Source organism: Lissotriton helveticus, chromosome 7, assembly GCF_964261635.1.
Source record: "Lissotriton helveticus chromosome 7, aLisHel1.1, whole genome shotgun sequence".
Taxonomy (NCBI): Eukaryota; Metazoa; Chordata; class Amphibia; order Caudata; family Salamandridae; genus Lissotriton; species Lissotriton helveticus.
In genome coordinates, this window is record NC_136068.1 from 1,462,300,294 (window position 1) to 1,462,444,472 (window position 144,179).

General features: G+C 43.7%; 1 long non-coding RNA gene across 2 annotated transcripts; it reads right to left on the reverse strand.

Annotated features, from left to right (window-relative positions):
- Positions 1 to 36,091: 36,091 nt before the first annotated feature.
- LOC144767473 (uncharacterized) lies at positions 36,092 to 80,901 on the reverse strand. Of its 2 annotated transcripts, none has more exons than XR_013598221.1 (3): positions 80,820 to 80,901; positions 36,752 to 36,854; positions 36,092 to 36,243 (listed from the first exon to the last, which is right to left on the reverse strand). It is a non-coding gene; the product is annotated as an uncharacterized LOC144767473 (long non-coding RNA). The 2 variants fall into 2 exon arrangements; XR_013598222.1 differs by lacking the exon at positions 80,820 to 80,901 and adding an exon at positions 48,955 to 49,043.
- Positions 80,902 to 144,179: the final 63,278 nt, after the last annotated feature.

Here is a 144,179-nt window from a genome sequence, read left to right on the forward strand (position 1 = left end):
AAATCAAGACAAGGATGAGATTCGAGTACCAGTTATGAAGGTGTTCCTAACAGAGTAACAGTAGAGAGAGCTGAAACTGATGAAGACAAAGATATTGTGAAAATCATAATCAATGATACAGTGGAAGACACTGAAAGTGAAACTGATGACAGTGCAGATGAAACTCCATTAAGGAAAAGCACAAGAAAAAGAGCTTGGAGAGTGGAGCATAACACTGTAGAGCCGAAGACTAAGAAAGTCTGCAAAGGAGACAATTGGTCTAAAGGAGCAGGAGGATTAAAATTCAAAATAGTGAACAAAACAAAAGAGCAAGAAGAACAAGTGAATGAGATCTCTAGTAAGAAAGTTACATTGGTAAAGAAAATAGAGACTATTCAAAGGCCTAAAAGAGTAAGACGTCCAAATCAGAGTTATAAATCACCTGAGTGGACATATATTGTCCTGCCACCCATTATTGAAGTTAATAGTAGTCAAGAAAATGTGTATGACCCAAAGCCGATTGGGAAAAGTGAGTAAAAGAAGTAAATTAAGGAATGGAAAGTTAGGTGCTCAAAGTATATGATATTAAAGTAAAAAGTCTGAAGTCCTGTGAGACGGTTTTGTACATATAGAAGAGGTCGGAGTTGACACAAGGTCGAAGAAAACTTGTTAGAAAATCTAATTATAGCATTATTTAGAATAGAAATTGACATAAGGTCGAAGAAAACTTGTTAGAGTGCTAAGTGGTGTGAAATCTATAGGTGACACAAGGTCGAAGAAACTGTGTTAGAGAATAATGGCAATGAACAATCACAGAACGAAATGTTCTATTTTTAGAAAATGGTGCAGGTGTTTTTCCATATGTATGGGATTGATGACTATATTATGGATAATTTTAGCTATTGTGATTCCTTTCCAAACTAATTTAACGAAATTGAAACACAAGCCAATTGAGAAAGAAAAAGTGCATGAGAGTTATGTATACAAGCCAGAGTTGCATCAAGATAGGTCTATTAGTGATTACACTAAAAATACCTTTCCAAAGTTATTGTTGGAGTACATTAAAACAATGAATGTTGATGACTGTTATGTTTGTGTAAAGTTGCCAGCATCAGTGTCAGAAGTAGTTGTAGTGTAATTGCAAGTTTGTTTTATAGGACTGGGAAATTGGAGTATCATTATTCCAATGTAGATGAGATATTTGCGAAATTAAAGATTGATAATACACTAAATAGAAGAAAACATACGGAAGTGATGGGAGAATATTTCTTAGAAGTAGATGAGTTAACACATGAGTATGCATTTAATAATAATTTGACATGTAAAATGAGAATTAAAGAGAAAGCTTTCCTAAACATTGTTGAAGAAAGGAGAATTGCTTACAAACGAAAAGAGAAAATGAAGCATGCAAAGTCGAAATATTACACATTTGATGATGAGAACATTGAGGATAAAAATGTGAATGTAGCAATCAATATAGCACCAATGCTGGGAAAATTTTGTATCAGGAGAGATAATTCAATGTATGACAATTATTTTGCGGGTGCAAGTCAATGTGAAGATACCTATAGAATTATAGGAGGTTGGGGATTTAAAGGAGGAAATGATACTGTTTTTCCTGGAATTCATTTTATATGTGGAAATAAAGCTTATTATAGACTGCCTGACCACTGGTATGGGACATGTTATGTGGGTTTGGTCTTTCATAAAATTTTTCATGTAGATAGGGGTACTAATGGAAAGCATGAGATAGGTAAAGTTTTAAGTAGAAAAAGAAGAGAGAGCGCCTTAGAAATAATAGGATATGTATTTGGAGCACTGATACCAGCAGTGGGAATTTCGTTTAATGCAAATAGAATCAAAAAATTGTCCACAATAATTGATAAATTGTCAACAGATACAGCAGGAGGATTCCTGATGGTAGATACCAAAATGGTTGCTATGAGAGCTATGGTTATGCAAAACAGACTTGCCCTTGATATAATTTTAGCAAAAGAGGGAGGAGTCTGCGGAATTTTGAAAGTTCAACACTGTTGCACTTATATTCCAGATAAAAGTCAGAATATTGAAAATCATATTATAAATATTACAGATTTGCATAAAGAAATTGAACGACTGGAGGTTGAAGGTGTCCTTGATAAATTGGGTAAAAAAAAATTCAGCAATTAAGCACTGGTTTCAAGAAATAGGTAGTTCAATTATAGGTAAAATACTAATACTGATAACAATCTTAGTGGTAGTAATTCTTATGATAAGGTTATGCTGTATATATAAAGGTAGAAGAGATTTCAGAAATTTGATAAAGAAAAGGAATGAAGAACGATTAGCAAGGATGAGAGAAAAGAACGAGATAGAAATGGAGGAAGTAAAAGAAAAGGTTTTCAAAAATTCTAAAGAAAATGAGACAAAATTATAGATGACATTAACAAAAAAGAAGTTGAAACATGTTCTGTTAAATTTTCCAAAATGTTGAGGGTTATTTGGTGATAAAATCACCAGATGAGGGAATTGATGGAGCGAGGTGGCAAACACAACATTTTGTGTACCCCTCGTAAAGTTAATGTCCCTTAACATTAACGTTTATTAATTGCATGTTTTGCGAAATTAACCAACTATAGAATAAAGTGCACACATTATGTTTTATTACACATGGGGAGAACTAAATTTGCTTGCATGTCGCAAATAAAACTGAGCTAATATGTATTGTTGAGGTGTTGTGAATTAATGCATAGCTTGGAAAATAATCAAACCGCATTTTAAATGTGCTTATTGAATTCATTTATGTGGTGGAGAGGTCGAAATGTAAGTATAAAATGCATTTATGTGGCTTATTTGCTAGGTAACAACTAACTGGGAAACATTAGTTAGGTGGGAGGTAAACAGAATGGGTTTAACATTCAATAACTAATGTAAATCTGTGTTTGTTTTCATGATAGTTCCAAAAGTGGCCTCTGAGGCCTAGTGAGAAAATGGACGGTCGGGTAAACTGTGAGCAAGAGCTGAACTGCGCAGGCGCCCCAAAACCTGCAAGTCAGAGTGAACTGCCTGTGCTCGAGGAGGTTCAAGGCTGAGGTGGCCTGGAACCTAGGATGTGTGCCAAGCATGGATGATGTTGTGCTCTGAGCCTGGGAGAATTTATGGATGTTGCCACTCAATTAGGTGCCTAGGCGAAAGACTGTCCCAAAAAAAAAGCCCTTTTCTTTTTTCGCTGCCACGTTGTGAAATTAATGCTGTAATGGTGAGATGATGCTCACCCACCCCGAAATTGTCCAATGAAATTTGGAATAAGAGATGTTAGATACTTTTAGATAGATTACGTTAGGGAATTTAGGGTATAAAAAACCCTGTTTTTTTCTAGTTGGGGTAGCTTTTTCAATTTCCATCGGAGATGCTGCCCGATGCTGACCGATTCCTGGATGTAAGATTTCTAATTGTTTTTCTTCCTTGTTTCCTTTGCAGGATAGAAGGACAAGATGAGGGTATTAGTTAGGGATGTTAGGAGAGAATGACTTTGGAACTATCTGTTCTTTGCTAATCTTTAACTGTTTTCTAAAATAAAGCGATTCTTTTTCTGAGCTATTCTGAGATCTAAATAAAATGATCATTTTGAAATAAAGTTTAAGATTTTACTGAATAAAGATTTACTAATGCATAAATGTCAGACATGATAAAGTTTTGCTTTGAATAAAAATTAGATAAATGAAGAAGTAAGAGCTGGTCTTTGAATTCTTCCTACGCCTAATTTATTTTCATTCTAGCAGATCCATTGCCATTATGGTGGTGTGTCTGAATAATTTAAGTCTGAATAAAAGCATGGTAAATGTTTAAATCTGCAGATGTACATAATAGTTAAATAGGTTTAGACGCTCCACCTAAATGTTTCAGCTTTTCTCTGTTGCGATTCACCAGAGCCTTGAAGCCGAGTGTAAGTGAACAGGGTAAATGTGCAGTGCTATGGGCCCCACAGATGCATGATTTGTGTGGTTTAAGGTTTCAGGGTAATGGTGAGTGTTAATTAGAAATGATGTCTAGTTGGGGTCGCTTTTTCAATTTCCATCGGAGATGCTGCCCCATTGCTGACCGATTCCTGGATGTAAGATTTCTAATTGTTTTTCTTCCTTGTTTGCTTTGCAGGATAGAAGGATAAGATGAGGGTGTTAGTTAGGAATGTTAGGAGAGAATGACTTTGGAACTATCTGTTCTATGCTAATCTTTAACTGTTTTCTAAAATACAGTGATTCTTTTTCTGAGCTCTAAATAAAATGATCATTTTGAAATAAAGTTTAAGATTTTACTGAATAAAGATTTACTAATGCATAAATGTCAGACATGATAAAGTTTTGCTTTGAATAAAAATTAGATACATGATAAAGTAAGAGCTGGTCTTTGAATTCTTCCTACACCTAATTTTCATTCTAGCACATCTATTGCCATTATGGTGGTGTGTCTGAATGATTTAAGTCTGAATAAAAGCATGGTAAATGTTTAAATCTGCAGATGTAAATAAGAGTTAAATAGCTTTAGACGCTCCACCTAAATGTTACAGCGTTTCTCTGTTGCCATTCACCAGAAGGTGAGTGTAAGTGAACAGGGTAAATGCGCAGTGCTATGGGCCCCACTGATGGATGATTTGTGTGGTTTAAGGTTTCAGGGTAATGGTGAGTGTTAATTAGAAATGATTTCGGGAGCCGTTCTGTAGCAGGGGTTCAAGAGCTCATTTACCTTACCACTTTGGATCGCCCATTCCCCGCCCACTCTTCATCCCTGTAGGTAGATCTAGTCACATAAAAATGTAAGTGTGAGTAAATCAAGGAGCGTAAAACCAACATCACTGAATTGGCAGAGTGATTTGCACTTGAAAAGCAAAATTTTACATTTGTAAGTTTGAGCTCAATGCGAAAATTTGAGAATTGGGCCACCGTCTTATGAGCTTCATCACGTAAATGATCTGAAGCAAGTAACTGGTCCATTTGAGACATGGGATCTACTGAGCAGACTGCACTCGGTTAGTTAAGCTCTCACGATCAGCTGGAATACATGGTTTAGAAAACATTCACATCCCTAGGACTGACTCCGAACTTCGTGAAAGCTGTCAGTTCTCCTGGCCGCTCTGTCAGACCACAACGGAGACATTTTCACAACAGTTCCTATTTCACTTCGTTGTGGTCATGAAGCAAGAACATCACAACAAGTGGGTGAATGGAAAACAGAGGATACCCCCTTTTGTTGTACTTCGATTCTGAGTGCTTCTCGAGGGATGCTTCTAAGTCTGTACAAAAATGTGAGCCATATCCTTGTAACTCGTGGGATAGTTCTGCTGTCAGAAGTATAAACTATAAGATCAGACTAACCCGAATGAAGGATGTGCCAGTAGAGTAACACAAATTGACGGGACCCTCTTTCTGTAGGTGGCGAGGGGCCCCTGAGACACTTATATCTTACGTAGGTTTCTAGGCCTCTGAATGAATAGGAGCCCCCTGAAGGGGTGCAGCCGCGAGGGGCTAGCATTTTACCCCTGGGCTGTGTTGCCAATGGTGGGAACTCGTGTGGTTTTTCCAACATCCGCTCTGCTTTCAAAGGCAAACAACTGCAGGACCAGAGCAACATGAAAGATGTCTGGGGTGCATACCTTGTGGAATGTGTGGTCTTTCTTGCCAGAGTGATAGATCTCCTTTCAGAGATATAAGACAGTGAGAGCACCTTGTAGAGCGGATCTTCGGACAAGGCTGACATGATCTCTGAAATACTAGCCCAATGGCCTCTGCAATAAACGCTGTCGAGATGAATTAACATTATATTTGATGTGTGAGACTTATGAGCATAATTTAAATGGTAGAGTAGGGGTTATGCCATCCTTTGGTAAGAAAAAATTCAATTTCGCAGAGGTCTGTTCTGTTTGTGAAAAATGCACAATGTTCAGCAGTTTCTAGCTTACCTCAAAACTTATTTGCCCTTTTTTATACAGAAATATTAATGAAATAATCACATTTCACAAAAAAAACTCAAAGCTTTATAAAGGCAGTCTGAGGTCCAGCATCCCTTAAGCAGTCATGGGTAACCTCTGATGAGAAAACCCTCCCTGAGCTCCGCGGCCCCTATTATGGATAGGCTGATCATAGGGACCCACTTCCATGTTAAAATATTGGAGACAGTGCCGCTGCAAACGCTTACGTGTCACCCCAAGTCCCATTGACTTCTTGGCAATCTTCAGTGGAGTTAAGGCTTCGCCACAACATGGAGGCTGCCATGTTGGATGGTAGGAAGAGACAGATGAGGGGAGGGATGAGAGTTCTGCAGCACCGGTATTGCTGTCCACGTTTTGACTGCCTTTGAGGCTATATAGTACATGTGGTACTCCAGAATGCTTTCATCAGAGAGCAGGGGCATCATCACCTCTATTAAATGACCTGAGGCATTTTCGCTGTGCTGGAACTCTCAAGTTGGGAGCACCAACCACAGGCCTAGAATGTAAGCAATGCATATGCGAAGTGACAGCCAAAGTCAAAGATTCTCGCCAAGAGTAACTGGGCCACCATGGCTTGTGGAATAGCTGGCCCCACATTTCACTTAATGATTAATAACATCCATCAGGCAAGCTTGAGTCACTTCAAATATAGTCCTTATTCCTGTGGCGTTCATTTATCACAACATACCTGATTGCGCATGTATGAGTACATCCCATGAGCTGAGGAATTACGAGAATCATATTCCTATCTTTTCTAGGTGTGGCCTATATATAACTTCAGTTGAATCACAAGTTTCACTTTTTTAAACGAACACACAATGCTAACATAAACATTTAGAGACTTTCGGTAATATCTCTTCATCCATTGGTCCGTCCAATTGTCATTCCGGTTTAAATTCCACCCACTACAGCATGCGGCAATGGGTCATGCCACTTGAGCCTGTGGCTCATTTATATGTGGCTACTAGCATTTTGATTGTGTACATGTGCACATCTGACTAAAAGTAGTCCACTTTAATGCCAGGGTTGCAGGGCCAATCTCTGCTTTTTTTTTATTATTATTTTAAAAAAATGCATATTCTGGGCCTTTTTTTACTTTCTTTTGGAAACATGTGCTTTTAAGGCCTATTGCATATGTTTTCAAAACAAAACAATAAAACATTGTCAACCTATCAATGCCAGGCCTTCTGTTGAACTCTTTCTGCGCTGCACATGCTTGCTTCAGGAAAACCTCAGGGTTTATGGCATTCAATACATTATTTGACCTGACTTGAAAGCTATCATATCTCAACTTTCCTGCACAGCATTGCTCCACAGTCATCATCAGCGGAGCCTCTATTCACTACTGCTTCATTGTGGAACATAGCTCTGCTTTCAGAAATGACAGTTTGAAAATGATCAGTCAGCATTTTCATTTTTTGTATTAGTAATGGGCAGCATAAGAAACACAGCTGTCATTGGCATAGGTATGTCTTTATGAATAAAAGTAAGTACAGGAGAACAGGACAATAAAAGTGTGGGGGAAAGAAAAAGGGGGTGTGAAAGAAGAAAGTCAGCATGAAAAGAAGGTTAGTTTATCAGAAAGGAAACAAAGATTTGCGATGCAATAGGTCTCGCCTTTGCAAGATTTTGAGCTATTGGCATTGTGTAAATGGCAATGTCTTTTACCTATGTATTTGTGTTTGGACCGTTGTGGATGTATGTGGTGTAGTATAAAGTGGAGTGGAATTATGTGGGCTGGATTGAAATTCTTAGTTGTGGATAAGTGTGTGGTTGTATTGTGTGGTGTATAGTGTATTTGTGTGGTAAGAATTTGGGGAATTTGTGGCATAGTGAAAAGATAGGGTTGAGAGAAAAGATAGAAAAGGAGATAGAGATGGATATGTAGTTTGTGTATGAAGTGGTAAATAAACTCCAGACAGAGGTGCAGAAAAAGTGTGTGGGAAAGACAGAAACAAGTGGACAGAAGTCGATAGGGGCATAAAGAGGGAGCATCTGTGTACACAGAAGACATTTGAAGGAGAAGAGGAGTGCGTGGGTTTGAGGGACTGAAACCTTGACAAGGCTTGGCAAAGAGATTGTGCTCAAAGACCTAAAGCCATGAGAGAGGCGGGAAGAGTGCGTGATAGAGCAAGAGAGAGGGGTGAGAGATGGTACGAGAGAGAGGGACAAGTGGGAGGGGCAGCCGGGAGGAGGAAAGATGTGGATTAGTGAACAGCACAATGAGGTACCGGAAGGCAGCATGTGTGAGCAGGTATTACAGACAAGAGACAGGGAGTGTGAGGGAGGAATGAGAGGGGTAGTGGGATTGCAAGAATAGAAAGGGGTAGTGGGAGTGTGAGGGAGAGATGAGAGGGGTAGTGGGTGTGTTGTGGAGAGATGACAGGGTTGGTGGGAGTGCGACAGAGAGATGGGTTGTTCTGGAATAGTTTTTTGTGGAAATGTGTGGCGTGGAATTGTGTGTTGTGGGATTGTATAGTGGGAATATGCGTGATGGTGTGCTGTAGAAATATGTGGAAAGTAATTTAATTATATTAAGTGTAACAGAATTTTGTAGTGCAGTGGTGCTAAGGTGGTACTGAGTGATACTGAGGTGATGGTGTGCATGTGCGGATGTGGTACTGAGTGATTGTAAGGTGGTGATGAGTGATGCTTTGGTGGTGCTCAGATGGTGCTGTGCCCGTGCTCAGGTGGTGTTGAGTGAGGCTGAGTTGGTGCTGAGCTGGCGCTGAGGTGATTCTGAAATGGTGCTGAGGTGGCGTTGTGCTAATGCTAAAGTGGTGCTGTATTGGTGCTGAGTTGCTGCTGAGGTGATGCTGCGCTTGTACTGAGGTGGGGCTGTGCTGATGCTGTGGTGGGGCTGCGTTGGTGCTGAGTTAGTGGTGTCCTGATACAAGGTGGTGCTGTGCTGAGATTGTTCTGTGCTGATGCTGACATGGTGCTTTGGTAGTGTTGCATGATGCTCAGGAGATGCTGTGCTGGCGCTGAGGTGTTCCTGAGTGATGCTGTGTTGACTCTGAGTGATTCTGTGCTGGTGCGCTGATGCTGAGGTGGTGCTGCACTGATTGTAAGGTGGTGCTGTGCTGGTGCTGAAGTAGTTCTTGAGGTGGTGGTGCTCTCTTGCCGAGGTGGTGCTGCTTTGGGGCTGAGTGACGCAGAGGTGGTTACTGTGCTGGTTCTGAGGTGGTGCTGTGGTGGTATTGTGATGTTGCTTAGGTGCTGCTGAGTAATGCTTAGGTGGTACTGCTGAAGTGGTGTTGATTGATGCTGTCTGGTGCTGAAGTGGTGCTCTGCTGATGATGAGGTGGTGCTGCAGTGGTGCTGAGTTGGGACTGAGGAGGTGTTGAACTGATGCACTGGTGCTGAGATGGTGCTGTGGTGGTGCTGAGGTGCTGCTGAGTGATGCTCAGGTGGGGCGGCAGTGGTGCTGAAGTAGTACTGAGTGACGCTGAAGAGGTGCTGAGCAGATGGTGACGTGGTGCTGTGGTGAGTGCTACGGTGGTGCTAAAGTGGTGCTGAGGTGGTGGTCTGGGGTAGCTGCACTGGTGCTGAGTGATACTGAGGTGGGGCTCATAAAGTACTAGCTTAATATTCTACTATATGAGTGATCATTTGACATCCACTGCGCATGTCCACAAAAAGTGGTCTTGAAAGTCACAATTATTACATCACAGGGACTTGGTAAGAATGGACATGTGCAGAGTTATAATCAGACACACTCAAACAGTAGAAGCCCCTTGAATAACTTCTCTCAGTGCACGTAAAAACTGAAAACATCTTTCACCCTGTCATCACCAGATTACCACTCAAAGACAAACGGGGCCTTTCATGCCCACATTTAAGTGATGAAAAGTGGCATAAACTATTTTACGATCCAAAAATCATCATACTGACACATATATATCACTTCAAGCTCATGTTTACAAGTACTGTGTGTTCAACATGCATTTATATACAATAAATGTAAATGAAAATCATTTACATAGTGGTTGTTCAGAAATTCTGTGGTGAATCCAGTCCTTTAGGACCCTTGTTGGACACCCATCATCCATATAGTGTAACATAATGAGAAAATTTGAAAACAGCTACAAATAAAAAGTACAATATTACACCAGTGGAACATAGACTTCAACATGTTTTGTAGACTGTGTTCAAAAGAAACATTTAGGCAGGATATTTGGAAGTCCCATATGGTTGAGCACTTTATGTAATACCAAAAAAAGTTCTAAAAAATTGAACAGCAGTTATGTAATTGCAAAACATGTAGGGTGCGAGGTCCCCAAGCCAAAATAGCTGAGTCGATCCCATAGAGGTAACAATAATCAAATTTGGCTCTGTCCATTGGAACCTTCAAACAGACTCTGAAGACGACAGTAATCACTTAATCCAGAGATGCACCCATGAAATCCGTCAAGACAAAGCAACTCTGCTCATGAATAGCAATAAATTACAAGGAAAACAGCATGGCAAAGTTACCCCAATCTTGCACTTTCAAAGTACCCTAAAATGCTGTTTTTAAAACTACGGGGCATATTATCAAGACAGGCGATAAAATTATTGCCGTTGTAGCGGCAGAAAACTGCAGCTAAAACGGCGATATTGGGCTTGATAATATGCTCTATGGAATTCCAATTGAAGCCCATGTTAGATGTCCATCACATTTAACATGGGCTTCAATTGGAATTCCGTAGAGCATATTATCAAGCCCATTATTGCCATTTTAGCGGCAGTTTTCTGCCGCTAAAACAGCGATAATTTTATCACCTGTCTTGATAATATGCCCCCATGTTTTGAACGTTTTGATGCTAGAGAGGGAACATTGAAATGTAGGAGGGTAAAAACAGTCCGTCAATTTGGTTCCTAGCACAGAAAGGCATTTTATACTTTGCGTTTGCCCAGCGTTTATAACTAAAAGAAAACTTTGTTTGGACAGAAGAGAAAAAAACAAGCATTGGCATCAATCAATCAATGAAACAATTTCTATAGCGCGCTACTCACCCGGTGGGGTCTCAAGGCACTGGGGGGGGGGGGGGGTCCGCTACTGCTCGAACAGCCAGGTCTTGAGTTGCTTCCTGAAGGAGAGATGGTCCTGGGTCAGCCGTAGGTGGATGGGGAGGGAGTTCAATGTCTTGGCCGCTAGGAAGGAGAAGGATCTTCCTCCGGCGGCGGTTCTGTGAATGCGTGGTACAGTGGTGAGGGCGAGGCTGGTCGATCGTAGCTGGCGGGTGGGCGTGTAGAAGGTGAGATGGTTGTTGAGGTACTTGGGGCCTAGGTCGTGGAGAGCCTTGTGTGCGTGGGTGAGGAGTCTGAACGTGATCCTTTTGCTGATGGGGAGCCAGTGCAGGTCTCTCAGGTGGGCGGAGATGTGGTTGTGGCGGGGGATGTTCAGGACGAGTCGTGCGGAGGCGTTCTGTATGCGCGGGAGTCTTTTCTGTAGTTTGGCAGTGGTTCCCGCGTAGAGGGTGTTCCCGTAGTCCAATTGGCTGGTGACGAGTGCCTGGGTGACCGTCTTCCTGGTTTCGGTGGTGATCCATCGGAAGATTTTTCGGAGCATGTGCAGGGTGTTGAAACAGGATGATGAGACGGCATTGACTTGTCTGGCCATCGAGAGGGAGGAGTCCAGGATTAAGCCCAGGTTTCGTGCGTGGTCCATTGGTTTGGGGGTGGTGCCCAATGCAGGGTGCCACCAGGAGTCATCCCAGGTGGAGGGAGATGATCCCAGGATGAGGACTTCCATCTTATCTGAGTTCAGCTTCAGGCGGCTGTTCTTCATCCATTCAGTGACGTCCCTCATTCCCCCGTGTAGGCTGGGTCTGGCAGTGGCAGGGTCATTGGTGAGGGAGAGGATCAGCTGGGTGTCGTCGGCGTAGGAGATGATGTCAAGGTTGTGTTGGCGTGCGATGGCTGCGAGGGGGCTCATGTAGACGTTGAAGAGGGTGGGGCTGAGCGATGATCCTTGTGGTACGCCGCAGATGACTTCGGTGGCCGCGGATCTGAACGGGGGGAGGCGGACTCTCTGGGTTCTTCCGGCGAGGAACGAGATGATCCATTCCAGTGCCTTCTCTTGGATTCCGATGCTGCTGAGGCGCTGTATTAGGGTGCGGTGGCAGACTGTGTTAAACGCTGCCGAGAGGTCCAGGAGGATGAGGGCAGCTGTTTCCCTGTTGTCAAGCAGGGATCTGATGTCGTTGGTGGCTGCGAAGAGGGCGGTCTCTGTGCTGTGGTTGGCTCGGACACCGGACTGTGAGGGGTCGAGGGATCCGTTCGTCTCGAGGAATGCGGCGAGCTGTTTGTTGACGGTCTTCTCGATGACTTTGTCAGGAAAAGGGAGGAGCGAGATGGGGCGGAAGTTCTTGAGGTTGGTGGGTTACGCTGTCGGTTTCTTCAGGAGGGCGCTGAGCTCGGCATCCTTCCAACTCTCCGGGAAGGTGGCGGTGTTGAAGGAGATGTTGATGATGTCACGGAGTTGGGGTGCGATGATGGAGTCGGCCTTGTTGAAGATGTGGTGGGGGCAGGGGCCGGTTGGGGATCCGGAGTGGATGGTGTTTATCGTGCGGGTGGTGTCTTCAGTGCTGACCGGGGTCCAGTTGCGTAGGGTGGTGGTGGGGGGCGTTGGTTCGGTGGTTGGGTGCGTGGTCGGTGCGCCGAAGCTGTTGTGCATGTCAGCGATCTTGCGGTAGAAGAAGGAGGCGAGTGAGTCGCAGAGGTCTTGCAAGGGTGTGATGTTGTTATTTCCGGCGCTGGGGTTGGAGAGGTCTTTGACGATGCTGAAGAGTTCCTTGCTGTTGTGGTTGTTGTTGTCCAGTCATTCTTTGAATGTTGTCCTTTTGGTGGTGCTGATCAGCTGGTGGTGTGTGCGGGTGGCGTTCTTGAGGGCAGTCATGTTTTCTGTAGTCTGGTTGTGTCGCCAGGCTTTTTCGAGGGTGCGGCAGTGTTTCTTGGATGTTTTGAGTTTGTTGATGAACTACATGGCTTTCTTGCTGTAGGGTCTGGTGGGACGGTTCTTCAGTGGTACGAGGTCGTTGGCGCAGTTGGTGAGCCACTGTGTGAGGTTGTGGGCAGCTTCGTTGGGGTCTGTTGCGCTGGCCGTGGGGCATAGCCAATAGGTCTCGCCTTTGGGACCTTATAAGTATTTAGTTACCAATCACTACGCTGCATTAGAGTGTTGTGGCTGGTCAGGGGATCCTGGGTGCTTCCTGGTTCCTGAGTCGTGATGGAGGAGAGACACAACAGTGACAATGACAAGGTACGTTTTTTTTCCTTTTATTTTTTTTGTACTCCACACCACTCCCGATCCATGCCGGCCGCCACTGAACTGGCAACGATGTAATGATTTGCGATGCAAAAAAGTTAGTCAATGTGGCTGCAACAAGAACAGAATCTACAGGGACAGGGTTTTTCCTCCATAACCAATACAGAGTTCTTGAGTCCATCAAAGTAGTCTTTCACTCCCCATTTCTTTTGCCCTCAAATACCTTACTGTTATTCAAACTCGCTAGGCAGGGATTTAAGTGGGCCGGGTCTCACCAGGTCTGAGCACCGGCAGTTTTTTAAAGGGGACCTTGAAACGGGTCTCTATCGGGCTCTGTTTTGTGCCCTGGCACAGACCATCGATTTTTTCCCGGACTGCAGTGACAGCATGCACATCGAGGTTTGCGTGCTCACACTGCTCACTTCTCACTAGTAGAGAAGTTACAGCATGACGTCATGCCAGGTGAGTGTTGTAGAGGGAAGGTAAATCCTTTAAAGATAGTCATGTTCTCTCTGGATTTCGCTTCTCTTTTTAATATTCAGGAGCAGCAACACTGTTGAGGTGTCATCAGGGCTTTAAGTGGAAGCTTTTTCAATATTATATAAAAGCCATAGTTGCTGCTTATTTACCTTATGCAACTAACAACCATTGGCAAAGCCAATAGTCCTGAGGTATGATGTTATTTGTTGTATCATATATCTGGATGCAATGACAGAAACAGCAAAATACAAGTCAGGTGGCACACTATGCTAAGCACAGATTTTTAGCTTACGTGTTTTAAGCCAAGCCCTTAATTACTCTGGACATGCCCCTTTGAGAGTTCCCCCAGTTTTTTCATCCCACTTAAAGCCCTGTTGCTAGCCCATTTGCACCTGCAATGCAAGCCAAGGGTCAAACTGGAGGGACGCAGACAGGGCATTCATTAACTCAAATCATGCGCCTGCGCTCCTCAACACTTGCATTTTTCTTCAAGTAAGGAGGTGGGTGGCACCACTAAGTGGAAATAAGGAACACAAGGGACAATGGTTACCCCAAGAAACACACGCACAGACCTATAAAAAAAACACAGCTAAAGGTCATCACGTACACACATAAATTACATATACGAATAAAAAATGACTTAGTTTTCAAAAAACGATTGTTCGGTTTCACTCCCTCCTCTTAAGTACTGTTCATCCTGTGGCGTTTACATATAAAGAAGGTTCTGGAAGCATTTCTGTGTGCAGCTAATACTCTACCCATGCTCAGGTGCATGCGTGCCGCATAGAAAGCAATGGTCGCGCTCCTGTGCACATGCCTATGTTTCAGGTGTGTTTAATTGAGAAATAAAGCATTATAGTAACTCTGGATGATATGCAGATATGTTTCGCATCAGATGTGCACTAATTGACACACAGTGCATGGAAACGAGTAATTTACCTGTATGCAGTTCCATCTTATTTGCAGCACCCCAAGCAACCAAATAAAACCTGGTTTTACTTCAAACGTCTAATGATAATTTGGTCTTTTTTTAAACAGAATTAAATGTGGTCTTCCGACAGCAATTCTCAAATGATCCCTACTGACCCGCTGGTCTCACGGGCATCTAAGGCCTCAACGCCCAGCCCTTAGCGAAGGGAGGGTCATGTATCATGGGAAGGCGTTGAGGGGGTGGGGGGGCACAGGGCAGGGGGGCAGTGAGTCTGGAGATACTGGCTGTATGACACGTCCACCTGGCACCGTCGCTAGGCATCTGGCTGTGCTTTTGTGATGGAAAGGTTGCCTCTGCCCTGCCTCTCACACCTCACTTGTGCTCCTGCAGAGGTTGTCAATCACAGCATCTCACGCCACAGGGACTCCAGCATCTTCACCTCTCCATGAATCCGCCCTCACAAGAGCTCAGCCACTTATCAGTGTGGGCTCGTCACTGGGCAGCACAGTGAGCTGATAGGAAGGAGGGGCTGGGGAGGTCACAAGGTCACATGGTGAGTGTGGAGGGTAAGCGCCAGAATCATGTAAGAGGCATGTGACATTTGCTTCTTGCACCAGAAAACAAACCAGAGCTGCAAGATGTTAAAATGAGGAGAAGCTGCCACGTGAGCATTGTGTGAAGGACCTTTGGCCATGAAATAATGAAGAAATCCACGTAAGTGGAGCTGAACACAACCATACAACAATAACCAATGTATATCGAAGTCTGAAAGAAAATACATTTCTGTAAGTGTGAAGCCCTAATAACAAGAAAACATGCAGATGTGACAACACAAAACACTGTATCCCTGGTGCTTACTTGAAGAAAAAAAAGCACTCGCGCGGCAGCAGGGGGGGGAGGGATTCACTCGCAGGAGCGATAATTGCAACCAGATGGGCCTCGCGCTCCCGTGTGTGGATCTCCTGACGTGCACGCGTTGCCATTGAAGGCAATGGCAACGTGTGTGTGTGTGCTTGGCTGAAAAGCCATGGCGCTCGGAAAAGGTTGGTTTACTTTGCAGCGCATGCGCTGCGAAGGCTCGACCTAAAAAGGCTTCATGCTGATTTGCAAGGGTGCTCTAAACAGGTAATCCCAACATTGTTGAAGGCAAGCAGAGACTGCACTTCCAAGGTCTGCTCCGCATTCAAGCATTCCTATGTGATCAGGGAAGAGAGGGGTTTAGAAAGCAAGGATGATGAGATGAAATATGAGATCGCATATTGACGAGGCGGGGGATGCAGATGGGGAAAGGGATTTGGAGGAGGAGATGGCTGGTACAGAATGGAGAGAAGGCAAAAGGACAAATTGAGAGATGCTAACATGTACGCAAACCTAGAACACTAGAACACTAGACACTGTGTAGCACACACCAGCGAGCACAGGATCTCAATAAAAGGTCTTCCAATGAGAAGCAAATGAGTTACATTTTAAAACACATCTTCAATCTTTATACAGAATTTTTAATGCATCATGCAAATTCATTGGGCTAGTGACCGTTGAAACCCGAGCATGTTAAATATAGAACGCAACGTGCAAGTAAATATATCTTGACTCTAGAATGAGCAGCTGTTTTCTGAACTATTCTTACTCCACCCAGGAGATATCATGCAATTAAAGATCCCAGTGTTACTCACTGCATTGTGTATTGTCATTGTCCTACTGGATGTACACTTTACTTTGACCTCTTGTTAACCTCCTTTAGGAAGCTAGCAGCATGCAGATCCTAGAAAGGCATGCAAAAACCGAGCCCTCTCTCTGGCGCGCAACACATGAGAAACGGTGCTCTGGGTCACATTAAACCAGTTCACCCGCACCCCGCAGGAGGAACACCAAAGCACAGAAGGAAGTTACAATAAGTTTAAGCTTCTGAAGAAGGGCGTGCAACACTGTGGGCCTCATTTATGAGAAATGACGCATCGCTGCGTGAAAGCAGCGATGCGTCACCTCTCAGTGCGCACTCCTTGAGACATACCTGATGCGTCATACTTAATGTACGACGCATCATGTCGCAAGGAGTTACAGATACGTCAGTATTTCTTACGTATCTGTAAGTGCAAAATTGACGCATTGCTGGAGTGTGTCACAAAAGTGACGCAACTCCAGCAATGCTTCCTTTCACATGGGGCAAGCACCATGTGAAAGGGCTTGCGTCAGTCTTACGCATGCTGTGAGGCAGGCTCAAGATTTTGACGCAACGGAGTCCTAGAAGTGACGCAGTGAAATCTCATAGATTTCACTGCGTCACTTCTACGACCCTTTCTTGCGTCAATACGCCCCCTTTGCATACATTATACTTGGCGCAGGTATAATGTGGCGCAGGGGTTTACAAAGTGACGCATCTACCTAGATGCGTCACTTTGTAAATATGGCGCAACAAGGCGCATTGTTTACGCCACTGGTGCGTCACAAAAAGTGACGCACCAGCTGCGTAAAAGTGACGCAAGGGCTCATAAATGAGGCCCTGTGTGTCTTTTTCCTAGAAGAGCAGAACCAAATATGCATGCAGAAAGCAGAACTGCCTCTGTAAGCTGCACAAGACAAAAATAAAAGTGCTCCCACATGAAAAAGCATTGCTGAGCATCCACAAGAGAAAATTAACTGCCCCATTAACTCCACAGTTTACCAGCAAACTGTAAATGAGCCAGCCTCGGAGCTGTCTTCGGACAGAAAACAAAAGAATGTCAGCCACATGGCAGGAAGTGGGAGGGATGAATGCTGCAATACAATGTAAGCAGCTACTGGTCTGAGCAGCCACAGTGTAACACGAGGTTGAAAACATAATAAAATAGTCCCTCCCATGAGCATATCAATGGAGCAAAGGGTAATAATATTGTAATAAGTCTCTGCTCCTTGGAGGAAAAAGGAGGGACAAAGAGGCCGGGCTGGCCACTAGAAAGCAAGGACTTTTAAAGGACATTGAAACCAACAAACGAGAAACCTGGGAATGGCGTTTCGCCCACAGAGATGTGTACTAAAGTATACAAGAGGGCGTATGCTTACGCTCGACCTAAAAAGTGTTTGAGGGCAGGGTGTAAGAAGAGAAATTGAAAGGGGCAAAAGATGTGAGAAAGACAAGGATTTGTGGTGGGAAGAGTGAGTGAGTGAAGAAAGAGTGAGAAAATATGCACATGAAAGAAAAATACTTAGTTGGTGGGAGGGTGTGTGAGAGAGAGGAGAATATTAAGGACAGAAGGGTTTGAGAAGGTGAGGCAATATGTGTGAAAAGAAGTTTAAGAGATGAGATATGATTGAGGATGTTAAAACAAGCAGTAGAGTGCTTGAGATGGGAACTGCAGGAAAGTGAGATAAAAGGGAAAGTGAGAGTCCCAGGTGTCAGATGATAGCAAGAGGTGGGGAGTATAATGGAAGTACAAGTGAAATAGTAGCATGAGAGAAGTGTATGTGAGATATTAGGGATAAAGTACCCCCTGCTGTACATTAATAGGATAAGTCATCAAGGAATTTCATAAGCATAAAAAGTAATGAAGCCAAAGGCCTCATTCACAGAAAAATTAACTTCATTGTCCCTCAAAACCAGGCATTATCAAAGCACCAAGACCAACATTGTTCGCATCTACAAGGAAGGTCTGGATCATACGGTTTAAGAATTCTTGACCCCACCTATTGCGATTTGATCCATTCAAGGACACATTGACAGGATTTATCCCAAGCTAAGACAAAAAATGTTCTACAACAACATCGTCAAAGGTTTAATATGTGTTACATACTCAGTAATAAACCTTGAATAGAATTCACAAAGACAAATAAATAACTTGAGACCTTGTTTGTCAACAGGTGGTGAAGCATCCAAAATGGCATCAACAATTCTCAGACACAAGATGTACCAGATATTCAACATTTTCCCTCAAAATTGACACTTCTCTGCTTTTTAGACTATGCCTTATTCTTGAATAATCCCCAAAACTCTATTGATAATGGAATAAAGCTGTTCTCTAGAGGTTGCATAGATAAAAAACATCATCTTGAAAAACTACAGCGGTCCCTTAAGAGGCATTATGATGCGACTGCCAACACTGCGGTCACAACGCCTATACTTTGCATTGTGGCGGGTGCTGCTGGCTGCAGCAGCCACTGCAATGCAAAATAGGGACACCTGACATATCCGTGCACTAGGTAGCAGGCACCATGCAGTGCCTGCCACAAGGTACAGGGATATGTAGGTGGGCACCAAAGGTGACCCCTGTGCCAATATCAGAGGGCCAGAGGGGAAGGGGGCCTGCAATGGGCCCCCAAAGTCTCTTACCACCTGCCTTTTCATGGCGGTTAACCGCCATGAAAAGGCAGGCAGAAAGGGACATCATAGCTTCTTTGTCAGTGCCTGGTAGACACAGCCAACGTTGTAGGGATATGATTCCCCTCCAACGCACCAGCGGGCTCAAGGAGCCCTTCGGATGCTTGGCAGTCTTCCTGACCATCAACTATCCTTCCGCCATCCTAATGTGTGGGCGGAAAACATTGTTACGATGGTGGTGAGACCTCCACTGACAGGCTGTTGGTGGCGGTCTCACAGTCATCGTAGTCAGTCCCATAATTCTTTGGAAGATTGCAGCTGCCAATGCCAACCCAAAAGGCATTCTGCAGTATTAAAATGTATCAATGGGAGACAGAAATGCTATAGATATCTGGATGAAGGTTCAAGTACAACTTGATGATATGCAGCTGCTAAATCCAACTTAGGAAACTACTTTGTAGCTACCATGGTAAACAGTTCGGTAATCTTGGCAAGGTGATGAAAATCAATCCATATTCTCTTTTTAAGATGATGAAGATCCACACAGATTCTTAGCTCAACATTTCTTTTGTGTGCTATTACCAAGAGAGATAACCACAATGAAGACTCTAGGAATTCAATGGTAATTTTTTCACACAAACCCATAAGCTCTTTATTTAAATCCTTACGGATGCTGAAAGGTGCACTCTGTAACTTATGCTTAACCTATATGGCACCTTCCTTCACCATAATCTCATGGTTAAATCCTTTGATGGTGCCCAGATCCTTAGAAAACACACCAGGGTACAGTTTGATCAAATCTTCAGTAACCGTATTGAAGGAAACTACTGAAATTTGGTCCCTAGTACCAGGTCTCAAAACCATTTAGAATAATCCTTGATGAAACCACCCCAGAATGCATAGGCCTTAATAGCAATATGCATATTACCAGAGATCTTCTTTCCCTTTAATTTCAAAATGTCCTCAAAATAACAAGTAAGCTCAATCGTACGTCCTTCATATGAAACACGGGATCTATCTGGTGGCTCCAACTGCCTGTCCTTTTATGGTTCCAAAAACAGCTCTACAGTGATGATCATTGTAATCCTGGCTCCTAAATCTCCCAGTAACCTCCAAGACCTACATCAATGCCACAATCCACATATTCAGCTGGACCACCACTCACAATTCCAATCTCTGACACAACCATTACCATATTTTGGTGATCACCACAAACCCTGTCTACTTTATTTTCAGTACGCTCATATTCACAAACATTAAGTTTGCGCTTGTCACTCTAGCACATTTTGGCAAAATGGTTTATCTGTTTGCACATTCTACATGTAACATTCTTAGCTGGGTAATTTTTGTGACCCTTAAAATATGAGTTACTACCACATCTGAAACACAAAGTAGACCATTTATAAAAATGTATTAGTCTCATTCCATGTGTTTCTTAAAACTAATGACATTTAGACTTCACCACACTAACACATTCTGAATGCTTATCTTCCATTTCCCTTACTCATACCTTAGATGAGTCAATATTATTTGCAGTTCTGATGGTTTTTACAAGAGAAGGATTGCCGATAGACAGTAAGTTTTGTTGAATCATCTTGTCTGTACATTTGATAAAAAATGTATCTCTTACCAACTGGTCAGTAAATGTCTCAAATTGACCATCAGAAACAAATCTCCTGAGGAATGAGATGTATGTGTCAAAGTTTTCACAACTATCACCACGAAACTTGGTAGGACATCGAACCTGAGCAAGTTTTTACATAGCCTCTGAAAACTCACCCACTTCCTCTTGATAATTAACAACATAGGGCGTCATATGCTTAATTATAGCCCTCCCCTAAAATCCTAAAGAATGAAGAAGAATTATTTTCTTCTTTCAAGGCTAGAACGGGAAGCACTGATTGCCCCTAAGTACATTGCAAAAGCATCAAACCCGTTTATCCATTGAATAGATGGCTTTCCTGATATTTATAAAAATAGTGGAGGTGGATTGACAAACTTCTGAACTACTACAAACTTTGCTACTAAATGTAAAAGAAGAATGATTACAGAAAATATAAATCAATTACACACTCCAAAGAAAACACTCATAAAGGTGTGCAACCTAAATACATGTATGTATTTCACCTGATATGCGCTTCACAAAATACTAGGTGTGCACATTACCATGACTGAATTTGGATTAATACTCCAAGTAGTACCTGCTGAAAATTGCACTTCCTTAGTGTTCTCTAAGATCCCAGTCCCATTAACATAAATAGACTCTAAATATGGAGGTACCACTGATTTAAGTGGATGAAATATATGTATTTCATCTGATGTACACTTCACAAAATAATAGGTGTGGGCATCACTGTGACTGAATTGACAGCCGAGAAAACAGTACCTTCCATAGACACATTTTCTTTTCAGATCCTCCCCAAACATGGTAGCACACATACATGTATAAGCATGGTTGAACATTCATGTTGTGTCCTAGTTGTGAGGCAGAACCAGAGTATAAATGCTCGTGTCGCATTCTCGTTCACAAGCCCAGGCTGATAACCAGCCCACAATGAGGTCATCAGATGCCTCCAGTAGGACCAACCTCCGGTTTTTACTTCGGCAGAATGACAAGAAATGAAACATCCCAGCAGCAAATTCAGGCCCAAATTCATCACCAATGCGTTGCAAAAAGTACAAGGATCTTGAGCAGGTCTTTTCTTTTTCAGCAAATCAGTGGCCAAAAGCCGTGGATTCATAAAGGAGCAGCCTCTGTTACTCATCACTCGTCGCGAGGTCAATTGTAGTTAGTACGTCAAATCTTTATCTTTAATTTAACATAAGTTTAAAGTCTGCTAGTGCAGTCTTCTACCATGAAAACTCCCAACTGCTCTATATCTTTCACTTGAAGCTTGGCTTTTTAACGAGGTTCTTGCTTATATGCCCCAATGTCACTTAATTGCAAAAATAACAGTTGATGGACAGAATGCAGAACAATGTCATACATTCACCCCAGTACAGAGATCTGGGCCTAAATCCAATAGGACCGGTTTCTGGCTACTGTTGTTTTGCATTTGTCACCCCGAGTGGGATGGGTATACTCAGACGTGAGTCCCATGCTCTCCACACCACTGGAGTCAAGCTATCCTGGCTGAAGACGGCTGATTGCCAGAAACCGGTCCTAGGATGCTTGATTCTGGTCCAGGAAAGACATGGCTTGGCAGTTCAGGCTGGACTGTTCCCATGAGGCACAGGCTCAAGGCTGATTTGCATATGACCATGTCTGAACTGGGGCGTTGTGGAGTGCAAAAAAACGATGGATTTAGGCCCAGATCTCTGTACTGGTGTGAATTTATGACATTGTTCTGCATTCTGTCCATCAACTGTCGTTTTGCATTTGTCACCCCGAGTGGGATGGGTATGCTCAGACGTGAGCCCCATGCTCTCCACACCACTGGAGTCAAGCTATCCTGGAGGAAGACGGCTGATAGCCAGAAACCGGTCCTAGGATGCTTGATTCTGCTCCAGGAAAGACATGGCTTGGAAGTTCGGGCTGGACTGTTCCCATGAGGCAAAGGGTCAAGGCTGATTTGCATATGGCCATGTCTGAACTGGGGTGGTATGGAGTGCAAACAAACAATGGGTTTAGGCCCAGATCTCTGTACTGGGGTGAATGTATGACATTGTTCTGCATCCTGTCCATCAACTGTTGTTTTGCATTTGTCACCCCGAGTGGGATGGGTATGCTCAGACGTGAGTCCCATGCTCTCCACACCACTGGAGTCAAGCTATGCTGGCTGAAGACGGCTGATAGCCAGAAACCGGTCCTAGGATGCTTGATTCCGGTCCAGGAAAGACATGGCTTGGCAGTTCGGACTGGACTGTTCCCATGAGGCACAGGGTTAAGGCTGATTTGCATATGGCCATGTCTGAACTGGGGTGGTGTGGAGTGCAAAAAAATTATGGATTTAGGCTCAGATCTCTGTACTTGGGTGGATGTATGACATTGTTCTGCATTCTGTCCATCAACTGTTGTTTTGCATTTGTCACCCCGAGTGGGAATGGTATGCTCAGACGTGAGTCCCATGCTCTCCACACCACTGGAGTCAAGCTATCCTGGCTGAAGGCGGCTGGAATGCCAGAAACCGGTCCTCGGAAGCTTGTTTCCGGTCCAGGAAAGGCATGGCTTGGCAGTTTGGGCTGGACTGTTCCCATGAGGCACAGGGTCAGACTGATTTGCATATAGCCATGTCTGAACTGGGGTGGCAGAGTGGGCTAAAGAACGGTGATGGATTAAATCCAGATCTTTTGACTGGGTGTGAGTGTTTGATTGGTTCAGATGCTCCGTCCATTACCACCCCCTTTTGTACCGCTTTTGGCCAACATAAGTGTGGCAGGGTATGCTCAGACGTGAGTCCCTTGCTCACTTTGCCACTGGATTCAAGCAAGCTGGGCTGAAGACGGCTGCAATGCCAGAAACCGGTCCTCGGAAGCTTGTTTCCGGTCAAGGGAAGGCATGGCTTGGCAGTTCGGGCTGGACTGTTCCCATGAGGCACAGGGTCAGACTGATTTGCATATAGCCATGTCTGAACTGGGGTGGCAGAGTGGGCTAAAGAACGGTGATGGATCAAACCCAGATCTTTTGACTGGGTGTGAGTGTTTGATTGGTTCAGATGCTCCGTCCATCACCACCCCCCTATTGTACCGCTTTGGCCGCCATAAGTGTGGCAGGGTATGCTCAGACGTAAGTCCCTTGCTCACTTTGCCACTGGATTCAAGCAAGCCGGGCTGAAGACGGCTGTAATGCCAGAAACCGGTCCTCGGAAGCTTGTTTCCGGTCCAGGGAAGGCATGGCTTGGCAGTTCCAGCTGGACTGTTCCCATGAGGCACAGGGTCAGACTGATTTGCATATAGCCATGTCTGAACTGGGGTGGCAGAGTGGGCTAAAGAATGGTGATGGATCAAACCCAGATCTTTTGACTAGGTGTGAGTGTTTGATTGATTCAGATGCTCCGTCCATCACCACCCCCTTTTGTACCGCTTTTGGCCGCCATAAGTGTGGCAGGGTATGCTCAGACGTGAGTCCCTTGCTCACTTTGCCACTGGATTCAAGCAAGCCGGGCTGAAGACGGCTGTAATGCCAGAAACCGGTCCTCAGAAGCTTGTTTCCTGTCCAGGGAAGGCATGGCTTGGCAGTTCGGGCTGGACTGTTCCCATGATTCACAGGGTCAGACTGATTTGCATACAGCCATGTCTGAACTGGGGTGGCAGAGTGAGCTAAAGAACGGTGATGGATCAAACCAAGATCTTTTGACTGGGTGTGAGTGTTTGATTGGTTCAGATGCTCCGTCCATCACCACCCCCTTTTGTACCGCTTTTGGCCGCCATAAGTGTGTCAGGGTATGCTCAGACGTGAGTCCCTTGCTCACTTTGCCACTGGATTCAAGCAAGCCGGACTGAAGACGGCTGATAGCCAGAAACCGGTCCTTGGATGCTTGATTCCGGTCCAGGAAAGACATGGCTTGGCAGTTCGGGCTGGACTGTTCCCATGAGGCACAGGGTCAAGGCTGATTTGCATATGGCCATGTCTGACCTGGGGTGGTGTGGAGTGCAAAGAAAAGAAGGATTTAGGCCCAGATCTCTGTACTGGGGTGAGTGTATGACATTGTTCTGCATTCTGTCCATCAATTGTTGTTTTTGCATTTGTCACCCCGAGTGGGATGGGTTTGCTCAGACGTGAGTCCCATGCTCTCCACACCACTGGAGTCAAGCTATCCAGGCTGATGACGGCTGATAGCCAGAAACCGGTCCTTGGATGCTTGATTCCGGCCCAGGAAAGACATGGCTAGGCAGTTCGGGCTGGACTGTTCCCATGAGGCACAGGGTCAAGGCTGATTTGCATATGGCCATGTCTGACCTGGGGTGGTGTGGAGTGCAAAAAAACAATGGATTTAGGCCCAGATCTCTGTACTGGGGTGAGTGTATGACATTGTTCTGCATTCTGTCCATCAATTGTTGTTTTTGCTAGAATTGTTGATGCCATGTCATGAGAGTACCCAATGCCTAATAGTTCAGTCGTCATGTTGTGAGTAGTGTTGATTCCCAAGAGAACTAGTGAGGTGCATGTATGAATGAAGTTTGTGGTGTATTTTATAAAGCTCATGGAGTATTTTTACATGAAAGGGTATGTGTTCCAGGGACTTAAACTTGGAAATTTTCCATTTACTTACAGCTGTCCACTGGACAGTCTATATTATACTAGGCTAAGGTAGAAGAGCCCTTTACCTAAGTCGTAAGGGTAGAGAGGTATTCCCGAATGAGGATACGTCCTCCCGAATCCAATACTAATCACCAAAGGTATCCCAACCAGTGTAATGAAAGCTCAGCACTAAACTCTTGTGGCATCAACAACTCAAGCTCGGGGAAGGAAGCAATTCCTTTTTGTTAAATACCCCTTACACACTCTATTAGTGTCATGCTTCATCATCAGGTTCACCCTGACTCCTAAAGGTCAGGGTGGGCTCGACCATATTTCAGGGAGTACTTAAGAGAAATAGGCCAAGGGTCTAAAGATGAAAAGTCCTCCTCCATCTCCAGGTATCCCTTTAATAATGGAGTTGCAGGGGATAATAAAAATAAGTAAGAAGGGGGTCATCAGGAGGTAACAGTACTATGACCCTAATGCCATGCCAACATGTTTCAGCTCTAATTGGTGGCCCAAATATGTTCTGGGATTTCTTCAGGGCGAAATGAGGTTCTCTCCCCGGGTCTTCAGTGAGGGTGTTTTCCTATTTTATTCTCAATAGAAGTCGCAGAAATCTGCACTCTCGTGAAAAGGTGGAAGGTATACTTATCTCCCATCCATTTCTGTAGTGTTTTTTGTCTGCCTGTAAGAGAGGAATATAGTGAGAATAATCATATTTGTACTTTCTGCCCTGCACACAATTCACTCATGTAGTTCCAGCATACTGGGTGCTGCAATGTGCTCTCATTCCATTAACTTGTTGTTATCTCTTATCAAACGAGCTTTCCTGGGATCATGTTGCCCTGCGTCTCCCAGCATTTGCCGTTCCATCTGCCGGGGACATGGCTTATAAAACAATCTCATCCGTACATCTACTCGCTGTCCTGGATTCGGGCCCGACCCCGACAGGTCTGAATGACATCATTTCCGTGTGTTCCAGTTGGGACTACAGAAATTAGGTTGTCTCATGGGGGATAAAGTTACTAACACTGGGTAACCATGGTTATTGGCATACACCTGAATTTTTAATTCATATAGACAACTGTATTGGTTTGTAATTACATTTTCATCGATCGTGTTTAGGTTCCGGATATGAAAACCCCATACTTGGCCAGATACTGTGTGATGTGACACCTGTAGTTTGTGTAAAATGCTGGTGCGAGCCAAGAACACGTAAACAAGTTACAAGTTCAAGTTCAAGTTTTTATTATTATGTTTTGGCTCTCACTGAGGGCCACATAAGGAAATTAAACATACAAAAGTACTGTAATAACAGATTAAAAAAGAAAAGCAAAATATATAAGGGTACATAGTTGACAATACATAAACAAAATACTACAGTTATCAACTTTAAAGTGAGTCATGGCGACATTTCAATAATCTCAATAAATATTTAAGAATCCCTTAAAAAACTTAAAAATTCTGCAACAAAACAATTCATTGGGAGGGCAGTAAAGTGCATGAATAAACAATTTAGCATTTAGGATTCCCAATTGGAGACAAATAGGTTTAATCCATTTAACTCGTAAAGAACGTAAAGCAGGGCAAGTAAACAAGACGTGGTTACGATCTTGAACAGCGACATCACAGAGGTTACATATCGAGGGACTCCCGTGCCATTTTGCTAAAAGAAGATTAAGAGGGAGTAGATCATGACGTAGGAGATACCATAACCTACGTACTCCATGAGGAATATTCCAGCTCAAATATTGCTGGGGCGACTTGGGGGTATATGTCTCTAGGAGAGGTTTCCTGGCACATAATCTGGGTTGGGCAAGAGTATCCAGCTTAACAGATAACTCCCACGAAGCTCTTTTTAATAAATTTTTAAGTTCAGAAGAATTAATCAAGAATAGGGTACTCTCATCCAACTCTAACAGGGCCACAGCTTTCCTAAAATTTTTCAATAAAGAGGAAAAATCATTAAGATTACCCAGTAACTCCTTTTTTACAAGTTCTCTTAGAGTACCAGGTTTTCCTCTAGCCAAGCATGCTACCCATCTTACCAGGGCCACCAATCCCTGTGTCCAACAGCTTCGGAGCCCAAATTCTAGTCTGCATGACGAGGTAGAACATGCATTACTAAGTGATGTAATTTTTCGAAGGACCCGTCCTTCCATTTTTTGAAGGAATCCCCACTGGTTCAGCCCTACTAGTTCTATTCCATATAGGAGTGTAGCTGGCACTTTAGCTTTAAAAACTTCCAAAAAAAGAGAGAAGTGTCTCTTCCCAGTAGCTTTGTATAGCGAGCATAGCCCCATTCCATGGGACAAAGCTTTACGGGAATTATGTTCAATATGGGGAGTCTCACTAAGATTCGCTGATATTATTTTGCCTAAAAAAGGGTAAGTTTTAACAACGTCAAGTCTTTGCCCCCCAATTACCCACTTATAATTGCTCGATCTGCATTTTCTCTTACCAAAAATACACATAATTTTACTTTTTGATGTGTTAATTTTCATATGGTGTGCTACGGCAAATTCATTCAATGCGGACAGGCGATTAGATAAACCCTTCGGGGTCAAATCCAAAACAAGAATATCGTCTGCATACATTAAAATAGTTATAGCAGCTCCTCCAATTTTCGGTGCCACTCCTTCACATGATGAAATAAAAATTGGAAGATCAGCCATATATAAGGAAAATAATATAGGTGCCAATATGCACCCTTGTTTTAGGCCATTTTGGGAGGGAATTAATGAAGTAAGACCCTCTTCACCACCTTGTAGCACTTTACACCATGTATTTGTATGTAGAGAACGAACCAATGCAAGTAAGTATCCTGGCATACCCAATGCTGCCAATTTTCTCCACAGCGATTGACGATCCACTTTGTCAAACGCCGTGGAGAAATCAATAAATGCAGCATATATGCCACCATCACGGATATGTACATACTTGTCACATATCACCTGCAACATTGTCAGATTATCGAGCGTTCCGTGTTCTTCGCGGAAACCAGTTTGTTCCATTGGTAAAATCCTATTAGTTTCTGCCCATTCCATGATAAGCATTAAAATACATTTCGCGAAGATTTTCCCTATGGCATCTAATAAAGCTATTAGGCGATAATTAGATGGCAACTCCCGATCCCCCTTTTTAAATATGGGGATTAATATACTACCCCTCCAGGATTCGGGAACAGTTCTTGTCCTAAAGCAGGCCTGAAATATAGGGAGAAGAATCCTACTCCAAGTCGCGATATCCTGTTTAATAATTGTCATTGGAAGTTCATCTGGACCCATGGCTCCAGTAGATCGCATACTCTTTATTACCGTAACTATTGTTTTTTCTGTAGGGAGATTACTAGTTTGAAAATCATTTATCTCCACCAAACCTATGTCCTCCATTACCTCAGTTGGAGCATATAGCGCAGTTAGAAATAGTGTCCAAACTTTTTCATTAATGGCAATAGGACGGGGTGCTACTACAGTACCACAACCTTTTCTTATTATAGACCAGAATTCTTTGGATCGATTAGAGGTTATTGCCTCCCTCAAATTGATCCACAATATATCTTCCTTTTCTCTTTTCAATTTAAGTCTCAATCTAGCTCTTCTGCGCTTTAATAATGCTAGTAGAGACTTATTTTCCTCAGTTCTATTAAGATATTGTTTCCTGATTAATGCATTTATCTCCCTATTCAGGAAAAATAGAGGACTAGGTGAGAAATGTGGCCTAATGGCAATTCGCTTTTTCTTTGCGAATCCAATAACTTTTTTAATAAGGTTTTCAAGTTGTAGGAATTCTATACCCTCCCACTGTTCAAGTTCAAGTAGAGTATGGGCCAAGAGGCTTTGTATATCCTTCATGGTAGTAGGTCCCCAAAAGCATCTACCCGACCTACGGTCAATAGAAAGGTCTTTATGCTTTAAGGACCAAGAATTATTTTCAATAGGGGTTAACGAAAGAGCCAATTTAATTAATTTGTGATCACTCAGAATAGAGTGAGTGATCACCATATCCCTAATCAAATGAAATGACTCGAAATCCGTAATGGCATAGTCCAAAATAGACTCACCCCTGTAAGAACCATGTGTATACTGGGCAGGACTATCCGAGGGCATTCTACCATTAATAATAAGCCCTTCTAGGAGGCTTAATTCCTCCAAGAGAATCTTACCTCTTTTATTAGATTTTATTTTAGGAGGCCAAGCCGTTTGAGGTATATTATATATTTCTTCCTTAGACTTATTTCTAAATTTAGCTAAAGTAGAATTAGATAGTTTACTATTTAGATCTCCAACCATTAGTATATAAGGGGGATGTTCAGCATCCAATAGGTTTGCTACATAGGTAAACATTCGCTTCATTATTACATTAAAACATTCCTCAGGGGGAATGTATGCGTTTAAAATAACAAACGAAGACCGCGTTCCAACCGTGCCCAGATTAGTAATAGTTATAGATTGGAAAAGATTGCTAGTATCAAAATAATGTGTATATTGCCATTGAAGAGAGGTGGATAGCAAACAGGCAATTCCACCTTTCGCATGGCCTTTTTTAGAAGGTTTTGCAGGCGCCTCTAAAACAAAAAACTCTTTCCCCACATAGGGGAGATTTTTACACCACGTTTCCTGCAGGCATATTACATCAGCATTAAGAGTATGTAGAAAGTCAAACTTCTCAGGAGAATTGAACATACCAGCAGCATTCCAGGAGACAATTTTTAGATTCTTGTTAAAGATGTTGGAAAAGTCGTGGGGTATTCGCGGCATTACTAGATAAGGCCCCCGGTAACCAATTCCACATCTGATTGTCTTCTATTAGAGGAACGTCTGTATTTTCAGGCAATGGTAAGGCCTGCGATACCATTCTTTTGCCCTTAGATACCCAGATTTTTAGATCTTTATTACCAAGGTAATGATCGTCCTGTGTAGGTACTGGATTGATTATACTATCTCTATTGGCAATAGATAATGCCCTGTTGTAGTAGGGCAGTACATCAATTCCTCTACATTGGAAGAATTCTGCCTGTTGTAGAACAAGATTAGTAATTATTTTTGAGTAAAAAATTACTCTTGTTCGTTGTCCAATACTAGATTTTATTGGAAAGACCAGGTCAATATCATTTGACAGAATCAATTTTAAAGTATTAGTCTCTTTGAAGCAATTAAGGAGCCAAGACCTATTCATTTTTACGTCTTGATCAAATAACGGAAGAAAATCCAATATTAGTGTATCCGCACAATACACTATGCCCTTTACTGGTTGAATATCTAGGCTACTAGCACTGATTGGTTGAGGCCGGAAAGTGGGTGCAGTTGGATTTAATACTTTTACCACTTGCGGCGGAATCCCCATACCATCAGCCGGCATAAGTGAGGATTCTGGCGCTTGTAGCACATGAGGTGGAATCACCATCTTTATACCATTCCTATCCATATTATCTTTCAATGAGACATTAATTGCATCATTCATCACCTTAGTATTAGAGGTATTCGACAATGGATTTTCCCCATTACCTGACTCATCACATGCTTCAAGACTTATGTTTTGAAAAATAATTTGCCTTGGCCTTTTTTTCTTATATTTACGTAGTAACTTCCTATTTTTTCCTTTTGTTTTTTCTTTTCTAGTTTTAATCTGAGCCGGCAATCCATCCCTGCCCTTTTTCTCATGCGTAAAGATAGGAAAAAGGTCATGATCGATCGTTTGCACCGCCTCTACCAAGCTATCATCTTTGACAGTAAGGTTTGACAATTTACTCTGTCCAGAGACAGATAAGGCAGGAGTCTTAAGGGGTATGTGAACGTCTGCCTTAACATTTAACTTCATAGGGATATTGCCCTGCGCAGAATTAATACCGTTAGATGGAATCCGAACTGCAGGTTTAGTAGCTGGTAATATAATATTTTCAACTACAATTTCAGAGGGGTGTAATGAAACATTAGCAGCCTTTTTTGTTAGTATTTCCTTCAATATCTCAGACACAGATGATAAAATACAATCTGAACTCACAGCAAATTTACCAAGGAGCAACAATATAGAAGACAATATTTGTTCAAGCGCTATTAAAGATTCAGAGATAGGTTTCTCATTTTTTGGATAGCTGTATTGAGCAAAAGAACAAATCCCAGATAGGTTTAATTGGGGAGATTTCAGTTCACTATGCGTTAAGAAATCCTCTTGAGATTTGTTTGATGGAGTGCTACTATATAGAAGCATTCCGGATGGAGTTGCTCTAATTGGAGTTTTGCCGTCCATCACCTGGGGAGGGGGTTTCTTATCCAAGTACCGACCACAAAGTTCAAGATCGATACTAGTGGAAATAGATGTAGCAACCAAGTCTTCACCTTCCTTTTCTCTTTCAATAAAGGTATTATGTTCATGAGCCAAGGAGTTGCTTTCCATCATTTGAGGAATAGAAGATTGATTTAGTTCAGTCGACCCGACAGTGTTTAAATCCATTACTCGCTTAGTTTGTGGTAGTGAATGAGGCGATAGACCAGAGTTCACAATTATTGGGTCTCTTACGAGTTTATTTCCAGATTTCTCCCAGATGTGTTCCAACTGCATCTGGCCCTTCACTAACACACTACTTTCAGATTTTTTTCTCAAGCGTGCAGAATCGGATATGACATCTACTTTATCTCTTAGCACTTTCCCGGATCGTAATTTCTTAGTAGACATAATACTTCTTTAGGGGATAGACCTTATGCTTAATACGCAGTCACAAATTTCAAATGACACGATTTTAAAATAAAAGTACAAGAATAATGAAAGAAGCCAATCAATTCACCAAAGGAGATATCAGAGTTCGTTGTCAACAAAGCATCCGTATACTTATAATAAGGTGTTTGCTGAAATTCGAAGCAGCAGAGAAGCGCAAAAAATAGAAAACTAAAATAACAGGGCCCAGCCCGGCCTACCTCGGCCACTGAGGACCACAGAGGGCCCGCCCTTTGCCCGGGCTTCGCTCCGGGCGTCCCGCTCGCGTCCCGCGAGACGGGGGTGTCGCCGTATTTCTGCGCCTCCTGGCGCGAAAGTGACGCGGCAAATGCTGCTAGGGCCGCTGGGATTTGAAGTTCTTTGCCCCTGCTCCGCTCTCAGCACTCCGCTCGGTCTTACACGCAGGACAGGTCAGGAGAGCAGGAGGCGGGCGGGCGGGCAGGCAAATGCGCTGTTTCTATATCCCCTGCAGCAGCGTTCTGGAGCAAAGGCGACTCTGCAAGTATTTTCCACAAGTGGCACCCCCTCGACCGGGGTGTCGCCGTATTTCTGCGCCTCCTGGCGCGAAAGTGACGCGGCAAATGCTGCTAGGGCCGCTGGGATTTGAAGTTCTTTGCCCCTGCTCCGCTCTCAGCACTCCGCTCGGTCTTACACGCAGGACAGGTCAGGAGAGCAGGAGGCGGGCGGGCGGGCAGGCAAATGCGCTGTTTCTATATCCCCTGCAGCAGCGTTCTGGAGCAAAGGCGACTCTGCAAGTATTTTCCACAAGTGGCACCCCCTCGACCGGGGTGTCGCCGTATTTCTGCGCCTCCTGGCGCGAAAGTGACGCGGCAAATGCTGCTAGGGCCGCTGGGATTTGAAGTTCTTTGCCCCTGCTCCGCTCTCAGCACTCCGCTCGGTCTTACACGCAGGACAGGTCAGGAGAGCAGGAGGCGGGCGGGCGGGCAGGCAAATGCGCTGTTTCTATATCCCCTGCAGCAGCGTTCTGGAGCAAAGGCGACTCTGCAAGTATTTTCCACAAGTGGCACCCCCTCGACCGGGGTGTCGCCGTATTTCTGCGCCTCCTGGCGCGAAAGTGACGCGGCAAATGCTGCTAGGGCCGCTGGGATTTGAAGTTCTTTGCCCCTGCTCCGCTCTCAGCACTCCGCTCGGTCTTACACGCAGGACAGGTCAGGAGAGCAGGAGGCGGGCGGGCGGGCAGGCAAATGCGCTGTTTCTATATCCCCTGCAGCAGCGTTCTGGAGCAAAGGCGACTCTGCAAGTATTTTCCACAAGTGGCACCCCCTCGACCGGGGTGTCGCCGTATTTCTGCGCCTCCTGGCGCGAAAGTGACGCGGCAAATGCTGCTAGGGCCGCTGGGATTTGAAGTTCTTTGCCCCTGCTCCGCTCTCAGCACTCCGCTCGGTCTTACACGCAGGACAGGTCAGGAGAGCAGGAGGCGGGCGGGCGGGCAGGCAAATGCGCTGTTTCTATATCCCCTGCAGCAGCGTTCTGGAGCAAAGGCGACTCTGCAAGTATTTTCCACAAGTGGCACAAGTTACAAGTTACATTGGAGGAAGGGCACACATAAATCATTATTATTGTGCTTGTTCCAGCCAACTCACCTTAAAACATCAGAAGAACGTTACCTCATTACTTCAGAGAGGGAGTCTATTTTTACACTTGGAATGTGATATGCTACATTTGGTCAACCATACGGTATATTGTGTATCTCTGTCTCGTAGACCCCTACTGTTTCAAAGCATGAATGGGGTATGGTTATCATGATCCCTTGGGTACCAACTAGGCCTGAGCAGTGAACTTTGCTTCGTTTGTGGAGTTTGCAGAGCTTTCTGCACTCCACGGAGCCTGCGGAGGGCAGAAAACTCCGCTTCGCGACGTGCAGTGTCGTTTTTTCCCTGCTCGCGATCAGGAATGGTAAGTTCACAAACTGTAATTTCGTGAGCGGAAGCTGGCGCTCAGGTAGAATTTCTACCTGAGTAGAAGGAATACCAGCACAAACTGCAGTTTGCACCACACTCCGCAACTCATGGTAATTCGCCGAGATTTTTGTAACTTCGAGGAGTTCCCCTCACCTGATGGTAAAGACCGAAGCACCCCGTCTCTGCCCCAAGGAAGACACCCTGCGTGAGATGTCAGACTGCTGCGTGTTGAAGATTCAGTATACAGGACCCCATGTCAGCTTGGAAGAAATTCTACTCCGATTTTTAGGGTGAAAATGGGTCTTGTATACTCGAGTGGTCACTCCAGGGTTTCTTCTAGGATCAAAGTGTTTTATAAATCATTTTGAATGTTGTTTAAAACAAGTGCGATCATGTACAGCGGGCCAGTTGTCCAGAATGATGAAAAAGTGGTGACCCTTGTACTGAATACATATGCAGTGCCTTAGGGCTTGTTTGTATACGTCGGGTACAGTTATTATAATAATACTAAGAAGCAATATGTAAAATAGAAGAGCCTGGTCTCAAAGAGACGGGACTAAACTACTGGGTAAAAGGTCACTAGTCAGAACCGTTATTGTCGTGTGGATAGGACAATGTATGTAAAAGAGGGCATACATGGCAGGACTAGCCAAGAGAACATGACAACCCCCCAGCCCTCTACCTCAGCGTAGAGCATGGAAGTCCATATTGATAATAATCTTTCAATGAAGCCTCAAGTAAGATCTGTAGTTTTTTTCTACTTCTTCCTCCTTCGGCAGATTAGAAAAATTGGAAGATACCTTACCTTTGAAGCTCTTCTTCAGGTTGTTCTCTCACTAGTCATTTCTCATATCGACCATGCGAACTCCCTTTATTTCAGTCTTCCAGAATACCTAATAAAGAGACTACAGCTGGTACAAAACCAGGCAGCCAGACTGATCTACCAACAGCCAAAAAGATGCCACATCACTCCCCTGATAAGGAAACGCCACTGGTTAAAAGTGAAACAGCGCACTGCATCTAAGGTTGGGTGTATTATCTTCAAACGTTTTGCAGCACCTGGCCTGAATTTTGATTCTTAACTCATCCACAGGTATACCCCCGCTCAAAACCTGGGGTCCTCACACCTCGACATCTTGGTCATTTCCTCCTTTAAAAAGAAGAAGCTAGGCGGAGCCAGATTTTCTGTTCTGGCCCCTCGTTTCTGGAACTCAATGCCACTTAACATCAGATCATCATTGTGCTATCTTAGATTTAGCCTACTCTTAAAACACGGCTGTTGTCTCAGGCACATGAATGAAATGATGAGTTGCAAGCCCTTTCCTGTATCCAGTGCCATGAAACAGCCTGGTGTATGTGCTCTCTATAAATAATGTTAGCATAACCTACTATAACTTGACATTGAGCAGAGAAATAAATCATTGTCTGTGATTCTATGACCATATTGCACCCATATCAGAGGACTCATAGTTGCATAGTACTAACGAATTCTGCATGGTGGCATCCCAGGCTATCTCGACATAGGTCTCCCAACCTACTGCTCACCTGCAAGAGGGACACCCTCATTTATGTGACGCCAAGACACTACCAATGATAGCCCGGTTAAAATTCTATTGACCTCTGACTCCTGTTGAGCACTGCAGATCATTTTATAGTGTACCACAGAGTACCAGACGCATGGTAGTGACTTGTGGATATATTTCACCATCTGATTAGCTGTCATCATTTAAAAGGCATGTAGGGGTAAAGTTACAAACAATGCATCTGTAAGAACAGCAGTTATCGGACAACAAACGTTTGGACAAAATAAAGAACAGGTGGCCACCCTAGCAATGAAATGCAATTCAAATGCAGTAATTCTACTATGGACCGCAGCAACAAGCTGCTTTATTATTGCAGGCGTATTGGAGTCGAAGTGCCCACACATTAAGTAGTACAAGAAACTGAAAAGAGATGCTTGCCACCAGCCCGGAACTGAGTGCACTATTGAAAATGAGGACTTGCACATGGGCAAGGTCATAATGCTGTCTTTAACAAGCCAATCAGTGGTTAAACACAGGCCCCTGCAGCCCCCGCCGTGCGGGGGGGGGGGGCAAGCTCCAGGGGACCCCTCAGCACATTACTCTGGCCGGAGAGCTCATGATTGAGTCCAGCGGGGGCCCCTCCATGTGCCTTGCAGTGCCTCCAGTTTTATTACGCCAGTGAGGCCAATTGAGGAAGACTTTAAACCAACAGCGCCATATGTATGTACATAGTGTATATTTATTTTACACTAGCAGTCTGGTGAAACAACTAAATCTGTTTCAAAGATCAGACCTAAAAACATTATCTCAATAAATTACAGCGTGGTTATCATGAGTAGTTTAATTAGGATTAAGCCATAAACAATACACTTTACTTTGTCTTATTCCTATCAGTAGGAGTATACGTGGTCTTGGTGCTTATAGCACACGATAAATTACCATTGTTCACACAGACATCCGTCTTGAACATTTGTAGTGTTCAATTGTCGATCCCTTTTTCAACTGTAAGAAAAAAAAATGGATGAAAATTGACAAGTATATGGTGACAGTGAGCATCATTTTCTTGACTATCAAGTGGCACTTTATTATGTAGGAGTGATCCTGTTGCTGAGAGAAAAAAGGAATGTGTATTTGCCCACATTAGGTAGTTGTTATGTTGAGGTTTTGCTAGTTCTGGCCAGCTCAAATGTTCCAGCTGATGAGGGTGGCCTCAATAAAGAGGTTAGAAGGTAGCCCAGCTCATTCTACTCTTGGGCCACTGACTAGGAAAAGACTGAGTCACCCACAGGTATTACGTACTTATGCATCGAATGTCTATCCTTCATGGAACACCAGTTGGCCATTGCTACAACTATGTATAGAAATGTAAAGGATTTTTTTTACAAGAGTCTGCAATGTGTGAGATGTTCTTAGGAATCATAACACTGTTACCAGTTCCAATGAGGATTTCAGCAGCACCCTTCGGCATTTTTGTTTTGTATTAAGGTACATGCATATGAAAGGCACTTACATTGTAAATAAGAGGGTGAGTACAAGTATGATGGTGATGAGTAGGGTCACAGTGGGAGCTATTATCCTCCAGAGGCGAAGCTTTCTCTCAAGGTCCTTCACTACTGTAAAAAATAAAATAGAATTGGCAGATATCAATCTCTGATCAACAGCTATCAGCTCATTCAGTGGCACCCTTCATCCAAAGAATTACTCAGACCCAGCAATTCCCTCTCACTTTTCATTTCTAGAGGCATATTAGTGTGATTCTATAGCCTACATAGGTTGGCGCACATTAACCACAAACTGGTAATGAAGTCGCTATTTCCTGCCCCAGGAGATACCACTGACTTAAATAGTGTCTCTGGGGGTTGTGATTAGCCCATTAAACATCACTGTGATGTGTGTTTTAGCTGTTACTGGGCACATCATTCATTGCAAGTAATATGGAATGATAGCCTCAATTGCCAATTGTACACCTGAACTCTGCCTTCAGTCTGAAGCAGCATTTGCCTCATCCTTACAGTTGAACCTTTGTCACTGGGGTCTCGGTTACAGTGCCCAGTCACTTGTAGTACGTGCTACATATTCCCAGTGGTCAGCCAAGCACCCCATTCTTTCTGCTCGAGGGGCAAAAATTAGGTGTGGATAGGAGAGGCTACTCCCCTGGGCTGCTGGTTGCAATCTCTTTGGGTGGCATGGCACACCATGCGACTTGAACAATCCGAATAATAATCATTTAGAAGCAGGTATGGCTTTAGCCTTTGGCATCTGGCTTTATATGTCTTTTATTAGTTATTGTTCCATAACATACAGCAGCCTCCAGTTTCCGATAGAGATTGAGCCCCCACCTTGGATCAATGGGTAGGTAATACCTCTTCCTCTACCCATATTGTTTCACTCAAACCATGCAACTGTTCTCTGGTAAGGTGAAATGCTGGGAGCAGCATCTTAACTGGTAGTTTCAAAGCACCGTAAAACCTTCTCTTAGAACACTATATCCAAAAGTTTTCATTGAATCCAACCCTCTCCTATTGCATGCTCTGTCCCAGATAAATCACAGGGGCCCTTCCTATCCTTGAGCAACACCAATGTCATCAGTTCTCAGCATCTTCCCAGCCAAGAAGAGAAGAAGGTGCCAAAGAGGAGCTCAGATCTGAACACGTCCTGGTTTATTCCATTCTTGAAACACAGCTATGGGAAGATTGTTGCAAGAAGGATGCAGCTATGCATGTTAGCTATAGAATTCCCATGTTTAAAGTCAATTATGCACAAAGTGGCAAGTGGCCCTGTGCCCTGCAGTAAACCTGCTGCTCTGCTGATAAAGATCTGTTTCCTTCCCTTCAACACTAATGAGATTTTTCCCTGTTTGTAAACTTGGGCATGTTTTAAAACGTAACAATTCATGATTACAGATCTTTAACCACATAGGGGCTCATTACGATGCCGGGCATAATAACTCTGCCCGACACCGTCTCGGTCATGGGATAGACTGACACCCGGTCGTCCGTCCCAACCGCCCCATTAGGATGCGACCAAACACTGATCGGTCACATTACTATATTTTTCAATGGGACTGTGCATTCTGGCTGTAAACCGGCCGGAATTCATGCTCCCATTGTAAAATGGCAGGCCCGTTTTACCCCTGAATCTGGTGGCAGGTACCTCAAGTGCCTGCCACAAGGTGCAGGGATCAACAGGGGGGCACTATAGATGCCCACTTGGCCTCCAACCAGAGGCCATGCCCCCAAATGGGCCCTGCTGGGGGCCCCCCAAAGACGATTTCCAGCATGGTTTCCATATCTAACATGTCATTGTAATCTCAAGGGTGGAAAGGTCTGCCCGTGGAATAACTTTATGCATTCCGACTGGCGGACGGGATCTCTGAGCATGTTGGAAGCCTGCCAAAATGACCGGTCGGATTTCTTTCCGACCGCCTTCATTGTATAATGAGGCAGTTGGAAAGCAATGCAACTGGAAGATTACAATGCAGTTCGGAAGGCTCAGACCAACGGTCAAAGCCTTCGGAATCGCATCGTAATCATCCTCTTAATGATGTTTAGATTTGCCAAATTGATTAATGTAGAATACCTAGTTTTTGTTTTGAAACTCCTAATAGTATATTATACAAGTCTGGCTTCATATGGCCTCATTCTCTAGCACATATTTAGAGCAGCCACTCAACCAATTCTCTCGTTCGACATCTGTCTAGTGTTTCTTAGCCTAAGGTTCCTAAACCCTAAATTGGGCACCAGAAAACAATCTACATGAAGCCACCAATAATCTTGTGATGAAACAGACCAGGTTAGTCCTTGTTTGCCAAACACTTACATTTAAGGAGGCAGCTGTGCGGATCACAGAAGCAAAACTGGATGCCCAGCTTTGGCAAAGGTTGTCACTCAACTGTGCAGTCAGGTTGTATGATGGAACAACGACTCCCTAAACCACACATGCCTGAACAAACACGGTCTTAACAACGACTTCGCCTTAACCACGCATGTCCTTACTACGCATGCCTTTACAATGAATTTCCTTGTAAAGGCCTGATTGATTAAGGTATATATATGGTAAAGCTCATCCCCCAGGTCTCCTGCCGTGAGCCCTAAAACTCGGCCCAGCCCTACAATCTACCCGTCCCAGCCCTAAAAACTACCGACCCCCCCAGCCTGAGCCCTAAAACCCAGTCCTGGCCCTGACCCCAAAAGCTGGCCTCCCAGCCCTACAAACACCCCTGCTCCCTAACCTGAGCTCTAAAACTACTCACCCGCGTCTGTGCACTAGAAGGTAACAGGCAAAAAAGCTTCATAGCTTCCCCATGGGCACCACACAGGCAAAAAGCAGGAAATTATTCCAAGTATCTCCAACACCTCCCACCCATTTGCTCAGGGCTTAGAGCACTGACTACCTTTGCCATGCATATTCCTTTTTATCACCTTTACAACGATTTTCGCTGTAAAGGCAGCATGGTAAAGCATACTCATTGTTAAACCTTGTGTGATACAGGCTATGCGTGGTTAAGGTAGACATGATGTAAAGTGCCCGTTGTTAAGGTAACACATGGTAACAACCGTCAGGTAATGGCTGTTTCCCAAATAATGACAAAAATAGATTCATGACAAAAAAAGAATAATATATGATTGAAGCTAACCTAGTAATAACAAATACTAATTGAGTCAGAGTCTAAAAAAGGGTTGTTTAGGCAATGTAAGACTTTTGTAAAGTCCAGACTATATTCTGCGGACCCACATAGGGAGTGTCTTTATTGCCTGTATCCAGATCATAAGCCCAGAGCATGCAAGTAGTGTCATACTTTCTCCACAAAAACTCTCAAAGACCTTTATTTTAAAGGTTTTATCTAGCTAGACCCGGAGGTATCAGAGCGCTTTACATGAGTATCATACAATAGTTGCAGGTTACATCGTTGCAAAGGTTACACAGTTATTAGAGCCTGGCAAAATAGTTACATGTAAGGTCGAGACAAACAAAAAGGACATATGCAAGGGCAAGGAGAGAGATTCAGGGGAGGGGGTAGGAGCAGGGGAAGTAGACAGAGTTAAGGAGGGAAATAGGAGGGGAGGGTGAGTGACCTTGAGGATAGGCTGCTTCTCTGGTTGTAAAGGAAAAAAGAGGCAAAAGGCTCTGAGGCTGAGGAGAAGCGACATACCTCCTCCAGAAAAAGAAAGGAAGAAGGGTCTTCCTTTTCACTTAAAGATCCTAAAAAATACAGGTCTCGGAGGAAAGAGAGGGTTATGAATAAAAGGGCATAAAAAGACCAGCCCGGTCCCTCGTTTACTCACCAGAGGGATGGTACTGCTCCACAGTTGATGCCTCATACTACTTCCAGGGAATCATCATCTGAGAAAACCCGCTCGTCGATGTTCCTGTCGATGAAGAAATTGGCATCTACAGTCTCCGTCGCCACTGAAACTGGCGCTCCATCAACGGTTTCAACTGCGACTACGCCGACGGTCAAGAGTGGGCCAGGTCCCAGGAGCATGCAAAAAATGTACAGTGGGGCCCTCTGGGGCCCCGGGGACTGTCTCCCCTCTGGGGCTTCAGTTATGTTTTGCAGGGGACACACAGCCCCCTGCAGCCCCGGGGACCGCCACCTCCCCAGGGCTCTATTTAAAAAAATTATTATTCTGTGTGGGGGGGCTCAGGCAAATATGCAAATATGCAAATGTAAGGGTCCGTTACGGACCCCCGAGCCCCGGGGACCACCACCTCATGGGGCTTTGAAATGGTTGGGAGGGGGGCCGCGGGGGCCCCCTCCTGGAGCCCTTGATGGCCCTGGGGACCGCCAACCCCCAGGGCCAGCTCCTGCAGTGTCCTAGGGTGCCCACCCCGTGGCACTGCTGTTTGCTATGACAGGGCAGGAGCACGTCTCCTGCTCTGTCATAGCATACTTGCGTTGGATTTTGGAAGCGAGAGCAGGTTTCCTTCTCTCTCTTTCAAAATCCAAAGCAGATTGCTTTTCCATACGGGGAGCTGCAAGCCACGCATCCCCCCTCCCAAAATAATTTTTAAAAAAGGATGGCCAGGCCCCCGGTGGATGGCGTCCCCAGGGCTAGAAGTGGCCCGGGAGGGGGGCCACACAGCCCCCCTCCCCTTTAAAAAAGAAAATTTTAAAAACACGGCAGGCCCGCCGTGGGGGATGGGGTCCCCGGGGCCTTAATTGGCCTCTCGAGGGGGGGGGCCCTCCCGTTTTTTTGTTTTTTTTAAATGGGTCTGGCCCTGGGGGATGGGGTCCAGTCCAGCCATCTCCTTGTCACTACCCATGCACTCCTCCAATCACCCAGCCAATTCCATGTCCTTATCTAATCTCTGCGCCATAACACAATCACTTATAAATTCACCATACACTCTCCTTGCAGTACTCTAATCAGCCACTCACTACCCATGTACTCATGCAATGACCCAGGCACTAACACATGCACTGCTACAATCCCCTGAGCACTACTGATGCAGTCCAGCCATCTTCTTATCACTACCCATGCACTCCTCCAATCACCCTGCCAGTTTCATGTACTTATCCAATCACTGCCCCAAAACCCAAGCACTTATAAATTCACCGAGCACTCTCCTTGCAGCACTCTAATCATCCAGTCACTACCCATGTCCTCATGCAATGACCCAGGCACTAACACATGCACTGCTCCAATCCCCTAGGCACTACTGATGCAGTCCAGCCATCTCCTTGTCACTACCCATGCACTCCTCCAATCACCCAGCCAGTTCCATGTCCTTATCTAATCGCTGCGGCAAAGCACAAGCACTTATAAATTCACCATTCACTCTGCTTGCAGTACTCTAATCCCCCAGTCACTACCTATGTACTCAGGCAATGACACAGGCACTTAACACATGCACTGCTACAATCCCCTGAGCAGTACTGATGCAGTCCAGCTATCTCCTTGTCACTACCCATGCACTCTTTCAATCACCCAGCCTGTTCCATGTCCTTATCTAATTACTGTGCCAAAATACAAGCACTTATAAATGTACCATGCACTCTCCTTGCAGTACTCTAATCATCCAGTCACTACCCATGTACTCATGCAATGACCCAAGCAATAACACATGCACTGCTACAATTCCCTGAACACTACTGATGCAGTCCATCCATCTCCTTGTCGCTACCCATGCACTCCTCCAATCACCCAGCCAGTTCCATGTCATTATCTAATCACTGTGCCAAAACCCAAGCACTTATAAGTTCACCATGCACTCTCCTTGCAGCACTCTAATCATCCAGTCACTACCCAAGTCCTCAGGCAATGACCCAGGCACTAACACATGCACTTCTACAATCCCTTGAGCACTACTGATGCAGTCCAGCCATCTCTTTGTCACTACCCATGCGCTCCTCCAATCACCCAGCCAGTTCCATGTCCTTATCTAATCGCTGCACCAAAGCACAAGCACTTATAAATTCACCATACACTCTCCTAGCAGTACTCTAATCATCCCGTCACTACCTATGTACTCATGTCATCAGTGATGTCATCAGTGATGTCACTGACCATATCATGAGTGATGTAATATGTGACATCATCAGAAGTGCATTGCGGGCATGCGAGTTATAGTTAGCTCAACTAACTATAACAGGCAAATTTCTCTGGTTTTATGTGAGCCAATTGTCTAACTAACTAGAAGGTCCCTGAAACCTATGTTTTTTTTTTTAGTGAACTTCAAAAGTTTTTTAAATGCTAATTCCTAACTATAACGTCTGTAAAACCTATGGTATTTTCAGTGAATTTCAATGGTTTTTAAATGCTAGTTTCATATTTTAATGTTTATAAAACCTATATTTTTTCTTTTTATTGTAATATTTTGGAACTCTATTATACTTCTTTTTTAACTTCAAAAGTTATGTAATGTTTTATATCTTCCCCCAATCATATGTATATCATTTTTTTTTAAACTGCACTCCCATACCGGTAGTGTACCAAGCTCCATCACCACGCGAATCCTATCCGCCTTATTGCTAAACTCATAAATGATGCGCATTTCGTATCCGACGGGTTTATGAGGTCGCGCCTGCTGCTACTTTGGTATCCGACGAGTATGCATTACCAAGCCATGCGTTACGTCATGTACATATGGGATCACGCCAGCTGCGCATTGCGTATGCGACGAGTGCATGCTGCGAGGCCCTGTGTTATGTCATAGATGTATGGTGTCGCGTAGGGTACGCCATTCCCTCTTTTTTTTTTATGTCTCAAAACTAAATCTAAATAACTTTAAACTGTATATGAGAGCGAGCGATAATCTAATATATTATAAACATTTATATATTTCTAACTGTAATAAACGTATAATATGATAAATATAGTTTCTCAAAATTGCGTAAGGTTCGGCCTCCTTGCGCCCTCGATACGTGATTGCCATGTGATCTTAAAAAAAGCAATTGATTAGTTCATAACATTTCCCATTGTAACAGTTGGAGGACCCACCCATTTTAGTCATTCTCTCTACAGCGTTTGATGAGACACACCCCTTCTGCTTAAAGAGCTTTTTTGAATTTTTTTTGCTGTGTACACATATCTTATACTGCACACAACATGCAACAATCACCTTGATCAATATTCATGGTCTGTACATTAACCTTCCACGTGTGATGGCCATGCATCTCAAACATTACATAAAAAAACAAGTGTGTGTTACACGATGCCCCTGGTGTATGTGTGTGCACATTATTGTGCTGCCTTTCGGCCTGCGTATTGTTGGCTCGAAGGGGTATCATCAGGCATGGGCAGCGTGCACATCCTAGATCATATGTGACAAACAGTAAACAGTAATATGTAGATTTGTATTTCTGTATCCTCTGTTGTCAGGCTTTACCGGTATAGTAGTGTGTCATATGTGAGACTTTCGGATTCACGTTTGACATGCATTGCTTGACTGTAATGAACGTTATCATTATGTATGACGTAGCCTCTCTGCTGATCCTCCTTCCATCCGAGCACATTCACATGTGTGCGCTTCGCGATAGCATCACTTTCAATAATACCGCAAACCACTTACAAGCGTATCTGCGCATATCAACAACCTTGACAACGACATGTGATGTTGGCCATTCAATGTTTTTTAACAGCATCTCATCAGCGATAGTTGTCGCCCTCCCGCTACATGCTACATTAATGTAAACTGCACATTCTGCGATGTCAATACTGCAACAGAAACACACTTAAGTACACTTCCTGGCCAGACAGGAACTGAACAATGCCCAGGTCCCCGGAACAATTATTCACACTCCTACGCTGGCCTGGTGTACACAAGCCCAGACCACTTTGAGTATGTATAAATAGGATAACGATGAGGCCAGATGTCCCAGTTCTTTCACACTGCCTAAGGTGATATGACCGCATTCACCTCGCATATCACAATGCGCAATAAAAAAGGGATCCATAAGGCGTACGCCATCCTGGTAATCAACACTGGACATCCATTGTGTACCCTACTGAACATAGTGTTTCGAAAGGGATCCATGAGGTGTACACCATCCTGCAATCAACACTGCATCCGAATTGTGAACACTGCTGCCCGTCGTGTTTGGACACAGAACAATGACAGCAGGGGAGCCTTGGTGCACAGGGGCTGCAATTGAGCAGGGTGCTGCGGGAGGGGTGGGGTGCATCAGCCTGGCTGCACAGGTGCGAACAAGCGATATTGCCTTTGGTAATGATGTGATCTCTGACCTCATTCAGTCACATGTCTGTCTCATTTTAAGGACCTGCTGCACCGTACTGTAGGCCTGAGCCAGCGGGCAGCGCTGCCCTACAGACACGTGTTGAGCGCATTGCTGTGGGAGGGGTGGGGTGCATCAGCCTGGCTGCGCAGGTGTGAACATGCGATGTTGCCGTGCATAATGATGTGACCTCTGACCTCATTCAGTCACAACTCTCTCTAACTTTAAGGACCTGCTGGACGGTACTGTAGGCCTGAGCCAGCAGACATCACTGCCCTACAGACACGTGTTGAGTGCAGTGCTGCAGGAGGGGTGAGGTGCATCATCCTGGGTGCGCAGGTGCGAACAAGAGAAGTTGCCTCCTGTAATGATGTGATCTCTGACCTCATTCAGTCACTTCTCTGTCTCATTTTAAGGACCTACGAGACTGTACTGTAGGCCTGAACCTGCGGGCAGTGATGTCCTACAGACACGTGTTGAGCACAGTGTTGCGAGAGGGGTGAGGTGCATCATCCTGAGTGCGCAGCTGCGAACAAGCAATGTTGCCGTGCCTAATGATGTGATCTCTGACCTTATTCAGTCACATCTCCCTCTCATTTTAAGGACCTGCTGGACCGTACAGTAGGCCTGAGCCAGAGGGTAGCGCTGCCCTACAGACACGTGGCGTTGCCTTTTAGGGCACTGTAGTGAGCTGATTACTAAGTGTACATGCACACAGGCTTGCGCCACTGCATTACACACGCACATTATGCTTCTAGCATGCGCTCTGTTCATTTGTATGTAAACATTGGCATAACATATTATTATTTAACCTTGTGTATTCTCGTGCACTCCAACTCCTCTTTGAACCACGATTACCACTAACAGTTGGTAGATTGTACTTCAAGAAGGAAGGATGCACTCAACTGGTGTTCTCTATTAAGCTTCAAATAAACCTTCATTTTCCTTCAGACGTTTCCACCATTATATTTCTTCTCCTTTTTCAGACCCTGGATTTATTGCACCGAAATGGGCAGTGCCGGTGCTCCCCCATGATGATGCCCGGGGCATTCTGGCACCTTCCCTCATGGTATCAAGACACCGTCCCCAACAGGAGACCTGCTGTGCCACCCTACAGAGACAACCCGGAGTCGGAGCTTGCACCGGCACATTGTTGGACACACCGATGGTGGCAGGTGAGCAGTGAAGCCTCAGTGCGTAGGAACTACATTTGAGAATAGTGCGGGGGAAGGGGCTGGGGTGCAGCAGCCTGGGTGCACAGGTACAGGCAAGCTATGTTCCCGTAGCTAATAATGTACTCTCTGGCCTCATTCATACCTGTTTCATTTTAAGGACTTGCTGGACCGCATTCTTTCTCGCGGACACCCGTGTCCTAGGCACACGGGTGAGAGGAGGTAAACATTGAGGGCCGGGTGCAGTAGACCAGCTCTCTGTCTCCTCCTCTCTCTGTTCTTTTGACTCTCCCTCCCCATCTCCCTTCCACCCACTCTCTATCTGTCCCATTTTCACCATCTTCCTTTCATTCTGACTACCTTTCTTTTTCTCGTGGACATAGCACACATACTTATGTTTCCTTTTTGTCTTGCAGGTTTTGTATGCTACTTCCAGAGGAGTCCAAGCAACTTATTTCATGTTATACTGTTGTTTCTTCAAATAAAGTTGCGTTTCCATTTATTTGTGTTGTTTTAATAAAGGTTATTTTTTTACCAATAAATGAGTGTATACGTCTTCTTTTTCTGACAACACTTGTCTGTAGTTTATTGTGAAAATCGTCTGTTTATAGGAGGTTATGAGGGAAAACATTTGTAATTTTGTGGTGCACCTACCAAATATAAACCAACAGACTATTACATAAATGAAGCCTTCGGAATTCTACAACTGCAAGGGTTCTATGCGTGTATCACTTTATTACACCACCATGAGTAGTGCCCGTGTGATTACAAACCAATAAGGCACTGCCTAGGAACACCGAGGCTTCAAGGACTGGCGAGGCCCACCCAGCATATTTAAGTAAAGCCCCGGAGGGTGGCGATCCCCGGACTTCAGTTGGCCTTGAAGCCCCCGACCAATTAGTAAACAATACCCGAAGAGGTGGCGATCCCCTAGGCTGCGAAACATTTCTGTGCCCTCCCGCGCCTAATTTACATGTAAGATGAAGGTCCCCGGACCTGCACGGACCCCACAATATAATAATAGGAGTGGCCTCAGAACATTACCCACCAGGGGGCTCATTTAAATGAACGGGTGAGACACCGCTTCAATTTTTTTTCCTCAATTTTTACCATCCAGATCCGCTTTATTGAAGCAAAACAAGGTTTTCCTCCTTTCGCTTCAATGAGCCAAACAAGGATTTGCTATTACAGGATGGAAGTCATGCTCCCGCCCTGTAATAGCAAACATAAATGCCCCGCGGGACATTGTATGAGCTGCGCCTGTGACGTGGAGCTCCCTAGGGCCATGATGCATTGGTTACTGCGTACCTATAGAATCAGTATAAACGCATACTAACACTACTTGCACAGGTGTAGTACAGCAATCAGAGTGTACTGAAGAGGCAGAGGAAGCCCAAAATCTAAAAATATAAATCCTACCAGAGGTCGGATGACATAGTTCACTGAGCCGATGACCCTGGGATGAGTAAAAACAGCTTTAGAAAGAAAACTGGTCTTCAGCACAACACAAGCAAGCTTGAAATATTGGTGAGTGCTGCCTTCTTTTTCCCTTCTCCCACTCGTCGACAAATGTATTTCCTGAAGAGGCAGACAGCAGTGGATCCAAGAAGTAGATTTATTGCAGGAAAACAGACAGCTTAAACAGCCACCAACAGGACCAGACAGCAAGGCAACCATCTTCTCCAGCACCGTGTACAAACTTCCCAAGATTCACCTCATGACAGCCCTATATTCTAACATTACATACTTATAATCTAGTAGCATTACATATAACATTCTACTATGACTTTCATTGCACATGACTTTACAGCAATGAGCTCATGGTTTCATCCACGAGACTTGAGAAGGTGGATGAAACCATGATATTCTGTCAAAGAACCCATATCAGCCCCACGAGAACCAGAAGAACGGTCACCCAGGCTCTCGTCACCAGCAGGCTGGACTACCGCAATGCCCTCTACGTAGGAACCACGGCCAAACTTCAGAAGAGACTCCAAAGCATACAGAACACCTCCGCATGCCTCATCCTTGACATCCCCAACCACAGCCACATCACCACCCACTTGAGGAACCGCCACTGGCTCCCCGTCAACAAGAAAATCACCTTCAAGCGCCTCACCCACGCTTACAAAGCACTCCACGACGTCAGACCAGCATACCTCAACATCGACTCACCTTCTACACTCCCAAATACCAGCTCCGCTCCGCGGAGCTCCTCCTTGCCACCATTCCACGCATCCACCGCACAATCACCGGTGGCAGATCCTTCTCCCATCTTGCCGCCAAGACATGGAACACCCTCCCCATCCACCTGCGAGAGACCCAGGACCTGCTGACCTTCAGGAGACTTCTCAAGACCTGGCTGTTCGAGCAGTAGCAGTCCCCCCCTCAGCTCCTTGAGACCTTCACAGGTGAGTAGTGCGCTCTACAAATGTTTGATTGATTGAATGAGTCCCTATGAGCCCCAATCCATGCTAGCTCATAGTGCTGTACCTGCCTTCCCAACCTTCATAGAGCGACAGGTAAGTTATCACCCCAGAACACCTGACTCTGGTCCCCTCAAGGAAACCATTGAAACAGATTGTCAACCTTTCGTTTTCTCACTCATGCATGTCATAAATAAACAAAAAAGACACAAGAAGAGTTTACAGTGTTTATTGAAATGAATCATGCTCTATTATAAAAAGATCTGTGCTTCAACTAGAAAACATATGCATTCCAACAAAGTGAGGAGCGTTACACGCAAACTATAACCAAAAAGAAGTCCTACCATGGTGAATTAATTATCTGCCTCAGCCTACTCCCACTAGGGATAAACATTGTTATATTATAGGTCTCTGGGTTTAGTGATGAACCTCATACCTGCTATGCATAGGTAGTTGTTCTCAGGCAGAGGATCTCTCTCTCGTCTGGACCTTTGCAGTTCTAGAATGTCTTCTCTCTGTTTTCAAAATGGCAGGTCTCGATGTATATGTTACGAGGCTGCTTCTTTAAAAACAGCAGGCATGAATGTTTGTTGTGTCTAAGTGCCAAGCTATGTATGCTAACCGATCACATGAAGATAGGCACAGTGTTCTTTGAGCTTGTACAAGATGTTCAGGCAGCTTGATAGAATAACAAAAGCACGTGCAGTGCTTTTCTAAAATAATGTCATAGCACACAAATAAAGGTGCCAATCGTAACGTGTACAAGGCAAAGCAGCCTAAATGTGCAAACAAACTAAAATACGAGCAAACTGAGAGGGTCCTAAAAGAATCAAATGACAGAGGGTTCAGGACTCACTCATGTTAGGTCCAGGTGCAGGTTTGTGATGGTGGGAGATTATTGTGCCCCTATGGCTCTGAACAGGAGTTCAGGAAACTAGCCCATGGAGCAACTCTGGCAGTCCTGGGTTCTGGTGAAAACACAGGGATCACTCGCAGAGCTAACCTATGAGGGTTCAAGGCAGGCTCAAGCAGCTAAGCAGTCCTTCCAAATACAGCAAAGCAGTCTTGAAACGTGTATAGCAGGGCAGGGCACCAGGCAGTCCTCTAAAAGTCCTTCCGCGGGTCCAGGAGTCAACTGAAGTGAGGGTCTGATGATTTATCGTTATACCTGGTGCCTTCTTTGAAGATGGTAGAAGTTTCTTTGAAGTGGTTGGAAGTTCCTGACTTCCCTTCCCTGGTTCCAAGCTGGCTGCAGTGACAACATGGAGGTGTTGATCCCTTTGTTAAAAGGCAGTGTCCAGCCTCTTCAGTTGCAAATGGCGCTGTGCCCAGCTCCACCCCTCCCCCATCCTTCCAGTAGATGGCCCATTCAGGCACACCTAATTAATCCCTCTATTGTGTGACTCTCTTGGAGGAATTCACAAAGTCTAACTGTCATCTACATCTAGTCATGTGACCCAGGTTGGCTGATGGCACCAAATGGCTAAGTGTAGGAAAATGAAAATAAAAAAAGAAAATAATATTATAGTAAAATACATTTTCAGGCTCCATGCTAATCTAAATGGGTTTTTTACAATGAGGCACAAACATACATATTATAAAGTGGCCAATTGCATAGAAGCTATTTGCTAGAGGTGGCAAAAAAGTTCTTTTCTGCATTTTCTGAGAAGTAAAATGACTCAGTGTCAGAAGATTTTTCACACTGTGTAATTTTCTCAAAGTCACAACGGGTGTAAATAACATGCCAGTAGCACAATTCCCACCCACCCTGAAATTAAAGAATATAAATCAATCAAAAATCGCTTTATTCGATTTAAAGAATCATTAGAGCATATATAAAACACCTCCTTAAAACATTTCAGTTTTAGCACATCTAATGCAAATGTATAAAAACAGATTTTCAAAGATAGAATACTTAAACCAAAGCATATAAAAATTATACATTTTCCTTAGCTAAAGCGTTACACTGAGATCATGAGTTCTTTAGAAATTGTTATAAATACAGTATCTAAATTACTATTCAGTGGACACAAAAAACTTTTGAGTATTTAAAAGATTTAAAATGTTTGCCCTTTCTTATTCCTTATGTAACTGGCAGCCAACAGAAATGCACTAGCGCCCAGAACCACAAATTGAGAGCTATCAGATTTTAATATTCTTATTACCTCTAGATAGCTCCTACTATTCAGTCTTCTGCACAGGGGCATAATCCACTTTTAGGTGTTACATAAGCTATGCAGAAAAACAAGACATGCGCAATATCCTCGTTCGCGCCTTATAGTCACAACGTGCATCCCTTTCGATCAAGTCAGACTTTACCCATTTGGTTGTGAAGGTGTTGACTTGGATTATCCCATACCTAAATTTCAGGTATAGTGCTTTTGCCAATTGCGGTTCGATCTCGTCTATGAAAGACTCAAAACTCTGAGTCTTTTTAAAAGACAGAAATTGTGATGTCAGTCTTCCTGGCTCGGGATTTAAGATACTTCTGTGCAAAATAAATTCCCAGAGACGTTCCTGATCTCTCTCTTTGAGTCAGGAATCAACAGGTTCGGGTTTACCCAATAACGGCTGAGAGTCATTTACGAACATGGGCCAGCCAGGGCAGAGTTACATATACATCCAATTGCGACAGAGTCTGTCTATAAATCTCTAATTCTACTGTTGTCCATACTGTAATCCTGTAGGCCAGAAGCAATATGGTCAAGCCTTTTTATCCCAGTATTGGATGTGAGTCGGGTCATCGGGGTATTTTTTGGAAAGCACATGAACATTCTAAAGGGAAGCAGATTGCGCTCTGGCTGTATAAACTTCTAGTGCTGGAGTAATAGCCTCAGATATGGTTGAATGCTGCTTCTTCACGATAGGAACAGAATTCTGCATTAGCATGGTATTGGATTTATTTATTTGTGTCTTCCATGTGAGTTTTGAATCTATGGTGACTCCTAAATAGACAAAGTTTGGACTACAAGACCGCAACTATCCTACACCTCATGGAGATGAACAAAAGAAAAACAGATGGATTGAAATTGTTTGCAATAGACTGAGCCCAGCCACCAGAATAAGAAGAGAGTGACATTATTTCTGAAGCAAAGAGAACTCAAATGGATATATGCGTTGTCCTTTCTCTATGTTTGATGAATTAGTAAAGATACAATGCCACTTTTTATTTATTAACATTTCCATATCAGTTTGTGTGAATGAACATTTTTTAATCCGACTGCTTACCCATATGAATAAACAAGTAACAATACTTTTGTTTTTTATTTCCACACTGTACATGAAGGATGATTTATATTGGTAGTACAGAATGCCAATTAAAACTATTAGAACTATTGAAACAAACTGAATAAAACTTAACTAAATCTCTTTTTAGAATAATTCACTATTATAAATAATCCACTGCAATACTGAAAGACCTTGTGAACTTTGATTCTAGTGGTTTCAATGTAGGAATCTCCCAGGACACAATATCAAAGGCAAAATGTGAAATGTCTTCATGTGATCGCAGCTTGATGTAATGTGCAGCCCTCTGTTTCTTCCTAGTTAGGTTCACATTATATAAATACCACGGATCACTGACATAATATCGACCTCACAAATATCGAGATACAAAAATATCGAGTCAAAAATATCGATTGACAAAATATCGACTCCCTATCTTCAAACAGGTAAGTACCAAAATATCGACTCCAAAATATCGACTTACAAAAATATAGACTGTCAAAATATCGATTTTTTTAAATGTCTTAAAATTAAGTTAAAACTAATATAGTAATAAATATATTTAATATAAACTTAGAAATAACTATAAAAAAAATGTAATTTTAATAAATAATTTATATAATTAAAAAAATTATATCACCAAAAATAATACATATATATATATATATATATATATATATATATATATATATATATATATAAAAACATATTATTAAATAAACATATATAACATTTTTAGCGTAGCATGAAAAATGTTTAAAATTTATTGTTACAACTAAAGTGAGTTCAACATTAGCAAAAGTGTTGGATAGCGTAGAGGTAAAATTTACTATTCCCACTCCAGTGGGTGCAACAGTAGGGAAAGCGCTGGATAGCGTAGGGGTTAAAATTACTATTCCCACTCCAGGGATGTATGACGTTACAACGCATACTTTTACAACGCCTACCATTACAACAAAACTTTTACAACGCAAAAACTTTTACAACGCATACATTTAAATGTGCTGGACTTGTAAAGCTTTTACAAGTAAAAGTTTTTACAACGCATATGCCTTTACAACGCATACCATTACAATAATTTTTTGAATATAAATTAATTAAAAATATTATAATATAATTTAATTTTATTTAATTTTATTTAATAAATTGAATTTAAATGTAATTTTACTTTATTTTTACAAAGTACCCCTGTACCCCAAAAACCCAAAACTGACCCTGAACCCTAAAAATACCCCTTTACCCAAAAACTGAAAACTGACCCTGAACCCTAAAAATACCCCTTTACCCAAAAACTGAAAACTGACCCTGAACCCTAAAAATACCCCTTTACCCCAAAACTGAAAACTGACCCTGGACCCTAAAAATACCCCTTTACCCAAAAACTGAAAACTGACCCTGAACCCTAAAAATACCCCTTTACCCCAAAAACTGAAAACTGACCCTGAACCCTAAAAATACCCCTTTACCCAAAAACTGAAAACTGACCCTGAACCCTAAAAATACCCCTTTACCCAAAAACCCAAACATATAACATTTTAAAAATAATTATATACTTACCAATACTTACGTTGTAATGGTATGCGTTGTAAAGGTATCTGCGTTGTAAAAACATGCTTTGTAAATGTATGCGTTGTAAAAGTTTTTGCGTTGTAAAAGTTTCGTTGTAATGGTAGTGCATAGTAAAAGTTGCGTTGTAAACGTTGCATACCCACTCCAGTGGGTGCAACAGTAGGGAAAGTGTTGGATAGCGTAGGGGTTAAAATTACTATTCCAACTTCAGAGAGTGCAATAGTAGGGAAAGTAAATACTTCACAAATAGATATAAATAACATAAATAGTAATACCAATTACAAATAATTAAAATATTTTACAAGTGTATAAAATATATTAAATATTTATTTATAAATACAAAATATAATTATTTAATTATAGAAATTGCCTACTCATACTAATTAATTACCTATTAACAATAAATTAATTTACAATTTAAAAATTAATCAATTAATTTTAATTAAAAATTATATTTTAATTTATTTCCTATTAATAATTAATTAACAATTAATTCAAAATAAATACCAATAAATTAAATGACATATTTAAATAATCAGAATTAAATTACTTCCCACCCTATTCCCCTATAAACCAACAACCCGCTACAGAAATTAAATTAATGAAATTAATATATTTATCAAGTAATCAATTAAAATTATTTACCAATTATATTTTAATTAATTACCAATTATTATTTAAGTAACAATTAATTCTAAATAATTAACAATGAATTAATTAACATATTTAATTAATTATAATTAAATTACTTCCCACCCTATTCCCCTATAAACCCACCACCCGCTACAGAAAACAATTTATTAAAATTAACATATTTATAAATTAATCAATTTTAATTAATTACCAATTATATTTTAATTAATACCCAATTTTTAATTAATTACAAATTATTTCTAAATAAATATCAGTAAATAAATAAACTTAATTCCCACCCTATTCCCCTAAAAACCCACAGCCCGCTTCAGAAAATAAATTACCAAAATTACAATATTTATCAATTAATAAATTATAATTAATTACCAATTATATTTTATTTAATTACCAATTAATAATTATTTAACAATTAATTCTAAATACATATCAATACATAAATTAACATATTTAATTAATTATAATTAAATTACTTCCCACCCTATTCCCCTATAAACCCACAGCCCGCTTCAGAAAATAAATTACCAAAATTAAAATATTTATCAATTAATAAATTATAATTAATTACCAATTATATTTTAATTAATTACCAATTAATAATTATTTAACAATTAATTCTAAATAAATATCAATACATAAATTAACATATTTAATTAATTATAATTAAATTACTTCCCACCCTATTCCCCTATAAACCCACAACCTGCTACAGAATAATATTACACAAAAAATTAAAAATATTATTAACTTACCTTAAATTGGATATTTTTGTTGTCTATATTATGTCTAGTCGATATTATGTCCATTCTATATTTTTGATTCGATATTATGTCCATTCTATTCGATATACATTTTTTCTAGTCGATATTTTTGTTGTCTATATTATGTCTAGTCGATATTTTGTCCATTCTATATTTTTTACTCGATATTCTGTCCAGTCGAAATAAAAAACTCGATATTATGACTGCCCACCAAATACCACTACATACATGTATCTGTCACTCGGACCCCCATGCCTATGGATTGTGGGCAAACTGGAAATGCAGATGTATGAAGTTAATGTGGAATTGCAGATTCATTTTTCCTTCACATGGAGTCATTTTTCTTATTTGAAGAAATCTGGTCCCATAAATCGATAATAATGGAGATGTTTGCAGCTGTACGCAGTTTTTACCCTGTAGTCTTTAGCCCACACGGTATTACAGTACAAATAAGTACCATGCAGGTAAATACTGCACATGCCCAATCTGGGACTTTATCTCACCGTATGTTATCACACAGGTGAGTCATTTTCTGTTATACATGACATAAAGATTGCATAATAAACAAATTGAATTTAAGGATTAAGGGATGGGTAAGGATGAAGGGATGGCTAAGTTTAATGGAGAATAGAGATAACGCTTTTTAATTTATGCTTTTGTTTTGTGGATTTGTGCCTAGTTTTCTCAATCTGTGGACAGAATTGATTTGACCGCTTCCATTTCTGTCTTTGGCATATGTAAGAGTATACAAAGACAGTTTCTATTTTTTGGGGGGTCCGACAGGGAATTGCCCTCCAGACCTTGAAGTTCGGAACAAGTCTACGTGACCATTCCTTCTTGTCCAACCAGACCATGAGTTTTCCTGTCTTATCGCTCATCTTGTATATTAGCCCCTGAACTGCTCTGCCCATGGCCCTCGCCTGGTCTGTCGCTAACGCCGTGTATTCCTATTGCTTAAGTTTAAGAAGATGGAGTCTGCCGGGTGTGACATCCGTTTCCAAACCTGCCTTCAGCCTCCCCACCTCCACCTCCAGCTCCACCAGCTCTTTGCGCTGTTCCTTCTTCTTCCCGAGATGAGAAAGAGGGCCTGACCCCATATCACTGTCTTGAATGCCTCCCAGAGCACCTGGGGGGACTCAACCGAGCCCTTATTCACATTAAAGTAATTCTCAATAGCTTTAAGAAGCTCCCGCCGGATATGGGGATCGCGCAGATACCAAGAATTGATGGGGGCTACACGACCCACCTGCTGGAAACCGAGCGTCAAATGGAGCCATATTGGCGAGTGATCTGAGATGCCTCTGGGAAGGTGTTTGATCTCCCGGATATGGGAAAGTTGGGAAGCAGGTAAAAGAAAATGGTCAATTCTGGATAGACTCCCGTAAGCCCCTGATTGGAAAGTATATTGAGAGGTGTCAGGATGAAAAGCCCTCCACCCATCCGCCAAACCCAAGGAATCTAAAAATTCAGGCAACCAGTAGTGCGAAAGGGGGAAATCACGCAGGGGGTGCCGGTACACATCTCCAGCGACCATCCAGTTAAAGTCCCCTCCCAGCCCCAAGAGGCCTTGTGGGATTTCCAGCAACAGCGTACCCAGGTCCCTCAAAGTGGAGGCCTGAAGGCCAGGAGGCATATAAATTGAAAGGAAGGTGACAGGATGGTCCTCTCACATGCCCGAGACCCTTACATATCGCCCTCTCGTATCTGACCAGGTATCCTGCACTACAAGTGGTAAGGATTTTTTCATCAGTATGCCAACTCCCCTGGAGCCCGTGGTAAAGCCTACATGAGCCATCAAGACATAGCCCCCCATATGCAACGCTTTACATGTGTGTTGCTGACTAAAGGAGTTTCCTGCTGCAGGACAATGTCGGGTGCCTGGCGCTTAATGCAATGAAGAACCACGCTACATTTGATCTTTTCCCCCAACCTATTGACATTCCAACTCATGATTTTAACCCCACTGTCCCCAAATGATGCCATCTCTAAGTTTACTGAAAATCACAAAAAGCAATGCTGCTCTCCTAATCAATGTACCCATAACCACTACTGATGCGATCCAAATTACAACAAAAGAACTAAACAAACTCCCCCTACACCCCCTAACACCCCACTGCCCTGCCCTCTGGGCTTAAAACTGCCCAGGAAAAAAATTGCAGAGTGCCAGTCACCCCGGAAAACTTCAAGGAAGAAAAGAGAAAAACCCTGTAAGGGGGGAGGCAGGGTCCGTCACACCAAAACCCAAAAGGTCAACATATTACCCGTACTATACATATACCCCAGGTCCTTTCGAAATCGCGTACCATTCGACCCGAAGTCTAAGAGGAGCCCCACACCTAATACCATCGCCCACCCCACACTGCAAACAATAAAAGTCTAGCCACCAGCAGGGTGCTGAGTCACTGCAAACAGTGCGTGCCCAACCGCTAGGCGTGCCACTTCTCAGGCCGGTTGACTATTGTCGGTGCCACCCCTGCCTTGATCAGCCGAGCTCCTTACACCCCTGCTTTCGACCCAATCCGCTGCTGCTTCCGGATGGTCGAAAAACCACGTTCGCCCATCCGCCTCGACCCGGAGACGGGCCGGGAACAGCATGGAATACTTCATGTCCTGACCTCTGAGAACACGCTTAATTGACATAAATGATTGTCGTTGTAGCTTTACCCATTGGGTGAAGTTCAGAAAAAAGGAAATATCTGAGTTCTCATAGCGCTGGGAGGCACCAGCTCTGGAGTTCTGCAGGATAACATCCTGGTCACTGAAGTTCAGGACCCACACCAACATGGGCCGCGGGGGAGCGCCCCGTTTGGGACGGCCGCCCGGGATCCTGTGGGCGCGCTCTATGACAAAGAACTTACTAAGGCCTTTTGGTTGCAAATGTTTTAAGATGAGGTCCTCCACAAAAAGGTCTGATGCTTGCCCCTCCGACTTTCCTGGAACCCCAAGAATGCGTAGGTTATTTTGACGCAGGCGGCCTTCGTAGTCGTCCAACTTGAGGTCATTTAACTTGCGGAAGTCCTGAAGCTCCCTAACCACTCCTTGGAGCTGCGAAACATCCTCCACCAGGCTGGCTGCCGTGAGTTCCACTTGCTTGACCTTTTCATTGAGCTTGCCCATGTCAGCGCTAATGAGGTTAACCTCGATAGCCATGGTGTCTAGGGAAGTCTTGACTTGACTTGATCTTTGAGCGAGATTTCCTGCTCCTCCTGGCCCATTCCCCCAGAGCCAAAGTCCCTTGGCGCCCTGCATGCTGCGCCTCACTGGGTATGGTATATCAGTCCAGTTTGTTGGTCTGCGTGGTCTTGGAACCATGGGCCCCCGTGGTCATAGAGCAGTCCATCATGCCCTGCTCTGAACCGCGTTAGATGGAAGGTCGTCTAATGCAGCAAAGCTGCACGGGCAGGACGTCAAGGACCCCCCCGTGATCGGGCAAGGAAGGCAGAGACAGGAACTACGCAGGATGTCCTTCACAGTCGGGGATGCGCTGCCGTCGTCAATCACCGTACGGCCAATGTCACCACCTCACATGCCACCATGCACCCTACTGCCTCCTTGTCATGCCACAGCAGGACTTCGCCTCCACCACCGGCTCCACGGCTCCTTCGCAGGTGTAGTGGGCGAGGGCCGCTCAAGTATTCCTGCAGAGAAGATTGCTCATGACTGTTAAGCCACTATCCATACCACCAGGGCAGGCAGCATCACTGTCTCTGATGGCACCCAGGGAGCCATCAGAGTCTCTGAATCCAGTCTCTGAAATCTCCCCACTCCACCAACACAGGGTCTTACAGTCCAGTGCGGGGGGAGCTCAATTGCAGAAATCTGAATTTGCGGGGCAGGGTCCCCTACGGCTCACAGCGGCCAGTGGTGCCCTGCCACGCAACAATGGCCTGCCAAGGACGTCACATTGGAGGTCACATTCAGCAGGGGGCTATGGGCTACAGATTCCGATACGAGCCCCAGTTTCACATTTTCACTGCGGCCCCCCTACTGCACAGGTCACAGCTGCAGGCCAATTTTTTCGGTTGCGGTATCCCCACTGCTGGGCACCCTCCGGACCTCAGAACAGGCGGGATGGGCTCCGCTAACATTCCGCTCTCATAAACTGTCTGAGTATACACCGGATTTATTGCCAGGATAGATGCAGGATAGGTCGGACGACAGAGCAGTCTCAATGCACTGCAATCTTCCCTGGACTGCACTCTTGACTCCCTACAAAGACAGTTTGAGGTAAAGCAACATTAAGTGTGCTAAGGTGTCCTTCATTAGCATTTACAGACATACCCCAGTCAATGTGCCTAGGTCATTGCCACCACAGTGCACAATCATGAGGTCAGGGGGTTAGCGATGCAAAAATGTTTTCACCAAAGGCATCAATTGGCGCCATTTTAATCCTGTCTGTGAAATCCATTTAATATCTACATTTTATGAAGATAGGTCTTTGTCAATATCTCTGAGTTCAGGATACCTTTTGCACCAGAAAACATAGCTTTGTCCAACAATCCACACTGTCAGCATCTTAAATGGATATCTGGAAGTAGTGAAAAGATGTCTGTAGCTGAGGTACTCAGTTGGTAGTATGAGAGGTATGTAAAATGATGGACAAGATGCAGTTTTTAAAAAAGTAGAGAATTGATTGGCTGTTTAAGAACCTTGTAAATTAAAAAAATAGGGTGCATGTTACTTTCTTTAAAAAGCATGCTTTTTATTGGTTAGTAAAAAATGCTTAAATGGTATAGTGGATAGGATAAGCTCATACTTTTTTGAAATGTCAGCCACACCTGCTGTTTACATTTGTAACATTGTGTGGTGAACTTGAAAATATGGTCAACTTGTGACCTCTGAGTTCAGTTACATATTCCATGCACTGTTATTATGGAAACTGGCTTTAAGCAGAATGGGGGAAGGGTTGAAACTTAACTGTGGACTTAAAATGTGAAATTGTAATTTATATATAAGTGAAATCTTATTAAAGTAAGATTTCCCAAGTAGTATCTTCAGAAGTGGTGTATTCTTAAAAAATAGTGGTATTTTTATTAGTAATATATTTTTCCATTCCCCTATGGAGTCGCAGTTCTATCGCTTCGGTTCACGGTGGAGTCGCGACTTCAAAAATTCCAGAAGCAGTTTGGGTACTTTTAAGAGTCAGTTGGTAAGGGTTAATATCTGTAACCAATAGAAATGTCTTTTACAATTCGAAATAATGTAGGAAGCAATGTGATTTGTTACTTACATTTATTTGTGCGGAGAAAGAGAGGGAACCTTTTCCATTACTGGTTTTACCTTGCTGAGAGCAGTGCATTACATTTATTGTGTGCATAAGAAAATATTTTCAGAGTTTCTGATATTTTATATTCTACAAATCAATTTGGAAGGTGAGTTTTACATTTGTGATGTGTATTATGTGTTAGTTTTGTTTTTCAAGTTAAATAATTAATTAAGAACTTTGATGTTTGATATATATGTTTATATATATTATATATATTTTTTTAAATGTAGAGACATTTATTGTAGTATGTTTTATATTAGTTAAATGTTATTTGAAATAGATTCTTTTATTTAACAATTTTTATTAGAACAGGGAAAAGATAATAAGGGAAACATTTTAAATTTTAATTTACACAACATATGGCTTGACCATGAAAAGGAGAAAAAAAATCGATATATTTAGAGGAAACTAGTTAAAGAATTCATACAAGTACATTTTTCATTTGCAAATCAGGTTCCCACAATCCTAACTTAAAAAGATCCTACCTAAACTACTTGATTCAACAAATTACATTAAATAGAGTTGAAAATATTGAAAGTGCAAGGTACAAAGTGCAGGTGCCAAGTGCAAATATAGAAAGATCCATGTGCCTGTTATATATTTTTCCCCCTTTCTAGAAGACTACTCTTTTATACAAAGTGCCATGTGCCTATATAGCTTATAAGTTAACTAAATTTTCAAGTTTCGGCAGAAAATCCATAAGGAAAAAAAACCACCATATACCTTTAAATCTTACTACCGTCCCTATACGCTTTGCATAGGCCTCCTCCAATTTATACGTCCTAATCATTTTATTAAACCAATGTTCAATGATAGGTTGTGTACTGGATCTCCAGTTTTGCAGCATAAGTGACCTAGCAACTGCTATGGCGATTAATATAAAATATTGCTGATTTTTTGTGCAACATTTCACTGCTGCTGAAGAACCAAATAACACCAACATGGCTGATGGACAGATTCCCAAAGATAAAATGATGGATATTTCCTCAAACACCCTCTTCCAGAAGGATTGTAAACTATCCCCTCTCCCCCTCTCTGTTACAGCGAAAACATTTATTTGGACAAGTTGAAAACATTTGAGACAATTTGAAAGGAGTAAAATATAATAGCCATCTGGATAAAAAAATAAATATTTTAAAGTTGGCCCCTCTAAGAGCTTTATTCGCTAATTCATTAAGCTGTATCCATTCTTTGTATTAAACCTACAGCCAGTCTCCGAATGAATTATTTGCATTTCCTTTATCAGGACCTCTTCTGAATTGGCTTTTTTATTGAGCAACTGATACCAGCAGCCAGCCCCAACCAATTTATTTGTTATTTGCCTGACAATTGGCCTCTTTTTCTCACCCAAAATTGCATAATTATTTTTAAGAAAATTAGATATCTGTGCAAAGCTCAAAAATGCAGTATTTGGTGTAGTTGCCTGCACAGATGCCATTTCCCAAGTAATTAAAGAATCAAGATTAGATAATCCCCAAAATGAAGATAGCCTAATTCTTGCCAATCCTGCAGATTCCTACTAGAAAGTTTAAGACCTCCTACTGCCTCATCCTGTATTGGGGTATAAGCGTGAAATAAGGGGATATTCCATGATTTAGCAAATGACTGCATTCTGTCCATCAGAATAACAATAATCTTATAACGCGTTTTTTTAGGGAGTTTTGCCAGCCGTAAAAAAGCTGGAAGTCTGATTGCACTTTCATCCAACATATGTACCAATAAAAAATTGTCAAAAACAGAATTTTCCTTACCCAATTGTGAAAATAAATTAAGTAAAAAGCCTGATAATAAGTTAAGAAATGTGGGAGTGCCATTCCACCTGATTTTACATCGAGTTGCAGTATAGAAAGCTTAACCCTCGGTTGTTTATTATTCCAGATAGACTTCCTTATTAATTGATCAAGTTCCTTAAAATAATAGCTCGGGATTTTCAAAGGCAGAATAATAAACAAAAACAAGAATAATGGAAGTACCGTAATTTTAACCATTGAACCCCTTCCCACTAAAGACAGTTGCAGCAGCGACCAATTATCGCATAGCTTTTTGACTCTTGACAGCAGACTAACATAGTTCAAAGAAAATAATTGCCCAAAATCATTAGTAACATAAATTTCCAGATGTCCAATTGGGTGCCTCGGTTTTAGATAAATAGCAGATGGAAAATCAAAAGCAGAGGTATTAAATGCTAAAATTTCAGTTTTTGCATGATTAACTTTATATCCTCCAACTTGTGTAAAAATTTGGATTTCGTCTAACACATTCTGTATGTTATCTAATCCTGCCTTCAAATATAAAATAATATCATCTGCATATAACTTGATTTTTGACATTTCATCTATCGGAGGGACTATGCCTATATTTTTCCGGATCTTCTCAGCTAGGGGTTCGATAAATAGTGAAAATAAAAGAGGAGACAACGGGCATCCCTGACAGGTACCTCGTTTGATAGTAACCTTTCCAGTTGCTGAACCATTAATCATTATTGTTGCTTCTGCCCCTCCGTATGTTCGCATTAACATATGAATAAATTGTTGAGGAAAACCAAACTTTGATCAAATAAAAAATACCGCATTCCAATCTACCAAATCAAAAGCTTTTTCAGCGACCATCATCATAATCACTGCCTCTGTCTGATTAGTAGATAAGTAATCTTTGGCTAGCATTACAAAATAAGTATTAGATGCCATTAGACGTCTGGGGATAAAACCGTTTTGGTCACTATGAACCAGCTGTTGTGCACAAAGTGTTATCCTTTTTGCCCAAATTTTCATTAATAGCTTATAATCAGTATTTAACAGACTGATAGGCCGATAGGAACTTGGGTCGGCAGGGTCCTTATCCTTTTTACAAAAAACTATTACTACAGACTCTTTGAAACTTTTAGGAACCTTGATACCATCTTTAATTTAATTAAACAAACTTACTAAGAAAGGAAGCAATTCAGTCTGAAATATCTAGCTGTGGCATTCGCCATACATTTTTAATAATTCCTGTACCTCAGAAATTTGAATTTGTGAATTCAGAACATCTGAGAATTTCTGTGAAATCACTGGTAGCTCTAGTGAATCAAAATATCTCTCCAAATCTGCCTCATCTACCCCCTGCGTTTCTCCATAAATCTGCATAAAATGTGAATTAAATACCTCACCGATACTCTGCTTTTCCTCCACTAGGAGACCTGTTACAGTATTTGTTATTTGGGAGATTAATTGGGCGGCTCTTTTTGTTTTTGTGGTCCAAGCCAAAAATCTACCAATCTGCTGACTCTCCTCGTATAATTTTTGTTGATAAGCCTTACTTCCTGCAATTTCTTCTGTTTAGAAAAAATCTTTTAGATTTTCTATTGCTATAAGTAGACCTTGCTGCTGTGCTTTTATTATGGGCGCTGAGGAATCCGAAAGGGTTATCCTTAGTCTTGCCTCCTCTACTACGGTTTGAAGTACGGTGATCTTATGTCTCCGTACCTTGTTGATTCTTGCTTTATATGAGATAAACTGGCCTCTGATTGTGGCATTAAAAGCCTCCCATATCGCACATAATAATGGGGCCCTCTCTAGATTGTTTTGAAAAAACTCCTTAATAAATCGTCTAGTTTCTGTTAGCCAGGTCATATCATGTAAAAGAGTTTGATCAAACTGCCATCTAGGTCTATGTCTCAGTGTCTTGTTTAATATTAAAGAGAAGGAAACTAAGGAGTGATCTGAAAAAGAGTTGGTTACTATTTCAACTGGACCCCCCACAGCTCTTTTATCAACCAAGAAGTAATCCACACGCGAAGCTGATCTGAATCTCCCAGAATAGCAAGTATATTGCAAAAGAGTGGGATTAGCTAGTCTCTTCTTTTAGATTATTAATTATTTTTGAAGTTTTGGGTTTCAGTTCACGCTTTGTTTAATTTGATGAATCCAAAAATAGATTCTGGATAAAGTTAAAATCGCAACGTAGGACCACAAGGCCTTCCATACCCATTACTAATTGATAAATTTGAACAAGTGCTGCAGTATCGTCCTCAATGGGACCGTAATAATTTACCAAATTCAGCAATATACTTTGAAGTTTAACTTTTACCCACAGCCATCTACCTTTCCCATCTCGCTGAACATCTTTAACTTGCCAATCCAGTGTACTCGAGAGTAACCCTGGGCGGGCAACTTCGCTACGCCCACGTAGTGGGCGTAGTGTTGCCTACTTCGCCCTTTTACGAAGTAGGCGAAGCAGGCAACACTACACCCACTTCGTGGGCATAGCGAAGTTGCCCGCCACCCGCCTCCCTCCCGCCCTCCCTAAATGCTTAAATGAATATATAAATGAATTATAAAACCACTTACCTTGTCCGCCACGTCCCCGGGGCTCCCGCTCGTCATCGCGCCGCCGCATTTCTCACGAGAAATGCGCATGCGCGGGCGGCCGCGCATGCGCATTAGGATCTAAGACGGCAGCGCGATGACGAGCGGGAGCCCCGGGGACGCGACGGACAAGGTAAGTGGTTTTATAATTCATTTATATATTCATGTAAGCATTTAGGGCGGGAGGGAGGGAGGCGGGTGGCGCGTAGTGGGGCTACGCGAAGTGCGTGGGTGGGCGCAGTTTTTTGCTCACTTCGCGTAGCTTCGCGAAGCCCCACTAAACTCACTACGCCCAGGGTTACTCAAGAGTAAAATCCCCACCCCTCGAACAGCCAAAGTGGCAGAGGAAAAGATTGCCTGAGAGTACTTTTTAGGAAACATTATTTTTGGGTCATCAGATCTAAAATGAGTTTCCTGTAGAAACACTATATCGGGAGAGAGTGAAGTAACCCAATTTAAGAAGGCAACCCTCTTACATGGGTTAAGTAATCCATTAATATTACAAGATATCAGTTTCACATTCTGCATTTAAATCTTTTGATAGATAAAGTTAAATGATCACTATTACCATGGCCTGCCTAACAATGAATCTATAAGATCAAATCCACATTTTTCTTTTCCTCTCCCATTCTCAACGCCCCCCCCTCTAGAGAGGTGAACCACCACAACACTAACCACCTCTTGTTACCCCCTACTATTTGTTTGGGCGCCATGGATTTGCACCTGGGGTGATCGCTCCCCATCCCCGGCATAGCGATGTTGACTGCATCCAAAAAAAGAAAATACACACCCTAGTTACATACCCTAAAAAAAAACATTCACTCAATAAGTGCGGAATCATTCTTTAGTCCATCAGTTCACTATGGCTTTGAAATTTCCCTAAGGAGATCTTGCGCTTCTTCCAAGTTAGCGAACGTATGAAATTTCCCCTTGACAAGAACGCGCAATTTAGATTGTTGCGCTATTGACGCCTGTGCGCCTTAAGCTTTGAATAAAAACAGCATCTTGATGAATTCTTTCCGTCTGCGAGCTGCTGCTGCAGACATATCAGGAAAGATTCTGCAGATCTTTTGACTGGGTGTGAGTGTTTGATTGGTTCAGATGCTCTGTACATCACCACCCCCCTTTTGTACCGCTTTGGCCGCCATAAGTGTGGCAGGGTATGCTTAGACGTGAGTCCCTTGCTCACTTTGCCACCGGATTCAAGCAAGCCCGGCTGAAGACGGCTGTAATGCCAGAAACCGGTCCTCGGAAGCTTGTTTCCGGTCCAGGGAAGGCATGGCTTGGCAGTTTGGGCTGGACTGTTCCCATGAGGCACAGGGTCAGACTGATTTGCATATAGCCATGTCTGAACTGGGGTGGCAGAGTGGGCTAAAGAACGGTGATGGATCAAACCCAGATCTTTTGACTGGGTGTGAGTGTTTGATTGGTTCAGATGCTCCGTCCATCACCACCCCCCTTTTGTACCGCTTTGGCCGCCATAAGTGTGGCGGAGTATGCTCAGACGCGAGTCCCTTGCTCACTTTGCCACTGGATTCAAGCAAGCCGGGCTGAAGACGGCTGTAATGCCATAAACCGGTCCTCGGAAGCTTGTTTCCGGTCCAGGGAAGGCATGGCTTGGCAGTTCGGGCTGGACTGTTCCCATGAGGCACAGGGTCAGACTGATTTGCATATAGCCATGTCTGAACTGGGGTGGCAGAGTGGGCTAAAGAACGGTGATGGATCAAACCCAGATATTTTGACTGGGTGTGAGTGTGTGATTGGTTCAGATGCTCACGTCCATCACCACCCCCGTTTTGTACCGCTTTGACCGCCATAAGTGTGGCAGGGTATGCTCAGACGTGAGTCTCTTGCTCACTTTGCCACTGGATTCAAGCAAGCCGGGCTGAAGACGGCTGTAATGCCAGAAACCGGTCCTCGGAAGCTTGTTTCCGGTCCAGGGAAGGCATGGCTTGGCAGTTCGGGCTGGACTGTTCCCATGAGGCACAGGGTCAGACTGATTTGCATATAGCCATGTCTGAACTGGGGTGGCACAGTGGGCTAAAGAACGGTGATGGATCAAACCCAGATCTTTTGACTGGGTGTGAGTGTTTGATTGGTTCAGATGCTCCGTCCATCACCACCCCCCTTTTGTACTGCTTTGGCCGCCATAAGTGTGGCAGGGTATGCTCAGACGTGAGTACCTTGCTCACTTTGCCACTGGATTCAAGCAAGCCGGGCTGAAGACGGCTGTAATGCCAGAAACCGGTCCTCGGAAGCTTGTTTCCAGTCCAGGGAAGGCATGGCTTGGCAGTTCGGGCTGGACTGTTCCCATGAGGCACAGGGTCAGACTGATTTGCATATAGCCATGTCTGAACTGGGGTGGCAGAGTGGGCTAAAGAACGGTGATGGATCAAACCCAGATCTTTTGACTGGGTGTGAGTGTTTGATTGGTTCAGATGCTCCGTCCATCACCACCCCCCTTTTGTACTGCTTTGGTCGCCATAAGTGTGGCAGGGTATGCTCAGACGTGAGTACCTTGCTCACTTTGCCACTGGATTCAAGCAAGCCGGGCTGAAGACGGCTGTAATGCCAGAAACCGGTCCTTGGAAGCTTGTTTCCAGTCCAGGGAAGGCATGGCTTGGCAGTTCGGGCTGGACTGTTCCCATGAGGCACAGGGTCAGACTGATTTGCATATAGCCATGTCTGAACTGGAGTGGCAGAGTGGGCTAAAGAACGGTGAAGGATCAAACTCAGATCTTTTGACTGGGTGTGAGTGTTTGATTGGTTCAGATGCTCCGTCCATCACCACCCCCTTTTGTACCGCTTTAGCCGCCATAAGTGTGGCAGGGTATGCTCAGACGTGAGTCCCTTGCTCACTTTGCCACTGGATTCAAGCAAGCCGGGCTGAAGACGGCTGTAATGCCAGAAACCGGTCTTTGGAAGCTTGTTTCCGGTCCAGGGAAGGCATGGCTTGGCAGTTCGGGCTGGACTGTTCCCATTAGGCACAGGGTCAGACTGATTTGCATATAGCCATGTCTGAACTGGGGTGGCAGAGTGGGCTAAAGAACGGTGATGGATCAAACCCAGATCTTTTGACTGGGTGTGAGTGTTTGATTGGTTCAGATGCTCCGTCCATCACCACCCCCCTTTTGTACCGCTTTGGCCGCCATAAGTGAGGCAGGGTATGCTCAGACGTGAGTCCCTTGCTCACTTTGCCACTGGATTCAAGCAAGCCGGGCTGAAGACGGCTGTAATGCCAGAAACCGGTCCCCGGAAGCTTGTTTCCAGTCCAGGAAAGGCATGGCTTGGCAGCTCGGGCTGGACTGTTCCCATGAGGCACAGGGTCAGACTGATTTGCATATAGCCATGTCTGAACTGGGGTGGCAGAGTGGGCTAAAGAACGGTGATGGATCAAACCCAGATCTTTTGACTGGGTGTGAGTGTTTGATTGGTTCAGATGCTCCGTCCATCACCACCCCCCTTTTGTACCGCTTTGGCCGCCATAAGTGTGGCGGAGTATGCTCAGACGCGAGTCCCTTGCTCACTTTGCCACTGGATTCAAGCAAGCCGGGCTGAAGACGGCTGTAATGCCATAAACCGGTCCTCGGAAGCTTGTTTCCGGTCCAGGGAAGGCATGGCTTGGCAGTTCGGGCTGGACTGTTCCCATGAGGCACAGGGTCAGACTGATTTGCATATAGCCATGTCTGAACTGGGGTGGCAGAGTGGGCTAAAGAACGGTGATGGATCAAACCCAGATATTTTGACTGGGTGTGAGTGTGTGATTGGTTCAGATGCTCACGTCCATCACCACCCCCGTTTTGTACCGCTTTGACCGCCATAAGTGTGGCAGGGTATGCTCAGACGTGAGTCTCTTGCTCACTTTGCCACTGGATTCAAGCAAGCCGGGCTGAAGACGGCTGTAATGCCAGAAACCGGTCCTCGGAAGCTTGTTTCCGGTCCAGGGAAGGCATGGCTTGGCAGTTCGGGCTGGACTGTTCCCATGAGGCACAGGGTCAGACTGATTTGCATATAGCCATGTCTGAACTGGGGTGGCACAGTGGGCTAAAGAACGGTGATGGATCAAACCCAGATCTTTTGACTGGGTGTGAGTGTTTGATTGGTTCAGATGCTCCGTCCATCACCACCCCCCTTTTGTACTGCTTTGGCCGCCATAAGTGTGGCAGGGTATGCTCAGACGTGAGTACCTTGCTCACTTTGCCACTGGATTCAAGCAAGCCGGGCTGAAGACGGCTGTAATGCCAGAAACCGGTCCTCGGAAGCTTGTTTCCAGTCCAGGGAAGGCATGGCTTGGCAGTTCGGGCTGGACTGTTCCCATGAGGCACAGGGTCAGACTGATTTGCATATAGCCATGTCTGAACTGGGGTGGCAGAGTGGGCTAAAGAACGGTGATGGATCAAACCCAGATCTTTTGACTGGGTGTGAGTGTTTGATTGGTTCAGATGCTCCGTCCATCACCACCCCCCTTTTGTACTGCTTTGGTCGCCATAAGTGTGGCAGGGTATGCTCAGACGTGAGTACCTTGCTCACTTTGCCACTGGATTCAAGCAAGCCGGGCTGAAGACGGCTGTAATGCCAGAAACCGGTCCTTGGAAGCTTGTTTCCAGTCCAGGGAAGGCATGGCTTGGCAGTTCGGGCTGGACTGTTCCCATGAGGCACAGGGTCAGACTGATTTGCATATAGCCATGTCTGAACTGGAGTGGCAGAGTGGGCTAAAGAACGGTGAAGGATCAAACTCAGATCTTTTGACTGGGTGTGAGTGTTTGATTGGTTCAGATGCTCCGTCCATCACCACCCCCTTTTGTACCGCTTTAGCCGCCATAAGTGTGGCAGGGTATGCTCAGACGTGAGTCCCTTGCTCACTTTGCCACTGGATTCAAGCAAGCCGGGCTGAAGACGGCTGTAATGCCAGAAACCGGTCTTTGGAAGCTTGTTTCCGGTCCAGGGAAGGCATGGCTTGGCAGTTCGGGCTGGACTATTCCCATTAGGCACAGGGTCAGACTGATTTGCATATAGCCATGTCTGAACTGGGGTGGCAGAGTGGGCTAAAGAACGGTGATGGATCAAACCCAGATCTTTTGACTGGGTGTGAGTGTTTGATTGGTTCAGATGCTCCGTCCATCACCACCCCCCTTTTGTACCGCTTTGGCCGCCATAAGTGAGGCAGGGTATGCTCAGACGTGAGTCCCTTGCTCACTTTGCCACTGGATTCAAGCAAGCCGGGCTGAAGACGGCTGTAATGCCAGAAACCGGTCCCCGGAAGCTTGTTTCCAGTCCAGGAAAGGCATGGCTTGGCAGCTCGGGCTGGACTGTTCCCATGAGGCACAGGGTCAGACTGATTTGCATATAGCCATGTCTGAACTGGGGTGGCAGAGTGGGCTAAAGAACGGTGATGGATCAAACCCAGATCTTTTGACTGGGTGTGAGTGTTTGAATGGTTTAGGTGCTCCGTCCATCACTCCCCCCCTTTTGTACCGCTTTGGCCGCCATAAGTGTGGCAGGGTATGCTCAGACGTGAGTCCCTTGCTCACTTTGCCACTGGCTTCAAGCAAGCCGGGCTAAAGACGGCTGTAATGCCAGAAACCGGTCTTCGGAAGCTTGTTTCCGGTCCAGGGAAGGCATGGCTTGGCAGTTCCGGCTGGACTGTTCCCATGAGGCACAGGGTCAGACTGATTTGCATATAGCCATGTCTGAACTGGGGTGGCAGAGTGGGCTAAAGAACGGTGATGGATCAAACCCAGATCTTTTGACTGGGTATGAGTGTTTGATTGGTTCAGATGCTCCGTCCATCACCCCCCCCCCCCCTTTTGTACCACTCAGGATCTGCCTGACCTGAAAGGAAGGAATCTGTAACCAGTGTCCTGACCAGTTTGGCTTCCAGAGGTACCCCTCCAGTGGGGAGAGTGCAGTGCTCTGAAAGGGGGTGCAGCGGGAGGGAGTCCTCGCCTCTGACCCCAGTGCAACCTGAGGGTTTAAACCCTCGGTTGGGAGACCAGTTACTGGAGAAAGGTCCTGAACTGGTAGGAGAGTTGTGTTCTGAGGGCGCCTTTCCAGGGAGGAGAGTGCGAGAACCCAGAAGGCGAGGTAGGGAGAGGAGATCCTCACCCTTGACCCCTAGTTTGCCTGAGGGTACAGACCCTCGGCTGGTGGGCCAGTGTCAGGATGCCCTACCTGACTTGGCCAGAGGGAGAGTGGAAGGAAGGTGCCAGGCACCTGGGGCTACTGCCCCCCACTCTCTGATGCCACAGAGGTTAGAGAGGCATGTGGCCTGGCTCTCATCACTGGCAGCTGTCAGTGACCCCTGTTGTTGGTTGTCCTGGTTTACAGGGTTGCCCCTAGAAGGGGGGCAGGAGTCTCACCCTGGGGGTGGACTGGGCCACACCGTTGTGCTGGCCAGGAGGGTACTGTGTACCAGTGTGGGCATATCCCTGAGGGAAGTCCTGGTGCACCAGGCAAGTGTTTCACCGCAGGGGTTGGTCCCTGGGTGGGGAAGCCAGGTTCAAGTGTTGTCTGACCTGGAGGCTTTGGAGCCTAGGTTTGAGAGCCAGGGCCGGGGTATCCCCCCTAACCTGGAATACCAGTTGCAGGATAGCACCCCTGAACTGGTGGGTGAATGGTGCAGGACATCTGCCACAGGTGCCCTGGCTATTCTAGAAGGGGGTACCGCTCCAGGTGGGAGGGTACAGAGCCCCAAGGAAGAGGAGGACCGGGTGTGGGGAAGCCCACCCCAGCCTTCTGTCTAGACGCTGGATACAGGTCCGGGACTGGTGGGTCAGTGCCAGAGTGTCAGACCTGACCTGATAAGAGAGGGAGTGGATAAAGGGTGCCAAGCACCTGGGGCTACAGCTCCCCACCCTCTGACGCCACAACGGTTTGAGAGCCCTGAGAGGCATGAGGCCTGGGTCTCATCCCTGACCACTGTCGGTGGTCACTGTGGCTGGTTGTCTGTCTGTTGGGACACACCTGTGAGTAAATTAAGGTTAGGTGCTGCACAGGTGGTGTCCACAGGTAAGGAGAAGGGTTCCACATGGCTTGGCATGGTGGACCCTGAGTGTATGAATAGAGTGATCCAACTGGGTTTAGGACGGCGTAGAACAGAACTGCCCTGCTGTTTGGGCCAGTTTCCGTGTTCTATCGCCTTAAGCAGTCAATCCCATCGAGGTATCGTTTGGTCTACCCTGGCTTTAGGCTGGAAGGGGGTTGTGTTGGAACTGGCCCTTCTTGCAGGGTCATCCCCAAACGTTTTGCTTCTCCCTCCCCTATTTTTCCTGACCCATGGCTGTTTTCAATAGGACTCTGCGCACTTTACCACTGCTGATCAGTGATAAAGTGCATATGCTCTCTGTGTAAATTGTTATTATTATTGGATATACATGATTGGCATATTTGTATCACCAGGAAGTTCCTAGTAAAGTGCACTGAGTATTCCAGGGCTCGTGATGACAAATGCTACTAGTGGGCCTGCAGCACTGATTGTGCCACCCACATGAGTAGCCCTAAAATGGTGTCTCAGGCCTGCCACCACAGTGCCTGTGTGCAGTCTGTGAACTGCCATGTCTTCCTGGTCAGTGTCCCCACTGACCGGGCGAAACCCTTCCCTCTCTGTGCACATTAGTCACCCCTATGGAAGGCCCAATGTACCCCCTTGGGCAGGGCGCAGTGTATGTGAAAGGTAGGGCATGTACTTGTGCAGGTGACATGCTCTGGGAGTGAATTACAGCCATTTTCATTTTTCACTGCTGCAAGGCTATCTTACTCCATAGACTCTCATGCGCGATGCTGGCTACAGTGGCTACCAGCATTTCTTCCCATAGGAGCAGGATAGGACATAAAAGTCTGGTATCCCTGAACTCAAACTTTAATAACACATCTTATAGGAAAGGTGGTTTTTAACTCCTGTGTTTGAGAATAGCACTTTTAGAAAGTTGCTGTTCTCTTGTCTGACCTTTCTGTGTGCCTTGGCCTGTTTGTGTATTGACTGTCTGGTTTGAGAGTGACAGGGGCTGGGGATTCCCCATGAGGCTGGCTGAGTCAGCCCTAGGCTGAATGACTGCATTTGCAACTTGAGTGGTGGGAGGAGATAGCACCTGGGCCTGAATAGGGCTGTGCCTGCCTTCCACAATGCTGGCTCCACCTCCTGCTGGGCGGCTGACGACCCTGCCCCTCACTCTGAAAGGAAAGGAGAAGCCAGGAAAACAAAGTGCTCAAGCAACACCCAGAACTGGTTCAGACCGGGCTCAGAGCCCTCCTGCACCAAGGGAACAAAGACTTTTAGGGGTATAAGTACAGGACCCCTGACAACAGAAATTTAGATCATCCTGGAATCAAGAAGGAACCTCTGCCAAGGAGAAAGCTGACTCTGAAGAAGGAAGACTGTCCTGCTGTTGCTCTGCTGGACTGACCTGCTGTTGCTTTGCTGCCAAGGAGAGGGGAAGGATTTTGCTGTTGTGCTATGTCCCCTGTCCTGAAGGAATCTCCAGGGGCCTGAGAAGAGCTGGCTCCCTGTTTTTGAAGTCCTGGGAACAAAAGGACTTCACCCCCAGCTTCCCTGAACCCTGCTGAGAGAGTTCTGTCCTTCCTAGAGTTCTTGGGCCAGTTGTGGTGCCTCTGGAAGTTTTACCTGTGCTGGGAAGCTGGAAACTAAGCTTGAGAGACTTTTGCAACTGAAAAGTTATCGCATCGCTCGCTGCAGAGCGCATCCCCGACAGTGCGAGGAAATTCCCGCCGCTACGGAGGTCGATATCATCACAGCGCCTGTTGCTGTTGCCTAAGACTACGCTTCCTTCGATTGCGGGAAGATCACCATAGTCGCAGAGCCTGTCATCGCTGGGTGAGATCGCCGCAACGCTTGCTTGCAGACCGCATCATGTCACTGCGAGCATCGTCGCAGAGCCATCGCATTGAGGAGCTGCGAGAGAGAGGATCACCCTGGATTGCGCATCGTCGCCCTGGAGATCGTCGCAGCCCCTACGAGATCATCGCATCGTGCCTTTGCGAGAACAAACTTCATCCGGAACCTCCGCACCGGAATCCATATAAGTGTCCTTCCTCCCCATACAGACCGGATTCGTCGCAACAGGCCCGCTGCTGCAGCGGGGTTGTTGCATCGCCTCCCCAGGGTCTCAGGAGCAACGCATCGCTTGTTTTCCACCGCACCAGCTTCTGCTTTTGGAACTTTGTCGCAACTAAAGGTACTGTTGGCTAAACATGTCGCAATTGTGAACTTTTAACGCATCTGTGAATTATCGTATCGCAACTTTAAGAACTCTATCGCAACCATATTCTTGAACTGTGTATGTTGGATTTTTGTTGTTTTGGTCTTGTATAGTTTAGATTAAAGACCTTTATTTTTCTAAACTGTTGTGGAGTCAGTTTGTGGTGTTTTCACTGTGTTACTGTGAGTGTTGGTACAAATACTTTACACATTGCCTCTGGTTAGCCTTGACTGCTCGTGCCAAGCTACCTAGAGGGTGAGCAGGGGTTATCTCCTACGGTTTCCTCCTTACCCTGACTAGAAGCAAGGGTCCCTATTTGGACAGTGGTATCTACCCCTGCCAACTAGAAACCCCCAGTTCTAACAGTCCCTGAAACCTGTGTTTTTTTCACTGAATATATGTAGTGCACTTTACTAGGGACTTACAAGTGAATTCAATATGCCAATTGGGGATGAGCCAATATTGCAATGTTTTAGGAGAAAGAGCACAAGCACTGTAGCCCTGGCAAAGTGTGCAGAGTCCTAACCAGCATATACAAGATCAGACAACTTGGAGGAGGGAGGCAAAATATTGAGTGAAAGGCCACCAAACCAGAGACGTTTTAAGGCAGGGGCAAAGTGGGCTCTGGCCCATGGCCCCAGCCTTTCAGGGGGACCGCTGAAAGATCTGGCTCTGATTTCCACACAAACCTGCCCTGATGACATTGAATAATTTGCAAACATGGATCATTTTAAATACCATCATCACGCAATTAATCTTTATTCGGCTTAAGCAGCCATAAAAGACTACAAATAAGAAAAACATTCAGCACATTAAAAATATCACATGAGGGATATATAAATCTTGTCAATACATAGCATTTCTAGTGGGCTTTACAGCAACTAATAGACCTCCAAGTTTCCGGATTACTTAAAAACTATAGCCTTCAAATGAGCACATTTCATAAAATTCAGCATCTGGCGACAATTCATTGCACCAATTCAGATTTGCAAAGATATTATTACAATATGTATAAGCCATCTAGCCGATATATTAAAAACAAATCCTAAAAGACCAGGGTCATATGACTTCTTTACGTACAACAGTTTCACTGGGCAGCTCAATGTTTTCTAATTCATATCTTTTCTTAATGGCCAATTATACTTTTATATAACTGGCTATTGCACTACAAATGTCGGGGTGGCCAATGATTGCAAATATTTAAAACCATCAACATATGTACAAGGGCGAATTTTCTTTACCAATGAAATTATAAATCTACTCCTTGCAGTTTTATATAAAGTGCAAAATAAAGTAAAGCGCACAGTGCTTTGACTTGTGAGGTTGCCAGTCTGCGAGATAGTGGTGAATGTTAGATAACATTGCAGTGGTGCAGGGGACAAATACATCTGGTCGATTTAATCTTGATGAAGATAACGTGTTTTTCCCCTTGAATGCAATGCCTCTTTGTTGATAATTTTGGCATTCAATGGAATACTTTTAGGGCTATCATTGAAGTGCCCAAGTCCTATTTCATGATATTTGTCTTTCAAGAAGTGATGCTGTGGTATTTTGGAGAGAGTTGGCCAAGTTTTTACAGGATTTTATTATTTCTCGTGAGAACATTAGTTCTTCTGAAAGCCACATTTTCGCCCACAATAGTAGATTTGCACACGCTATACGATCTTCCAACTGCTTTAGACCTAATTCATCATGACATGGGCGGTTAGGGGCACTATTAGGCGTCATCATAAGCCTTTTAGTGAATTTATTTTCCACTAATATGTTTCAATCTAAAGGCATTTGGCTTTATAAAGAGTAAGTATTTCCCTCACAGGCTTAGGACCTAATTTGCAGGCAAAATGAAAAAGCCCATCCACTGCCCTGGTTGCATAGTGAGCTCTTGCTGTCACAAGTGGGTCCGAGCTTAGTTTATTGTTAAAAAATTGCCCAAGTACATAAACTTCTCAACCTTTTCTATTCTCTTGTCCTACGCTATAAAGATCTTAGTCTTTGTTCTCTGGACTGCAGACCATGATGTATGATTTAATAAAATTAACATTAAGATCAAATGATGACATAAAATCAATAAAAGTATCCAGGGAATTCTGAAGGCCATTCGCTGTCGTGGCCATTAGCACCGTGTCATCAGCTTAAGATAGCAAGGGGAAAGATTTGTTACCAATCTTGGGAAAATCCAGATTTCTTTTTAATAGGGAAGCCTCCAGGACATTAGTGTAAATTAAAAACAAAAATGGGGCTAGGTTGCACCCTTGCAGGATGTCCTCTGTTGAAGCTATCTCTTTAGTTTCTTCCCTTTGAGTTCCATATCTTATGGAAACGGTTGTGTTAAAATGTAGCCTACAGATAAGCGACACCTGAGTTTTTTCCACTCCTAAACTTTCCAGCAAATCCCACAGTTTCTCTCTACTAACAGTGTCAAAGGCACTAGACAAATCCTTGAAGGCCAGGTGGATCGAGCCCTTCCTGACCTTCACGTATTTGCTTTCTAAATACCATTGCATTTGTTTTTCACCACCATGTAACTTCTATAAAAAGAAGTTCCTTTTAGATCAAAACAGGAGCTCATATATGCTAAATAGCAGTAGATTGTAGCGAATATGTAAAATAATATTAATAAGCTGCTGCTATATTACAATCATAAAAACACACATCACTATCCCTGAATATTACATGGAAACACAAGAGAATTTGGACCAGTCTGCCTGTGTAGGGTCAGTAACTTTATAAAAGAGGTTATGAGAAAGCTGAAAGTGGATCATAAATTTAAAGCTATTCTGAACAGGGGTCACCAAAATATGTTGGGCCCAGGGCCCCCAAAATCCGCCAAACGCTATCAGGACCTATCAATTAATCAGAGTGTTCCTAGTACTGATCTTCAAAAGAAGGATCATTTTCTGTGAACCGAGGACCCGGTGGTCATTTCACCCAAATAATTGATCGAGTTCTTTTTTGCTTCATGGTGCTGCCATCTAGTCCTGATGAAGACCCCTTTAAAATATTTTACAAATCGAAGCTATGTGTAGAGATGTCATGGTGATTGTTGCCCAATGTGTGGAATTCTCTTGTGAGAGTTCTTGGGAAAGCCAGTTATCGAAAAGTTCTGAAGGCTACTAGAGGCTAGTTTCATGCTGGGGATGCTGAGAGAAATAAAGCTACTTATGAAGAAACCTGTGAAAGGCTCTTCTTTACACTATGACATGTAGAGTGGTATTGCCATTCACTCAAACTCTGCTCTAAAAGAGTCATGATTTAAAATCGTATTGGAAATATGCCTACAGTGTTTCTGTTTTATTTTTGATAAGTACACCTAGTGCACCATCACTCACATGCCACGTTCTCTGTCATTCACTTTACCACCCAATGTATAATCATTGAGATATATATTTTGGATTTAGTTCATTATACTACGTAATACATTCACATATTTGTGTTTGTGATGATTGTTTAGGCCAAGGTAGCTTAGGCTTTTTAGCGAATAAATGCACAAAGAAGCTCTCCTCAATGGAAGATAAGGCCAGCCTTGCTAAAAGAAGCCATGGCTGGATGATCCTCATCACATATGATCAGCTGACACCTCAGAGCTACTTAACTTGTACATTTAATGCACGCACCAAACTCAGATTTTTAAAATTAAGACTGGGGGTGATTAACCTGTCTTGCCACTTCCCCAAATGGAAAAGAGAACAAGCCCCGGAGACATGTCGATTTTGCGGCAAGCATAGGGAAGATATAATTCATGTTGTGTGCCTGTGCCTTAGCCTCCTGAAAGAAAGAAGGCTTCTCCTGCGGAGGGCCTGGAACAATAAGGAAGTCAGATCATGCAGATCTGCAGTACTGGCCTGCTTCGACCCACGGAATACATATCTAAACTGCACACTGATGAGGTTTATGGACTGTGTAGAAAAAAAACTAGGGAAGGGGAGATGCCAATCGCCAGCTCAGCCAGAGGCACAGATGCTTGGACCCCCATAAGAAGGACAATACTGCCCTATGGGCACCTTGAGAAAACTGGACAGAACTCTAAATGCACAATTAACACAAACAAAGGGTAGTGCACATTGGCTGGACACCTTCAGTCCGCTAAATACAAACCTGGCAAGTCCCATCTTGAACGAGACCGTTTCCGCAGGTGCAGGGCAGAAACAAGAGAGTCCGGATACATGGTGGGCTGGGCTTTCTGTTTTTACTTTTATTGTTATTCAACAAGTGTTTCATTTTTACTATAATTCAATCAATTGAATAAGTATCAAAAATGTTTTATCTTTTGTATTGTGCAGGTACTTTTTTAAAACCATGCAATAAAGTGTACTTACTTACTTACTTACGTATTGGAAATATGTCTACAGTGTCTCTGTTTTATTTTTGATAGGTACACCTAGTGCACCATCACTCACATGTCACGTTCTCTGTCATTCACTTTAGCACCCAATGTATAATCATTGAGATATATATTTCGGATTTGGTTCATTATACTACGTAATACATTCATATATTTGTGTTTGTGATGATTGTTTAGGCTAAGGTAGCTTAGGCTTTAGGCTTTCTCCGAGGGAACCCTTTTTATTTCAGAATATTGATTACCCAGGTTCTCAGGAATACCAGGTTGCCCCATATTTAGTTCTGGATCCACAGTAATCATGGAGGGCAATGTTAAATCTTGTCTAAACATTGAGCCCTCTCAGGTCCTTGATAGACTTATAAATTCTACTGGTTCCTGCAGGAAGGGGTTTCAAGTTTCAGTCAGAAGTTGCATCTCCCCTCAAGAAGAAGAGAAGTGCAACGGCAATAGCAGGGTAATATGTGTCTGCACAGCTCCACACCCTCCATTCCTTGCATGGTCACAGGACTACCCCCGACACGAGGGTGCAGTCTAGGACCTTGGGTCCTCATGAACCCTTCGAACCTTCCTAGACAAGCTAGGTGCCGCTCCTCGTCACTGAGTCGCAGGCACTGCTCAGAGAGCTGGCCCGCTGGCACAGACGCGGGGGCACCGCGTGCATTTGACGCTTGCTTTTTACACACCAACACGCACTTGGCGGTTTTGTGGGTGGCGCTGTTCCACTTGAACCGCATTTGGCATAACACCACCCAATACACGTTTGTACTATGTATTTGTATAATACATGTTTCCGTTTACACTGGCTATTCGCAAACAGTAAATTAGTATCAACCAGATAATTAACTTTCTTTGAAAATAGGCGTCTCGGTAGCAGAAAAGACTGTATTGCTTGAGCCCACCTTACAGAAGATATGTCAAAACTGTTTTGGTAGAATGACAGGTGTTTTGGATTGTTGAATTGGGGTGGTTGAAAAATCGATGCGAAGACCCACGGATGGTTAAACTAGAAGCAGGGCAGGGTTTGATCATTGAGGCTTCCTTAATTACTTCGCGCTGTACAATTCACCTTACAGGGGCCGAAGAAAAAAATGGATTTCAAAAGGGCTCATTTGCAGTTAAAATCGATTAATAACACTGAAATTTGCTTTAAGGAGCAGCTGGTCCAGAAAAGGCCTGTTACCTAGAGAATAATGTGCAAAGGTTAGACAATATTAATATGTCTCAGATATATTGCTTCGTGTACTAACTGATTTATTGGCAAGGGTATCCTCTCTCATATGTCCAACTCTAACCGAATCAAAGCCTCCAGGAAGCTCAATATTGAGTGAAACGTGTTAGACTCCGCTCCATCCGACATCGGAATCAGGCCCCAAGTTGTACATTTCTGACTGTGAGCATGCCCACTTTCTTCCATCCATTAAAAAGGCGCACATGGTTCTGGGTTGAAGTTGACTAACTATTAAACTGCCCATGACCCTTTACTCACTACTGTTCTGCGGTTTTCCATTCCCCTTCAAGATTATTCATTTCCTAGTTTATTTAATATAGAAAAAAAACATTCAGGTGAAATGTGTCTACATTCAACACTGTGCTTCAGAAAATGTGTGTTCCAGGAGTTCTAATTTCAATTAATTTACAAATTGTTTAATGCCATCAAAATGTTCCCAATATTCAGAATTGAGAAAGAAAGGAAAAATTAAAAAATTAAGACGCAGATATGCTTGGGGCCATATGTATCAAGCCTTTTGGGAATTGCAAAGGCCGAAATTCGCAGAATTTCGGCCTTTGCGAATCGCAAACGTCCTTTTTGCATGTTTTGGGATGTATGAAATATTCCCAAAATAAGGAATTGCAAAGTTGTGTGATTCCTTATTTTGCCATAGCATTTAGGGAATCGCAATTTTGCGATTCCTTAAATGCTATGTATGTAGCATTTTTGGCTAGCGAATTTTGGTTAAGATTTTGCCAATTACCACCAACTTGTAGCTGATGGTAACTTGCGAATTCTTAAAAAAATGCACAATTTGGCATTTTTGAAAGTGGCATGTGATGCACACACATTCCCTGATCTATGCCTTACACCATATCTAGGAGGTCATGAAAAGCCACGGGTCTGCACTCTGCTCTGGCGGAGCATCATAAAAAGTGACTCATCAGCAGTGCAAGGGGCTTGTAACTAAGCCCATAGGAGTTTATGCTGAATTATGTACCTCCTGTGCACAGTCTACATAGGACAGCGCCAATGTTGTCTTAAGAATTTCAGGGGCCAGGGGCAACAATTATTTTGGGGGCCCTTGTTTGAAACAACTTTAAATGTCATTTCTCATTTTCTGCTTATTCAAGCCGCATGATGGCAAACAAAATGGAATCATATGGTGAAGGTTTAGATAGAGAAATAGTGAAAGGAAGAAAAGGTTCACTTTCTCAGGGGCCCATTGGAAGTCCGGGGCCCTGGGCAATTACCCACTTTACCCAGGCCTTAAACCGTGCATAGGACAGCACAGTATCTCATATGTGCCACAGCACGAGGCTCTGTGTTCCGTGTTACATCCAGACAGGGCCGGACTGGCAGTACTGTGCATCGGGCGTTTCCCGGAGACAGGAAGAGTAAGGTTTTGATGTAGTGGGGGCCGGTTTTTCTGCAGTGCTGCTATATCGGCCCGCAGTAACAAAGGCAGCAAGCAAGCGCTTCCAGGCTCCCGGGGCCAGGCAGGGGCCGATCCAAGACAATTGCCACGACCGCTTTGGTGTCCCAGTCCGACCCTGCATCCAGATTTAGCGCAAACCCGGCAGCAGCTGCCATCGACAGGTACTCCTATGAATCTGCTGCTGCGCTATTTGCTGCCAATTCTCACAACACAGCGCTTCAATTTTTCATGCAGCGCTTCCGTGCCTGAAGTGCAGGACATCTGCACAAGTGTCTTACCTTGTAAAGTTGCCTCATTCCCGGAAGGCTGCTCCTGCTTTCGCGGTACGTCTTCTAGCACGGAGTAGACGTTGCTGTCTTGGTAGTTTAAGTCCTGGTAAATGGAGGGAGCCTGAGAAGTGAGACTAGATAGAACCTAGACTCATCCCTTACGGGCACACAATTTGTTGTCTTTTAAATGAGAAAGACTTCCACTCCTGTTAGTTACTTAATGTTCGTATTTATTTCATACTGTTATTTAAGTTTGAAATTAAAGTTTTTTGAACATCTTATATTGTCCTCTTAATTTTTCATAAACATTGTGTATTCCTCAGGCAATGTCAGTATTAAATTACCAATGCATTTCGGGCATTATACTCATGCCCTTCATCAGGGAAACGACACTGCAAAAACATAACATATTACTATTACTATCTGGTGTAAGAAAGCATGCAAAACAAATAGTATATCATTTCACAGTTGTTACTTGACATGAAACACATTTGGACTGTAAGGTAACGGGGTGGGACAGTGGCTATGGGGTAATAAACAGAATGGTAAAAAGATGGTGTTTAAGGAAAGTTCACATTATAAACGGAAGAAAGCGCAATGTAACTTACATGCCTTTCATAGTAAAGTGTTCGCATCTGTAACAAGGAACGAGAGGACATGGTTATGGTGTGACCGATGTGAGCTGAAACAGACCGTTAAAAAGTTGGGTTTGTTCGTGAACCAAGGTAAACTAACCTGGAATCGTAATGTCAAGCAGGTTGATAACCGTAGAGGTACTTCAGTAGCTGCGGCACGAAAGCGGGCTCGGTCGCGCTTTGGTGTTTAGAAAAAAGTTCCGATAATGTGTAAGGTCACATGATCATAGATACGAAAAAAAGACTTGAGTCGATCGTCGGTGGTCAGCTCTGTGTCAATATTTGTAAACCGGTCTGAGTGAACAGTGGTAAATAGGGGTACACATGGTCCTCTGATGTGTAGTGGATGGACGATCACGAAAACGGTAAAAAGAGTGTTTCCATCGTATGTGCAATGATGAAAAGAAAAAATTAAAAAATGGCAATGTGGTGGAAACGTCAGGACTCGAACCTGTGTGTTGTTAATCTGGAAATGTATGGGTTCAGGTTTAATGAGTTGAGCCACGGTGAATGTGAATGGAGGGAACCGAAAAAATGCTAATGGGGAAACAATTAAATAAACAAGTGTCAGATATACTATATACAAACACAATTGGCACAGTATAAGGTCATTAGAGCAATTATTTACAAGTAACACGAGAATTCAATTCTTTCGTTCAAACCCATCGGTTTTTGGGTCATGAGTTTATGAATCCAATAATTCTCTCTTCTGAGTAGATGTTTAGAGTTATCTCTCCCTTCCGTTTTTTGGACAGTTTCTAGAATGACGAACTTGATTTGGGAGACATGGTGGCTTTCTTCAGTGAAATGTGATGATAAAGCAGATTTGGTGTTCTTCAGTCTGATGTTAGACTTGTGTTCAGTTAGTCGCACTTTGATGCGACGTTCGGTTTTACCCACGTACATCTTCCCGCATGGGCATCTTATCCCGTAAATTAGGTTGCTAGATTCGCAAGTCGCATTTACCTTTAGTTTGATCAGGTGACCTTTTGAGGGATGGTTTATGTGATTTCCTCGAATTATGTTATTGCAATTACCGCAATTCAAGCAAGGTTTGGTTCCTGAGTATGTTGTGTCATCTATGATAGTGTTTTGAAGAATTTCTCCCAAGTTTCTAGCTCTGGTAAAAGCAAATAGAGGCGGTTGGCTGAATGATTGTTTGAAATCAGGTTCGATGTTGAGGATTGACCAGTGTTTACGGATGATTTGCTTATACTTTTTGCTGGCTGTAGAATATTTAGATACCACCACTGTGCGTGTTTGATCCATTTTAGGTTTGTAGGTGAGGAGAACACTTCTATTGATTTTATCAATTCTCTCCTTTGATTCCTTCACTACTGTGGGTGGGTAGCCTCTTGCTTCAAATTTGTTAGTCATCTCTTGTAGTCGTACCTCTAAGGTTGTTTCATCAGAAATTATTCTTTTCACTCGGGCCATTTGTGAGAACGGTAAGTTCCTAATTAAGTTAGGTTCGTGAAAGCTCGAGTGCAATAACATATTGTTCCTGTCAGTGGGTTTGACATGAAGGTCAGTTAGAAATCCATTAGGAGTTATTGAGACTTTTATATCCAAAAAATTAACTGAAGTTTCGTATATAACCCATGTGAGTTGAATTTGTTGGTCAATATCATTGAATTTCGTTAGTTCAGTTCGTAATTTCTCCTCGGTATTGGTCCAAATGATGAACAGATCATCAATGTATCTGATAATCATTTTGAGGTTGTCTGTCCATTCTTTGTTAGATAAGATGTGTTGGTTTTCATACCACTGCATGAAAATGTTGGCATACACGGGAGCTGCCGAATTGCCCATAGCCATGCCAGTGAGCTGTTGGTACCAGGTTTCGTTGACTTTGAAGTAACTATGATATAGTATGAAGTACATCAACTCCATAAGGAAAGTTTGAAAATCTGAGTCCAATTCTGTATGAAGTAGGGCTGTTTCCATTGCTTCTATGCCCATGTTATGGGGTATGCTGGTGTACAGGCTACGTACATCTGCTGTGCACAGAATTATCTTTTCTGTAGGGTTCAAAGATATCTGTTGAAGCTTCAGAAGAAATTGTGAAGTGTCCTTAATGTAAGTTTGCATAGATTGTACTGTAGGTTGCATGTATTTATCGAGTAGTTGCCCGATAGGTTCATGTAAGCTCCCTCGCGTTGATACGATAGGTCGCATCGGTGGATCATATGTGTTTTTATGAATCTTTGGGACCATTCTTAATGTGGGACTTTTTGGGTTCACTGTTGTTAAGAAATTCTTGGTTCTCTCAGTAATGATGCCTTGTTTGTATGCTTCATCTGTGATGGTTTTAAGGTCTTTGGAATATTCGAGTGTAGGATTATGGTCAAGTCTGTGGTAGGTGTTAGTATCTGTGATGTGTTCCATCACTTTAGAGTTGTACATGTCGGTGTTCATAATCACAATTGCTCCACCTTTATCCGCTTTGGTGAATATGATTTTGTCATTGGTAGCCATTCTTTTTAGAGTATCAAGATCTTTCTGGGTAGCATTCTTCCTTTTTGGTTTAATGTGTTTCATCCTATGGAGGTCTTGTTTTACTAAATTTTCAAATAGATCCAAGGTCTTATGACTAGATGCAGCCTGAAAACTGATTTGAGGTCGTAGTCCTAATAATTGATCTTTTTCTGATTGTGGACGATCAGGCAATGTATTGTCAAAAAAATGTCTCAATCTGAGTTTCCGCATCAGCTTGAAAAAGCTGACTTCCAGTTCCAAGTTATCAGTAGTAGCTGTTGGTACAAAAGATGTCCCCTTTTGTAATAGCTCTAGTTCATATGGACTGAGATTTTGGTCACTGATGTTAATGACTAATTGTTCTGTGGTTGATTCTTTTTGGTCTTTCTCTCCTTCTCTTTGTCCTTGGATAATGCTGCTGTACTTCGGGTGGTCGGTGGGTCTCTTTCTTTGTCTTTTCCCTGCCCCTCTCCGGGGTCTCCTTTTTGGGCTTGGCCCTGGTCTAAAAAAGGATTGGGTTCAGATGTTTTACTGGTGGTGGGTTCCTCGGTTGATGTTTTGTCTTGTGTTGTACGTGTAAATTGAGATTTGCGTGGTCTTTGGCTGGTGTCGCTATCGGTAGAGGATGATTCCGTGTTGGAATTGTAAGGACGATTTCTACGTTTTTGGGCGTAGATATCCGCCCATGTATAGACTTCTCCAAGGCGGTAATCCAGGGTATCCCTTTTGAATTTACGAATCTTTCGTTCGTTTATTTCTTTGGCATGTCGGTCTATTTGATTTTTAACATCTTCTAAGGTTGTTTTTAGTTCATCCTCAGTTAACATTTTCGACAGTTCAGCTGAAGTTTCCTCAATTTCTGTACTGAGTTCTTCCAAGATATTGGATAGTTCTTGTATGATCAGTAAAATGAGTTCTAATGAACATTTGTTCAATATTTCATACCAACGTTCTTGAAACTTTTTGGAATGTTTACAGAGAGATGGTTTCAGTGCAATCCTTAAGCCTCGTGGTATGCGCGAGTTCCGGTGGTATCTTATCAATGTGCTCGCATGTAGTTGTTGGTTTGTTTTGCGTTTAGAGAGATACAATAAATGTCTTATATTTTGCTCTTTGGACCGGCTTGTGCTGTCTTGTGTGAGTTCTTCCCTGATTAAGGAATAAATTTGGTCTGCATCCTTGGTTTCAAATGCAAATGTCGAGGCTCTGGCCTCCGTACTTTTCGATATTTCCTCGTAGTTGCTCATTATTTGGTTTTGATGAGGTAGTTGAGTGCGTGCTATCTGTCCATTGGACGCTAAATGAACATGATCTGATGAACGTTGGATAGATGCACTGCAAGTGAGTTTGTGTGGCAGTAAACTCTTTATTTCCTTTTTTGGTGCACCGGAAGGAGGCGTCGAGGGTCCTGCGACGTCGTAGTAATTGAGTTTGAGAAGTGAGACTAGATAGAACCTAGACTCATCCCTTACGGGCACACAATTTGTTGTCTTTTAAATGAGAAAGACTTCCACTCCTGTTAGTTACTTAATGTTCGTATTTATTTCATACTGTTATTTAAGTTTGAAATTAAAGTTTTTTGAACATCTTATATTGTCCTCTTAATTTTTCATAAACATTGTGTATTCCTCAGGCAATGTCAGTATTAAAATGGTATAATGCCCGAAATGCATTGGTAATTTAACGTCGCAGGACCCTCGACGCCTCCTTCCGGTGCACCAAAAAAGGAAATAAAGAGCTTACTGCCACACAAACTCACTTGCAGTGCATCTATCCAACGTTCATCAAATGGAGGGAGCCGACATCTTTCAACTCTTGGGCAGCAATGCAGGGAAAGAGGATCCTTCAAAAGCAACGCACCAATTCCTGTTTGCACGACTCCAAAGCGAAGCACGGCTTAAGTTCAAATGCTCTCGCGTTAAAAAGTCAGGTTAAATATCCGTAGTCTCAGCGGCACTAGGCGCTTCTCAACGGACCTGTCAAAAACTGGCACAGAGAAGCGAAACCAACAGCCCAAACCTCGGTTAAATAGCAGGGTGTGTGCTTGCTGGACAATGACACAACAAGGCTAACGAGATGGATGCAGGAAATCACCGGGTAACGAGATTAAGTGCGGTAAACATCTCAAAATTTGGAACCAGGGCCTCTTGCAACAGCATGTTTCCCTCTCTCCAGGAAGCACCAGCTGTGGAGCCAGAATTACCTGTCACGGTTGCTCCGGTCTATACCCGAGGACAGAAGCTCACAAGATGGAGAAATTCGCAAAGTTTTTGGGAGTCCGGGGTAGAATGTTTTGAGTACCAATTGGAAAATAAAGGAGGGGCGGTGTCGTCGCCTAAATATGTAAACGTGATGAACAATATATTGCATTTTACCTTTCGTCTTCTTTAATACAATACATATTTTCAAGTGACGATTACAAAGGCACAGAGCAGCAAGCATACAGACACCCGGGAACAGAAAGACATACCATACATAAAAACACAAACGACAACATTGAAAGAGACACTGACAATATATAGGGGCGTAGTTGATGAATGAATGTGGAAAGGATGCTGCTGAGTGAATAAATGCGTGGTTTTCACTGGATAGAAGAATGCATCCGTGTCTGTGGATCCATGAATGATGATTGATGAGTGTGCCAGTGGCTGGAAGGATCAGGGCACAACTCATTACTTTACGACCTAGCGCTATAAAAGAAATAAAATAGTGCTACTTAAATTATTTGTGTAAATACTGGAACAGACCAACCCATCTCACAGTCTTACAGTGTCTTAATTTATATACAGACACATGCCTATCTTAAGTACCTGTGAAGAGAAGGCAAGCTGTGTGTCTTTGTTTCCCTCTGTGGAATTTACATTTAAGTGCGAGGTTTCAAGCTGCCCCCAGTCAGCACAAACAACCGTGACAGGTTCCTAGCAATGGAATACACGGCCACACTTGATAAAGATATTTTGAGGATTCGGGATTTATGACTCATGCTAGAAGAGAAAATTGAAGAGGACACATGATCAAGCTCTTGAACTGAACATTTGATATAGATTGAAATTTCTTACAATGATACATATTATTACTGCCCATGTCGCTGGTCGATATAGAAGACTCTTATTTTTTTTGCCCTGAGGAAGTCGGTGACTTACACCACACAAGATGAAACACGTGTTGGCGGCTAGACCTTTTTGCTTTGAAGAAGCATTATGAAATAAAAGAAGTCTGAGAAGAACTACTTGTGTTTAAGGACTTTCATTATTGGAAAAATAATCTCAGGATGTATTGTGTTTGGTTCAAAGGTATGGTCTTCTATACCATCTGGTGAACGGTGGATGGCCGTTACCTTATCCTTTGAGCTACTACCACTTGGATTGTTTTGACTGTCTCACAACTGTGTGCAATTGTCACCCAGCCATCCTTTTTTCTGTATAATATTGCTCTGCGGTCTGCCTTGCCTGCCCTGCTTTGCTTTGGTAAAGACGGAGGCAGAGGCGGAGAGGTGGCGAGGCGAGCTGCTGGGCTCGTTAGGAGGTGCCGTGACTGCCGCCTCCGCGTCATTACCACCGCTGCTCAGTGGCTGTGTGCTCACTGCCTGCTCACTGGCACCATCATCGTGAGAGACTGGTGAGAGCTCTGGCAGTGGAGTGGAAAGCTACTATCACCAGAAGAACAGCAGCTGCACAACCGAAGCCACGCTACGATACCATGATCTTCTGTCATGACGTTGCAGCTGGAGCTGTAGCTGCGAGGTGACCACCAGGAAGAAGCAAGTGGCACATCTGTCCTGATCTGGGATCTGGGATCTGGGTTCACGCCACACGCCACACCCCCACCCCTCGTGTATTATAGATGGCCAAGAGAGCACTGGGGCGCAGGCTAGCCGTGAGCCCTGCGTGCTCTACATGTGGCAGAAGTGGCTTGAGTGAGGGGACCCAGGAGACACGCAGCATTCCGCCCAGTACCACTCAGCGTAACTTTGGGCAGCAGCCTGCACAGGAGACCAGCTTGATACCCAGCTGTGTCTGGGTGAATCTAGCTGAGCCAGTGCAGGTGCGGGGTGGTGCTGGGTTTGTGCTGCTTTTGTTGGGACTGCTCGTCTGGGTCTGGCGCCCACACTTGAGGAAAATGGGTCTTGCCATATTCAGACGACGATCTAAATCAGTTAGAACACTGTGCGGCTCAACTTTGTTCAGTCCACTCGCTTGGACCCTGTCTCGCCCTGTACCTTCGAATTGGACCCTACTCTGACTCCGCTCTGCCCCAGCTTTCCCCTTATAGACTCTATATCAACCCTTTGTTAGCCCTGCTACTTAAACTCTTTGAATTCATCTGAAGTGGTGAAAGTGAGTTAGTAGCTGCAGAATTCCTAAAAAGTGGCTCGCAAGCTTATATGTTGCCTGTTGAGTTGACTGCTTGCTCAATCTACACTAACCAAAATTCGGGAATTTGATCAGGCAGGGTGAGGAAGGCTCCAGGAGAGAGAGTAGCCACACAAAAAGGCCTCGCCAAAGGGAAAAAAGGCAGCAAGCCAGCAACAACAAAGTGGAGAACTTCTACAACAAAGAGCCTGCTAATCTCTCCTACTGCTTCTATGTTTGGAAAATCATTACTAAATAAAAAAATAATGCAAACTCAAGACTTCAATATTTAAAGGATCCTGTTTCATCTCTCTGTGCTAAACCAGGAGAAACGTTAGGTCTAATGACCCCTTTGGCCCCACAAATAATATCGCAATGGGTAAATCATGGGGGATGGATTCAAATAAAAAAACACCTTAACAAAATTAACAGAAATCCCAAATCAAAATCTCTTTGAGACATTAGACTTAAGCAAACTAGAGGAAGTAGAACTTCGAGACAAATAAAATCCGATAGGAACTCACCCTTCAAGTAATATCATCTTAACAACAGTAACAGTGCACGCCAGCGGAAGTGACACCAGCAATACTCGTATTAATTTGGAACATCTACATTGTGATCCACTACCAGCTTCAATTACAATCTATGGCAAAAGCACTCCCTTTAGCACACCTATAAAGGCAAGCAATGATCTTACACACACAGCTGAGCATGGACAAGAAGCTAGCCAATATGAATTGCACTTAAATGCAGATGAATTAGCGCACCAATGGTCAAGAAATGAGCAAGCACTAACCAACCTGGAGGACTCAAGTGTGAGTATACGCATGGAAACTACGCACAACACAAAACTGGAAAAAGATGGGAATGGAGATAATGATGAGGTGTTGCCCACCTCATGGGAGAGTAAACCTGTGGAAGACTTACATGTGGAAACACGTGAGGGACAGGGGTGAAAAGAAAGAAATGAGCAGACACCAAGTCCAAATGATACGGAAGGAAAAGGCAAAATCTCAGACCAGGGAACAAAAACCAAACAAATTATAGTGGATAAACCGGGAGAAACATCAGAAACAGGGACAAGAAACATCGAAAATAACAAAAATGGACAAACTGAATTAATTTTATCAATACTACAGGCACTGCAAATGTCAACAGCAAGGCTGATTATGCAGTCAGACAAACTGGATATACAGATTGACCTAATGAATATCATTGCATCACACATAGCTGGAATAAATACAAAACTTGAAGACTTAACAAAATTAATAAAAGAGTACAATCAGTTTACTTACCGCAGGAATCAAGTTGTACATGTGGACCTATAATAGATAAATGAGTTTTTTTACCAAAAATAATGGAATAGATTCTCTGTTTAAACAAGCGCTAAGAAAATACAATTCAAAATAACGTACAGGGACTAGCAAGAATCTACCATGATCAAATGAAAGAACCTCAAACTACCACTATTGAGATGGAGAAAGCACTGCAAATTAATCAGAGCGTTATCACTGAATAACCAGAAATACTGAGGCCACAATCTAGAAGGCGAAAAAAGAAAGAAAGAAAGGCAAGAAACAAGGTAAACAAATTTAACACCCATGAAGTTAAAAAGGTATACCCCATCTTTGTCACAACAACAGCAGGTGAACCTCAAAAAGAACAACCTCCAGAATCAACGCAGGATACTGACACAAGAGATGAAAACACTCTCTTATAGGAGGATTGTGTGTGTGTGCTTATCGACAGCTCTAAAAATATCAACAGAACAGTTGAAATGCTCGGATCTCAGCATACAAATTGTAAAACTCTCAGATCAAAACTTAAATACAGGTAAAACGATAATATTAATCAATTACTATACACAACCAATGGCTCAAATAAAAAGGAAGAAAAATCCCCTTCTAATTAAACAATATCAAGACTACGTTGCGATGATCTGACCTGGAATATAATAGTAACAGGTGACTTTAATTCAAATTTGATATTCACGCCAGATGATGACGAAATTCTAACTGCAGACAACTCATTTTGGTGTGTGACACAGCAACACAATACAGAGATCAATCGTACGGACCGTATTGGTCAGCAACTAGTCACAGATATTGAATTCCAAAGTATGCGGGTCCTTAATGGAAGAAACGTCGAAGATCGCCCTCTGGAAAAAACATATTACGGTTCAAGGGCGCACTCGACGTTAGACTTCACACTTGTAACCCTTCCCTTATTATCGATATTAGCTCGCTTTTTCATAGAGTTTACCCCTTTGAGTGATCACTCAATATAGCATGTCATCTTCAACCTAGACACATCAAGACATACACCTATGAATTTTCCCGAGGGTTAAATTACCTCAGTCAATCTAAGATGCCTGAAATGGACAAACACGAATAAAATAGACTTGACTTTAACAATAAAGAGTCTCTTTGTTGAATTAACTTCAGAACCCATTACCAAAATACAAGCTTGGTCTCTATTCCTAAACAAACTAGCAAAATCTATGAAAGTGTCAGAAATTGGGGTCAAAATCAATACCAGATAAGAAATCTACCAAAAGATCTGCAAGCGTTAACGAAAGAACTAAGAAAAGCTCAAAGGAAACTTTGACAGGATAAATCCAAGGGCGTATGATGGAAAGCATTTCAACAAATGAGAATACAATTCAGAAAAAGAATATGGGTATTTAAAAAAGAGAAAGCATAGAGTTTCTGGTCTAAACTAATTTACAACTTAAGACATTCAAATCTAAATAAATTCTGGCAGTCAATAAACAACTTCTGGTGACCGCGATACATCTTAATATCGCACATACAGGAGCAGGAGTGGGTTAACTTTCTCAGGGATAAATTTAAAGAAGAACAACCCCATGACATGGACAATTTCCATTTACCAACTGTGAAGCACATTATTGAGAATGAATTGAAATTACAGACCACTCGATCAATGTACAAAACAGAAGAAATAACAAACATAATAAAGAAAGGCAGAAGCTATTGCGCTCCCTGCCCAAATGGCATTCCACAAGCAACTTTTAAACACGATTCGGAGTACTGGAGCCCGATCCTAGGGAAACTCTACACTGACGTAGAATTAATATATCGAATCCCAGAAAGTTGGCAGGGATCAATCATTACCCCTATTTACAAAGGAGGCAACAGATCGAGTCCAAAAAAATATAGGCCAATCGCCTTACAGGATGTTGAAGCTAATTATTTTGCGTCATTAATCCTTAAAGATCTAGCTGATTGGTCCAGTGAATGTAACCTAATACCAATTAATCAAACTGGATTTTGGAAGAGTACTGGAACCACTACAAATATTCTGTTGCTTTCATTGATCGCTGAAAAATGCAAAAATAGAAAACAAGATCTCCCTCTGTGTTATATTGCCCTAAAAGCTGCCTTTGACAGAGTAGATCAGAAACTCATGTGGTACAAACTAAAATCCTGGGGCACACTAGACAGAATATTGAAAGGTCTACTACTGTTTTATACAGATACCTGGGTACGCATGAAACCTGGAAATGGAGCTAGAGTATCAAGGAAAGTGTACACCTACATGGGTCTGAAGCAGGGGTGCGTACTAGCTCCGGACCTTTCTAACTTATTTATCACAGACCTCTCAAGACATCTAGGTGGAATTAATTCACACTCACCGAAACTGGAAAACTCTCAATTATCGCATCTCGCCTACGCAGATGATATTTTTCTCTTAAGCTTGACTAAGGTAGGCTTGACAAGACTATTAAACAAACTCTCCGAATTTCTGTCGGCAAATAATCTGGAATTAAATTGCTCAAAAACCAAAACAATGCTTATTACAAATCGAACAGCCTCGCCTCAACATATTAGATTAAAGGGCAATCTGCTGGAGAAAGTGTCATGCTATAAATATTTGGGATTTTTTATTGATGATTAGGTGAAAAGTGAATGAGGTCAGGGTATTATTTGAGGTAGTGAGGTGACTGATGCAGGGTGACCAATTAAGGTGACCCATGCTCATAGCAATGGTTATTTTTGTTCAGGATGTACAGAATGAGTGCCATTTTTTTCTGATGAGCAAGCTGTTTGCTTGCCAATGCCTACTTCTCACACTGCCCTCCACTGTCAGCTCCTCACTGCCCATTCCAGCGTACTCCTGACTACCCACCACTGTCTACTTCTGACTCAGCTGACCATGTCTACTCCTCACACTATTCATTATTTTTTAACCCAACAGCTTCAAAAACTGTCCTCATCTTCTCACAACCCCAATGGTGAGTAAATTACTTTACCAGAGACTGTGTCGTTTTGAATTTCAACAAACTATGCAGACTTCTAAATGTTGAGACCCACCTGTCCTTGACCTAGCACTGATCTCTTTATACCTGTGTATAGTTGTGTTACAACCACAGAGAAGAAATTAAATTACTCCATGGATGAATGCAGCAAAATGCAAATCTTCAAGTTGTAAAATAGATGTAGATTACTAGAAAGAGCATTTACTTAGACAATAATGCCATGTCCAGTTTGAAAAGCAGTCAGTTGTGGCTTCTTAGCACTGCACATGCTGAGATGTAAGTCTATCTTGGTAGGAATTGCATATGCATGGGGTAAAATGCTGTACTGTAGTGAACTGCCAGGAGCATCACTGAAAGACGTGCAGGCCAGGTACCCTCACATGCCATGAACTCCTGAAGAAGGCCAGAAGCTATCTGCCATATGACAAATTTTCCTATGAAAGGCCTGCTGTGCTGGTTCTGATTACGTCACATCAGACTGAAACTCAAGAAAATTAATTGTAGCAGGCACAATTAGTCACATGAAACAAAACCCACTTATTTACCAATCTTCACATATATTTAATGGATTCACCTTTTTATGTCTGGTCTTTTTATCTGGCTAATTATGAAAATATATCTGGTAACGAGTCCCCTTACAGGGCCCATGGGCCATTGCACTGCCATGCTGACGTGCTGCAAAGCCCGATGATGAAGCATGGCACCTAGGGTGAGTGAGGGTAATCGTTTCTAAGAGAACTTGCTCCCAGTGACCTGTTAGAAGCTAGAGAGACTGTTTCTGTAGAATGACTCACCGAACAGTGTCATTTAGTTTTATGTCGAGCATTCGAGACCTCTTGTATATTCTTTAGTATATACTTATATGTGTATGTACTTTATGGTCTCCTGAGATCAGCCCTTGGACTTGTCTGCTTCCGATTGAGGACTTTTTTTTCTGTTCGCCTGCCTCTATTTAACTGTCTTGATAGAAAACAACCAGCAGAAGTCAGTAAAACACCAGAATTGCTTTATGCTTGTTCAACTGCCTCTATTTAACTGTCTTGATAGAAAAGGACTAGTAGAGGTCATTAAAATATCAGAATTGCTTTCTGCTGAGGGACTTTATTTTTTATTTTTTCCGGCAACTGCCTCTTTTTAACTCACTTGATAGAAAACTGTGGCGGTTCAGAAGGAGGCACACGGAGACCAGAGCAGGGTAACTGCGGTTTTATTTTAATAAAGGTCTTTTTCTTTCTTTGTGTTCTTCTTTTCCGGGCTAGGGCGGCAGGGTCCAAGGTAGCAGCTAGGTCGCGGCATCTTCGGGGACTCGTCCGTCTTTCTTCCCTCTCTGGAGAGTCCGTTCTTTTTCCCTGGTTGGGTACCAGCGCCTCATGCGGGAGAGAGAGAGAAGACTCTTAGCGTGACACTTGCTAGTTACGTTCTCCCATGGGGAAACCATGGGAAGTGAGGACACCGGTGTGCGTGTACTGCTTTCTACAGAGTGGTACTAGAATGTGACAGACACGTGAAGGGTATTCGTGGAGGAGAGGAGGTAAGGGGAGGTAGGGAAGAAAAGGGAGGGTAGGCTGGAAATGATATGTACACTTTTTACACTGCGGCTCCCCGCCTCCCCAACCAGCCTTACACACGGTCACGCACCTGAGTGAGCCACACTCCTCCTTTTCCGTGAGTGTGGCTGGGCGCTGCATGGTATCGTTGGCCTCCTGGCACAGCTCCTATCATCTTCTTCTCCTTTGCAAGCTCCGTACTCCGTCCTTCTCCGTTTTCCATGCTCTCTCCTCTCTTCTCCTCCTCTGAGGTGCCTGGACACACCGCTCCTTCTTCTTTCTGCTTTTTGACCAATCCCCTGGTCCGCACGTCATCGAGGGGCGGGCCTGTTTCCCCGATGCTGTCCAGTCGGCATAGGAGTGCATCACAGGGGGAGCTGCTTTCTTCGCTACAGCTGGCCCCGTAAAAGGAATAACCCTCGGTTTCCATAGCCTGCTGATTCCACCACTCTTCGGACTCCGATTCCCAGGTGTCCTGAGGTGGTGACAGAGAGGAGGTGGGAGATGTGTCAGTATACCACCAGTCTTTTGGTGTGGTGTTGTCTGTATCCCTTCCCGCCTCCCTGCTACAAAAACAACCAGCAGAGGACAGTAAAATACTAGAATCACGTTAGCATTCTCTAGATTCCAGTCCATAGAAATGGACTTCCACAAGCACCCGTAGACAATAATACTTTTTTCAAATCTTGTATTTTCAGTGATATTACCTCTCGCGGCCCTTAATTTATATTAAAAACAGAGCTTTGGACTATACCATTTCCCGCAGAAAGGCAACATTTCTCTCCATGTGTTCCCATACCTGGCATGTCACGCAGTTTGGTGCTTACTTTCCCTCCATGTTAAAGAACAGTAGATGTTTCAGCATCAGGCTAATGTGCTGCATAGCTAAATACAGATAAGGTCCCAAAGACGAGACCGATTGCATTGCAAATGCTTGCTTGTTTCAGGCATTAGAAGAGTGGATACTGGACCTAAAATCTCCCTGTCCTCCGCTTGATACACAGTTAGTAGCATGTCACGATTCAGGACTTCATATGTACAAGTGTGAGTTCTGGTGCCCAAAACTCTAATTAGAAGCCCGCGGCGAGTGCTATTACTTGGTGCTCTGTCTTAAATCCACTCCAAGCCTTTTAATTCACTCCCAGACACTTCATGCCCCATTGTCTTACTCTTGCAGTTTCATGCTTTCTCCCTTTGTGACATTTTTTCTGTCTTTCTGCTGTGTGTATTTTCCCCTTTCTTGTCTTGTAAATGTCTGATGCGGTAAAATAGGTGCAGAATATGAGTGCAAAAACATGAGTGCTAGTGGCCTCCACTGGCAACATCCGGGTCAAATTAAGCAATGTCATAATCACCTCTAAAAGCCCAACTTTGCTGGGGCAGGATCCATTAAATGTTAGCACGGAATCGGAAAGGACAAAAGAGTTATGTTAGTAATGTCCCCAAGCACACCCATACATCTCACTGACTCCATTTTAGCACCACTACACCACATGATGAAAGTTAAGTCTGCAATACCTTTGATGAATTAAAAACGATACTTAAGATATATGGTTTACTCCTATTAAAAAAACAATGGGGCATATTACCAACAACTAGCGATAATTTTTGTCTCTAACTTGTTTAGAGACAAAAATTATCGCCGCACATCGGCGATTTTTATCGCAGATAAACCTTGCTATTAGCAAGGTTTATCGCAAATGCGATAAAAAACGGCCGCAAAGCATGAATATCGCTGAAAAGTCAGCGATATTCATGCATTTTCGAGCAAATGCTCTTAGCCATGTTATCCACCTCCCATTGGATAACATGGTGAAGAACTGCTCAGGGCAGGTGTTAGCTTTTGGAGATATTCGCGCTTAGCGCGAATATCTCCAAAAGTTGGTAATAGGAGATAGCGATGTTAGCGTCAGTTAATGCCGGAGAAGAGAGTGAACCGCAATATTTCTCTGATGAGAAGCTCTAAGTTAATGTGGGGATCCCTAACGTAGAAGATGGTGTCATCAGCGTATAGCAAAAATAGGAGGGGGCCAGTGTTAAATTGTAAGCCCCTTTGTAGATGCCGTTCATGAAAGTGGTGGATTAGGGGGTCCATGTCTAAAATATATAGTAAGGGAGATAAGGGGCAGCCCTGACGTATGCTGCGAGAAACAGAAAAGCAACAGGATAATGTTCTGTTGATGCTGAGCTGCGCCGAGGGTCGGCTGTATAGTAAGGTGGTGGTGTCAATGAAGCCCATGGCATGCCCATGCGCCGCATTACCGAAAGGACGAAGGGCCATTCTAGAGAATCAAAGGCCTTCTCGGTGTCCAACAGAATTGCGCAGGCCGAAACCCCAGGATTGACTCTACGGAGGACAGACAAGAGTGTCCGGAAATTTAATGAGGTGGATCGATGAGGGATAATGCCGGATTAGGCTGGAGATAGGATGAATTCCATCAACTGGGAGAGGCGATTGACGATGATCTTGGCCAGTATTGTATAGTCTAAGTTTAGGAGGGACAATGATCTATAGGAGCCACATGACGTCGGATCTATCCTGAGTTTGAGGAGAAGGATCACAACCACTTCCCTAAGCATGGGGGGCAGTATTTGTTTCTGGAGGGCCTCTGCATACACTTCAATCAAATGTGGGGCCAGCAGATCTTTGTATGCCTTATAAAAGTCCCCTGTATAGCCATTAAGTCCCGGGGCGGAGGAACTACGGAGAGTGTCAATGGCACCGAGAACTTCGGTTTCAGCTATTGGTTCCGCGAGAAAGTCTTGCATGTCTTTCTCTAAGTAAACTAAGGCAATTTCCGCCAAATAAGCTTCCTGCGCCAAAGGATCACACCCTGTCCTGGTGGAGTACAAGGTAGTGAAGTATTCTAGGAATTCCTCACGAATCTCTGAGTGGAGTTGAGTGTCTGATCTGTGGAAGAACGCATCTCGGTGATTATTGTTTTACTGTAAGGGGGCCGTAACATTTGCGCCAAAACCCTGCCCGGATGTTCACCCTCTCCGTACCTCCTGGCGGTCTGATATTTGCCTAGGGATAGTATCACGTGGTCCGCGGCCATGCGGAATTCCAGAAGGAGGGCCAACCAGCAACCTGCTGTGTCTGGGATTGAGGAGTGTAATGTAGTTTCATCCAAGTCAGCGAGTTCATGCTTGATGCAGGAGATTGTGGTGCAGAGACTTTTAAGCACACCCGAGTGTTTGGCTATGCACACGCTCCTGATGTGTGCCTTAAAGCCCTCCCACAGAACCATCCAGGAGTCCACTGAACCAGTGTTTGTAGTGAAGCAGTACTCAATGGCTTCACGCACTTCTTCTTTAAAAAGATTATCGTAAAGTGCACGCCATGGGAAGCGCCATTGGCGTTTGAACCCCTCTGGGCGAGGGATCCTCAGACAGAGCTCAACCGGAGAATGGTCCAATTATGTTCTCGTGTGAGTCCCAAGTGCCTGAAACCAGTTAGAAATAGCTGGGGAAAATAGCCAAAAACCAATTCTCACTCAAGTGTTATATTGGCCAGCATAATGTATGTATTCGGTGAGGGTAGGATTGCGCAGGCGCCAAATATCTAGTAGGAAAATTTGCTTGCATATGGCCATAAGAGTGCGTATAGATCTTTTCTTGGTGTCAGGGGCTGAGGCTGTGCTGTCCAATATGGGATTGAGGAGCAGATTAAAATCCCCTCCCAACAAAAGCAGGCAGGGTTCCAGTTTTAGTAGCTGGGCATGTAAGGAGTGAAACAATTCAGGCAAATCGGTGTTTCGAGCATATACACACACCAGAGCCACCCTGTGACCCATGAGCGATCCCGCAACAATAATGTATCTACCCTCCTTATCCCTGACAACAGAGCCTAAGCTAAAGGGGACCCGCTTGTAAATAAGATTGGCTGGTCCCCTGGCATAGTTACTGAAATTGGCAAAATACCGGTGTACCTCCCAACAAACAGCAAAATGAAGAGAGTCAGTTTTAGGTAAGTGCGTTTCCTGCAAATAAGCAATATCCACACTAAGTCTGAGGAGGTAATGAATAACATGCCTTCTTTTACGGTTATCGTTGAGGCCCCTGATGTTCCAAGACATAAGGGACAGGCCCGAAGGACCATCTATATTACCCAGTTGAGACATTGTGAGTGTGTGTCAAACATTTGTGTAAATACAACAAAAAAGCACAGGAGCCATGACAGTGAACATACCTGTATTCCACTGTAAAAGTCTGAGCTGAAATGCTGTGCGTTACCATGCAACCAAACAACTGAACCCCCCCACACCCCACATCCAGCCTCGTCCAAAAGGTAGAGAGGCATACCCCGATGTTAAAAGTGTATCCCAATATACCAATAAACTTTAAGCTGTAATGTAGTAAACCCCAAGAAGGTATATACAAATTCCAAGAAAGTAAACCAATGGTGTACACCACGACCAGTGGCAACGCCACGTCAGTCAATCAGTCTTTCAGAAAAATAATAATGAGCTGTACATTAATATCCCAACCTATGAATGTCATTAGTCAATTGCCTGTAGGTTCTGCTGATCAGCCTGTGCCCACACTGGAAAACAGTTCCATGCTTGCCTTAGAGCCACTATCCAAGGGTGATGATCTGTCCCCGTCTGCTCCTGACCGGTTTTTGTTGTGCTAGTAGGTGCATCAAAATTTCTGCGCCTCCATGGGGGTGTTGAAAATGCACGATTGACCGTTTACATCAACTTGCAGCCTCGCAGGGTAGAGCATGCCATATTTCACGCCCAAGTTCTTGAGTGTGGCCTTGACCCCATTGTACTTGCGTCGAGCTTCCTGTACCATGAGTGTGAAATTTGGACAGAGCTCAATTTTGGAGCCTTGTCAATCTGTGTCCCCTTTCTCTCTGGTGAGGCGCAGCACTGCATCGCAGAAGTTCATAATATGGGTGATGATAGTCCATGGGGGCAGGCCCGGATTATGCCTAGGGCACAGTGAGAAGTGAGCTTGTTCCACCACAAATCCTGGAGTGAAGGACTCCCTGCCAAACATGTCCGCCAGTACAGTATCAACAAAGAGGTCCAGACGGCCCGTTGAAGTGTTCTCTATGTGACCCCTAATATGCAGACATTGTTGCGCCGACTGCCTGCCTCAAGGTCTTCGTTTTTCATTGCCACGTCCTTAAGGATGAGCTCCATACATTCCAGCCGCTTGAGGGATTGGGCCGTTCTGACCTCGATGTCGTACGTGCCTCTGCAATGTACAGGCGCCGATCATGCAGTTGAATTTTAGCCCCCATATCTTCCAGGCGTTTATCCAGCGTGTCGAAGCGACCATCAAGTGCACGGAAACCCGACCTTATTTCTAGGAGCAACATGGACGTCTGTGTGGAGAGAGTGTCAGTGTTATCCGAGCCCAGTCTACTATCCGCCATGGTACGGTTATCGTCACGGCTTTGCTCCACAATTTTTTCAAATGGCAGGGTCTTTTGCTTAGGGTCTTTGCAGCCCATGCCGCTGTAGGGTTGAACTGTAGGAGCTGTAGTGACGCTGGACCATGCTGTGTGCAATGGGTAGGCCTGAGAGCAGGCTGACGGTGTATTAAGGCCTTTTAGGCAGAGGGGCCGGTGTTGGGACCCCAGATGACAGCAGGTCGAAAACACCCAAATGAGCAGATGGCAGAAGTAGGAGATCGCCCACACACCTTAAGGATGAGCTCCATACCTTCCAGCCGCTTGAGGGATTGGGCTGTTCTGACCTCATCCTTAAGGTGTGTGGGCGATCTCCCCCTTCTGCCATCTGCTCATTTGGGTGTTTTTGACCTGCTGTCATCTGGGTTCCCAACACCGGCCCCTCTGCCTAAAAGGCCTTAATACACCGTCAGCCTGCTCTCAGGCCTACCCATTGCACACAGCATGGTCCAGCGTCACCACAGCTCCTACAGCGGCATGGTCTGCAAAGACCCTAAGCAAAAGACCCTGCCATTTGAAAAAATTGTGGCCTTAGAGCCACTATCCAAGGGTGATGATCTGTCCCCGTCTGCTCCTGACCGGTTTTTGTTGTGCTGTAGGGTTGAACTGTAGGAGCTGTAGTGACGCTGGACCTTGCTGTGTGCAATGGGTAGGCCTGAGAGCAGGCTGACGGTGTATTAAGGCCTTTTAGGCAGAGGGGCCGGTGTTGGGACCCCAGATGACAGCAGGTCGAAAACACCCAAATGAGCAGATGGCAGAAGTGGGAGATCGCCCACACACCTTAAGGATGAGCTCCATACATTCCAGCCGCTTGAGGGATTGGGCCGTTCTGACCTTATCCTTAAGGTGTGTGGGCGATCTCCCCCTTCTGCCATATGCTCATTTGGGTGTTTTCGACCTGCTGTCATCTGGGGTCCCAACACCGGCCCCTCTGCCTAAAAGGCATTAATACACCGTCAGCCTGATCTCAGGCCTACCCATTCCACACAGCATGGTCCAGCGTCACTACAGCTCCTACAGCGGCATGGGCTGCAATGACCCTAAGCAAAAGACCCTGCCATTTGAAAAAATTGTGGAGCAAAGGCGTGACGATAACCGTACCATGGCGATAGTAGACTGGGCTCAGATAACACTGACGCTCTCTCCACACAGACGTCCACGTTGCTCCTAGAAACAAGGTCGGGTTTCCGTGCACTTGATGGTCGCTTCGACACGCTGGATAAACGCCCGGAAGATATGGTGGCTACAATTCAACTGCATGATCGGCGCCTGTACATTGCAGAGGCACGTACGACACACCAACTTGAGGTATGGGACCTGGTACACACAATGCAACCAGACTTATGTTTCCTAACGGAAACCTGGCTAAAACCAAATACCGTCCCTGCTATAGCTGTGGGAGTTCCCTTGGGATATAAGTTTGTACATTTAGATCGCCCAGAAAAAACTTAGCCATTATGTACAAAGAACACTTGAAGGTTACTATATTAGAACAAAAGTACTGCCCACAATTAGAAATAATGATTTTTAAAATTAATTCTGCCACTAAAAGATTTTGGAAAGGAGCTTTAGTCTATCGCCCACCGGGATCCAGCATGGGCTTCTCTCTCGCTCTTTTGGAACTTTTAGCTCCACATTTTAAAGCAAAGGAAGATTTTATTCTTCTTGGTGATTTTAATATTCACGCTGATATTTCTGCCCATCCAGAAACCATATCTTTGCTTGCTGACCTATCCACTCTTGGTTTAGATCTGCAGAATAGCGGACCCACACACTGGAGGTCACTTCCTAGATTTGCTCTTCTCCAATTGCTCTAAAGTACGATGTCTACCCACTGTCCAAATAAATTGGTCTGACCACTTTATAGTGGTATTTTCTCTATCAGGAGTGGATAAACCCTCTCAAGAACACTCCCCCACCTATTTGGCGTCGACAGTGGCACAAAGTAACGGTAGAGGAATTACAGAGGGTATGGAAGCAGCCTATCCCTCTAGAGAAGGACAGTGTGGAGTCCGCACTGTCCAAATTTAACAACTCTCTCACAGAGGCAATTGATAAACTAGCCCCTCTGAAGCTACATAAACAATACCCTACTTCCAAGCAGGAAGCATGGTATACTGAAGCACTCAGAATAGAGAAGCAGGGATGTAGGAAGATAGAAAAGAAATGGAGGAAAACGCGAACAGAGGAAAGCAAGAAAGCACATCACGAGGCCCAGACTAACTATTATAAAAATATTAAACTTGCACGGAGGAACAGCCTCACTCAGCAACTTGCAGAGGCGGGTAATTCCTCTAAAGAATTATTTAAAATTCTCCAGGCGTTTGTTAAACCAGTCGCATGCGAAAGCTCAGATGATTTTTCTCAATCATTATGTGACGAAATCTCTTTGTTTTTTTAAAATAAAATCAATTTGATTTATGAAAAAATCATGAGGGCTTCCAGCCAAAAGAGTAATATTCCTATTCCTTTTACTCTGCCTACACAGAGAGATAATTCACTTATGGCATTTCCAGCAGTCAGTGAGTTAGATCTATCCTCCCTCATGAGTCACATAAAATCGGGGTCTCCAGATGATTTTCTGCCTGCCAAAATAGTTGCCTCCCTGAGTACTTTGCTTGGACCTCAAATCCAAGCAGTAATTAACCATTCTCTCAGGGAAGGACATGTGCCCACGGAGTGGAAAAAAGCGGTGGTGAACCCTATCCGAAAGAATGCGGCACTTCCATGGACACACCTTTCAAACCTACGACCCATCTCCCACCTGCCTTACCTTAGCAAAATGACCAGGAGACATGTGAACAACCATTTGTCTAAGTACATCGAGGCAGCGGAGGGTCTAGACTTTTCTCAATCTGGGTTTAGACCCAATCACAGCACAGAATCTGCCCTCCTCTCAGTGACCGATAGCATCAGGATGTCACTGGATGGAGGGGGCTCCATGATTCTGGTGCTGTTAGATTTATCCGCTGCCTTCGACACGGTGTCACATGAGATACTTCTCGGTCGTTTGAGGGAGGTGGGCATAGGAGGCGTGGCTCTGTCTTGGTTGGAGAGCTTCCTTTCGGGCCGCTTACAAGGAGTCAGATTGGGCTCCCATCATTCCATCTCAAGGGAGCTCACCAAGGGAGTGCCACAGGGCTCATGCCTAAGCCCCACACTTTTCAATGTGTATGTGGCTCCTCTTGGCAGACATTGTAAGAGCAGATGGGTTCACCCCTGTGTCGTATGCTGACGACACTCAGCTTTTGTTCCCCTTTCAGACCCTGACGCCCGCAATACAAAAATCTTTTGCGGACGGAATGGGGGCAATATCGGACTGGATGGCTTTAAATTGCCTCCAGTGCACTGTAGGCAAGACGGAGGTCATGCTGTTCGGGGAGGCCACCCTTCTGTGGTCTCCAGAATGGTGGCCCCCGGATTTGGGACCAGCACAAAGTCCCAAACAGACCGTAAAAAATCTTGGTGTGCGGCTGGAGGATCACTGAAAGAATATCGACGGACAGAATATTGACCATCAAAAATATCGTTGAGAAAATATGGACAGTCAAAATATCGAGTTTCTATCTACAAACAGGTAAGTACAAAAATATCGAGTTAAAAATATCGTTTACAAAAATATAGTTGTAAAAAATATCGTATTTACTAAAAACAGTGTTAAATTAAATTAATATTAATAATTAATTACTAAAATATACTTAAAATTACTTAAATTAACTTATAATAATTAAATAATTAATGAAAGTTACATAAATATTTTTTTATTTCATATTTATTAAACATATATATATAGTAATAAAATATAATAAAATAATACCCAAAAACTGAAAACTGACCCTGAACCCTAAAAATACCCCTTTACCCAAAAACTGAAAACTGACCCTGAACCCTAAAAATACCCCTTTACCCAAAAACTGAAAACTGACCCTGAACCCTAAAAATACCCCTTTGCCCAAAAACTGAAAACTGACCCTGAACCCTAAAAATACCCCTTTGCCCAAAAACTGAAAACTGACCCTGAACCCTAAAAATACCCCTTTACCCAAAAACCCCAAACTGACCCTGAACCCTAAAAATACCCCTTTACCCAAAAACCCAAAACTGACCCTGAACCCTAAAAATAAAAACGATATTACTTCACTTACCTTAAAAACGATATTACTTCACTTACCTTAAAAACGATATTTTGGCTGTCTATATTCTGTCCTGTCGATATTTTCTCCAAACGATATTTTGGAGTCGATATTATGTCCAAACGATATTTTGGAGTCGATATTATGTCTGTGCACCGCGGCTGGACAAGGCACTTTTGCTCAAAGAACACTCTAATCAAGTAGCAGGATCCTGTTTTCGGGTCATCGGACTGCTACGACGTGTCTTCCCATTTCTATCTGATACCTATAGGAAAACACTTGTCCAGACGTTGGTAATGAGTAGACTAGACTACTGTAACGGCCTGTTCATCTCAGCCAATGAGGAACAACTACAGAGACTACAAGTGGTCCAGAATACCGCAGCGAGACTTGTTCTCAATGCTCAGCCAAGGACTGCTTCACGTCCTCTCCTAGACAAACTTCACTGGTTGCTGGTTAGGCAGCATATAAAATTCAAAATCTGCTGCACAATACACAAATGTCTGCATGGCAAGGGACCTAAATATCTGAAAGAAAAATGTATCCCCTATAATCCTGGTCGCACTCTGCGCTCTATTAGTCAGCAACTGCTCCAGGTTCCAAGGATTAAAAAAGCTAGGCAAGGAGGTCGAGCCCTCTCCCACAAAGGCCCCATTCTATGGAACTCACTTCCCCCCACCTTGAAACAAATCACCAACTTTCAGTCCTTTATCAAGACTTTAAAAACTCATCTATTTCCGGCCTGTTATGATATCACCACACTGATTTCCTCACAGCTCATGACCATGATTAGGCTCTTTTCGTAAAGCGCAAGCGCGGAGATACCCCTTCGGGGGTCGAGTCCTGCGCTATATAAGAATATAAATAAATAAATAAATGCATCAGGAATGGCCGTCATTGCACCGGTAGGCCCTGGATTGAAGCGCAATTTGGAATCAGAAACCCACCCCATTTGCGTGCACTTAACGTGGGAGCCAATGGGGAGGCACGCAGGCTGGAAAGGATGTCGGCTCAGAGGGCGAGCAGCGGCGATGTTGCTGGACTGCATGCCGCAAGGGCGGGCCAGATGCAGAATATCAGGGCCCTCCCACGGTAAGCCGGAACGAAACCGTGACGATAGCCGTAGGTCCAGGTGGGGAGCATGCTGCAGGAGTGGTGTCTCCCCTGTGCTTTTCAATGCCCCAGAGGCCAGGAGGGGATACAATAGCGTGCTGAAGCGGGTCCCAACAACGGATCTTAATGCTGGCACTGGGCAGAAGTTAGCAGCTCCAGGACGCCCCAGGGATGTCAAGGTTTCGGGTCAGATGTCACTAGGCAGCAGGCATGGCGCCCAGCCCCCCACACCATATCTGTACGCACTCTCCAGAGGCTAGATGTTAACTTCCCAAGGCCGCCACGGGCCCTGTTCCCGCAGGGCCTACGGAGGGGAAGGTCGGGAAGTGCGGGTTCAGACGGCTGGTCCGGCCACAAGCAACGGTTTGCTGACTCGCCCAGGAGGAGGGGAGAGCGCTAACCATCACTCGCTCCGAGTGGACTCACCTCGTGTCCCAATGACTGTGCGGGCCGGGGATTCGGCTGCAGCGGGCATCTGTGTTCCGGGCAGGTCTCACTGTAAATGGACACGGCTCCAAAATAGGCCCGCCTCTCCCCGCTGTACTACGATCAGTTGGTGCCTCACGGAGCTTCCCACTGGCTACATGTTGGGCATAGTTGTGTGGTCACTGCAGGATGGGCCGCCCTCCGGAGCCAGATGTAGTGGTGATAGAGCATTAGTTATAGGGGTATTGCTGCTTGACTGCGGACAACTGGCAGAGCTTCAACGCCATGCAGCCATGTTAGTCGGCGGCTTGGCCACTCCCCCAAGCAACTCAAAACTTGGCATTTTACAGGTAAGGCTCATGCCTAGGGACTATTCCTGTGGGTTTGCATGGTTTGGGCTAACACTGGTCCTCCTGATGTCGTTGCTAGCGCCTTGATACCTTGCAGTCAAATGTGCTTTAGAAATACTAAAATAGAAAATAGAAAATATTTTTTAATAATGCTCGCAATGCTCACAAATGTATCGTCATCACATTGCCCACTGTTCATTCATGCTCCTCACCCTACCTACCAATGCCATCTTTCCACTGTTGGTACTGCTCTCTTTCTGCCAACCATGCTCTTATCACCAGTCATCTGCACCAGCACCTTACACTGTCCAACAGTGCCTTTTCTTCACACTGCCAACTTGTGTATGCTCCTCCCACGATGCACTGATGCCCACTCAGCTCTCAAATATACATTAAAGTGGTGTGAAGGCTGATGGTGGAGCTTAGACACCTTGAGGAGTGTGTCCTTGGCATCTCATCAGGTGTGGCATCAATGCATAAATTATGATTATCATTTTGAGCAAAACATTTAAAGCTAACTAGTTATTTTCCTTGCGTTTTATAATATTATACTTTTTTCCTTTCATCTTCTCTCTCTCTCTCTTTCTCTCTCTCTCTCTCTCTCTCTCTCTCTCTCTCTCCCTCTCTCTCTCTATCTCTCTCTCTCCCTTCTGTCTCTGTCCTCCCTTTCTGTTCTGCCCTCTTGGTACATAAACTTACTCCCCTGTCCTGCTTATCATTTCGGACTTTCTTTGTATTTATGCTGCCTCTATCCTCCCCTATTTCCTCTCTATCTCACTCCACTTTTCCCACTCCCTCTCAGTTCATTCCTTTCATGTTTCTGTTCTCTTTTTCTATTTACTCCTTCATCCCTCTTCCTCTAAGATCTCTTTATCTCTTTATTTTATGTTCCTGTTAGGGCATTGACTCCACATCCGGAGCTTCCCTCTGCCTTCCATTTCACATCAAGTGCATGCCTGACAGCTGGGATTTAGGTGGGATGAAAACAGTAATTGTGGAGGGGGTTCTCTAAAAGGGGCATGGCCTATGTGATTATAGACATGGCTTAAATGCTAACTAAATTGCTTTGATTTCCAAGAGTGCCTCCCAACCAGTATTTTGGTGTCTCTCTTTTTTGTCTGCTATTGCATTCAGATATGAAACACAATAACTGTCATACACCTAAAACGAGCCAGCCTATTGGCTTTGTCAATGGTTGTCTCTGTGTGCTCTGCAGAGAGTCCAATGATTGGATAACCATTTATTCTGTAATCCTTTTTGACCCACTGACAGGCATTGTGAGAAACTTGCAGTGCCTTCAGCCTTAACTCCAGAGCTCTCATTCGTGGTCTGTTATAAACACCTTGAGGTGACCAAGTTGAAAGTATGCACTATACAAGAGTAATAAGCTACACATAAAAAATACAGAAACACAACATTCTGGAAGAAACTAACAAACACTCTATAGATTGCAAGATTAAGTAGAACATGTAATATTTAAACAGGAACTAAGGGGCTCATTACGATGGTGGAACGATCGCTACAGCCAGGCCAGCGGTGGCAATCGTTCAGCCATCGTAATGAGATTTACCCACCGCCATATTAGGATGGCAGTGGGTATCACGGCTGACGCAAATTCCGTCCGCCACTTTACCGCCTGTGGCAATCGTCATGATTTCCTGCCAGGCGGAGCATGGGCACTAATATGGTGGTGGTGCCTAGCAGGCACTGTTCGCCATGTTAGGATGTGGGGACTGAAAGGCTGGTGGGTAATGGGCCCAGGGGCCTGTTGCGGGCCCCTTTGTGTCTGGGAGAGGTGGGGTGCACTTGGGGTGTACCTATAGTATCCCCTACATTTCGCTGCACCAAGTGGCAGGCACTGTGTGGTGCCTGCCCTGTGTTGCAGTGAAATACCAGGCTTGCGGTTTAACATTGCGGCAGGTGCTGCTATCAGCAGCACCCACAGCGATATTAAGTTGCAGAATGCGACCACCATGGTCGTGGTCTTATCCTAATTTGCGGTGTGGGATCGCCGCTCGTCTGGCAGCCGGTCCCAACACCGCGGGGATGGCGGGCTGACTCTGAGCCCCTTAGTCACTGACACAGATTACCTTAACATTTTTACAGTAATTGTTCAGAAATCGTCAATGTCTTCACCAGTAAAGTTAAGGACATGAATATAGGGCCAGATAGGGACCCGTTTCAAAGTCCATTTTAAATTACTACTGGCCTGAGACCTGTAGAAACCCAGCCTACTTAAAACCCTGCCTGAAAATCCTGCAGGTTACCATTAGTAGTGGAGACCACTATTAGGGAAGCGGTGCAAGAAAGAGTCTCTGGGGAAGGAAGTAGGCTATGCTTCCAAGTCCTACTTTCAGAGCTCTCAAGTAGCCCTGTTAGAAATTGGATTTCTGGTTGGCAGAGGTATGGACCCTGTCCAAGCAGAAACTACATTACTAGTCAGGGTAAGTGTAGTACACACTAAAAATGTACCTGTGCCCACCCTCTGGTAGCTGGGCACAGAGCAGTCAGGCTAAACCAAACAGGCAATGTGTAAAGTATTTAAGACGCGCACACAGTAACACAGTGAAAACACAACAAAAGTTCTCTACACCCAGTTTAGAAACATAGCCAATATTTATCTGATTAAAACAAGACCAAAAATACAACACACAGAAGTCAATATATGAATTTTGGAATATTAAATGAAAAATGCAGTGCTTTAAAATCAGCAGTTCCAACCAGTTGCACTTGACTGGGGAAAATCCAAAAGTTCAGTCCAACTGTGATGGAGCGCGGGACAAATATAGGAGTCATGAAGACCCGCTGACAGTACCTTGGATGTATCGATGCTCAGGGACGATGCGTTAAAATTCCAAGGTGATGCATCACTTTCGCAGGTGATGTGTCATTTCCGAAGTCAGGCAAAGTACTTGATGCGTTGATGTCAAGAGCGCTGTATGCCATTGACACAAATCCATGCAGGGCCGGAATACTTCTGAGACAGGGATAGGTGTCACAGAATCTGGTAATGCGCTGTCCTAGACTCACACAGGGTCAGGGCTGCTGTAGTGTAGCTCCTATTTTCCCAATAGGCTCTGCGCATTGGAATAGTGCCTACAGCAGTAAAGGCCTAGGCCAGACGTTAACTAGGTCTACTACTGTCGATACTAGACTTAATTTTTGGGTTTGCCAGCTAAGCTCAGAGTTCGCTAGAAACTTTCTCGAATGTTCAAGGAAGGATTAACTCCCCTGATTAGACAAGAAGGGATTTAGTTTCTGACAACCATAGAACATGACAACTTTGCTCTCCCCTAATCAAGAGTCAATCTCGAGAGTCGTGTGAGCACAAGGCAATTATTTTACTCAGTCAGTACGTGCATTCTTAGTCTCATCAGAATGTAGAGAAAAGGAAGAGACGGGCGTGTTCAATAAAAGATGTTATTTATTGATCAGTCTCTTTTCTCGTACAAGAGAAATGGATCGATATTATTGCAATACTTATAGTTAAGTAAAGTGCATACATTAGAAGCAATAGTATAAAATAATACTGTAAAAACATTGATATGGTTTCTGAGCCATATGATGTTTAAAATGATTAAAATATATTTACATACACATATACATTTGACTAAACGTACTCAACTGGTGTTTCTAAATACGCCTACCCCGTGTACCTGACCTAAGTCTAATGCGTGGGCGGGAATAGAAAGTTACAGTTTAGTTTAAGTTTGTTTTTGCCAAGTGAATAACTAAAGAATTCTCTAGGAGGGGTTATTCAGTTCTGTACCTGGAATTTAGGATGAATGAGGAATGGTATCTCTTTCTCTGCTCTCGATATTCCAGGCTGCCTGCGAGGGCTGCCCAGAAGCGCCGGTGCTGGGTCTCTCGGCTTGAGATAGCAGCGTGTCTCTCAGCGCGTCAGGAAGGCGGGGCTGCTGCCTGCGGGGTCTGCTTCTGCTCTCGGCTTCGGCAAGTATGGCTGCTCCGTCTTGTCACCACGCGTGTGTTTGCATAGGGCAAGGTCGGCAATATTTATACCTTAAAGGTGCCGAGATTGACGTAAGGATGGACATAGGTACGTCAATAAAGATGTCATACGACTTGCTCGTTAGCACATTCTTTACTAAAGTTCTCTGTGAAATCAAAACAATGGCCGCACGGATTATCCAGGTTGTCATAGGTTTGATTTGTTATGAGAACGTCGTATGCCTTATCAGGGGCTGGAGGAATGTCGCTTGTCTAATTAGATCTCAAGCGTTATGACCTAATCAGATAACACGTTCCTGTGCCGTAGTGTGACTGCGTCAGATAACGGTATCTGCATCATGGGGGTTTTCTTGCCTCATGGGCTGACTGTTAGTTAACTAGCTAGTAAGTTTAACCAGAATAGGGTCAGGAATAGGGGGATCGAATCAGAACCTATAGAAATACACGACACCCACTCCACGCTAACTATGGTCATATCTACTAATCTATGCATAGTATAACATAGTACAACATACTATAGAGTATAGTGTATACCTTACCACCCCAAAATACATAAATGCATTTCGAAATTTTCAAATATACTGAAAAATTGCAGTCATATATATTGTATGCACTTAAGCTATGAATTAAATGCAAAAGTAAACACGCATTGTTATGCATTATTGCTTGTTGGTATATGAGAAATACACATGAAATGGCTCTTAATATGGCTATACAGAAAAAAGGTCGAAACCATTTCATCACATAAAATCTATTGCGAACATACCAGCGGGCAGCTAAAGTCTATAAAGTCTATAAAGTATCTAAAATAGAAATCTTAGTTCTCTAGGAATAGTCTCTTACTTTAAGCAGAAAATCAGTGTCCCGGGAAAAAATATATAGAAAAATATTTTAGGGGCTTGCTGAAAAAAGTTGCTGTCCGTGAACTGGATTGTAATTGTTCATGTGACTTTATTTTTAAAGTTGAAGGCCGAATTCAGGGAACGCCGTGTGCGAGTTTACTCAAAAGTCTCTATTTCTGTTCCGGAGAGAACATCATATCATTCAGGCTTTCGAAAAAACTGTCAACAGCTTCATGGGAAAGTTCCTCTAAGTCGGAAATAGGGGTAACCATGCATTCATGCGCATGATTGTCTCCATTGACATTCTGATTTGCATTGCTGACAGAAGGTCGTACCTGTTCGATGCTGCTTTCATCTTGAACTTCACTACTCTTCAATCGCAGTGGTGAAGATTCCAGGAATGCCGTCATCAGAATTGGCAGCCTTTGAGGGCAGCACAGTGCGTGAACCTTGGTAGGAACCAACAGTGTATCTGCATCCACCGGCGCATCCGATTGTAGCGTCAGACAGGTGTCTAACACGCATTCTTCTCCTCATAGCAGACACCTTAGTACAGGTAAAACACACCTTTGCCACATTGGTCGAAATGATAGAAACCAAGTCATGTTTAGGTCTCTAAGCCGGGATAGTCCCAGGATTTTTGATATCCGTTCCCGGTATCCAATGGCTAGGATCGTATCTTCCATTGTCGCGAGAGTTTGATCTGTGACATGGGTTGCCATAACGAAAAATAAGGACTAGGAATAGGATTCCTGCAATTAGTCCCAGGATCAGGGGAAGTCCGCCAAAAATCGAATGGACGAAATCTGGAAAAATACCCAGTATGGCTTTGAATGGTGTTAATGCCATCGAAAATACTGTCTTAAATACCTTTGAGACCCCTGTGGTATCAGAAATATTTAAGATTTCGCTCAGGATTTCCGCGAAATGTACGGGGGAATTAGTTGATAATAATGTATGTATCTCTGCAGTCGTCCTTGCGACTTGTAGATCATACGTTTCTTTAGATGACGTGAGCCTTGTAGGCGTCTGAAGAAGCACTGTTTTCATTCTGCTTAAAGTGTCTATTCGAATAGAAGTAATTTTCAAACTGGGCCATGCCCTTGCCTCCCTGTCTGGAAAGGAGCTGGGAAACAAAGAACGTCCACAGCACTTGACCTTCGCCGTCGTAGTGACGAGATAAGGAGTCCCGGGCATAAGACTACAGCATCTGCGGTCTACAATAAGAATGTAACTCCCATTATAGAGTCTTTGAAAGAATGGTTCTATTTCAGTTGCAGGTGCGCCTTGCTGGTGACATGAAAGGTTGTATGAATTCCCTTCACAGGCTCCGTGCAAACTAATACCGTTACACAGAAGCGTGCCGCTTAGTGACATAGCACAATTGTTGCCACTAAGAAACACTTTCTGTCCTTTGTTACTGACACATGCATGTGAATAGGGCAGGTTCCATGTTGTTTTAAGGTACCCCTTTCCCAATTTCTCGTACATGCCAGCCTGTATATATTTTTGGCAGTATTGAAACCTGAAGGTTGAGATTGGAATATTTATGATTCCGTGGATTATCCATTCACTGACAGGTCGTTCTGACATTGTCAACGGTAATCTTTCTAGTTTTTCAATGCTCAAGATTGTATAATCAGCACCCTTCTGAGCCATACCGATTTGTCTATCAGTAAGGTTAAAGATTTGGAATAGTGACGTTGTGTTGATTAAACGCCAAGGCACATAGCCTGAACGCAGATTTTGTAACGTCCAGCCAAGCTGTACAATAGAACGCAATTGTGACTGACCATGTTGTAATAACAGTAAGTCTTGCGATAATATATCGATTGCTGAAGACACAATGCTGTCCAATGAAAAAATTCTGGAGGACAGAGTCATTAACCCATTGTCCACTACAGAAAGTGATTTTTCCAAATTAATACGGTCAATTTCCCGTATTCTTTCTGCTGTCTCAATTTGAGTAACCTTCCAGGCCTCATTATATGCTGCATATACAGAGGCTGCTATGAAACGCTTTTGACGCTGTTTGCGTGGTCCCATTATGAAATCACGCAAGTCAGCACCATCAGTAAGTAAAGTTAGGTGTTGCTTAATTTCAGGCAGTGTGGAAGACTGTAGCCATTGAAGGCATAATTTGCCCACACTGTAGGTTGTTATTATCCCTGGGTGATGTCTTTGGGGATATCTAGGGTCTGGCCTGGTCATTTTGAAACCCTGTGTTTTATTCAGGAATCTATCTTGACAGTTATTTGTATCTGTGGGCCAGATCAACCATTGTTTCCAATCAGGATGTGTTCTGTTTTGGTTAAGTATATGGTTTATGTCTATTTCTTCATCTGTATCAGAGTTATTGCTAAACTTTGTTGGCTTTGGAATAGACGGGTTATTTAAATCTTTGATTTTGGCTAAGCCAAGACAGGTGGTTTGTTGAACAGTGTCATTTAAAAATATCATTTGTTCTGGGATCATGCAGGCTCTAAACAAAGCTTCTATACCCTGTACTTGCCATTCTTTTGTACCCCAAACACTTTTCAAATCAACATTTTTGTCCCAATAATCGAATCCAAAAGTATTCATTTTTTCAAAGAAAGAATCTGAATATATCAATTTTGTGTTGGTTATCATAGTTTTCATCCCTGTCTTGTTTGACAATTTGTAATAAAATGTTTCAGCATTAGTTATGTTAAAACCTGAAAAATATGAATATTTGCCATACACGGTTCTAGAGCTCCCTTTTGGAGGTGTAGCACAATGTTCCCATTGATTATAATTTAAAACATTTCTAGGTTGTGCAGATTTATGCAAGAAATGGTTACCATAATGGTTATAGCAGTACATGCTGTCATAATTTGTAGAACCCTGCAAATAATCATGTTTTGTAAATTTAGCAGACATTACTAAGTCAGACATCATATTGTTTATACTTTCAAAGTCCCAATCATCAGCAAATGAGTTTGGTTTTGCAAAGTCACTCAAGGAGATCTTGATTTGGTGTGGATATTTCAGGATCTCGACCGGACCATAAATTTCATAGTCAGTGTTGTCCCAGGCTACCCCACCAGGTATTGGAATTGCTGTGAAGTTGGCTGAAGAAAGTTCTGAAGAAAGTTCTCTTTTCTCGACGTGTGAAGATGTGTGTGGTTTGAGGACCAAGTTGATGTTCTGACTTGCTGTGTCCATTTTAGCATATTTTCCCTCAATGAAGCGTCCCAAGGTAAATACCATGATGAGCCAAAGTATGAGGATAAATGCACCAAAACCCACCCAAAATTCAATCCATGGAGAAACTAGATATGTTTCTTTCAGTTGTTTCAAAAGTTCCTTAGCTTTGTCTTTAAAGGATTTTGATGATGGCTGTGTCTTTTGTTCGCTGAAGCCGTCAGAGGAATCATCGAAGTTGATGAAGTAACCGGATGCAGTTCTGTCAATTGTTCCAATTGGTTCAGGATTTTCGTTTCTCGCATTTTCACTTGGTACTTCTGTATAGATTGGTGTGTCTCTGCTAAATGTCTTTATTTGGGTTTTCAGAGGTCTAAGTTCTATTGCATTGTTGCATAGTCCTTGTTGTTCTTCCGTAGGCGTTTCGAATGTGATGAGCCTCTTTGATAGGACCTCTGTACTGGTAGCAAACCTTGGTGTTCTGCTACTTATTGGGAGTCCACTTGGCCTACTGTTGGTTATCGGCCACATGTTGTGGTTTTACCAGGTCGATGGATACAACTCGGTTCTCCTTTTTTCCAGCAAGTGGCGGTAGTACAACTGATCTTGTCCCGTTGACAGACAATACAGGAACTGCTTTTCTGTAAGAAGGCCCAAATTCCTTCTTTACCGCGATCTTCTCCCTGACTAGATCCCCGACTTTTGGAATCCAGACAGGTCTTGCTGGGACAGGTGGTGATTCTTCAGTGGTCGTTGGCTGTTCTTTCAACTGTATGTTGCTCAGGTCTTTTCTTGTTTTGTTTAAGTCCTGCAAAATAGCCAAACGGTCTTTGACATCAAAGCTTTTATCTGTTACCACTGAAGTCTGACTATCAAGGTCAGAGATCAACATCCTAGTTCCGAATAATAATTCGTACGGACTGAATCCCTTCAGAGAATTTCTTGGCAAGTTATTAAGACTACGTTGGACACTTATTAGATGTTTGACCCACCCAGCTCCCGAACCTAATATCCTTTCTATTATAGATTGCTTTCTGTCTTGGTTTTTTCTTTACACCATCCCATACCCTCAGGAAGGAAGTGAGAAGATTCCCGCTGGGCTGTGCTCATTTGGCCATTCTTTCCCCCCCCAGGCTGGATTGCCTGAGAAAAGTAAAAAAAATGGTCGAACGTAGCATGCTCTTAGCGTATATGCCATTTAGACTCGCAAATCTTGTATAACAGTCCGGACGTCAGCCGAGTGTTGTGGATCTACATTATAAGTGGGAACTAGCCTGTATATGTTAATCGCAAGCCATTCTTTTTAGTGGTGATGTTATCTGCCTTGATACGACGAGGTATTAAACTGCTTCTCTCCCCACTGCGATCTCTGTTGCAGTTTGGGCAGTTTTTTACAAACATGGTGTAGTGCAGGCTCATGCCTGGCCACCAGTACCGTGATTGTAATTCTTCCAGAGAATCCTTTAATTTAAGGTGTCTGAGACCCTCGCCCATGTGTGCGTCTGCGATTAACAAGTTTCTCCTGTCCATGTTTGGAATCACTCTATCCCCCACTCCAGGGATTCGAGCAAAAGGAATGGAGTTTGCATCTATGATGTATGTGTAATTGAGTGGATAGTTGATCGGTAACGCCGAGCAGTCGCCTTTTGATGACGTTTTTACTGCCAGCAATGTTTCGCCGTCAATGTATTTTAATGTACGCTTTTTTCGATCTACGGGAGCCGGTTTACTGGCTGCCGCTGCGGCTGTTTCAGCCAATGAATTCCCTACAACGTGAACGCCATCACGCTGGTGACTCAGTGAGTGTGTCACGTGAGTCTTTGGTAGTTCTTTTTTCAAAAGAGCTACTTGTTCCCAGAGAAGTCTCTGCTTTATTGGTGCACCTGTGTCATCTTTGTAACCGTTCTGAATCCATGTCTGCAAATCCTTGTTATATGCTTTGACGCAGAAATATGAATCTGACACTATAAGTGTCGGGAATTCGCGATCCGCATTATCTAGCGCCATTTTCAAAGCTAATATTTCAGTTTGTAGTTCTGAATTAGTTTCTACTGAGTGTGATTTTGTTAATAGAGGTCTTAGTTTACCTCCGTGCCACACTTCTTTTGTAATCTCACATGTGGGATTGTATGCATGTTCTCCCCAAACGGAGGGTTGAGCATGTCCGTCTGTATAGATTACACAGGCGTAATGTCGTAGAGGCAGAATGTCGATTGGCAGAGGATACGTTTTTTCATATTTTAGATTTTTTAATTCTTCTAGTTCTGGATCAAAGAAGTAATATACTTTGTCCGTTGTGATTGAATTTACCCATTGTAACCATTCTGGATCCAATGTTGTTGTTGGTAAATTACACGGTGTTGTTATTGCCTCAAAAGCTGATTCTGCTGTTCTGACTGTGATATGTCTACCGTCAGCTATGTCTTTTTCTCTAGCTATTGCGGTTTGAACTGCTTGAACAATTTTTCCTTTGTTGTTGAATCTCTGTTCAGCTTTTGTGTACAAATGTGATTTGAATGCAATTGGTACCTTATCTCCCTCATTAGAGGTTAGGTATGTGAATCCGTATCTCCCAGGGATGACTCGGATCACAAGGTTGCGTGTATTATCACGGGTTTCTAATTTTGTTTTAATTAGCATGTCTGTTTGTAAGGATCTCAAAATTTCTGTGTGTGCTTGAGTCCAACTGGATCTTTTAAAGTCTGGTTTAATTAGATCGTAAAGGGGTTTGACCCTTTCTGCGTAATTTGCAATGTAAGTTCTTCCGAAATTTAGGAAGCCTAGAATTGACTGTAGGTTTTTTAGTGTTTTAGGAGCTTGGATTACGGCACATTTCTCTAGGAAATTGTCTGCCAGGCTTTTGCCTTCACTTGATAACTCATATCCTAAGAATAGGACCGTCAGATGGGCAATTCTGGACTTTTTGAAGTTGAATTTGTAACCCTCTGCAGCGAAACCAAGTATTATGGTGTTCACTCTTTTCAAGTGAGTTTCCAAGTCATCATCTGTTAAGTAAATGTCATCGACATAAGATAATGCTTCATCATCATATAGTTGTAGTAATTCTGTTACTCTTGCTGAGAATACCCCCGGGCTGTTCTTGTACCCCTGGGCTAACCGACAGAATTGTTTTTGAGTGCCATTTACTGAAAATGCAGTTAAATATCTGCTCTCTGGTGCTATGTTTTGACAAAAGAATCCGTTGGAGATGTCCAAGGTTGTTTTGTATTTTTTGCGCACTATGTTATTCATTAGTGCAGCACTGTGTGAGTTTTGCACTGCAAAAGTTTTGCAACATGTGTTAAGGTGTCGGTAATCCAAAACTAGACGGTACGAATTGTCTGGTTTGGAGACCGGAAACAAAGGATTGTTCATTTGTGAGGTGCAAGTTTCAATCACCCCTTGGTATTCTAGCTGATCTAGTATTTCATTTACTTGTTTTTTAGCTTCTTGCTTAATTGGGTACTGCCTTTGTGCAGTAGGTTGTGATTTTAACTGGACTTTGTGAGGAGGAGAATCCTCATCCCATCCTACATGATTTTTATATAAAGCAGGTGCTAAGGCCACTGCCCACTTTCTAGCAAGTGTATATTTTTTATGAATCGGTATTTGATTCGAGAAGGCAGGCATAATTACTTCTTCGCCATGAGGGCACTCCCTGACAAACTCCGGTGGCCAGTCTTTTTCAGCTAGAAGGATGTCATAGCCCTTGGATAGGTTATCCCAAAATAGTCCCCTTATTTTCCTAGTCTTATCTCCCTCTATACGTAATGTTATCTCGTATATTTTGTGGGGCTTGCTAACTCTGGTATCTGCAGTTTCCACTTGAAGGTATTCATTCGTGTCCACTGTCTCCAGATGATTCATAAGGACTTTGCGAGCTATGCTCACCTCTGCTGCGCTGTCTAGCATTGTCTGAGCCCATTCTCCGTTTTTCAGTTGTGTCCTCAGTATTCTCGGCATTGTTAACTACCTTGATACTGGCTACCTTCTTTTTTGGAAATTGTGATTTCTTTTTCAGTTGAGCAGGTTCCTTGTCTTTGGACTTGGCGTGCTCTTCTGATCGTCCTCTTCTTTCCGATTTCTGCGAGGAATTCTGAAAAGATTGAGACGGACGTGTATCAATGTCTTGATATCTATCAGGTTTTTTAATATTATCCCTATTTCTAAGGTTATATCTATTCCCAGAGGGTTCACTCTGAGGTGACCTTTGTCTCGGGTTTGGAGATTTCTCTCTTCGCCTAGGAGACCTTCCTCTGGACTGGAATTTCTTTTCTTTAGGATTGGATTGTTTATTTCCATCCCAGTTCTTTTTTGGTGAATTATTATTAAAAAATATTTTTTCTGGACTTGTAGTCAGTTGCGGTTTTACTGGTATTCCACCTAGACTATCTCTGCCTAGTTCTTCATAGGATTTTTCTATGATTCTGGCAATTTCAGCTGGTTGGTCTGCTATATCTGTCTCTTTTAACCTCTGGCGGATCGCCACGTTTGCTGCTTCACCCTTTATGTTGGCTAGTAATATAGCCGAGACCTGCTTGAAGTCTTTCAGTAATTTCATACCAAGAGTTAAAGCAGGTTCTGGACCGTATTCATCTTGAATTTGTTTTAGCACATCTGGTATCACCGAAATGGATGGAACACCGTGCGTTTTTGTATAGATGGAAGCAAAGACTGTACCCCAAGTGTCACAGTCCTCAATGTGTGGTGCGATTCCCATTGGGAGACATATAGTCAGAATCCTGTGTTTTTCTAATGGGGTGGTGTCAGGAAACACCGCCTCTATTTGGGTAATTTTCTGTGCCAACCAGAATGGTATTTGTTCCCGTTTAGCTGGAACTTTACCTAGGCAGGATTGGATGTTCTGTGGTGTGATTTTATTTGTGTTCCCCTGGTGAGGGGTCAGCTGTGGAATTTTAATCGCTGGCTGAATTGTTGAAGTCCGCATTACATACTGAACTAATTGTCTATGAATTTTTAGTAGTTGTTTTAGCTGTATTAATAGCTCTGCTGCAGGCATTCTTTCGATGTCTGGATGTGGTGTGTATCCGGCTAGGACCGGCCACGTTGCTCCTGGTCTTCCTAAAGGACCGAGCCTTGTAATGTGATTGTTATGTATTAGGGCGCCATCAAATAAGAGCAAATGCTCTTGGAATTTGAGTGGTACTTCCACCTCCTCGAAAGGAGTGTACGTTTCAGGAGGTTCCTCTACTTTGTAATAGTGGAAGTACTTTGTTACAGCATTTGCTGCTGGAAAATGTATCCATGTATAGTATACCTCTGTCTGCCGATATTCGTGTGCCTCAATTACGAATATGACTGTGCCACCTCTAGGTGTCAGTCCATTTTCTATAAGTTTTAAGGTTATAGATCTCCTTTTAATGACCGGAATAAGTATTATATCCGCGTCTGCTGCTTGCATGGTAGCATCAGCATCTGCTATTTCAGTAGCTAATCTAATTGCCTCTCTTTCTCCATCGCTGTCTCCCATTTTACTGACAGGATGGTATTATTTTTGTTTGCAGATCAGGTTTCTTTATGGAAACAGAGATTAGGTGCACAATATTTTGGAACTGTTTTTATCCTTCAACGTTGACTAGACCAAGAACCATACATAGGAGTTCCCTCCTGCGAGGTTTTGGAGGATATTATAACCTTTCACCCACTCCAGACGTCTTTGGAGTATTTGGGAAAAGGGGTCTGAGTGAGAAAGCACGACTGAGTTACTCTAAATGTCTTACGTTAGTTTTATCGCCCTTTCCAAACACGTTGGGCGCCATGTAGTGTAGCTCCTATTTTCCCAATAGGCTCTGCGCATTGGAATAGTGCCTACAGCAGTAAAGGCCTAGGCCAGACGTTAACTAGGTCTACTACTGTCGATACTAGACTTAATTTTTGGGTTTGCCAGCTAAGCTCAGAGTTCGCTAGAAACTTTCTCGAATGTTCAAGGAAGGATTAACTCCCCTGATTAGACAAGAAGGGATTTAGTTTCTGACAACCATAGAACATGACAACTTTGCTCTCCCCTAATCAAGAGTCAATCTCGAGAGTCGTGTGAGCACAAGGCAATTATTTTACTCAGTCAGTACGTGCATTCTTAGTCTCATCAGAATGTAGAGAAAAGGAAGAGACGGGCGTGTTCAATAAAAGATGTTATTTATTGATCAGTCTCTTTTCTCGTACAAGAGAAATGGATCGATATTATTGCAATACTTATAGTTAAGTAAAGTGCATACATTAGAAGCAATAGTATAAAATAATACTGTAAAAACATTGATATGGTTTCTGAGCCATATGATGTTTAAAATGATTAAAATATATTTACATACACATATACATTTGACTAAACGTACTCAACTGGTGTTTCTAAATACGCCTACCCCGTGTACCTGACCTAAGTCTAATGCGTGGGCGGGAATAGAAAGTTACAGTTTAGTTTAAGTTTGTTTTTGCCAAGTGAATAACTAAAGAATTCTCTAGGAGGGGTTATTCAGTTCTGTACCTGGAATTTAGGATGAATGAGGAATGGTATCTCTTTCTCTGCTCTCGATATTCCAGGCTGCCTGCGAGGGCTGCCCAGAAGCGCCGGTGCTGGGTCTCTCGGCTTGAGATAGCAGCGCGTCTCTCAGCGCGTCAGGAAGGCGGGGCTGCTGCCTGCGGGGTCTGCTTCTGCTCTCGGCTTCGGCAAGTATGGCTGCTCCGTCTTGTCACCACGCGTGTGTTTGCATAGGGCAAGGTCGGCAATATTTATACCTTAAAGGTGCCGAGATTGACGTAAGGATGGACATAGGTACGTCAATAAAGATGTCATACGACTTGCTCGTTAGCACATTCTTTACTAAAGTTCTCTGTGAAATCAAAACAATGGCCGCACGGATTATCCAGGTTGTCATAGGTTTGATTTGTTATGAGAACGTCGTATGCCTTATCAGGGGCTGGAGGAATGTCGCTTGTCTAATTAGATCTCAAGCGTTATGACCTAATCAGATAACACGTTCCTGTGCCGTAGTGTGACTGCGTCAGATAACGGTATCTGCATCATGGGGGTTTTCTTGCCTCATGGGCTGACTGTTAGTTAACTAGCTAGTAAGTTTAACCAGAATAGGGTCAGGAATAGGGGGATCGAATCAGAACCTATAGAAATACACGACACTGCGTTGTATGTCGCGGTCGCTGCATCATGCACTACATGAGCCATGCCCATGGCTTCGGTGCAAGCAGTGGCAATGCGCCAATTTTGCAGGGACTGTGCCGGTTCCGAATGATGCTTCGGTGTTGATGCATTAGTTTCTTTGCTTACAGCACCAAACACTCACTTCCAATGGCCCACGACTGGATTTGGAACTGCTTGGCAGAGGAGGACTCACAGCAGATGAGCCCAGGTGCTGGTAGCAAGATGCAGGTTAAGTCTTTGATGTCCCTGAGACTTCATTAATAGGAGTTAAGCCCAAAAAAGCCTTTGAAGAACCTTTAGAGATGCAGGATGTACAGAGTAAAGTCCAGCCCTCAGTCTCCCAGGCAAAAAGTAGCAGACAGCAGACAGACACATCAAAGCTAGCAGCAAAGTGGCAGTCTCTCCTGGCAGCATAACTTCTCTTCTTCCTTGCAGAATGTTCTCAGTAGGGGTGGGCGTCCAATTCCGTTCCAATCGCGGAAATTGCGATATTTGGACATTTTCACGTTCCGCGGAGATCGCGAAAATGTCAACATTTTTGCAATCCGCATCGTCCCGGAGTTTTTTTCTTCCTCGCGCTGTAACAATACATTCTCGCCCACGCGTTCACCTTACCTGCTTCCCCGCGTTCGCTGACAAGTTTTCCTGATCCGGTCGCGTTCTCCACAGGATGTTGGATTGGTGGTGTCCATTTTGCGCTATCTCGTGTGAGTTTTTTAGAAAAAAGGAGTTAGGTTCTTGAAATATGGGACTGGCTGAACCCTATATGAATACAAAAATATACATATGCCAACCCACTCTGTTCAGTTTTGCTCTAAATTATCAGCAACAGATCAAGCTTAATTTTGATTTGTTCGTTATATTTATTTTTACCTTTTCTTTTAAATACACTCCATAGAAAAAATCAATTGTTTCTATGTCAGAAAAAACAACACAACATATAGAACAAGTATACACATTAACTTATACATACCATTTATCAAAAAACACATTACTACATACATATAAACATTCACTGTACACTATACACTAGGTTTTCATTATATACAACCTCACTTATACAAATCTATTTTCAACTGTTCCTTTGGCAAATATCAGCTCTTTGCCTTTTGACAATCAATGAATCAAATCAGAGGAACAATAGTAGACAAAGTCGTAGTTAACAGGAGATAACCCTTGTTATCAATTCAATGAATCAATAATTATTAATATTTTGAACAAATTGTATCTCCGTTCTGCCGACGCGTTTCGAACACCACACATAAGTTGTGAGTTCTCCTCAGGGCTTTGTCACTTCTATCTGCAAGTGTATAGAAAAGAAGAAAAGCACCAAAAGGTGTTTCAGTGTACATTCTCTAGCCTCATTTCGCTGCATGGCTTACATTATACAGCGTTTAGTCCATATTACTTTTCAAGTGGCTGGGGTAGTCCTATGTTCGGATTTTAAATCTTTAGAGCTGCAATCTAAAGAATAAATCTAGTTTAGAGCCAATCTCAGCCTGAGCCTTACAGTTACTTTCACAAAACACTGCGTGACATACCTCTATTTGATCTTGTGGGTTTGCCTATGGGCGTCTCCCTATGGCTCGGACACAATTTTCACCTATAAGTAATGCAGAGGTATTTTAATATATACAGGCTTGTGTTATCTCTCAAATGCGTGAAGCAGTTCGCAACTCTAATCCTACCTTCATTAGGTAATCCGATCACTTCAGGAGCATGTCACTTCATATTTAATTTCTGGGTGCGGGCAATCTGTAGGAGACAAATGGATTCTAAGTACACTCGTCACTATTTGGGTGGAAGCTGAGTCCGCTTCGTTTGTGCTCTGTGACTGACCTGGTTAATAATGGATCTCCGGTCGTTTTCAAGCGCGCTGTCAGTTTCCCTTCACCTCACTTATAGTGATTTCGCTGTTTTGAAGACAAAACAGGGAGCACATTAATTCCCCCTTCTTAGCGCGTTTCATTCCCAACTAATTGGGAATGAAACGCGCTAAGAAGGGGGAATTAATGCGCGCTTGAAAACGACCGGAGATCCATTATTAACCAGGTCAGTCACAGAGCACAAACGAAGCGGACTCAGCTTCCACCCAAATAGTGACGAGTGTACTTAGAATCCATTTGTCTCCTACAGATTGCCCGCACCCAGAAATTAAATATGGAGTGACATGCTCCTGAAGTGATCGGATTACCTAATGAAGGTAGGATTAGAGTTGCGAACTGCTTCACGCATTTGAGAGATTACACAAGCCTGTATATATTAAAATACCTCTGCATTACTTATAGGTGAAAATTGTGTCCGAGCCATAGGGAGACGCCCATAGGCAAACCCACAAGATCAAATAGAGGTATGTCACGCAGTGTTTTGTGAAAGTAACTGTAAGGCTCAGGCTGAGATTGGCTCTAAACTAGATTTATTCTTTAGATTGCAGCTCTAAAGATTTAAAATCCGAACATAGGACTACCCCAGCCACTTGAAAGGTAATATGGACTAAACGCTGTATAATGTAAGCCATGCAGCGAAATGAGGCTAGAGAATGTACACTGAAACACCTTTTGGTGCTTTTCTTCTTTTCTATACACTTGCAGATAGAAGTGACAAAGCCCTGAGGAGAACTCACAACTTATGTGTGGTGTTCGAAACGCGTCGGCAGAACGGAGATACAATTTGTTCAAAATATTAATAATTATTGATTCATTGAATTGATAACAAGGGTTATCTCCTGTTAACTACGACTTTGTCTACTATTGTTCCTCTGATTTGATTCATTGATTGTCAAAAGGCAAAGAGCTGATATTTGCCAAAGGAACAGTTGAAAATAGATTTGTATAAGTGAGGTTGTATATAATGAAAACCTAGTGTATAGTGTACAGTGAATGTTTATATGTATGTAGTAATGTGTTTTTTGATAAATGGTATGTATAAGTTAATGTGTATACTTGTTCTATATGTTGTGTTGTTTTTTCTGACATAGAAACAATTGATTTTTTCTATGGAGTGTATTTAAAAGAAAAGGTAAAAATAAATATACCGAACAAATCAAAATTAAGCTTGATCTGTTGCTGATAATTTAGAGCAAAACTGAACAGAGTGGGTTGGCATATATATATTTTTGTATCTCGTGTGAGTTGGCACCCGTGATCACGTCATTCGTCACGCGATCACGTCATTCGTCATACGATCAGGTCATTCATCTCACGATCATGCACCGCGAGAGTATGAGATCTCGAACATGTCATATTGAACGCGACAAGGAGCGAGAGAACCCAAACACGTCATATCCAACGCAACAGGGAGCTAGAGAACGCGATCACGTCATTTTGGACGCACCGGCGGAAGAAATGTGAAGCTTGAGAACTCGAACATGTAAAATTTTAAATTTGGAGAAGAATATCAGCTCTAGCAGCATGAAACGTTCTGCAAATGATGATTTGGATGAAAAAAACTCATCAGATTGACCTTTGGCTGTCCTTTTTGGTGCAAGTTGTCCATTTTTAAAAAGGTGGGGAGAGGGAGTAAGTGCCACAGAATCTCCAACTTCCTGTTCCTGTCCAGCAGGCTCCTCCCAGTGCTTTGTCCATCTCCTGCTCATTCTGCCTTTGGATTTTGAGTCGGAAAGATCACTCTTTTTGTCTGCTGCATCATTGCCATTGGATTTGAGGACTTTTGAATTGGATATTTTAGTAAGTGGTTGTTGTGTCTGTTTGATTGGGGGTATTGCAGTTGTTGCAACTACAATTTATTTTTGGTAAATATCATTCCTTTTTTTTAAAATGTTGTGGGTAGTTGTGGGTAGTAGTAGTCAGTAGGCCCAGAGTGTGTGCATGATGAAGCAACTGTTCCTTTCGTGTTTTTTGAATGTATTTCATTTATAAGCATCATTTAGGGCCTGGATGGCATTGGATTGAATTGGGAAATGTGTTTTTTTGGGGTGGGCTTTCTGTTGATGGGCCTGGCCTTTTGGCTGGTGGCCATTTAGAAGCATAGGCCTTCAAGCTTGTCTGGCCTTTCTGCCAACAGGCCTGCTTTCATCCAGTGGGCTCAGAGCAGGTAGCCACAGCTTTATTAATCAAGTGTTTCTGTGTGGTCTGTTGAATTTTTAGACTTTATTTAGGGCATGGATGGCATTGGATTGAGTTGGGAAGTGTGTTTTCTTGGGGTGGGTTTTCTGATGTTGGGTCTGGCCATGTGGCTGGTGGCCATTTGGAAGCCTAGGCCTGCAAGCTTGTCTGGCCTTGTCTGCCAACAGGTCTGCTTTCATCCAGTAGGCTCAGAGCAGGTAGCCACAGCTTTATTAATCAAGTGTTTCTGTGTGGTCTGTTTAATTTATAGACATCATTTAGGGCATGGATGGCATTTGATTGAGTTGGGGAGTGTGTTTTCTTGGGGTGGGTTTTCTGATGTTGGGCCTGGCCATGTGGCTGGTGGCCATTTGGAAGCCTAGGCCTGCAAGCTTGTCTGGCCTTGTCTGCCAACAGGTCTGCTTTCATCCAGTAGGCTCAGAGCAGGTAGCCACAGCTTTATTAATCAAGTGTTTCTGTGTGGTCTGTTTAATTTATAGACATCATTTAGGGCATGGATGGCATTTGATTGAGTTGGGGAGTGTGTTTTCTTGGGGTGGACTTTCTGATGTTGAGCCTGGCCATGTGCCTGGTGGCCAGTTTGAAGCCTAGGCCTGCAAGCTTGTCTGGCCTTGTCTGCCAACAGGCCTGCTTTCATCCAGTAGGCTCAGAGCAGGAAGCCACAGATTTATTAATCAAGTGTTTCTGTGTGGTCTGTTGAATTTTTAGACATCATTTCAGGGCATGGATGACATTGGATTGAGTTGGGAAGTGTGTTTTCTTTGGGTGGCCTTTCTGATGTTGGGCCTGGCCATGTGGCTGGTGGCCATTTTGAAGCCTATACCTCCTAGCTTGTCTGGCCTTTGTCTGCCAACAGGCCAGCTTTGTTTCATCCAGTAAGCTCAGAGCAGGTAGCCACAGTTTTATTATTCAAGTGTTTCTGTGTGGTCTGTTGAATTGTTAGACATCATTTAGGTCATGTATGGCATTGGATTGAGTTGAGAAGTGTGTTTTCTTGGGGTGGGCTTTCTGATGTTGAGCCTGGCCATGTGGCTGGTGACCATTTTGAAGCCTTGGCCTGCAAGCTGGTCTGGCCTTGCCTGCCAACAGGCCTGCTTTCATCCGTAGGCTCAGAGCAGGTAGCCACAGGTTTATTAATCAAGTGTTTCTGTGTGGTCTGTTGAATTTAGACATCATTTAGTGCATGGATGGCATTGGATTCAGTTGGGAAGTTTTGTTTTTTTGGGGGTGGGCTTTGTGATGCTGGGCGTCTTAAAGACCTTCCTTTGTTGTGTGTGTCTGGTGTGTGTTGGTGTGCAATGCATGCACCCTGCAGACCTTTTTGGGGCCTGTGAATTTTCATATTTCCATTTTGTTGTATTAAAAAGGCAGAGTAGTGTGCTTCAGCATGCATTCTTTGCCTGGATTTTATAGGCCTTTTGTCAGCTCCTGGTGGTTCCCAGGCCCCCTGCTTGTTGTTTGTGATTTGTTAGTGTCCATGTGCCTGGTGGCCTTCTTTTGTGTTGTAAGTTATTAGTGTCCTGCTTTTGCCATATAGGCCAGCATAGTTTTCATATTGGCTTACTGCTTCCATCCATCCACCCCCTTTTCCAGCAGCAGCTCCAAGGGAAGCTTGTTTCCGGTCCAGGGTAGGCATGGCTTGGCAGTTCGGGCTGGACTGTTCCCATGAGGCACAGGGTCAGACTGATTTGCATATGGCCATGTCTGAACTGGGGTGGCAGAGTGGGCTAAAGAACGTGATGGATTAAACCCAGATCTTTTGACTGGGTGTAAAATCCATTCCGCTCGCGGAATTTGCAAATTTTTGCCAAATTCGCGTTCTGCGAATCGCGCAAATTTGTCAAAAAATTCGCAATTCGCAAGCTTGCGGATTTTTTTGCTTGGTCGTGAGACTTTTTGTCCGCGAGCACGCAAAAACGGACGCGAACACGCAATTGCACAACGCGAGCATGCAACTAGCCCATGTACGACCGCATGGGTAACCTCGCGGTAGCCGCGCTGAAAAAATCCCGCGAACACGCAAAAAGCCCCACGAACACGCAAAAAGCCCCACGAACATGCAAAAAAAAAGAAATTTGCGGATTTCGTGGACCGCGAATTCACTTTCACGCAAATTCGCGTACCGCGAATTCGCAAATTTTGCGCATACTTAGTGTGAGTGTTTGATTGGTTTAGATGGTCCGTCCATCACCACCCCCTTTAGAACCGCTTTGTTCGCCATAAGTTGGCAGGGTATGCTCAGACGTGAGTCCCTTGCTTACTTTGCCACTGGTTTCAAGCAAGCCTGGCTGGAGACGGCTGAAATGCCAGAAACCTGTCCTAGGAAGCTTGTTTCCGATCCAGGGAAGGCATGGCTTGGCAGTTCGGGCTGGACTGTTCCCATGAGGCACAGGGTCAGACTGATTTGCATATAGCCATGTCTGAACTGGGGTGGCAGAGTGGGCTAAAAAACGGTGATGGATTAAACCCAGATCTTTTGACTGGGTGTGAGTGTTTGATTGGTTCAGATGCTCCGTCCATCACCAACCCCTTTTGTACCGCTTCGTTTGCCATAAGTTGGCAGGGTATGCTCAGACGTGAGTCCCTTGCTCAATTTGCCACTGGATTCAAGCAAGCCTGGCTGAAGACGGCTGAAATGCCAGAAACCGGTCCTAGGAAGCTTGTTTCCGGTCCAGGGAAGGCATGGCTTGGCAGTTCGGGCTGGACTGTTCCCATGAGGCACAGGGTCAGACTGATTTGCATATGGCCATGTCTGAACTGGGGTGGCAGAGTGGGCTAAAGAACGGTGATGGATTAAACCCAGATATTTTGACTGGGTGTGAGTGCTTGATTGGTTCAGATGCTCCGTCCTTCACCACCCCCTTTTGTACCACTTTAATCGTCTGTTTGAGAAGTACAGGCCACTCAATGAATATGTCTTTCGAAGACAGGATGCTACTGTCAAAGGCATGACCCTTTAGAAGGACCAATGGTGCCTAGGTAAATACCTGACTGAGATGCTTCATCCTTTTGAGGTCTGGTCTTCACACGTGAAATCAGCAAGGTGGACTGTACAATGGGCCAAGCTATCCCATTATTGCAAATGCTAGAGCATCAGCTGAAGAAGGTGTCTGAATCATACAAAGGTGTAGAGGAAAAAAACGATGCCTATGACTTGGTGAAGAGCTTAACCCGTCGCTTAGCTGAAAATACAAGGGTGCAAAATAAGATTTTGTCACAAAAACATTACATTTCTTCTACAATTCTGGATCCACGGGCAAAACTGGGCCTGAAGAAATTCATTGCTTTTTCAGAGATGGATGTTGCCCGCTACAAAACTTGGATAGCTGAGGCAGCGAGTAAGTTGGAAAATGAACGTCTGCTAATTAAAAGCCCACAATATCAACCCACAAGAAGTACTACAGCAAGGCATGCGGCATCAAGTGCAACTACAGAGGCTGAGGGCAGTGCGTTTGGCTCACAACACTCACCATCCCTATCGACAACAGCAACAATAACTGGATCATTAGGCCCAGTAGAATCGTTATAAGATTGGTATTTAGAGTTAGGCATTAATAAGCACAGTGCTGATGCACAGAGAAAAGAGCCCGAAAGGTTAGCAGCAAATCCCCTGAACATTGAGCGGATGGTCCAGGCCTATCTGGATGACCCAACAGAGGTGTACATTGATCAAAACCCATTGCATTATTGATATAGGAAAAGGGCTGAATGGCCACTGCTCAGCAGGCTGTCGATAAGCTATCTGGCTTGCTCTGTCGCAAGTGTCTCTTCCGAACGTATTTTCAGTGCTGCTGGTTCCAGTGTAACAGTGAGAAGAACCAGTCTCTCGCCCTACAACGTGGAGAGGGTAACAATGATCAAAATGAATCAGCACTTCATACCACCGAATTACACAATACATAAATCAAGGGAGGAAGATAAGGACAGCGGATCATGTGACGGAAGTAGTGTGTCACATGATTACCTACTACTGGCTGAACCCCCAGAGTTTGAGGATGAGCTATACTTTCCTGACAATTAGGCTGTCTTCCTCCCTTATTTTCCTTTATTTGTGTTTCTGTCGTTCCGGTTACAAACTTTGAATCACAACAAATCCATTACCACCATCTTCTACTCTTCTTATTTTAATATACAATTTTCAGGTATGCATTTCGCTGTACAATCATCCGAATCCAGCTCCTCCACTCGATCATACTGAATCTCCCTAAATCCATTGCCCTCATGATGATTGGATGATGGAAAATAAAATGAAAAATAAAATCTTTCCGAGTCCCGCAAAAAGAAGTGGAACATGATGATTAATACAGCTATCCTCCTTTCAGAGCCATAAGAGACGGCCCGTTAACTTAAGATGAGATGAAACAGGTAATGATTGATGCCATGCATTGGATGCAGAGTCGCAGACTGAGTGATTTTGTTGTTGTTTGTTCTACATGAAGTTATGTCGTTGTGCATTAATCATCTTTCTACAGTAAACACTAAACATAACTCAAAGCAATGTTCCCCTTCTTGCAAATATTTTTAATAATTGTACTTCTACTGCAGCCTGATACATTGCTTTTGATTGAATACAGGAAGGGGACTCCTCTGCACACTGAGTATGACAACAGCACCGTCCGTGATGATGATGGCGAAAAAGACGGCCGTTAACTTAAGATGAGAAGGAACAGATAATGAGTGATGCCATGTATTGGACGCAGAGTCAGAGACTGAGTGATTTTGTTGTTGTTTGTTGTGCATGAAGTTATGTCATTGTGCACTAATCATCTGGAGAAGCGTGGCTCAATGGTTAGAGCGGCAGACCCTGATGCAGAGGTCTGGCCCGGGACCAGGGTTCAGTTCCCGCCTCGGCGGCTCTTGGACTCAATCTCCCCGGACCTGATAATTCTCGCCTCGGTGCCTAGTCTAATCATGGGTCCCACTCTGTGACTCTGGGCAATAGCTTGCTTAATCTCCACAACAGCCTCTGCAGCGCTTTGGTGCCTGGCTTCACCTTGAGGGTGCCCAGGAGTGGACATCTCACAGGATAGTCAGGAAGGGTTCCACAGCGGTATGAATACAGCGCTATGAGACCTCTGGGTAGAAGTGGGCTATATAAATTCAAACACATTTACATTTACACATCTTTGTATAGTACACTCTAAACGTAACTCAATCCAATTTTCCCCTTCTTGCAATTATTTTTAATAATTGTACTTCTACTGCAGCCTGATACATTGCTTTTGATTGAATACAGGAAGGGTACACATTTGCACACTGAATATGACAACAACACCGTCCATGATGATGATGCCGAAAAAGACGGCCCGTTAACTAAGATGAGAAGGAACAGGTAATGAAAATGAATGACATGCATTGGACACCTGGCTCTGAACGTTTGGTGTTTGTGTTTTTGTTGTTTGTTTGTTGTGCATGAAGCGAAGTCAAAGTGTACTAATAGTCTTACTGTACACACTAAAGAGTGACTCAAGTCAATAATATATCTACTCTTGTTGTGTAATAACAAAATTCTACTTCTACTGCAGGCCGATCTTCACAGTCAGTCAGTGCAAGCAACAGAAATGATTGACGGAATAATAACAAGTCGGGAGGATGTTTCATGAGTGGCATAAAAGGTAAACACGTCAACAACAACCACAGCAGGCTTCAAAACCCATATGAATATCTCTTTCCAGCTTTCTTAATAATGTCAATACCGATTTATCTGGTGTATCTAGGCCATCCTGCTGAGAATCAGCCTGACTTATGTCCAGCACACCCTGAGAGATTAGAAGTCCGTCCAATTTCCCCGCCTCCGTCTCCCCTTCTATCGTATCTTTAACTATTCCTCCTACTGCTCCTGCTACAATTTCACCCCCCACTTCTGATATTATATTAAGCTGTTGAGGCTGTTGGGGATTCTCTGCGTCCGGTAGCTCTATAGTAGGTGACAGTGCTTCTTCTTTCTCGGACTCCATCTCAGCGGCCAGAGCCTGAAAAGGGTTTGGAGTTAAATGTATGGTCCAGTCTAAATCCTCAGTACCCCCGTCTGTGGACCCCAGCGCCCTTCCACCCTCAATAGCGATAGAAGTGGGGTTCTGAGCTGTTGGCGAGCTCTGAGCTGTTGGTACAGGTTTCAGAAATAATACCTTGGGAACTGGCTTAAAGTAAGAGTTTAACGATGGGGTTGTGACTAACTTATGTTCAGGCCCCTTTTGTTTCCCTTTTCTCGCGTTTTTCTTTTGGAGACAGTCTCCTAGCTTACTGGTTTTAATCACTTTAATTGGGCCCTTTTTAAGACTTCTTTGCAAGGGTTTAGAATTAGCCAAAACCGGTTTATTATCTTCTGGCTTCGAGCTTCTTAATAAATATCTGGGACGCCCAGCTGCCACTTCTGAACCTCCTCTCAGCTTCTCCAAGTCAATATCCGCTAAACACGCTTTCTGTGAATCCAGCCCACTCTCTGCACCTTTTACCTCCAGAATCCCAGGGGCAGCCTTCACTAGAGACTCTTCTCCTCTCCCCCGACCTCCGCTGGGTTGGATTCCAACTCTAGCAATCATCCGGCGTCCTCTGCCGATCTCCTGAGCCGCCCTTCCCCAGCTCCCGCTGCACAGCCCCGCTGAAGGACGTGACTCCGCCTCCTCACTCTCTGCTGTAGACTGCTCGGAGATCTCCGCCATCCGCTCTGAAGAGGCGAGGGGAGATAGACTTCGAAGTTCCGCTAGATGCCAAACGCCAAAAAAACAGCTTGCAACGCCCAGTAAGCGGTAAGCGCCTCCTGATGACAAGCGCTAGCCTAGCTGCCACTAAACATCCCCGCCCGGCACCGCCGCTGCCGCTAGCATCCGCGACCTGCTACCTAGCCGGCCGCCATGTTTCCCCTCCCGCTCCGAAAAACCAGGAGCGTATAAGTGCTTCATGTAGTCTCTTAGAAGATAAGTTAGATAAATTAAGCACTCGCACAGAAGTGATTGAATCAGAGATAAAACTGATGCAGGGGAGAATTGTGGATAATCGTAAGGAAATTGAGGCTTTGAAATTTAAAGAACGAGAGACGGATGAGAGAGTCGAAAGATTGGAGAATATGCAAAGGCGCAACAACCTGAAGATCCTAAAATTACCGGAAGGAAAGGAGGGGTCAGACTTAAAAAACTTTGTAGTACAATTGCTAAAGGTTGAGTTACAGTTAGAGGAATCGGAAGAAACGCTGATACGAGACATTCAGAGAGTTCACCGGGACCCCTTCCGGTTGAATCCAAATCGTTCCAAACCAAGGAAAATATTAATCAATTTCCTTACGTATAATCTAAAAGAGAAGATCTTAACGGCAGCCCTCAAGAAAAAGAATATAATCGTTGATGGAACTTCAGTGGACATCAGGTCAGATTTATCGCCAACCACAGCAAGCAGGCAATGGGAATTAGGGAAGCGCATGGCGCCCTTAAGAGAAATGGGGGCAACTGTCCAACTGAAATTCCCTGCTTTCTTAAAAGTAATGTGGCGTAATAAAATGCATACGTTCCGTGCAGTTGAAGAGGTGGATGCCTTCCTGGATCAGTGTCGAGAAGTATAATATTAGATAGCATAGATTGCCGCTAAAAACACTCACAAAAATAATCACAAGTTTTTTTTTTCTTTCTAATGCACCGCCACTGTAGCATTCACTGGCCTAGGGTTAGGCCTTGGGAATTTTGGTTGGGTTTTCCAGGGAGAAAGAAGAGGGAGGAGATGAGGTAGGGGTAGGGTTGTTAGGGGGTAGGGGTAGGGGCAGGGGCAGCGGGATGGTAAGGGGGGGTTTGGGAGGGAGGGGAAGTAAGAAAAGAGGAAAAACCCTCAGGAGCATCTTCGCCGCCGAAAAGTAAGAGAACTATGGGATAGCTCATATGATTGGGGCTAAAATTAAGGAGCTAAAGTTCCTCACATGGAACGTTAATGGCCTACGAGGAAAAACTAGAAGGCAATTGAAATATCTGGAGGATTCCCATGCCCAGGTGATTATTTTGCAGGAAACCCATCTGACTGAAAAAGAAAGTAATGAGATTTTCTCTACACAGAAATGGATTGTTAATGCTGTTTTTACACCTCAAGAGTTAGTAACTAAAGGAGTGGCAATTTTGTTTAGGAAAGGGGCTGACATTGCTCTGGAAGAGAAGTTAGCAGACAAAAGAGGAAGATGGGTGATTGCTAAGATAAGAGTGGCAGGGGAAGCTCTGGTAGTAGCCGGGTACTATGGACCAAATGTTGATGACCCATCGATCTTAAATAACTTAACAACAGAATTATTGGATTTCTCAGGAAAATTAATTCTGGCCGGTGATTTCAACACAGTGTTTGATGCCAAGTTAGATAGGACAGGTAATAGTCGGGCTGTGGTGAATGGTAAAATGTCAGATATGTTAAGGTTAACTATGGCGCAGCAAGGTTTATGCGATATTTGGAGATTGAAAGCAGGCCAGCAGCTAGGGTTTACTTTTCGCAATAAAAAATATAACCACAGCTCAAGAACAGACTTTTTTTTATTGGATACTAGATTGAAGGATAGGGTCACGAAAGTGATACACCTGGGAGCACACATCTCAGACCACTCAGCGGTTAGTTTAGATTTAGAACTAGGAATAGAAGGGTTGAGTTCTATTTGGAGATTGGACCTGCATGAGGATTATTTACAAACTCTAAGAATAGAACTACAAGAGTTCTTAGATGTAAATGAAGGATCAGCTAAAGGAGACATAGTCTGGGACACATGTAAGGCGTTTCTGAGAGGGAGATTGGGAACTCAGGGTGCTAAAAAGAGAAGGTCTTACTATAGCAAAATTCTAGACTTGGAAAAGGAAATACGATTTTGGGAGGGTAGTGAAAGTTGCTTAGGGAGTAAGTGTACTGAGGAGGAAGTTAAAAATAAGCTCCAGAATTTAAAAATAGAGCTTACATCAGTACTTTCACAAAGAGTCAAAGAGCGCTGGGAAGCTAGTCAGCTGGCCCACTTTTCATATGGTGAGGGTTGTGGTAAACTGCTAGCGTGGAAAGTTAAGAAAGATCTAATGCGCAATCATATAAAAGAAATCAAGGCTGACACAGGAGAAAGTATAACAGACGGCAAAGGAATAGCGGATGCCTTCCATAGCTATTTTGTAAATGTTTACGCAGAAGACCTTCATCCAAGAAAGTCTGAAATAGAAGAGTGGCTAAACTTTTTGAAACCTCTTTCTGATGACTTAATGGGAATACTAAATAAAGAAATTACGCTAGATGAAGTGGTTAAAGTGATTAAGGAGAGTAAAAGGGGGAAAGCACCTGGCCCAGATGGTCTTCCGGCGGAAGTATACAGAACTCTAGTCGACGTAATTTCTCCTACACTCTGTCAATTATTCAACCAAGTTTTTAAAGGAGAGGTAACTATACCTAGCTCATGGAATGAGGCAACTATCTCCTTGATTCTTAAACCAGGGAAATCTCCCAGCAGTTTAGATGCTTATAGACCAATATCACTTTTGAATTGCGACTATAAGTTCTTCGCAAAAATTTTAGCTGATAGGCTAGCTAAGGTTATTCAGAAACTGATTCACGAGGATCAAAAAGGTTTTATTAAGGGGAGATACTTGAAGGAACTCACTTTTACCTTGGCTGGAATAATTGATATGGCTTCCAGTCAAAAGTCTCCCTTAGCAGTGTTTGCATTAGACGCCGCCAAGGCATTTGACCGAGTAAATTTTGCATATCTGAAAGATCTTCTACAATATCTTAATTTAGGAAAGAATTTTACTCAATCTCTTTTTTCTCTATATTGTTCCCCAACATCACGTGTTTTAGTTAATGGAAAACTCACTCTCCCCATAAAAGTAATGCGAGGCACCAGACAAGGGTGCCCTCTGTCGCCCTTACTCTTTAACCTATATATAGAGCCATTGGCTTGTAAGATAAGGGCTTCAGAAGAGATACCCCCCTTTGTAGCTGGAGATTGGTAAAAACAACTGGGCCTATACGCGGATGATATTATTATTTATTCTTCTAATTTACATCACTCGTTTGATAACCTGTTGAAAATAACGAAAGAGTTTGGAAAAGTTTCAGGCTACCAAATAAATCAGGATAAAACTGAGATAATGGCCTGGAATTTAAGCACAGAAGGGGTAACTAGCAAATCTGAAATGAGATATTTGGGGATCAGGATAACTCACAAGATTGAAAATCTTGCTAAAGTAAATTTCTTTAAGATTAAGAAAGAAATTACGGCTACTTTAAAAGGATGGATGAATCTCCCTCTATCACTGTATGGACGGACCAATCTTGTGAAGATGGTTATTGTACCGAAAATTACCTATCTGTTTGAGACTATACCGTTGGGATTTAGAAAAGAATGGTTGGCCAAGGTCCAGAGCGAGTTAGCCTCATTTATATGGGCATCAAAAGGTGCTCGAATATCATGGAAAAAGCTGAGGAGGAGAACTAACAAAGGCGGCTTGGCTGCACCAGATCTACAAATGAATGCGTGGGCTTTTTGTTTAAAGAATTGCAGGATGATGTTTGGTACCCTAATCAAATCCACGATTGGAGATATATTCGGTGCGCTGTTAAAATGTAACGGGCTCGACGATTTTGGTTTTTTATATAAGTTTGCAGACCCTAAATTCTTTAAAAAGGTGAGACTAAAGGTTTTGCGAGACTTGGCTGAAGTATGGTATAAAATAAGGAAAGCATTGAAACTGCCTTATTTTAGTTTTATGGCCCCAATATGGGATTCTCCTGGAGCTCCACTATGGACAAAGGATGCTTTGGCTTCTCAGTTAAAGAAAGAGGATGGGCTACAAAGATGGAAAGATTTGTTTCAGGATGATAAATTAATTTCTTGGAGTCTTTGTCAACAACAATGGGGTCAAGCTTTTTCCAGGTATAAATATATACAGATACAGAGCTGGGCAACTGATCTAGAAACTGTGATTGGGACTCAGAACGATTTCGAGATCAAGTTGGGTTTAGGGGCTTTTAAGAAGGAAGTGGCTACATGGTACTGGACGATACTAGAAATGGAAGACGGACCATTTGTGCTTCCGGAGGCCCTGTGGCTGGAAAGCTTGCCGAAGATCGCGACGGAGAGTCAATGGCAAGTAACTATGTCTATGCTCTATAGTATTGTTAAACCTGCAAATTTAAGGAGGAACCTTCTTTTTACTATCCATAGGGCATACTGGTCCCCTCGAAGACTATCCAAATTTAAAACAGGCGGAGCAGTGGAATGTCCGAAATGCAACACTCTAAATGCCGATGATCTACATATGTTTGTCTATTGCCCAAATATAAGACAATTCTGGCTGGACGTAAGTAACTGTCTATCTAGAATCTTGAACCTGCGAATGGAGGTAAGCCCCGAATTTATAATAACGGGGAGATATAATTTAGAAAACAAATGTTTGAATGATAATGTAAGACTTATTTTTTATGCTGTATTGCTAGCTCGCAGAGAGATCTGTAAGTTGTGGGTCTCTTCATCCTCCCCTAGATTAATGGATTGGATTCTAGCCATGAGGGTTGTGGCTAAGCTTGATACTCTAGATCACTCTAAGAGAAATCGAGGGTTTTGGGTACCTTTTCTTGAAGCTTTTGGTTGATTCTTTACTAGTTGCTATGATTTTACGATGATTAAGCCAGCGCCTATCTCGCTGGTACAATAATTCATGGTGCTCCAGGTCGATAACAGAGTGAAAGGTGGATATGCCTGGTGAGTCAGCTGGTTAAGAAAGGTAGTTCGATACATGACCAGACTCAAAATAGGTGTAGCTTCCCCTCAACACTCTAACCAGCATAAGAGATAAATGCCCAGTGGTGAACCCAGATTGAAGAAATGGGTGGCGAGACGGCAAATGAGGGAAAAAAAAAAAAAAACAACAACCACAGCAGACCCAAATGTCTGTGTAGAAGTGGAGTCGAGTGTAGCGGTGGGATGAATGCGGTGCATTGATTTACTAACTTAAATTGTATAATGCTATGTTTGGATATGTGCTTTGTCCAACTCTTTAAAAAAAAGTACTCTAAATGGAGGATGTGCTAAGCGACGTGCTTTCACTGTGGGCCTGCTATGTCCTGTTGTTTTTGAAGGTCAATCCTGGAAACAGCTTAGAGTAGAAAGTGTTCTTTTTTTTTTTGTACCTTTTTTTTTTTTTTTTTTTTCTTTATCCTCATTTGTGTGCATAGCTCCAATCTATCAATACCGAGAAGAAAACCACCACAGAGCGAATAGCCAGAAGGTCTTGTACTATGCCAACACAGCCCTGAAGCTGGTGAGGGATTTATCTATCGAGAGGTACGGTCAGTTCCCCTTTGGCACTAAATACAGCGACCACTCTTGAACTCGCTTAAGATGATACCTCAGTTGATAGAGCCCGAATCATCGAGACCCCCTTGGAATTTAGACTAATAGTCTCAATAGTCAAGGTAGGCGATGCTCACATTAATCATAGGACCTGGGGAAAAAAAAAAAAAAAAAAAAACCCCAGGTGAAGATCACGACTAACCAAGCATTGCCCAAAATGCTCTAGTATTCGAGTTTCCTACCCTGGCTAAGTCCAGCTTAGAAATTTGGAGAAGTGATGTTCGCCATTCATGCGCAGTAGGTGGTATAGCGTCTTTCCAGTGTCTACATATCTCCCTCCGTGCTGCAAGGATAGAATAAAATATTAATCTTGTTGCAGCATCGCGAGTATTGTTCCTCAGACCAAAAATCACGAGCTTAAGGTCTATTGTGATGTTTTCGCCCACAGCATGCGACAACTTGTTTTTAATGACTTCCCAATATTCAGATAAGCTAGGACATTCCAAAAACATATGTGTATCAGTTGCTGCAACAAGCCCACATCTAGGACAGGAAACTGGGCCAGTCAATGAGAATTTTGTTAACCTATGCGGGGAATAGTATGCCCTATGCAAGGTGAAGAGATGATTCCGACGAAGCCACGATGGTTTAACTAGATCCCAGAGCAATGAACAAGAAGCACTCCAGAGCTCTTCCACTTCCTGCCCCGGCATTAGTTCTGCCCATAAGTTTGTTGGTAATTGAAAACTAATGTCGATTTCATCTAATATTTTGTTATACCACCGGGAGATTTCTTTTTTCGCCACTGGGTTATCTAATAAGGAAGTTATCAAGTCACTGACACCACCTATAGGCTGCTTACAACGTCTCATTGACTGTCCATAATATGTCTGGGCCCAGCTAGAAATCTGAATATATTTAAATCTTGACAACTCAGGGCCGACTTTGTTAATAAGATAGTCCCATGGGAGTAGAGCCCCATCCATGAACAAGTCGTCCCAACAGTTAATACCAGCTTCTAGTAGAGGTTTATTTAGGGCGTCTGTTGTCCATAAGGGGGGAACGGGTAAATTCCATATCGATGCCCTAGCTGAATAGTAGCCAATCTTAATCGCTTGTCTTATTTTATACCAAGTAGATACAAAACCATTTAGAATTTTCAGTTTAATTTTTTTAAAGAATTTGGGGTCACTGAACTTAAACAAAAAACCCGAGTGATTAACACCCTCACTAAGCAATAGAGTAGAAAAAAGAGGGCCCATCCCAGTGGATAGCGGAGTTTTGAGCAACATACGCATGTGCGATAATTGAAAAGCCCATGCATATATTTGAATGTCTGGTCCAGCCAGCCCTCCCTTCTCCCTCCGTCGTCTTATTTTTTTCCACGAGATTCTGGCACTTTTGTTGTTCCAAATAAAACTAGTGATAGCGCTCTGTAGCTTGGAAATTAATTTTGTATCAAAATAAAGTGGAATTGAATTAAATAAAAAGGAAACTTTCGGTAGAATACTCATCTTCACGAGACTGAGCTTTCCCAGAACAGAAAGCGGGAGATGAGACCAATCTCTCATGAGTTTCCTGCACTCTGTGGCGACTTTATTGAAATTGAGAGAGGCGATTACATTGATATCCTCAACTATATTCACCCCTAAATAACGAATTTGGTTTTTAAATGTCCCGTTATTGTTAGTCCTGTTACAGTTCCAGGACATTGCTTCTGTCTTGAGAGCATTAATCTCATACCCCGAAACTTTAAGTAGAAAGTGTTCTTGTTGCACTACACCATACCTTGTGCATTTCGTTCAACTTTGTTTCTCAATATCCTTTTTGTTTTTCCATCTACAATTACAGGCCGGGCCTTGTTCTATACTTGGGAAAACATTACAATGCACACTTACTTTACCAATGCATCTACATTTTCCAGGCGGGCAGTGACGACTGGCAACACCTAAGATTGACGGACGAGAGGATGACCAAGAGGAATGCCGAGATGCAAATCCAGTCCACATTTTTGACCAGGATAACACAGTAACAGTATCAACTTTCATCTTCTTTGAAATAATTTGATTCATTTTTTTGTCTACAATCTTTACAACAGTGTGTTCTTGTTGTTGTTCTTACCATTAAGTTTGCTCTCTGTTTATGATTCATCCCTACCACCATTTAAAAATTCTGTTTGCTAGCTGTAAAAGTATTAATGCAATCCAGGTCTCCTTATCAATCATCATCATGCATGCATTTCCTTTTTCTCCCTTAACATATTGGATATGGAAGTCTTCAAAGATTGTCGTTTGTTTGTCCATGCGTACTGTTTTTCACTGTCATACCTTTCCCCAAACCCCCTTCCCATCCATTCATCAAACTCTAACCCTCTTCCCTCTTCCCTCTTCCCTCTTCCCTCTTCCCGGGCTGGGTGACTTATTGAGATGTGACTAAATTAAATGTACACCAATAATTAATTGCTGGGGCGGATGTGGCGAAAGCAAAAGTACTTCAGTTTCAAGGCAGAGCGATGATCTTCTTCTGTTTGCCCATCCATGAGCAGTATATTTTAGAGGTGATTTGTATTTAACAAAGGAACATATACCTCAGCATTGATTGGATTTGTTGTCATTCCTCATACACAGCACTAACTGTTACGCTGTAGCCCTAGACAAGTGACTCAACATCGACACAACTATAGTTTGTAACTCTGTCTAGTAGGCCATCCCCACCACCATTATCTTTTGTTGTAAAATATTTTAGCATATGATTGTTGCTCAGTAAGTTCTGTACTGTACTTCATTCTACTACTTCTCGAACAGTCTCTCAAAGGCAACTGACTGACTGTCTCATTTTCTTTTTTTGCAAATGCTGCTACCCTGACAATGTCTACTACTACTACTATACTATCAGTCTACCACCACCACCCCAATCATGGCATGTTAGAAAAAGGAAACCATATTCACCAAGCAGACATCGCTGTGCCTAAGTTAAACATCAAGTAAAGGTAAGAGAAGTTTGGGGGAGTCATAATTAATAATGGACATGTTTGCAATGAATTTACACACCCCTTTGAGTCCAGATAAAGAATGATTAGACTAGAAGAGAGAGATAGAAACTACTAGTAGGACAACCTAATCAGTGAGGGGTGTCATATCTATCTGTTTGTGTTTTACACAGTCAGCCAATTATTTAAATCAAACACTGGCTATGGGCGGACCTGCACCAGCAAGGAAACAGTGTGATGTAAAACAGCAACCCCACCAACAAAACATTAACAACATTGCATGTAAAGTCGAAATATAGATTTAATGTACCCTAACAAAAATAAACTATGTCAAATCCACAAAAGCTGACCCACCCCCTCCCTAACCCCAACCAATGTCCGTAAGAAAGTCCAATGAAATGTCCAAAACCCCAACGCCCAATTCCCGCCCACCAAAACAAGAATTAAAAAAGGGGCAGAAGACAGGGAGTCTATGATGTGTGGCGGGATTGGAGGACGACACGCATTTGCTCCTCAAGACATGCGACGCGGTGCTTGAGAGCGCCGCAGTTGCAACCACAATGGGGGGGCACCAGCGATGGTAAGGCGGCAGCGGGCAGCTGCCTGGCGGTGGTGCCGTACCGCTGTAGGGCGGTGGCTGGGGCCCGGGGCACTAGAGGAGGCCCCAAGTGCTGCAGTCTCCTCCCTCTCCTCTGCCAAGACCACCAGCCGCTCATATTCGCGTTGGATTGCCTACAGCTTGCGCGCCGTACCTTGGCGGTCAACTCCTTCCGATCAACTTTGTAAGGAGTAGCTGTATATCAAAAAGAAAAAACAAGACAATTGTACAATATACTCTTAGAAAAACAGTAAGACAAGTTAATTATACACATAGTGGCATGGTAGCACTATAAAGCACAGTACATAACATTAGTGATATGTATCTACTACCTATCCTCCAACTTGCTTGGGCTTTATCATTTGCATCAGATTCTTTAGTTACTATCAGCCACCTTTGCAATTTGCATGCTTGCATCTCACATATCCTTCTGTCTGTCAGTCATAAATATTAAATCTTGCCCGTCCTTCTTCCTTCCACCCGTTTTTCACTTTTTAGTTGAACACCATAAAACTTTCAAAGCGGAGTTGAAATCACAGATAGATGAGGGCATTGGTTACTCAATACTCCCGCCCCAATGCCAATTAAAGGGTGTCTTCACTCTTCAAACGTTCACAACAACACTTACTTACTTAGGCCATCATTAGGATGGAGGGTGGACAAAAAAGGGACCGCCCGCCACTAGGGCGGCGGTCCCGTGGGGACAATTAGGAAGGATGCGCCCGCCACAGTGGCGGGCGCATCCCGTATTTTTAACATTGTGGCGGGAGGTGCCGAAAGCACAGCCCGCCGCAATGCTAAAAATACATGTTGTGCTTTTCCAAGCACTACGTGACAGGCCCCGCGCGGAGCCTGCCGCGTTGTGCTTTGAAAGGCAAGGGGGTGCCATAGCATAGGTACCCTCATTGGGGGCCCACAACGGGCACCCCAAGCGTACTTTGCATGCCTTGCCACCATGGAAAGGCATTACAAAATGCAGATTATATTGCTGGTGGTGTGTTTCAGACACTGCCACTATATTGAACCCTTTTCTGCCCGGTCGACATGTCGACTGTGCGGAAAATTGGCGGACGGTTTCTTTCCACCGGGGACCCCCCAACCATTGTAATATGGCGGGGGGTCTTTTCGACAGGGTTGGCGGGAGGTTTGCCCCTGCGGAGTCGGCGGTGACTACCGCCGGCCCAGCGGGGGCAACCCGCCCACCATCCTAATGGCCGGGCCCTAAAAGTCTCAACAGTACAGTATATATACAGTACACCCATACAGTGAGTGTAATGTCAATAGGTAAGGATTATGAATCTAACTTAATGCTCGCCGCCACTGGTGCTGGCACTCCCCCTACCGCTCCATCGGTATCGGCAACTGCGGCATCCTCCCCCACCGCATCGCCTTAACCGCCGCTGGCCCCGGCAATGGTGGTCGGTAGTGCGCCTAGAAAACATTACAGATTGTTTAGGCGTCATATACAACTCCCCCTATTGGTTAGTAGCAAGATTGAAAAATTAGTTAATAGTATACAACATATACCACTAGTACAAATCAGGTAGTAGTAGAGTAGACACTACTAGTTATATATGGCCCCTAGGGTCATTCTAGCCTTTGCTTAGTTAGCCGGAGCAATGCAACCATTTTACCTTTGTGTCTTTTATTTTTTGCGCATGTGAGGTTACCTTGCAGCTTGTTGTATAAAACACCTTTGAGCCCACATGACCTCATACTGCTACTGTCAAAGCGCCGCGTAGAACCGGTCAACCAAAACATTAACAAGCCACATTTTTCTGAAGTTCTGGTGTACTGTTAGTCCATATTGCTTATCCATAAATGCTACACTTTTTGGCACAGCTGAGAAATGCTTGCAATATACTAACGCGCACCATTTCATTTTTCTCATTAAAGACAGAAGATTTCCTTCTACGAACCACAGCTTTGCAGAGCCTATGATGCAACAACTACCAGTACTAGGTTCTAAGGTGAGCAGGCCCGGACTGGCCGTAGCGGGCACCGGGCAATCCTCCGGTGTGCCGCACGGGTGGGGGCCGGTTTTTGGCCCCTGGGGGCCGATTTTGTTACGGGGCCGTTTTTGCAGCATAGCTGCAAAATCGGCACTGTAACAAAATCAGCCGAAAACCGGCCTTGGCAAAGAGCTCGGCAGCACCCTTGGGGGTGGGGGGCCACCCGAGCACTCTGCCAGGGCCGGTTTTGATTCCCAGTCCGGCCCGGAGGTGAGGGGTGGAGTACCCAGAAGAATTCCCTCAAAGCTTAATTTATAAATGTATAAACTATATTCCTACCTAGGGGATGGTGGTGCTTCCACCACTGTTCAGTTATCATGATTTATTTACCAACTGTAAGTAAGTGTAACAATATTTTTATTGTTTTAATGTTATTAATTTTTCCTGCTGGTGCTGCATTATAGAACAATGTACAAACCTTGTCAATTAAAGATAAAAAAATTTGAACTTGGTGGTATTTGGTGTGGACTTACACGAGTGAGCGAGCAAAAGGAAGGGAGTGCATGTGCATTGCTTCCATGACTGAGAGGTTGGGAGTGTTATGTTCTGGGTTGTCTACTTGTTGGGTATCTTGGGGGGAGGGTTTGGAGAGCTAATAGTTATGACAAGATACTACTATAACAAGTCAGGCAGGGGATTGTGGTGGGTTCTGAACTTCAGATTGAGGTGTGTGAGGAAGGTCCAACCTCCCATCACTAACATCCTATTTAATTTAAGGTCTGAATGTGCAAAATCCCCACAACAGTAGTAGTAGTATGTCCTACCATATCAAAATAGTAATAAATCTGGTTGGGCATTTGTTGGTGTGAATTGTCACAGCCTCAAGATTAACAAAGACTCAAGATCTATAAGACTAGAAGTAGTACAAGAGGACGACCCAAAGGACTGGACTCAAAGGCTAGAGCTACTGGTGAATCTGAGTTTTATTTACAACCTTTTAAATAAAGACTGGCCAACTGGGCAAGTTTAGCTACTACAGTACAGACAGACTAATAGTAGTAGTAGTACAGAAAGTCATCATAGCAGAGGCAGGGATAACAAGATTTTTGAAACAGTACAGATCGAAGGATAATTGTTGGAAACAAATAGCATTCGGAAACGGAAACAATAGTTCGGGAAAAATATGGTGCAGTAAAAGTTATGGAATAAGAATTATTATTAAAAACAAGAAGACTTAATAGGGCCAGCACAGGAGTTGGCGTCCTCCTGGTGTTCTCCCGCCGACTGTGTCCTCCCTGTCTGCCTGCCCCTGGGTGCTGAACAGGAAAGATATCAGAAAGAGACAAACATTGATGGATGGTGTCAAACAAGTAAAATATTTTTAAAGAACGGTCAAAAAACACTTATGTGAACAACAATTGCAATAACTAAATTGACCAATCTCATCTGGTCAACAAGTAGTATCAAGGGATTTGTGGATCGACTACTTACTATTTATCAACACTAATCCAGTCTTCGATTCTTACTCCAGAATACTAACTAAGCCTAAGTACGACGTACCTCCTGAC